The sequence below is a fragment of the Aptenodytes patagonicus genome, chromosome 1, assembly GCF_965638725.1.
Source record: "Aptenodytes patagonicus chromosome 1, bAptPat1.pri.cur, whole genome shotgun sequence".
Classification (NCBI taxonomy): Eukaryota; Metazoa; Chordata; class Aves; order Sphenisciformes; family Spheniscidae; genus Aptenodytes; species Aptenodytes patagonicus.
The window spans coordinates 85,550,004-85,690,469 of record NC_134949.1 but is presented as its reverse complement, the minus strand read 5'-3'; the positions used below and the strand labels follow the sequence as shown (position 1 = coordinate 85,690,469).

The window sequence follows — 140,466 nt, the reverse complement described above, 5'->3', positions numbered from 1 at the left end:
GATGACAGAGAAACAATCCCGATGTCACGGGGAGCGGCTAAGGGCCTCTTCTGGTTGAAATTCAGAGGTAACAGCAGGGCCCCTTCCCTTTGAGAGATGGGGTTCTTCAAGTGCCTGTTCCTCTTATCCAGGGGCTGGGCGTACCTCTGTAGGGCAGGTCCCCAAACACTTGTTGCCTCAGTCTATGCGGTCTCCTGGGCCACTTCCTCCGTGTTCCCAAATACTAATGCTGGAGTCCACAAACCTCGCTGGGTCCCTTCGGCACCTGAGAAATGATGGGACAGGTCCAAGGTTCGGGTGAGAAGCCTGTGGGAGGGGGTCAATAAGGCCCATGGCCAGGCAAGGCAGGGCTCTGGGAGCTGGAGACTGGTCCTGCTGTGGCATCATTGGGGCAGGGGCTGATGGACCTGGGGGGCTGACATGGGGTCCTGGGCCGTGGGCGGGTGGGGGGAGCCCAAGGGGGGCTGGGCAGAGACAGGCAGAGCTGTGGGTGTCCTCCAGGCCCTGACAGGCTGCTGCAGTTACATTGGTGCCAGGCCACCACCTAGCGAAGAACTCATGTCACTACTGAGTTTCCTTCTCCTTTTTAAACACAGATGCTTCTCTTTTTAAAGTGTTAATGCTGTTAAACCTCTCTGTCTCAGTTTTCACTTCTCTTGCCAGGACCGGTGGGGTGGTGCTGCCAGCATGACCAAGCTACAGAGAAGGGTTCACGTGGGCTTTCTGCCACTGTGGAGGAGCCCCACTGCTTACCCCCGGGGTGGAGACTGAGGGCAAGAACTGCATGCTGCTCGCTGGCCATCAGAAGACTGTTCCAGTGCTTCACCTTCCCAGTGGGGATCTCAAAGTTGAGGCTGGAGCTACTTCAGCCGTGAAGGCAAACATCGGCTTTCAGTACCAGGGTGTTACGTTCGGGGCTCTGCTCCATGGGGAGGTTCTTGAAGTGTCACAGAGCAGCGTGCGTTCCTTGGCCAAACGGGCTGCCAGTAGAAGAGTCCTTGTGCCAGGCTCCTTGCAGGTGAGTGTAGAGATGCTTTAGTGCTGACTCTGAATCCCTATATGACAGAGACTCTTCACGAACGTGCATGCTACCAGGCTGCCATATCGCCTTTTGAAAGAGCAGCAGCTCTGCAGAGCAATTACGAGCAGTATCAGAAGCCTGCTTGCAGTCCTGTGTAAAGCTCTGTCATCAGCACTGTAATGAGCAGAATTACGGGATCTGATGTCCATTCTAGAGGACTGTGACTTGGAGCTTTGGGATGCTTGTTTTGATAATGGCAGCATGTATGTACATATTCATGTGCTCTGTGTGGGATTTGATGATCAGTCTATTACATGGTTGTTCCTGTTAAGGATTAATACATTAAGAGTTATATTAACAGCTATATAGCTGATATATTATTATTAATGGACTTGTTCATCTTAATTCATATTAGGGCTAGCAAGGCACCCACTTAGGACCTTTTTCTGAGGTGGCAGCCAAAGTTCCCTTCTGTGCATAGGCTCAACTTTATGTCCACGGACCCTTCCTTCTGTCCCACAATTTGTTAGTGCAAATTCTAGACAACGAGAAGTAGTGGAAGGTGAGTACCTAATCTTACATGTATGAAAAGAAATGAAGTACGATTGCAAAGCACCCGTCAAAACAAGGCTGGGTAACAGCAGTGCTTGGCAGAAATTCAGAACACAGCTCTGTGCTGTGCCAGTCACTGGTGAAAGAGTCTGATCTTGTATCTCACGCTTGTTCATACTCTGATGTCCCAATCAGTAACACACCCTGAAGTTTCAGGGACTGTGGCATTTGCTGACAGGGTGAAAGGCAGCAGCTTATTTCTTGTGTCCATTACTAATGCTTAAGAATTCCCTGTGTTTATGTTCGTCTGTTCCCCTTCCCCCTTGGACCGTCTGGTTTCCAGCATTATCAAGCAGGAAGAATCTGTGAAGTCAAGTGTTTCATCATCTTGATGTTAAAGGAAGCATCTGGGGACTGGGAATTCTTTCCTCATTTTGTCCAGAAAATGGTCAGATCCACTTGCTTCTAGTTGCTCTGACTTACTGAAGTCCAAACTGGGGTTCTCATTTTGTTAATAAATATTATTCAACCCATTCCAACATGGGGTACAGGTCTGGGCTCTACTGTTAACTGCTTCTTAATGCTTCCTGTGTCCTTGTACTATGGATACCAATAGAAATTTGCATAAATCCCATAAGTACCACATGCAGTTGTAAGTATGTCAATCTCTTCCATGTCAACTGTGGAGCAACTTCTTTAGCAGTAAGTAGAGCAGTAAGCCCCTTCTTTCCTTTGTAAACTAGCCACTAGTCTGATTACATGTGTGCTCAAGTGCTATGCCCAATTCTCCTACAAGAATTTCTCAGGAGTTACCCTGGGGTATTTTCCTGTACTCTTGAAGTCCATCCACCTGCAAAAGGCATCAAGGAAGTTGTGACCATCTGCCTCTCTGTGGGCAGTGACGCAGTAACCAAGGCCTTCACCCAGAACATTGTGAGCAGTACTTCTGTGCAAACTGACAAGCCTATTTACATGCTAGGACAACAAGGTAAGCCTGAGTATGCATACAAGTAAGCTGCAGGGAGTGTTGAAGGGATGTTCCTTGCAGTGCAGATCAGTGTATGTCCCCACAAGAATAACATAGTCTTCGTGGGTTGCCCAGCAGGTATAGTAATTACCTTGGCCCTGGATTTTAGTAAAGAAACCACACTTGTTATACTGTTACTTCAGGCTTGTTTCTACAACAATTGTACCAACCTACTCAACAGTTACCCTGGTGCAGACTTGTTAGGTTTATAAGCACCAGTCTTAAGTGGCCTCCAGGAAACATCGTCCCGGGTATCTCCACATGAAGTCCAGCAGGGACTGGTCAAGAACATTGCTGAACTCACCATGATTGTTGCCCTGGATTCCAAATGCTGTGGTGCACTCTTGCCTGGTTTAGAAATGGTAGAAATTCACCTGGCAACTGTCTGTCATCTATCAGAAGACCATCATCTTATACTTGTTAGTTGTATCAAAGCTGTTCAAATAATCTTTGCCTGAAAGATGTCTTTCTTGTTTCATCAAATCCAGAAAACTAGGCTTATCTATTTGTAGTTGATATATCACTGGGGGTGATTTTTGGGGTTTTTTTTGTTTGTATGTTTTTTTTTTTACACTGACTGGTGCTTCAATAATACCTGGCCTATTCAGAATAGCTTCTCCAGTAATAAACACCCAACTACACTGAAGGCATGGCTTAATTTTAATTATTAGAAAATGACACACCCACATTCTTTCCCATGAAGGTGGAAAAATATACTTATTGAAATAAATATTTGATTAACATCTCTTTGCAAGGCCCTATGTCTTTTGTGCATTTTGTAAGACAAAACTGTTATTTGTTGAATCATTACCATGCTTTGAAAGATAATGTGAAGTAAAGGATACTTCAGCTGCTTCCTGCAAACCAATCCAGTCTCTCGTCTCTTTCAGACTATTCGTAAGTTCATGTCTTAGGGTCTATATGTACCTCCCTTCCTCCTGCAGCATTTCTCTTAAGCTCATATTCTCATGTTCTTTTTGTGTATTTCTTCTCAGTCTATATCCTTGGGGCCCTGTTATGCCCTCAGATCTTCTGAGAACTAAAGCATGATGCCTGTGAGAATGCCCTGAAAGGATACCTCCAATTTTGGAGTACGGGCTGGGTAGGGGTGGAGTGGGCTGACTCTGTGCCTGAAGGTTATACTCACAAGCATTTCGTTTGCTTTTTTCCATTGCAGTACAGTCACTCTGAACAGCATTTTCATCCTTTTGAATGATGAGGTGAGGAATGTAAAGGAGAAAATGTGGGGAGGATAGTATAAGGAAATGTAAACAGGAGACTTAGATTGGGCTTACATAGGGGTGCAGCTCTCTGCTTTTTGTCTTGCCCTTGAGCATTTTATTCTTTAGGAACTACAAATCTAGCATTCCTGAGCAGCAGCAGGAATTCATAATCAAACCCAGGAAAAGCCTCAGATCCTTTCTGTAGACCTACCCCTGGAGATAACCCAGCTCAGACACCCCGTTCTAACCTGGAGCTGGATGACTTTGAAGGACTGCCAGCCCCTGACCTTATGCTACTGTACTCCAGCTCAACTCCTTCCTTTCGACCCACAGAACCACTCCAGGGAATCAAGTGAGTCCCTAGAAAATAGTTTGAGATCTGCACAAAAATCCATGGAGTCCGTGCCAGTAAAATGAAAGAAAGCAGTTTAAGCTGACCTTCTAGATGTGGATGTCGGGTATCTTCTGCAGGCTGATGGAATGTAAACAACAGTGGCAGCAAATTTGGGGGAAATGGTCCTTAACTGGATGGTTTTAATCCTCCTGAGGTTTGTGAATGGTGAGCTGAATCCTCATGACTATGAGGGTTTGATTGCTATAGTAACCAGTCCTGAGCCCTTATGCCACTGCTGTACCACAAAAAAAGGTTTCAAGGAGCCAATGAGAAATGTGTTTGTCTTGTTTTTTCTTCTAGTACTCACTGGTGGAGCTGAAGGTGAGTAACTGTGAGATGCCTTTGTTTTCCATTATTCCTACTCCAAACTAGAGGATGAAGTAGAGCTTTTTTCTGTGTCTGCAGTGGGCAGTGGCTGACCTATCCAAGCTGGCAAGCTGTCTGCCGGAAAGTAGGATTTTTTTTGAATCATGAAGTAGTAATGTACTGGAGGGCCACCCAGAGTTCTCTTGTCCTACGAAGGGACAAGGACATGAGAGCATGCACTAGACTTGAAAAGTTGTCTTCGTCTCACTGGAGATGCTTTCTGCCTGTTTGGAGCTTTGTCCCAGTTTCTAGGTGGGCAAGAAAGACAAATTGCTCGGCTCTGAGGGTAGTTGTCTCCTCTCAGGCTCATCTTAAGAGTAGGTTTTCTTTGTTGAACTTGTGCATGGTTTTCTTAGGCTTTCTTTCTGCAGATCAGACTGAGGGCACACAGTCCAAATGAACTGTCATCACCCATAGCACTGGCGTGGCTGTGTTCGCTCTGGGTGCAGCTGCCTGGAATAACAGTGAGGTTTCTCTAGAGCTGAGCTCCTGTTGTCTGTTAGCATTTGAAGGCAGGATTCTCTTCGCTGTATCTTGTACGTCCATTTTATTTTTAGGAGGATCTCAAGAGTCTCTTATTCTAAATGGACCTAGTGCAGTTTTCTTTTCTGTATGCTCTGAAAAAGTTCTGGGGAGGGAAGTCCCTGGCAGTGTGGCTTCTGTGACTTGTTTGTTCATAAACTCCGCAGTTCCAAAGATGTATTTGAGACAAGCCTGTGTTTTTCTACAGGTGTATCCTTACCACTCCATAGTGACATCTGTCTCTTGTTGTGTGTGTGGCCATGAGTAAACTCAGACCCAAGTTACAGATTTGTTTCTGGATGTCTTCAGTCCAGCCAAGTGATTTGGTTGCCTGCATGTGCAGAGGTACTGCTAAAGTTTTAACAGACAAGAATTGGCTCTGTGTAGTTGAAAAAGCAAGCTAGTCTTGTTGGATTCCATCCATATCTGTGGGTAAATCCAGAGTCTATTTCTCAGGCTGCTGTCGTGGTTTAACCTCAGTTGGCAACGAAGCACCACGCAGCCGCTCGCTCGCTCCCCCCCCTCAATGGGGTGGGGGAGAGAATTAGAAGAGCACAAGTGAGAAAAACTCGTGGGTTGAGAGAAAAACAGTTTAATAATTGAAATAAAATGATAATAATATGATAATAATAATAATAATAATACACAAAGCAAGTGATGCACAGTACAGTTGCTCACCACCCGCCGACTGATGCCCAGCCAGTCCCCGAGCAGCGGCCCCCCCCAGCCAGCTTTCCCCCGTTTATGTACTGAGCATGACGTCACATGGTATGGAATGTCCCTTTGGCCAGTTTGGCTGTGCCCCCTCCCAGCTTCTTGTGCACCTCCAGCCTTCTCTGTCGGTAGAGCATGGGAAACTAAAAAGTCCATGACTAGTGTAAGCATTACCTAGCAACAACTAAAACATCGGTGTGTTATCAACTTTGTTCTCATCCTAAACCCAAAACACAGCATTGTACCAGCTACTAGGAAGGAAATTAACTCTATCCCTGACGAAACCAGGACAATATCCACCCCTTATTCTATACCATCTACGTCGTGCTCAAGTCTCATATTTTCCAGTACATTTTCATTAATCACCACCCCCTTTTTTTTTTTAATATACACACACACACACACAGAGATATCATTCCCTTAGTCTGTGGGCCATCCCTCTAAAATGTTCGGTGAGTTCATTTAGTCCATGACTTTGGGCTCCATCTGTCATAATAATCTTCCAGGGCAGGAAAAATGGAGATGGTATGTGGTGTTGGACTGTTTCATGTTGAAGTCAGTTTTGGTACCATCATCACTGTGTTTTGCTTGGTTTCACTGAGGTTATTCTTCATTAGTCTGGGTGATTCTTATTGTAATATCATTAGTATGGCATATAATATTATTAGTATTATTAGTATAACTATTATAACTATAATTAGTACTTAACATCACATAATTCAGATCATTGGCTATTCTCACCCAAAATCAAATCCCCTTGAGGCACACATCGGACTTCCCCATCCTTCCGCATTATCCACCAAGTGCACCCAGATCCTTGAGCAAAAGCAATCCCATGGATGGGTTTGCCTTTGCCCGAGGCAGGAATAACCCAAACTGTTTTCCCCAACGTATTTTTTATGTGCACTACAGGGACTTTATTCCCATCTACAGTATGTAAAAGTTCTGACTGGGCAGGGCCAGCTCGATTGGCAGATCCCCTCGTGTTGTCTAACCAGGTGGCCTTTGCTAAATGTGTATCCCAATGCTTGAATGTCCCGCCACCCATTGCTCTCAGCGTAATCTTTAACAGTCCATTGTATCATTCAATTTTCCTGGAAGAACCTCTTTCTGTGATTGTTTTCCCTTGCAATTCACGTACCCGTGCCCCTAGGGCTGTGGTAGGTTTTCCATCCCACTTCCTCATGTCCTCTCCGTGGTCACGCAGGTAAAACCATAGGGTGCCCTGTGGTGTGTACCCTTTATATTCTCTCTCTTGAGCAAAAGAACGCTGACTCCTAATAGCCAAGATACTGGTCCGTACGGATGAGGAGTAGGACCTATCCTCTCTGAGTTGCTGGATCTCCCGGGACAGTTTTTTGGACAGTTTCTCCACAGCCGAGACAAGGGAGGAAGAGAGACTTTCCTCATATTGCCGGAGTTGACCAGCCAATTCATCCACTGTTTGTTCCTCTCCATCTTTCCAAGTTATCACTGCCAATGAATTGGCGTATGATGATGGTGAGCTCCTTATAAACTTCCGCCACATGGGTTGTGTGCACTTGACTTCGTCTGGATCTTTGGATAGTTGTTCATTGTTCAGGTCATCATAAATCACCTCCAGCACAGCTAATTCTCTCAGAAACCGGATACCCTTCTCCATGGTGGCCCACTTGCTTGGGCGACATATGACATCTTCCTTAAAGGGATACCTTTCCTTCACCCCTGATGGGAGTCGCCTCCAAAGGCTGAGGACTCGTGTCCCTTTTCCAATCGCTTTGTCAATGCCCCCTTCCCTAGAAAGGGATCCCAGCTGCTTGGCTTCTTTACTTTCTAATTCTAGGCTACTGGCTCCATTATCCCAGCATCAGAGCAGCCAGGTGACAATATGCTCATGGACGACGGCTGAAATCTTTTCGTATATCTCGCAGCTCACTCAGGGATAGGGATCGGGTGGTCACTGCCTCGTTTATGAGTTCTTCCTCTTCTTCCTCCCCGATCAGCGGCCGGCTCTCCTCCTCCCGTTCTCGTGATGGCCCTTCTCCAGGGTCGTCTGTCTCGTACACTTCTTCCTCCAGCCCCCTTTTAGAAGAAGCTTCTTCCTCCCTTACTAAACGAGCCGACTTCCGCTTCCAAAATTTCTTGTGTACAGGGGCGACTGATACCGGCACAGGCTGGTTCTTTGGTTCAGCCACAGGGCCTGTCGCCGGGGTCTGAGTGGCTGTGGGGCCTGTTGCTGGGGTCGGAGTGGCCGCAGAGTGTGTCACTGGGGTCTGAGTGGCCGCAGGGCCTGTCGCTGGGGCCGGAGTGGCCGCAGTGCGTGTCGTTTTACTGTCAGAGCCAGAGACCTTCTCTTCCCTTTGAGGGTACTGAATGGTGTTGAACAGGGCTCGGTAGGCATGGGCCAGGCCCCAGCACGTTGCAATGATCTGCATCTCTCTGGAGTTGCCAGGGTGACAGCACACTTTTTCCAGATATTCTACTAACTTTTCAGGATTCTGCACTTGCTCAGGGGTGAAGTTCCAAAACACTGGGGGTGCCCATTGGCCTAGGTACTTGCCCATCTTGTCCCACACACCCTGCCACTCATAATTATTCAGCCTTGGGGCAGATCTCTGGATGATATTCTTAAATCGCTTACCAACTTCAGACAAAACCGAAACAATATTCCAAAGAAGTATTAATAGAAGTATCTTAACTACCCAAGGATGTTCAAAATACTGAAAAGTTACTGTAATGAAGGAGGAAACATCATAGAAGAAGGTAGTGACACTGCCATTCTGTATTTCCTCCGTAAAAAATCTCTCAGAAAAGTCACTGTAATTGCTAGTTGTCTCCACGAAATGGTCTCCGTGGTACAGTAACGGCTTCATTGCGAAGTTTACATACCACACTAACGTCAAGGTCAATGTTCTAAAAACAAACCTCACAAGCGAGACATCACTCATCACTGCAGACCACAGCAAACTGCAAAAACCAACACCAATCTTTAACATGTACAGCAAAAAAAAGAGCATGATGCAGATTACACAAATCAATACCGAGAACAGAGAAACCAACATTGTGACCCACAACTATGAACAGATATAAGTTCCTTAATACACTCCGGTTAATCTGTTATTATCTCAAACCCTTCGTGCCCCACGTTGGGTGCCAAAAAGGACTGTCGTGGTTTAACCTTAGTCGGCAACGAAGCACCACACAGCCGCTTGCTCACTCCCCCCCCTCAATGGGGTGGGGGAGAGAATTAGAAGAGCACAAGTGAGAAAAACTCGTGGGTTGAGAGAAAAACAGTTTAATAATTGAAATAAAATAATAATAGCAATAATAATAATAATGTAATAATGATGATAATAATAATAATAATACACAAAGCAAGTGATGCACAGTACAATTGCTCACCACCCGCCGACCGATGCCCAGCCAGTCCCTGAGCAGCGGCCCCCCCGGCCAGCTTTCCCCAGTTTATGTACTGAGCATGACGTCACATGGTATGGAATGTCCCTTTGGCCAGTTTGGCTGTGCCTCCTCCCAGCTTCTTGTGCACCTCCAGCCTTCTCAGTCGGTAGAGCATAGGAAACCAAAAAGTCCTTGGCTAGTGTAAGCATTACCTAGCAACAACTAAAACATCGGTGTCTTATCAACTTTGTTCTCATCCTAAACCCCAAACACAGCACTGTACCAGCCACTAGGAAGGAAATTAACTCTATCCCTGCCGAAACCAGGACAGCTGCCAATGTTTAGAAATAAATGGCTTATTTGAAGACTTCCAGTAATGGGTACTCATGAAGTTGTTGATATCTTTGTTTCATGTGTCCCATAATGTATCCTGCTGCATTTTCATATCGGCATGCTAGTAACCTGTGTAGCTGAATGCAGAGTGTAGGACTTTTCAGATCTTGCTGGTCTGTAACAGTGGCAGTATGCTGCCTCTGAAAATGGCTAATACCACAAGCTGTGGAAGAAATTGAAAAGAAAATGTAAATAAGGGACATCTAGGCATTAACTCCTCAGGAGCCTTTTCTATGTTGGTGAAAGCAGCTGACAATTGGTGTCAGCATAAAAACAATTTGTACCTATGTGCTGCAGATATTTATCTGTTGCTGTATATATTATAACGTATTATTTTATAGCATGTAATATATAATTAATATTAGATGCTAAGGAAGGAGAGATCTAATCTAGTTTAGAAGCATATAATCTATGCACTTATATCTGGGCTAGTCACTGTGTTCCCTGTAGAGCTAACGGTGAAAGATAAGCTGGCACTGGATGCTGTGTGTCTGACTGTATCTGGAGGGTTATCTTCAGACTTGAGTCATCTCACCCTAGAAATGTTCTGTGAGTGTCTCTCCCCACTAATTATAAAAGGAACCTAAAGAATTAGCTCAGATGAATATGCTTAAAGATGGCCAAGATTAATCTTACTCTTAATGTCAGATTTTTATATGCTTTGGTAGTGTGGTCTAACTGCTTCGGGATCCGTATTGTACTGGAGTCTTGTAGTGCTCTGGGGTCTTTTGGGAGTAACTGATCTATGTACACCTCAGCACAGGACTGCCACTTAAACTGAAAGGCAACCTCTGCAGCATTAGAGGTGCTGTGTTATGCCCGAGCCACGCTGGTGCTACTCAGCAAAGGGCTGAAGGCATGCACATTGCACCTGAAACCATGGAGCTCTGTCTGAATAGCTGTGTGTCTATCTGTATTTCCTTTTCAGGAGAAATTTGCAAATGAGAATCCTGTGTATGAGTTGGGGACAATCAGTCCATACTACCAGAGCAGCTATTTGCGCCTGCAGCCATAGTACAGAACCACCAAGAGTTACCTCAAAGCCAGGGGTCTGTATTGGGTGCTGGCCTGTGCCCAGGAGCGGGAAGTCTGGGTGCATTACGTTATTGACCCTGTGGACCTCTTCTCTGTGAGCACCCTGTGGTCGTAGTGGTGGAAGACCTGTGTGTTGGAATGAGGCAGTGGTGGCTGAAGTCAAGATGCTGTGGGTAATGGTAAAATTGGTCTTGACTGCAGTGTCTGCTTAGCCCAGACAGCCCTGGAGATGATCATTAGATATAGTCAACTGTTCTCCTGTTTCGCAACATCCCTCCACCCCTTCCCACTGGTGGTTCCCCTTTTCTTCCAGGCATAGTAACTAGCTGTAAGCTTTGAACTTATTTTTTAAATATCCTAGGTGCTTTTCTTTGCTGCTTCACTTCTTGCTGCCTGATCTCACTGTATCTTTCCTGGCACTAGTAGAGTATGAAGGGATGGGGAAGAGTTTGAGAGGGAAGTTTTCAGCTGAACGTGTGCTGTGCTTCTTTTCCAGGTGATGGGAATGACAGGCTTGCTGTGGATGGTCAGGAACTCATTGACCTCAAGAAGGATGTTGGAAGTATGGAACGTCGCTTCCAAAGTAAAGGAGGCTGTGCCCTGTTGAATGCAAGGACTCATGGGTGGCTCACACCACGTTCCCTGGTGGAGGCCTTGTTGCTGGCAGCAGAATTCAAGGTTTCCCTGTACTTCAGTAATCAGGTGACACTTACACCGAAGCAGACTGGGGGAGTAAGAGAGGTGCAGAAAGGGGAGGAAAGAATGAGACAGACATTATCTCGCTTGCATTGCACAGAGAGCTCTGCTGAAGCAGTGGAAGAACGACAGCCAGGCCACTACCTGTCCTTTGACTGGTTTCTCTTTCCAATGCCTTCTCTTTGTGTCCCTGTTTGCTCCCAGGCCGCTTTCTCCCTGTTGGAGCCTGCTGCTGTAGGTCACATTGGGGTTTCACAACAGCAAGATCTGCCAGGGGCAACAGTGATTCTCCAGCTGAGGGCAGCTCCCAGCTGGCTGTGTGCTGTGGGCCAGAGTGTGCTGCTCCTGAGGCCAAAGGATGAGCTCTGCAACAGCAGCCCAAGTGGCTTGCTGCAGCAGGCAGTGAGGCAGCAGGATAGGGAGGAAAGAGAAAGACTGTGCTGAGTTGTAGAAGGAGCTGAGCTGATGAATGGGCAGCAGGCCCCTCTGCTGGGAAAAGAGCTGGGGTCAGAACTGCAATGTTACTGAGATCAACTGATGCAAATTGAAGTGCTATAAATTTATTTACTTAAATACATTTAAATGAACAAATAAGAAGCCTTTATTTAAACTATTCCGTCTTCTTTTGGGCTGGTAACCAGTATACACTAAGCAAATATTGTCTACATTGCCTTTTAGACCTATTTCCGCTATCCAAAAATGTGTGCTATGGCTGTGCATGTTTAATCAACCCTGTCAGGTTAATGTTTTAGAGTCTTCACTTTTATCAGTTTTTCATTATGAGAATATAACAAGATAAGTATCAGGTTTTGTTTCTCAATTCATTCCAGTATAGCTTCATGGAAGCTGGAATTCAATTAATGCACAAATCCCTCAGCACTTAAAATTTGTCATTAAATAAAGCTACCTTAGATGTTTTGGATTCATGGAAAATAAGCTTGTCTAAACATATTTGACATTTACATGGATTCAATTTAAACGAAGCAAGATTTATCTCTCAAAAAATAATTAACTGATTGATTTCCACACACGCCCCCCCCTTCTTCTGGTCACTGTGTTCCACAGTGTTTTAGAAATCATAGAGCTTAGCTCTTCACAACTAGTTCCTGTTTGCAGATGTGGAAGGCAAAAGCAATTTCCATGCTTTTGCAGTCCCCAAAGGCTCTTTCAGTTTGAATAAGCTAGTCATTACTTTGAACCAGGTGAATAAACAGAAAAAAGGAAATATTCTGTGGAGACATGAACAGACTGCTCTTGTCAAAAACTGGCTGAACACCTTTGTAAACTGTTTTCTAGACATTCACTAGTGACTTATACTTGCTCAGTAGTCTACCTTTAAAACATTGTAGGAAACACATAGAGCTTTATTAATTTTTTACTTTAATTACTTGGCTCTATTCTAAAAGGATATTCAGAACTCAGCATATGTCTGTTATGACTTTAAATTGACTTTTAAAAAGGCTTATTTTTAAGCCAAGCTGTTACATAAGCAGCAAAATTTAAGAAAGCTTGACTTCTTAGGGGTTTGTATCCTATTTGTCTACACCTTTCTCCTTCATTGTAACCTTCCCTGTTTATGTATTCCCTGCTTCCTAACCCTTATAGCCCCATTTTCCTGTGTTTCTGCATGTCGGGCTAGGGCAAGAGGCAGCGCCTGTTCTGGCTGGCTGAGAACTATTTGTTTGCTTTCTGACTAACTGGTACCCATCTACTGACTTGCTGCTGTACAGCACAGATCACTGCTGATCTTAAACAGCATGCTCTTCGTCAGTGGGAGATATGAGATCTGGTCTCTATTTAGTAGTTTAAAAAATTATTTTCAGGGAAAAGTTGCAAACACTCTAGCGTTCCCCAGACTTTGAAACCTTCAAGTCTGCTGAACTGTGATTAGAATACACTAAAATTCTACCTTTTTAAAAATGGATGATCTTGATTAAAGAATGACCCATTTGGGTTTTGGAGAGTTTAAATACCACCCAGCCATGGTGGGTTGCTGGTATTTAAAAAGGTTAAGAATGGAGAGAGAAATCTGTGGGGTGATGGTTGGGTAACAATCTATCATGTTTTGTCTGCAGTGTGAGCCTTTTGTTCAGTTTTCTTGGCCTTTTTATGTGATTATGCGGGTGTATTCTATGTTTTCCTCCCAAAATGGAGGTTATCCCTATGAAGTCAGTGAGGACATTGACTGCTCTGTACCAGGGTTAAGGTCGTTTCCAATACCTGTCATTGATCCTTTGCCCCTGGAACGTAGAAGATATCTTTCCTTGTCGTTTAATCAACTAGCTGACTTCTTCAGCTTTCTAAAGGTAGGTTCCTACAAGCTCTTCATAGAATCATAGAATGGTTTGGGTTGGAAAGGACCTTCAAAGATCACCTAGTCCAACCCCCCCTGCCATGGGCAGGGACATCTTTCACTAGATCAGGTTGCTCAAAACCCCATCCCATCTGGCCTTGAACACTTCCAGGGATGGGGCATCCACGACTTCTCTGGGCAACCTGTTCCAGTGTCTCACCATCCTCATTGTAAAGAATTTATTCCTTGTATCCAAGCTAAATCTACCCTCTTTTAGTTTAAAACGGTTGCCCCTTGTCCTGTCACTATAAGCCCTGGTAAAAAGTCTCTGTCCATCTTTCTTATAAGCCCCCTTTATATATTGAAAGGGCACAATAAGGTCTCCCCAGAGGCTTCTCTTCTCCAGGCTGAACTACCCCAACTCTCTCAGCCTTTCTTCATAGGAGAGGTGTTCCAGCCCCCTGATCATTTTTGTGGTCCCCCTCTGGACCCGCTCCAACAGGTCCATGTCTTTCCTGTGCTGAGGACCCTAGAGCTGGATGCAGTACTCCAGGTGGGGTCTCACCAGAGCAGAGTAGAGAGTAATGCAAGTGAATATAGCAGAATGGTCCTAAGGTTTGAATTTGAGCCTGTAAGTTTGCATGCTGGTTTTTTTGTTTGGTTTGTGGGTTGTTTTTTTTTTTGAGTCCTGCAGTTGCAAAAAGATCTGGGAATTGTTTGGGGTTTTTTTCCAACTTAAAACCAAACGAACAACTAACACTAACAAGGATTCAGCTAGATCTTTAAAAGCTCAGCTCTCATTTTGGCATCAGACTTGGACTATAGCCTTGTGCCTTATGGCTTGGTCTATGCTGCTAATACAAGGTGCTGCTGAACCAGTCAGACTTGTTCTTGGGCCCTCTGCTGCTGGCACTATTGATGACAAATGGGACAATCAGCCATGTTGTGGAGTCATTGTTACACTCTAGTTTTCTCGAGTTGTATGCAAAGACCTCAGGAAAGACTGTAGGAAGAAGAGGAGAAGAGATGGAGGGTAACAAAGAAAACTGAGGGAATGGCTGTAGTGACATACCAGGAAGAGAGATTGTAAAGAAGCATAGAATTCCTTTTCTAATGTTATATTTGTTTTGGTTTTTAAATCTCTAATGCAAAGAGTACATGGGACTGAAAATTCTGCCAAATGGCAAGGTAAAGAAGCCAGTGGAATGTGTATTTAATCATGAGGAGCTCCTTATTTTCTTTGGGAGGAATGGTTCCTATTTATAAAGTCTCTTTCCACTCTCTTAACAGCTGCAGTCCTCCTAATGTCTACCTCTGACAGAGGGGCTGGTCTGCCATGCCCTCTTCTTTCCCCCTCAGTGCATTTGTTCTAAGTGCTGAGCTGCCTTTGTGAACCCCGGCTCTGGATATTCCTTGTGTTCATTTCCAGGAGTACCCATGGCTTTCCCTCTCCCCAGAGAATCCACAGATAAAGTGAGTCACACCCCATCAGTTTTTCCCCCCAAGACCTGGATCTGGGACCTGTTCCCCACTGGCTGAGTCCAGCTTAAATTGTTAGGTGTGGTTTGGGGGCTGCTTCTTTGGACCCAGCACCCCCGTCTGTGAAAGGTTAATATTTCTGGAGGAAACATCTGCTTGGCCTTGAGCATTGGGGTTGTCTCCTTGGCCCTGGTTATGAGTCACTGTGGAGCCCTGAGCAAGTCCCTTCCATTTCTATGCCTCAGTTTCTTAGAGGGTGATGTAGCTGGTCTGTTCTTGTCTTCAGCACTGCTAAGCTTGAAAAAGCATAGATGGAAGTGCTACAGGTAATCTTAGTATTTATCCTCAGAGATTTTTTAATTTAGTTTTTTTTAAATGGGCATCTTCTTCCCTTTATCCTGGGATCTGGTTTCTTTTCAGGGGATCAGGAAAGAAGCAAGTTCAAGTCACCATCCCTCATACCATAACAGAATGGAAAGCCAACGTGTTTTGTGTCTCGGGCAGTGATGGCTTTGGGATCTCTCCCACAGTAGGAGTGATGGCCTTCAAACCTTTCTTTGCAGGTCTGGCCTTGCCATATTCCGTGATTCAGGGAGAGTCATTTGTGCTGAAAGCCACTATGTTCAACTGCTTGAAAAAGTGCTTTTAGGTTGGGTATCTCATACTCAGCTCAGGTTTTCCTCTTTCTTTTTATAAATCACTCCTCAGACACATGATAAATCTGGAACTGGTTTAAAAAAAATAATCCAATGATACTTTAGCCCTGCCTGTTTTCCAGAGGCTGGGATAAAAGTCCACAGGCTTTACTTCCCTGTCCATGTATCAAGACACTACTTAGATCCATAACAGGTCTGAACGGGATGTACAGCTTGCTGCTATTCCAGCATCTGCTAAATTTCCTGTTAAAGAGATAGTGTATTAAAATGTCACCCACTTTCTCCGTTGTCCTGTAGTGATGTCCACTATTAAGCCTCCACTTGTCTTGTCAGTGGCTGCTAACTCTGTCTTCCTATATATCTGGGACAGATCCAGCTTATGCTGGCCAAGACCAAGGGAGTCATGCATGAGCCGTGACTGCATTGCCTGCCCATGTGCTGAGGAGACCAAGGCTTTTTACTGAGACGTTACAGCCATCAACCTGGGTGAGAAAGCAGAGGAGACAGGTAAGAGAAAGTCATCTGGGAGTTGCTGTGCTCTTCAGGCCATGGCTCAGGCTAATCCGGGATTCTGCTTTGCACTTTGACCTAGGCCAGGAATCTGTCTTGTCCAGTTTGCTTCTGCCGTGCTGGATAGATGGTTGGTCTCTCTAATCCTGTGGGAGTCCTGGGGTTTGGCACTCCATTTTAATAACTAAGTATTCTGGAACATGGCAAGCCTTTAACTCCATTTTTATGTATTGGGTAATGATGTCAAGCTGTGCATGCAGGGAAAATACAGAGATCATCTCAGAGCAACAATATGCATTCTCCTTAAACTACCAGCTTGTCCTCCACAGAAGTCACCAGTCCTCTGAACTCTGCATAGTTCATCCCTCTTTTTCCCGAGGATTTCTGTAATCAGGCTGAGCCCATTTGTGGTGAAAGCACATAGCAGGTGTAAATTTTGGCAAGGGGCTTTGTTTGCATAGAGAAAGACACAATACACTGGCCACCATTAGGGAATGGCAATACGGAGGTGCCAAGACATTCCCAACGCAAGACTTCTTCTGGTTCCTCTAGAGTGGGTGGAGGAGGAATGCTGGCCCCTAACCTGTGATATAAAGTCTTTGTTCAAGCAAAGTCCCAAAGTCTTGCAGATGTGAACAGTTTTTGTTGCTATACTGCCCTTAATGTGTTTCCCTGTGTGTTTTCCACAAGCCGTAAGCCATATTGGTGGAGAAGTCTCACCACTTCTCCTTCTGCCCAGAAGGTAGGTGTGAGCCGAAAAGGCATGGAGGGCCTCAGTCATGACACAATTTTGGGCCTGGGGAATGAAAATCTGCTGTGAGCAGGTGCTGGTGCTAGAAAACCCTTAGTACATGAGGAAGAGTTGTCGTTCCATAATGGGAACATAATTTATATAAACTTGCTAGTAACGTGTGTTTGTATTGTGTCTGTGTGTTTTATGTGTTTATTATTTGAAAAATGGTTTTTGTTTACTTTCTGAACAAGTAGGTTTGGTCAATCTGGAATTACTTGCAAGTCAGGGTTAAATGAACACTTTAGTGGTGTTCCAAGATTAGGTTAACTACCAGTTGAAGATAATGACTTGCCCGTTATTTCAATTGTTTTTATGAGAGAGATCCATAATACTCCTCCTTTTCAACAGTGTTGCTTCACTTGAAAGTGCCCCAAATGGAGACAATACATTTTGTTTTGAGTAAAAAGTGACATTTTTGACCAAAATCCATGTTTTGAAATCAAACAAGTAGAAATTATTTGCTGAAGACTGTATCTATAAGTAATATACTTATTAATTACTTATTATATAAGTAATTTCCTCCTACACCAACTCTTTATTTTGAGTTACTAAACCAAGATGTTACTGACATGGCTGCATTCTGCATGTATGAGAAAATGCTGAAGGGGTTGAATGACCTGCATAGAAATTGATGAAGCTGAGTGGAGGCTTGCAGAAGGTGGTACTTATGTGGTTGGACAAATGTTGAGAGGATTTGTGGTGGAAAGCAGACAGAGATATGGGGTAAGTAGTGACGTTAAGGAAGCATACCTCATTTGCCTGAATATCAGAGCTTTGCCCTTGCCTTGTCCTTTATCTTTGATGCCCAGGTGACATCACTGGAGAACCTGGACCGCCTGGTTCTGCATCCCAGACAGATGTGGCTGTGGGGTGCAGAACATGGTGTTGTTTGCCCCCATCATCTGTGTGCTGCAGTACCAGAGGAAGACAGGACAGCTGACAGAAGAGCTGAAGATTAAAGCTGTGGGATTCTTGCAGACAGGTTCATAAGATCTGTTACACCATTTCTTTACCCCCAGTACTGAGTGACCTTGTTCCATTATCAGGTGGTACCTTCTTCAGGAGTACAATATGATTATGGCAGAGGGAAAGTAGTTGTTGCTTCTGGAAAAATTTTCACTCTTATTTCTCTCCCACCCAGGCTACCAGAGGGAGCTTCTGTTCAAACATGGCAATGGATCCTCCACTGGATTTTAAAAGGGTCATGTGAAAGGTGACTTTTGGTAAACAAATGCCCTTCTTTCCTCAGTACAGTAAAGAATGAGTCTTCCTAAACTCTCAGTCACTACTTAATGTAGACCCGACTATTGGTACCCTGTTCTCCTGTCTCAGACTCTCTCTCCTAGGCTAACAGCCTCCGTGACCAGATGCTTCCTGGGAGCCAAGCAGTACATCTTCATGTACTCATGTACTTCATGACAAGATCATCCAAATGTCAGTGAAGCGGATGGCTGGGAAGCAGCAGGACAACGGCTGCTGTGCAAATGTGGGGCAGCTCTTCCCCATGGCCATGGACGTGCAGCCAGGAGGCCTGCCCTTGCTCACTAGTCTCTATGGCAGGTGTAAATTTTGGCAAGGGGCTGTGTTTGCTTAAGTTCACATACTGAGAGAGGGGATAATAAATAGTGACGTGGGATACCTCTTGATGGGTATTTCTCTGAACACCCTAATCCTGCTGTTCCATGTGACAAGCAGGGTATGAGAAGTGACTGTGTTTTGCTTCTCCTCAGAAGCAAGTTCAGGAACCCCTTAGAAGAAGGACCTATAGAATCATAGAATAATTTAGGTTGGAAAAGAACCTTAAGATCATCAAGTCCAACCGTTAACCTAGCACTGCCAAGTCCACCACTAAACCATGTCCCTAAGCGCCACGTCTACACATCTTTTAAATACCTCCAGGGATGGTGACTCAACCACTTCCCTGGGCAGCCTGTTCCAATGCTTGACAACCCTTTTGGTGAAGAAATTTTTCCTAATATCCAATCTAAACCTCCCCAGGTGCACCTATGCTGTGGATGGGAACTCTGTGAGCCATGGCTTCACAGCAAGGTGAAGCTCAGCATAAGGCTGATGATGAACTCTTTAGGACTTTATCTCTCCCACCTCTTCCTCCTCTTTCTGACTCTTCTAGAAGGAGAAGAAAAGTGGTCTGGAACCAATAGGGTCCAAGCAGCTGCTGGCCAGAGTGCCTGCAAACACAAGAACCGGGAGATCCTCTGCTTGGCTGCAGTACTGATGTGTTACCCCCTGGATTCCTGGCTGGTGGAACCACAGCATGAGATCCAGATGTTGCCCAGCTTTCTGCACGTATAGCCAGAACAACGTATGTTATGGTGTAAATCATCTCATTGCTTCCTATGGAATACAATTATGCTTAATTGCTGTAGTGTGCCCAACAGCTAAACAGCTAGGTGAGTACTCCACCTAGCTCAGACCCATAACACTGTGTGATGTAACATGTCCTCAGAGTGGGTACAGAGACAGAAATTTTATACCTACCTTTAGTGTCCCTGAAGTCTTCCTGGTATTTAGCAGGTAGGCCCCTTGATAGCTATTACACCTTCCTTCAAACTGTCATCTCTGCTTGAGTCTGGATGCTGGATGGAATAGCTGGTGTCTCTGCTGTAGGGAACAAATATTTTCACCTTCTCTATGTGCAGTAAAATGAGGAGATAGAATCACAGCAGAACTGTGGGGTGGAAGAAGAATAAGCTCTCAGAGGCGAAAAGAGCTTTCTTAAATAGAGACTATCCCCTGACTGAGCACACCAGTGTCCAAGAAGGGAACTACTCTGTGTGGCAGGTCCTTTCCCTCCAAGTGCCTGGGGACTATGGCTCTGCTCATCCGTGAAATGGCCAACTACTTACTGTGTCCTATCCTTTACAGCTCAGCAAAGGAAGGCTACCCAAAGAAGGTAGCAGAGGAAAGGGAGGGAAGCAAGAGAAGGGACTGATGAGATTGACAGAGGAAGAAGAATAATCTCTGATACCTTTCCTCAAAAGGAAGAAATCTTCCCTGTCCCTTTCTTCAGGCAGCCTCCAGAAAGTTGGCACACCTCTGTACCTGGCATATGTATATGTGTGTCATTAAAACAGCTGGTGCAGATAGAGCAGCATTGTGAATTGTGTCTAACACTGAATATCTGTTTTACATTGGTGCTTCTTCCACACACCTTTTAATTTTAAACTTCTGAGACTGTGTTCAGTAATTGTGGGCCTGTCTCTATCACTTGCTGCATGGTTCATCGCCAGTGGTATGCTCAGTCCTACATTAAATGGAAAAGGCATAGTCACAAGATTTTTAGGAAATATCCTGATTTTGAGTGTAGCCTCCTGTCCACATCTGGCAGTGTTCAAGGTATTCCACAAAGATCAGCTCTTCCAAGCTACTGCAGTGTCTCAGGTCAGTTTACTAGAACTATTTCCATACAAAATGAGTTTTGTTTGGTCCTTCCACCAAGAAGGAGCTCCTTGGGTGTAACCAAAGTTGCCACTTAATTGAGAAAGTAAGTGGCTTTGCCAAAATTAAGAATCTCACATAACACCTGACAAATGGGTCCACAAATATATTACATGTAGTTGAAGCTTCACCACAATTATTCTGGTGGAACTTGCTTTTACCTAGGACCCCAAACTTGACCACTATGTTCTGGTTTGGGTTTTGATTCTTTGTTTACACTAGAGATAATTCCTAAGCCACAGCATTCAGATCTGGAAGTCTTTGTGGTTTTGGTTGAGCCAGTTTACCAACTTGTAAACAGTTTTCAACTTCCATGAGTGCTTATCTACTTGATGGCTAGATTTGAATTTACACGTCAGGATGTTGTGATTCAGAGAAGGCACTACGCCTGGAGTGCTGGTGAGATTTTCTCAGTTCAGTGGGGTGAGTAGGAAAGATGAAGCAAGAACCAGAGCTTTGGTATTGGGCCAAGAATGTTCAGAAGATAACAGGCTTTTTCAATGGGCTGTGTGGATTTTTGGAGTGTTAGCTAGAAATAAGCTGCACTAGTTATTTGTGCCCTTTTTTTGAAAAGTATGCAAAGCTGCAGGTTTCAGGGTTCACACCTATTCTTTGGAGAGAGATCCATGGCTCACCCATGGCTTGAGAGCCTTCTTGTGAAGGTTTCCAAACTCCCTTGGGCATAGTTCCCTAATTCTCCAAAGCTCAATTCCAATTAACAAATTTAAAGCCTACAATCTAAAGGCTTGCACTAGATTTCTGGGCAAAAATTTCAGAAGATTTGCAGTTCATTGAATGATCTTGGTGTAGGAGCCAAGCATTGAGAGAGGCATAGAACAGTTTACACTGTTGCCTTCAAGCTTTCTGACCCAGTCAGTTCCTGCTCCTTCTGCTGTGTTTGTCCAGGTGTGTTCTTAATTCCTTGCTTGGCTTTGCTGCAGTGGACAAATTCTGCTGTCAAGGCAGCAGAAAGTGGGTGCAGCAGTCTACCTTGGCATTATGGAGAGATTCTTTTGAGGGATTCCATCAAGTTATGGATGCTGGTCAGGTTGCAGAAACATTATAGCCTCACAGATTTTTATGAACGCTGCATGGACTGTGAAATATCCTTAATGCGAAAGTATACTTTGCTGTCAGACACAAGGATATCAAATCCTGTTGTCTTTGAAGATGCTACACAGTAGTTAACAGAGCGTGTGTATGTGTGTGTAAGAAGCAAGCTGAAAATGTCGGTGATTAGGAGTATGAAGTTTGTGATTGGAAAGGAAAGAAGGCAACAACGGAGGAGGCCCTAGACCTGTATGAACCTGGTGATGAGTATCTAGAGGAGAATGAAGAATGATTCAGTTGCTTTGATGAATTCTTCTGCACTACAGGCTCTCTAACAGATGTGATTCTTTAAAGAAACCGATGACTTCCTCCTTTCTGCACAGTCTCCTGTCAAAGTGCTCTGCAAACATCGGTGCTTCCCCAGTACTCTTCTCATACAGAACATTGATACTATTGCCTTTTTGTTTTCTTCAAATTGGAGTGATTTCCAAGGTGCCATTGCTCCTGGTCCTCATTCTGAACCATGGAAGACGTCTTCCATGATCATAGGTGCGACCTTTACTAAGTCTTCTCTTCTTCCTTTTCATTTTTGATCCAAGTTGTCTGTGGAGAACAGGTATCTATATGGTTTTGGGTTGTCAGTATGTACTATGTCCTTTGCTCCACTTGAACAGTGTGTTTGCAGGAAGGGTAGATCCCTTACTCCCCGTGGGTCTCTTGGCTCAGGACTTCTATCACAAAAGGCCTTCTCTGAGTCCATTTAGAGAAAGAAACTGCAGAACTAGAAACTGTGCACAGCCTTGCTGTGCTTTCTCTATTTCAGAGACTTTGTTCGGGTCTATGACACCTGTGCAGCTGTCAGTCACTGCCCTTAGTGCAGATCCTTCAAATGTATGTTCCTGTGACCAAGAGCCAGGTTTGCCGAAGCCAAGCAAGGAATAGAGAATGCACCTGGGCAAACACAGCAGGAGGAGCACAGTGGGACAGGGTCAGAGAGATCTCCCCAGTGCCGGCCCCGGTGGGTGCAGCTCCTGTCAGAAGTCTGCCAGCAGCTGGACCTCTCTGGCTATGGTTTATTGATTTATGACAGATCTGGCTGGTGCTTTCTGTAGGAAAATCTCAGGTTTTAGACAAAAATTTGTAAGTTTGCCCGCCATTCTCAGTAACATGACCTTCCTTCACAAAGAGAGAAGAATGGGGAGAATGTGTCCATCAAAATAAAGTGTCCAGTCTTCCTTGCCTAGGAGCCTAACACTGATTTAGACCAACTCAAAGCTGATTTCTGAAATCAGTTGGGATATCTGGCCTCTGGCCAGTTATCTCAATCAGTTGAACAGTGAAATACTCACTTGAGACAAAGGCAATGCTAGCACTAACAGCTCCTGTGCGTAATGTATAGACCCCATGATGCGTGCTTGTTCTAGAGTGGCCCAGTGATACAGGTAAAATGGAGATCAGTCTTCCCAACCCCATCTGGAAAAAAAGAGTATGGAGAGCCTTGGGAACAAGGGTCCCAAGTTACCTGGAAATTTCTGGGCACCCTGGAACCTGGTTTTGCTGGACAAAGAGATCCCAACTGCCTGCTTGAGTAACGCCATGTTGGGACCCAGATATGGAAAGCTTAGGCTGCGTCAGCACTATTAAACAGCGCTGGGAAATATTTCCAGGCACAGAACGTAGCTGTTTGTATTACTAGGACAGTCCCTGGTACGTTTCAGCCTGGTCTAACTAATGCTGTCTCATACAAGTCTCAGATGTAGTTTGTGAGTTAATGCAATCTGTGTACCACTCACAACAGGCAGTTTACACGGTGACCACGCTTTTCTGGAGGTCAGGCTGGTTAAACAGCACAATTGTCTATCCTTTTGTACAGGTTGTTGTCAGTGCTAGAAAATGTCCCACATGTTTAATTTGTGAGTTTTAACTTGACCCTCATGTTCAAAAACAGAACCAAAAGGCTGTATCCCTGTACCCTAGACCTTTCAGACCCAGACATGACCAGTGAGGAACTGGAACCCATTCCTGAGGCCGCCTCCTTGCAGATGATACCATTGCTAATGGGTGTTGCAGGGAGCTGGTGGAGACCTCTGTTGGCCAGTATATATTTCCATTTCCCTTATTGTGTTCAGGGAAGGAAAAGGCAAAGTCATTAACTCATTGGTGGTTGCTGGCTGGTGGTAGCATTGCTACAGTGCTTCCTTATGCACATGCAAGGATTTGCTTCCATTCTCAAGCCAAACAGCCTAAGGAGATCCACATCCCCATAATCTGGTCCAGGGCTACTGAGCCTCTGTCCCGAATGACAACGCTGCCTGCTGTGTGCTGGGGTGAGCTCTTGCTGCTGGCTGCACAGCAGCAATCCATCTCCAGCTGAAACAAAGGGACGCAAGTGACAAGTGATCAGGACCTGGCCTGGGTCACTGATCAGCAAAGTTCTCGCTGGTTTTTTTTTTTTTTTTCCATGAAAAGTCCATTTGGTCAGATGTCTCCATGGCAGCCTTGCAGGAGGGGATGTTCTGAACTGGTGGATGGCAGCCAAAGCGGCTGCTATTGGCTAAGGGGCACTTGGCACCGTACAGCCATCCCTACTGCTGCCTGCGTATAATCTCAGGAGAGAGGAAGAGGTGGAGAGAGGCTGGCTCCTCCCCCCATCCCACCTCTTCATTTAGGCTGTGCTAGAAAGAAATTACCCCCCTAAAAACAGCCTCACTGATTTCAGAGGAAGAGGGCCATTGGAGATTGGGCAGCAAGAGCCCCCAGGATGAGGATAGCCATCCTCCTGAGCCTTCTGTTCCACATGGCAGCTGCTTTTCACCAAGTGTGAGTGATGCTGAACTTCTGTTTCGGTCTCTTTCATGAAGGCATCAGTCTAGGTAGATGGACCACATTCCATGCTGTCAGCTCTCGTGCTTCCTGCTCTATCAGATCACCCCAAAGGGTAGCTGCGTCATTTACCTTGCCTGCCATGCATTAGATTGACTCCCATGAATTAAAATATAAGCCACCTTTCTGGGGGGCTTCCAAGTCAGACCTTAGGCCCAGGGATGTTTGCTTCTCCAGTTGCCATGCCAGATCAAGTCACTGGTGTCTAGACTGCAAGGTTATGAGGCCACTTCTTCTGAAGACTGCAAGGGATGGTTTTGGGGAGTTCAGGAGATGACTGGAGTAAGGGGTTTGAAAAATATTATAGGGCTGTACTTAAGCTAATCAAGCAGAAACTATTTCTCAAGTTATCAGTGAAGCAATCACTTTGTGGGGTTCACTGTTGCTTTTGAATATTGACTGCAACCATGGCACATTGCTGAGGAATTCTGCAGTAGTGGGCCACTGCAGGGAAGCTCTTTTACATCTCTGAGTCTTCAACCTGATGCCACCTCTGATGTCTTTTTTTCCCCTCCCCAGACATTACCTGGTGGTGATCCCTGCAGATCTCCGCTACCCATCCACCCAAGTTGCCTGCCTCCATATCACCTGTTATGAAGGAAAGCTTCGAGTGAATCTGGTCCTGGAGCGCTCTGCAGGACATGAACTCTTAGTGCAAGAAACCATCCAGAAGGAGAAGACTTTCATGTGCACTAAGTTCTGGGTGAGCCACCCTAGGCAAATGCCATCACTGATTTTCACTTCAGGAACTGTAAATCCCTTGTGTTACTCCCTAACCAGGGATGACATGGACAGGGTCTACTTTGCCTTGGAGTGAGCCTGCTAGGAAGGGGAGTGGATGGTGCCTAGGGATGTGTAGCCCAGCACAGTATCTGTTGGCCAGCACTGAACTCCCCTTCTGAATCTTAATTTTTAAATTGAAGTTACATTTGTTAAAATCTACCACACTTCTGGATACATAAGAACCACCCACCTGTTTCCTTCTCTTCCATCCCAGACCAGTTGAAGCAGCTTTAGCTCTTCTCTGAAGGACTTGTGCAGCTCCACAGCTAAAGGTTGGGGAAACGGTGGTTTGCATGATGTACTGCAGTTTCTGTAGGACCTGAAGTCAGGCAGCAACTCAGCTCTTAGGAGCTACTGAAGAGCAGTTGGATGGAAATGGATATGCTTGTTATTTTTAAACAGTATCTTAGAGCTGATTCATTGTTGGTGAGAATTTAGCAAAGATCTAGGATAAGGCAGACATGCCTAAACAGTATCCCTTCTATTATACAGTATATTCTGTGCTGAGGTTGCTGGAGTCTTTGGCTGCTGGAGTCTTTGGCTGCTGGAGTCAGGAAGACCCTCTGGTTGTCTTTTCTAATCTGGATTTCTTGTACATGCTGGATAGTTCTGAAGGCCTAGCATTTGAGGCTGTGCTACAGCTCTCTCTCTCTCCTTTGATTCTCTGCTACCATCTCCCACCTTTCTGGCATCTGCCCATCTTCCTGACCAAGTCTGAAGCCTCAGAGTTGTCAGGCACCTGCTTGTCACCAGAGGAAAAATTCCTTAACCAGTGGGAAAAAGGACAGATTCCATGACATGCAGGGCCTCCTGCTGTCATGTAGGACTGAGTGAGATCTGGATGTGATCTGGATCCAGATATTGGAGGGGATGTCCTGGGGCAGGTGGAGGGGAACTGGTTAGTTCTTCCATTTTACTCTCAATTCCCACTCAGGGCCCCCAGAAGATTACCTGGGGGCTGTGTGCTCTCCTCTGTACAGGTCGCACCTCCAGCTGATGGCACAGAGGAGATTGCCACTGTCAAACTGATCATCACAGGTGAAGGGGTCAGTATTGAAGAGAAGAAAAAGGTCCTGATCCACAAGGCCAGCACTGGCACCTTCATCCAAACAGACAAGCCCATCTATCAACCAGGGCAGACAGGTGAGAGCTGCAAATGGGAGCAACTGTGGACCCTAGGCTGGTAACACCTGCTGGTAACACCATATGGAAAGCCTGCGATTGCCTGAAATTCATGGACAGCCCTAGCAGAAGGCTTTGAGACAATGTCTCTTGTTGATGTAGTGTTTTCAGTGGCTGTAATGTCCAGCTTGTGGTGACTGTGAAGTTGCAGGAGGCAGTAGGTCATTGTCCATGGTATCTTACATGTGGGAATATCTGTGTCAGATGTTATCACAAAGGTATATAGAACGGAGACAGGAGCTGGGGAAACAGGTAGAGCAGGGGTCTGTAGGGAAGCACTGAGATCTGATAAATACATTCCCTGATTTCCTTGCCTTCAGTGAAATTTCGCATCGTGACTCTGGATGAGGAATTCATTGTACTCAACGATTCGGTAAGCCAGCCCTGGGGGGCTGTGGAAAAGGCTGCCTTGTTACATCCGTGGATCCTACTTCCTTTCTAGCCTGCTCATCTGCCAAAGCTCCAACTTGTCCACATTTGTCCCTGGGCCAGGCTTGATGAGTGTCCAGAGGAGAATAATAACTAAAATAAAAGCTGGTAACTCGGGAAGATGGCAGAGGTGTACATGTCTCTTGCTCGTCTTGGCAAAATGGTCAGGCAAGCACAACCATGGGACATACTGATTCCTGATGTGATGGTGTCATGTGGGGAGTGAATACTTTGCAAGTCAGGTTTTCCTGGATGTGTGGTGGGGAGGGATGCTCTTAATCTGGCTCCTACAAGTTGGAACATGGGAAATTCTGATTGGGTATTAGGACCAACATTTTCATTGCGACAATGATCAGATATTGAAACAGGCGCCCAGAGAAGGCATCTCCATCCTTGGAGATGTTCAAAACTCAGCTGGAGATGGCTATGAGCAATCTTCTCTAAGAAGACATGCTTCAGCAGGGTGTTGGACTAGATGTCCTCCAGAGGTTCCTTCCAAACTGTGTGATCCTATACCTCTGTAACCCCCTTAAGACTGCAGCTGAGCCAGAGTTAGGTGTGTTTGTGTAGTGAGTTTTCCTAATGGAGGACTCTGCCAGGAAGTCATTAGCAAGTGCTGGGTGACCTCCAGATTGGCTTTTCCTTTCCCTTTCTCCACACCTTCCTGTAATGGACCCAGCCGGTATTTCTTCTTTTTGGTGACGTTTGTTTTACTTTATATTGTTGTCAGTGCTCTAAATTTCCAAATCGCTAGTTGCACATCCTTCAGAGAGGGCTCTGCATCTGGAGTACCTTGTGTGTGTTGCTGGCATGTGTTTGTCTTCTAATGTTTTTGCCTTTTTCCTCCCCCAGATTTCCCTGTTTCTCCAGGTGAGTGATGCTGAAATCTAGTGCTACAGTACTGTTGATGGCAGCCATTTCACTGGGCTATTCATATTCTGTTCCTGGTAGATTTTACAGACCTCTGAGTGGAATAGTAGAACTTCAAGATTTCTTAAACTAGCATACTCCTTACAGCTTCTTTTTTATGCACTTACTTGAGGTTATGCTCCCAGTTACTTCAGTAGAAATCTGAGTTGTTCTAGACTTACAAGAGTATAGATAGATCAACTTAGACCTTTATGAAAAAAGTTAGAACTGTGAAGGATCTTTCCTTGAGATCAGAATTTAGATAAGTGTAGAAGGAGACTCAGATGCTGGGAGCAGAATCTGAGCATTATATTCTCCAAAATTTCTTGACTAGCCTATACCAAACCTCATTCCTTAGCTATAGAACCTGGTAGTCTGCAGCACTGAAATCCTGAAGCTCAATTTCTATGGGGTGTGGATCAGCGAGATGCTGGAACAACTGTTTCTTCCTTTCTTGTGGGTGTAGGACCCTAAGAACAACCGGATAGAGCAGTGGCTGAATGTGGTCCCGCAAGACGGCATTGCAGATCTGTCTTTCCGGCTAAGTGACGAGCCTCTGCTGGGGACATATGTCATCAATATAACCAATGCGAAAGCGTACGGCAGCTTCTCCGTTGAGGAGTATGGTATGAGCATGTGTGGTATATGGCTGAGCTGCAGAGAGGACCTTGCACTCTTGATCCAGGAAGCTGTGTGGTTATTCCATGATAACCATCCTGGGAGCAAATGGGAAAAGTAATAGTATCTGTCATAGAAAAGAGTCTGAGCTGAGGCTTAGGAGAGAGGCCACTTTGGGACCTTGGGTCAGTGTGTGGGAGGAAGGTTGTGCATGGCCCCAGACCTTTGACACAGCTGATTCCTGCAGATCTCTGCATCAGACAAAACAAGGTCATTTAGGATGGACTTTTCCAGAGAGTATGAAGTCCAGTGCCATGCCACTTATCTTTCATCCCCTAATTAACTGTGTTGGGAGGCTAGTCTTCTCTCAGTGCAAATAGCTGTCAGAAGTGCAGGGACATGGACATGTTTGTGTTTTAGTTTGGGAAGAAGCAATCAACCATGGACTACACACAAATCTGTTAAAGAAACAATGGAAATCTTCCCTTTCCCCTTCTCATCACCTTCCTTCTCCATTTCCTGGCTCTTATTCCACCATAGTCTATCTTCATGTTGATTCTCTGGAAAGGCTGTCCCTGGCCAGTGTTTCTTACAGTTCTCCGTTTTTTCCTTCCAGTGCTGCCAAAATTTGAAGTGATCTTTGAAGCGCCAAATCAGATTTATGCACTAGATAAAACCTTCCCGCTCCGGGTATGTGGCAGGTGAGGACTCTGCTTGGAGGGATGGTCCTGTGTTAACTTCCAGCCTGATGAGCACAAGATGGCTAGGTAACCGTGAGGAGCTCAAGGGAAATTTACTACACTTCAGTTACAGGAGGCCAGAATTTTCCATGGCAGCTGTTTGCACCTTGATGCAACACAAAACATTCCTATAACTATCCTTCTGGTACTCTAATGCCCCTTTTCTAAAAATACTCCACAAGTCTCTACGCACAAAACGTGGGGGAACAACCTACAATTTGACAAGCAGCCATTTGTGGGGCAGAACATGGCAGATGTTTGGTGTTCATCTCCCTGCAGAACAAACTCATGGGAAATGAAGGGAAGCTTTTCCAGATTATGCTCCAGTGGAAACTAGAGAGAGGCAAAAAGGAATTGCCCCAGGTACAGTCCAAGGACAATGCTAGGGTTAACAGCCTCATGTAAAGGTGCTTTCTTAATGAAAGGCACTTTCTTAATCACCCACGCCTGTGCTCATAAGATGATGCATGCCTTCAGCATATCCTGGGGTTATTGCAGGTGATGCTAATGTAAAGTGCAGAGCTCTGTGCTGAGTCAGCACTTACAACACTCTGGTTTCCCAGAATAGATTAGTTTGGCACTAATTATATCACAGAGCCCTTGATCTTCCATCACTGCAGTGCCCTAGCCTGACCCTGCTTACGGGGTCAGGGCTCCTGGGCCTGCTGTACGGCTGCCGCTCTTGTGCTATATTGTGAATATCTGTGAATAAGTGGTCTCTGGGGCTATGCAAAGCAAGCTCTGTGTTCTCTCACTGTATATGACTGTCTCTTCCTTTCCCTGCTCCCCCAAAACAGATACACCTATGGGAAAGGCGTCCGAGGGATGGTTCACATGAGCCTTTGTCAGAAGATAGCCCCATTCCTGCCCAGTGCTTCGAAACCTGATCTCTGTCAGGAATTCAACAACCAGGTGAGATGCTTAGCAGGAGCTGAGCCATATTCAGAGACATTTGTGCTCAGCTTCAGGGTAAGGCAAGGCTGCTGGAGGCTTTAGCTGAAATAATAGTGATGTTACCCTGTGGTTTTGGCTGCTTGGCCAGTGGTCTACTGGTGCTGCCTCTTAGTGACTGTGCCTGGTGACTATGACTGGGTGTGCCTCATGTGCCTGCTCCACATCCTGGACTGCTATGTCAAAAGGCAAGCTCCCTGAGAGCAGGGCTTTTGCGCTGTTGTTTCTGTGCCATTTGGGTAACTTCTAACATAAGTGCTTTGCTCAGACCTTGTTTCCTCTCTCTGTACTTTCAGACAGATGAGACAGGTTGCTTCTTCACAAATGTGAGTTTGTCCTTCTTCAGTCGAGACTTTCGGTACTATCAGGACAGCATAGTTGCAGAGGCCTTGCTGGTGGAGGATGGCACAGGTAACTGGAAACATCTCTGGTGGCTGGGAAGAGGCATGTGAAGATGCACTAATCTTACCAAGAACACTGGAGACTTTCAGACTAGCAAGGGCTCTGAGCTTTCTGAGCCCGTCGGGGCCTGCCACCTAACCTCACAGATACAGACAGAGCCACCAGCTCCTGACGGCATGACACACACAGTCTGAGTGCCTCCGGTCTCAGGTGGTGAAGCTTAGGGACCTCTTTAAGGGCTAAAAGTAAGTGGGAGAAAGACTGGATACCCAGAGCCCTGGGCAGATCGTCTCCCTGGTATGAAATGTGTGTGCAGCTGAACATGTGCATCAGTATTACCAGTGGGTCACTCTGCAGGGAAATTGCTGAGGGGTGCTTGGCTTCCTTGCTCCCTCCCTTATGTTTCTGTCTCGCTGCTTTCATTCAGAGATACACATCAATGCTTCCCACAAATTACTCATCTCCAAGATTGGCGGGATGGCCTTGTTTGATGATGTGAATTCTTACTACCACACTGGAGAGATGTACAGGGGGAAGGTAATTCCCAGTTACAGTCCTTTGGAGGGGAGAGCGTGAGCAATGCCTTCAAAGTGGCTGTTACCTAGCATCTTGTCCAACCTCACCTCCAGCCAGGGGCTTGGGAGGGCATGAATGACTCCCAGAGACAAAATTCTCGAATTGTCAAAAGTGAGAAAAACACCCAAGACTGCCATTTGCCAAATAAGCGTTGAGTAGTAGCAGCTATGGAGATCCATATGTGGGGTGCAAACCCAAACATTTGGAATTTCAGGATCTGGGAGGCCACCTGCTGTGAAGGGGTAGAGAGCATGGGGGTGAATGAATACGGTAGTGCAAGTGATAATAGGAGTGTTGATAATATTGTTAGTGAGTGGAAGGGTGACTTTGCTGTCTTTGGAAATGCTGCTCCTGACTTGGAGAAGCAGGAGATTCTGTCTGCTGATTAGACTCTTCTGCACTTCTCTTGCTCACCATGATGTTCTCAGATTAGAGTCATCGACTACCAAGGCAAGGCACTGAAGCACAGAAAAGTCCTCCTTGTAGTAAGCTGCTGCGAGCAGCAATTTAAGCGGAAGTACCTCACTGGGGACTCTGGGAGAGCTTCATTTAGCCTGAACACGACTGCTTGGAACAGCAGCTCGATCTTCCTGGAGGTAAGTAAGGAAGGGTCTGTCTTGTTGGCAGGGGTACACATGCATCTCAGCTATTTACTGCCCCACAGATATCTCCCCCTTGATGGGGGAGATGTAGTATCTTGAAGGGCAGTAATTCAAACCTGAAACACCTCATCATGCTCTGAATCTTGGCTCCCTCTGAGAGTTTATTCTCCAGATCCCAGTTGCTTTCCTCGTGAACTCTCCACACAGAGACCTGTGCTATGGTGTTGCTCAGACCTGATCTGAGCTTCTTACCAAGCCACAGCTAGGGTGATTTGCAGCTGACTTGCTTAACTAGAGAAATTAACTGCGGAGGTTTTTTTTGTCTCACCAGGCAATTGTCCTGCATCAAGATTTGGATAAAGAGCCTGGGACAGTTGGTTTGAGTTACCAGCGAGCCTCTCATTTCATACGTCCATTCTACAGCACCAGCAGGAGTTTTCTCTCTATTGTCCGTGTGCCGGAAACAATGCCCTGCGGTAAAAAGCAGGCTGTCCAGGTGGCCTTCAGAATTTACCAGGAGGACCTGGAACACGGGCCCAAGCGTGTCATTTTCTCCTACTTTGTGAGTTTCTGGGGAAGTGCTAGTGGGTGATGGCTCAAGGCACAAGATCAGCATCTCCTACACATTCAAACCTGATATTTGATAGATTTTGCTCAGCCCAGGACAGGTAGCTCATCCAGCCATCATGGGGCTGGATCCTGGTTTCCATCCTGGGACTGCAGTAATAGCAAGAAAGGCAGCACCTTTCTTTTAGGCCTTGCACAGGTGCAGGGCAGGTATTGCCTTACCTGTCCTCCCCCAAGTCCCTTGATCCCCTGAGTTCTCCCTGCTACTTGAGAGCAAGTAAAGCTCATATCCCTCCCTCTGCCCCCATTTAATCTCCCATTTCAGGATTACTTTGATCTGCACAGTGGTCTCAAAGACTATGTAACTGGCATTCCTTTCCCTTTCTGTATTCTTCCCTAGGTCACAGGGAAAAGAGGGATAGTCCATGCAGGTCAGAAGACTGTTTGGGTTGGGCTGTCAAGAAGTAAGTGCACTCCCCTGTTTCATATCTTGCAAGCACTCAGTGGTCTGTGGCATCCCATCTTACTTGGATATGTGCCATAAGCCTTTTTGCAATTTAGAGCTGGCTCACCACTTTTCTGTTGCATCAGAGCAGCGTGCCTTTCCAGCTTTCATGTTTCCTTTACCTTCCTGCTTGGAACCAAGAGAACAATACTCAGCATTTCCCAGCCCATATGCTCATCCTCTGTTTTCTTCATTTTCAAAGAAATCTCCTTTTGCTGCCCCTGCAAGTGGCATGAAACTATAGCCTTACCCTCTATCAAAACTCTCCTGCTTTAATTTGCAGTTGTGTCTAAAAATAATCTTTGAGTAGTTAGGATGCCACAGCTTATCATTTTGATGGGTGTTGACTCACTGTTGTGTACTTCTCCAGCTCTTTTTTTAAAGCCTAAATTATAGGTGCTTTGGGTCAAAGGTCACTTCTTTGTTGGTGATGGGATGGGAGATGTTTCGTGATGGGAGGCTTTGATAGATATGTGAGACTCTCACTCTTTGTGGAGCTAAGCTTGAACTCCAAAGAGCTGTTTCATCTCCTTGAGGGAATGCACAGAACCAGGAGGAGTCTTTTGTTGGTCTTGAATACCAGATCCAGAGATGTGCTGATTGTTTCAGTGGTATCCAGAAATCTCCTTGGTCCTGAAAGACTTGAGGAAAGGAATTAAACAGGCACATGCAGAATAGCAAAAGTTGATCAGAGTCCATTTTCACTACCAAATCTACTGTCTCTTTTTCCCCTTTCTCCTCCATCTAGTGCTGAAAGGCGGCTTCGCCATCCCTCTTACCTTCAGCTTGACCTATGCCCCAGCTCCAAGACTTGTTGTTTATGTTATCTTCCCTAATGGAAAAATCATCGCTGATTCTGCCATCTTCAGTGTCTCCGTGTGTTTCAGAAATAAGGTAGGATTTGTGTCTGAGGCCATGACTAATTGTGTGAGAGTGTATGTGTCTGCTGCAATGAAAGAAGAGACTGAGGAATACATAATATGTGTAGCTCTGTGTGGCTGATACTGTGTGGGATGCTGTCACGTGAACTGCAGTATGTCAATGATGAAGTGTGCTGTGATGTATGGAGCAAGTACGTGCTGAGCATTGCGGGGGCTGCTGCAGTGTTTGGGAAAGGCAGAGAATTGCTGTGTCTGCCTCCATAGGCTTGTATAGCAACTGCAACCCAGTAGGATCACAGCCCAGCACAGGTTATTAGTGTGATTCCCAGGAGACCTCAAGGCTGCTCTGCTGCTGCAGCAGACACTTAGACTTGTTAGTATGTGGTGTTGGGAAGACATCTGAAAGTGGCTGATGGAAGAAGTGGATTTTACTGGCCATCCAGAAAGGGCTGAGTGCTTGTGGTCATTGTGACATCCATGGGAATCTGCTTTCTTGGCTGTGTCTGGCACTCCAAAGATGAACTTCTGAGGACTGGCATTACCTCTGCTCCACAGCTGTTTGTCTGCCATGGACAGTCAGATTCAAGCAAGAACAGGAAGTGCTTCAGGAAACTGAGACCAACCCCACAAAGAGCCTGGAGATAAGGACTAGGCTTATTTTTGATCTGGGGCTCCAAAAGGAGCAGAAAGATAGCTGTGTGAGGTGTGTGACCATGGCTGGCTGGTTTGCTGGGTAAAGAGAACGCCGCGTTCTGACACAGGAATGTCTCCAGTACTGCAAGCTGTGCACACTGATGGTTCCCCCTCTGCCATCTTTCCTGTTAGAACCTCAATGTGATGTTTTTCTAAATACTTTCTGGGGGTCCTTGGGAGATTCCTTGGGTTTCCATCCAAGGCAAGTCCTTGGAAACTCTCTTCATGTAGGTCCCTTCCCGGCTCAGGAAGTGGTAGGGTGGCCAGCAGCAGAAATGTCACTTACCTATTGCCTGCATTCTTCCCATCCAGGTGGAGCTGGGCTTCTCAACACCGGAGACCCTTCCTGATTCAGAGGTTGGTCTCCACCTGCTGGCAGCTCCTGGGTCCACGTGTGCTGTCTGGGCTGTGGATCAGAGTGTCCTTTTGCTGAAGCCAGGAAAAGAGCTCAGCAGCTCCTTGGTGAGTGAGCCTGCTCCAACTTCTTCCCTTCCCTCGTACTGACATGAAGAGGGAGGGAGAGAGACAGGCCATTGTGTCTGTGCAGAGCTTAGCTCCCAAGGAACTCGAGGCACTGCCCAGAAGGATCAGCAGCTCTCTCAGTGTGGCATGGGTAAGGATTAGGGGCATGCGTTAAGAAAGAGTTTGAACATCACTCAGTGCACCGGTGGTAAATGAGCTTCTGTTGTTCTGTCTCATGTTCAGTTCAGCAGGTTGTGCTGGCTCTATCAGAGGAGAGCTGGGGAAGAGTGACAGTGAGCCTGGGCTTTCTGGCATGCATTCATGCACAGTAGCCAGGAGCAATTCAAACAGGCCTTGGATGTATGACAGGAAGGGAATGCCAGGTTTTATTTGTGCTGATTTTTTTTTCCTTTTTCTTGCTTTCCCAGATCTATGGGCTGTTCCCATCTGTTTATAACTCCAGGTATCCTCACCAAGTGTCTGAAGATGATTCATGTGGGTTCCCAAATTCTGATGAGCCTGATGTGTTTACAGCATTCAGGGTAAAAATGGTTGATTTGGTGGGTTGGGATAATTCATGAATTGAGAGAAGTGTGGCCCCCTGACTTTACCAGTATCCTAAGAATGCCGTTACAGACAGTATGGGGAACAGGTCCAGTTTAGGCCCTTGTAACTCACTTGTTACTTGAATAAGTAACTTGAAATTGTTGACTAAGAAGAAATTGTTTTGTGGTTACTGCACTCTGGTTGTGTGATTCAGGATGCCAAGGATGATTGGTTACTTTAATTGGATTTCACATAGTATGTTTAATCTCCAGAGCATGAACAATTGCACTCTGCAGGCTGAGAAGGCATAGTACCTAAATGACCATGTGTTTGAAAAAACATAAATTTGGCTGACTCAGGCCAGATGAATTAGCTCAGAAGACCTTGTTTGCCCATTGTTGAGAAACTGAATAATTCCCTCTTAAAACGAAGCAAAAGAATACTTTGCCAAGCCAGAGGACAGCCAAGTCCCCACTGTGTGAGGGGACAAAAAGGCACAGGGTAGAAAGCAGAGGGGAGAGGACAAGCTTCTGGTGCATCAGTTCTTTTTTTTCCTACAGGAAATGGGGTTGAAAATTATGTCCAACACCAATATCAGGAAACCCAGAGTGTGTCCAACCACTCCATCAACAACTATGCTGCAGGAAACAGCAATGTTTACTTCCAGGCCCATGTTGATGTTTGCCCAGCCCCATAAAGCATATAACAGTAAGCATTTGCCAACTGTTTCTTCTTACATGGGATGCTCAGTCTTTCAGGTGAAAACAATCCTAGGTTTGAGCTAAGAGGCAGTACTTGCTGTAATTGCAAATGGAGGAGCAAGAGTGTTCCCTGGCTCTAAACCTGTTGTGCTAGTGTGAGGCTGCCTGGGGCTCACGGCTTCTGGCTCTGAAATGCTAGTGAGCTGTCTGGATCCCAGGTCTTATCTCTGAGGTGAGGGAATGGTTACCCTTCCCTTGGTGCCTACAAATGCAAGTAAGGCCCACAGCACCTCTGTTGTTTGAAATGAGGCAAGAGATTTTAAAATTTGGGATAGCACCTTCTGTTCCAGTGCTGTGCTTCCCAAGAGCTGACTGGATGACCTGCAGCCTGAGCTGTGCTGGAGCCCCTTTGCTCTAAACCAGGGCATGAGGACCCTGCGGTGACTGGGTCTTTGTTATTTCCAGCAGAGCCTCTGACAACATCTACCTATCAGCCCACTATGTTTTCACCTGTTTCTTCAGCTGAAGAGAAAGTACACAAGCATTTCCCCGAAACCTGGATATGGGATTTGTATTCTGTGGGGTGAGTAAACTGAGCAATGGTGGTCTAGTCTGGGTGGCTTAGTGTGACTGGGAACGGCAGCAGATACAACTGGGTTTAGATCATAAGCTGGTGAGGAAGATGTCTAAGGACATATGTCATGGGGCTCATACCTGTCAGGCCGTTTCTCATTGGAGCTGATGTTTGCACTGAATGCATTTTCCGGTACTAGATGATCATACAGAAGTACTGTCCATCCATGGGAGGTGGCTGGCATGGGAAGATAGCAAAGCAAGTGCAGTGCAGCAAAACAGCTTGGTTTATGGCCTGCACTCTGCTTGTGGTAGCCCTGTGGGCTGGCATTTCCCAAACTGTGCTCACAGGATGTATCCTGGGATGCAGGGAAAGCTGATCTCCACAGAAGTCCTTCACAGGACTGGGAGTTGTGTCCTGTGAGAGAGGCTCAGTGAATACACGGGGGTCTGCTGGGGGAGCTTTTGGAGATTTTTCATCTCTGACTTTAAGAATTTCTTGTCTGGTATCTGGAGACTGGAGTCTGCTCAGGCCAGATGCCCCCATATCTGCCCTCTCCCACCTCCACTGTCCTTCCAGCTACATCCATCTCTTCACTCGCTACCAGCAGATATCTCCTATGTGATTTATCCGCCAGCCTGATCTGAGCAACCAAAGATCTCTATGTTGTATGTGTTGCCTTCCTGTACGTGCCTGGCAAAAGTGAATGTCTCCAGTTATTGGAGTCAAATAATATCATTAGCTTTAGCTAGGGCTGGTTTTATGTCTGCTGTGGTAGCAGCCACAGAACAATCTGCTGCTCTCAGTTGTGATGTGGGCACAAGCCAAGTCTCTGCCCTGTCTTTGTGTTGGACTTTAAGCTGTCAGTGTCTCACAGAAAGGTGAATGGCTGGATCTGTCTCTTCTGCTAAGTTCTACTGAAGCTGAGCCAGTCTTGTTGCTCTTCTGGTGTCTGGTTCTCCATCCCTAGGCCAAGAAGAATAAAACTGCTGACATCTGTAAAGCATTTTTAGATGTGCAAAGGGCAAGCACTGGCACTATCTGATAAAAGCACTGAGTGTGATTGATGGCATCTTGCAGCCATGTAAACTATTGTCAAAAATGTTCTGTTGATATAAGCATCTGAGGCAGGGGTCCCTACTTCTACAAGGACCTACTTGTAACCCTACAAGGGCTACAAGTTCAGCAGAGGTTAGGGGTTAGGCTGAGGTTAGGGGATGGGGTGCACTGGAGAGAATGGCGCAGACCAGGTCACCTGGTGCTGTGTACAGCAAGATTCAGTTAAATGCTTCTGTTGCTGTCTACTTCTCAGTCCCAGTGGGAACAAGAATGTCACTGTCACTGTGCCTAACACCATCACACAATGGAAAGCAGCGATGTTCTGCACAGGACGTAATGGCTTTGGACTTTCTCCAACCTCCAGTCTGCTTGTTTTCAAGCCCTTTCTTGTGGAGCTCACACTGCCATCTTCTGTGATCCAGGGTGAGACCTTCATCTTGAAGGCCACAGTCCTCAACTACCTGCAGCGGTGCATGAAGGTAGGCGAGTCCTGATAGGCTATGCAAGAAAAGCAGGGTATGGGTAGGTAGGAGATGGCTGAAATCTATGGCCTGTGATGTTTATCTTGCTACCACTTGCCATCCCTGCTGCCCCTTCAGATCCAAGTGACCCTGGAGGAGTTTGCCCACTTCCAGCTGAAGCCATGCAAAGGCTGTGTCTACAGCAGCTGCTTATGTGCCAATGAAGCTAAGACCTTTCAGTGGAGTGTCACAGCTGAGCAACTGGGTGAGAAGAACAGGGAGGTGGGGTGGTGGAACTGGGAAGAGATGGGACCAAGGTGGGGATGTTTTGTAAGAGCTGACATGGAGTGAGGAGTTGTTTGCCCTGTTAACCAGAGAGTACTTGTTTGCATTCATCCTAAGGTGAATTACTCGCAAGTGTGTGCTAGGAGGTACAGAATCATATAGGGCTCTGATCCAATTTTTTGTTTTCAACAGGTGACTTCTATTGTATTAATGGGAAGTGCTTCCTCAGATGATGTTTTGTGTGTGTTATTTTCAGGGCTCATGAACATCACCCTCAGCACAGAGGCTGTGGCCACCAAGGAGCTCTGTGGTGAAGAGCTACCATTTGTCCCAAACCAAGGACAGAAAGACACGATCACCAAACTCCTTCTAGTCCGGGTCAGACAAGCTCTTCTATTACCTAGACCTAAAAGTGGGCTTTGTGCAATTCCCACATTTTGTGCAGGGTGATTTTGGGAGTTACCCCTTGCTATTAAAGGTGTGTAATTAGAATCTCAGGGCCTGAGCTGGGCCCAACCATGAGGGCTGATGGATGTGGGAGGTAGAGGGGTATCCTCCACTTCATACCATGGAAAACTGTTTTATGTCCTTGCTCCCGAGCTCTCTGCTGAATCTTACAGCATCAGTTTCACAGACATTCAGAAGTTATGATATTCTGAAAATGTGTGCTGTTTTCTTATCTGAAATGAAAATGATTGATAATAATTTACATTTTTATGTGATAATGATGTTACTCCAGCTGACTCTCCAGCCTGAACCAGGCTTTTGTCCATATCTATTTCTAATCCACTTGTAATCCTGTTTCTCTCCTGTGTGCTCATTATAATGCTACTTTTATGTGCTCTAACAGCCAGAGGGAGTGTTGGTAGAAAAGGCTCGCAGCTCCATCCTGTGTCCCAAAAAAGGTAGAGAGATTGTTTTCTTCTTTACCCTGTTCACCCCCCCCCTTCCTGCCTAACCACCTCCTGGGTCTTTCCACTTGTTGAAATATTTTCTCTGTCAACATGACCAAGCTACAGAAGCACACTCTAATTGTGGTGCCAGCTAGAGCTTCCCCTGGCTAAGGATGTGGGTCCAACCTTTTAGCATCAACATCCCTGATACTAATGTGATAGCTTGAGGCCTTTTTCACCTTTGGTAATAAAACCAGACTACTGAACATGGCAAGGCTGGAGGACATGACTTAGGATTGTTGCTCCTGTCTTGAATTTTATGGTGTGTGACGGGGCCATTAGCAGATTTTGAGAGCACAAGGCACATTGAGAAGATATACCTGCAACTGAAATCTGAAACGAGATGGAGTAATTTATGTAAAGAAAAGCAGGAAGGTGGCTTTGACCACAGAGGGTTTCCAGGAGAAGATCGTCTCAACCTCTTTAGAAGGAAGGCTGTTAGGATAGCGCAGTCACAATGAGGTTGGTGGAGGGAGTTGAGGGTGGAATGGGACAGGGTTTTTGAGGTGATCTGCAACCTCTGCGACAGGAAAATGGGATGTTAGCGCAGAACAGTCTCAAACAGTCTCTGGGAATTTTGAAGGCTGTTTTCATCAGAATCTCTTTCTTTGTGTCCTCCTTACACCTTACCCTGCTGGTGACAGGGAGTCCAGCACAGGAGTCTGTATCCCTGATGTTGCCTCTAAATGTGGTTGAAGGTTCAGTCAGAGCCACTGTGTCGGTCACCGGTAAGGAATTCAACTATGATAATACCTTTCCAAATCTGATATCTCTGAGTTTAGCCCTAGGAAAGCCCAAACCCAGAATGCCCCACACCCTTTCTGAGGTTTTCAAGGCTCCACTGCCTTGTTCTTCCCATGTGTGTGGCTGTGTTTCCTCGTTCCAGATAACCTAAAACACTCAGCAAGGGAGAGGGTGTTCTGTTTACGGGCTTCCCCTGCCAGGATAGGAATGTATACAGCCCATATGGAGGGCACAGTGGAACTGATAAGCTGGCTGGGCAGAGGTGTCCCCACACTGCTGTGCTGGGGCTATCTTGCCTGGTGCACTGCTGGGAACGGGTCACAAGTGAATCCCCAAACCTCCTGCCCAGGAGGTGGTTAGAGTGCCTATGCTCTGTTCCAGGTGACCTCATGGGGACAGCACTGCAGAACCTAGACCGTCTGGTGCAGATGCCCCACGGCTGTGGGGAGCAGAACATGGTGCTGTTTGCCCCCATTGTCTATGTGCTGCAGTACCTGGAGAAGACGAGGCAGCTGACCCCTGAGATCAAGGAGAGGGCAACAGGATTCCTGCGCAATGGCAAGTACAACAGACCCACCTTGCTCTTCTGCCTTCCCCTGTGCCCAACCTAACAATGGTTGCCTACTCCCCTTCCCCCCCAGAGCACCGCCCCATTCCCTGCCCAGTGATCTCACTGCAAATACCATTCTGAGCACTAACGTCCTGTCCTGCTTCCCAGGGTACCAGATACAACTGCAGTATCAACACCCTGATGGTTCCTACAGTGAATTTGGTACCAAGGATGAGTATGGTAATACTTGGTAAGCCCTGCGCTCTCTCCTTGCTGTCTACCTGCTGTCTGACAGCCTGGAGGTGGGCAGCTTTCTGCTTCCAACATTGAATCCTTTCTGTCCTATTGGACCCAAAGTGTTCCAGACGCTTTCTGGGCTAGGGCATCCCAGGGGTATGCAACTGTCCTTGGACCAGCAAATAAGGAATAGCAGAACAATAGGTGAGGAGAGACCCACCAGTTTCAAACTCCTACTTTTTTTTCTTTTTCCTCAACTTCTGCTTAGATTCTTTCTTTCCACTCATTCTTCCCTCTCTCTCATTCACTCCATCTCTCTCTGCTTCTCTCTTCCCTCTCTCATGCCTTTTTTTCTGTTCTTTCCCCAAACAGGCTGACTGCATTTGTGGTTAAATGCTTTGTCCAAGCCAAGCCATACATTTTCCTGGACAACAGGACCATCCAAGCTGCTCTCACCTGGCTGGAGTTCCACCAGCTTCCTAACGGTTGCTTCAGAAATGTGGGCCAACTTTTCCACACAGCCATGAAGGTAGGAGCCAGAGCACCTTGAAGGACAACTCAAAGCAGTTCTTGCCAAGTGTACTGGTAATTGTTTAGTTCACTTTCCTGTATTGTTCTGCTTTCTTGCATGGGGCAACCCAGGGGTAGGTGGGACCTTTACTGAAAAGCTTCAGGTCTTTGTGTATTAACTTTCCCAGCTTTTTAGATGTTTATGCTTTTTGTAGGGAGGTGTGGATGGGGAAGTCCCCTTGGCTGCCTACATCACTGCTGCGTACTTGGAGGCAGGAGAGGTACCAGAGGTAACTATTGGGATTCTTTGCCATGCTCTTGCCTTAAGATCTGAATCCTGAAGAGCTTAGTGGTGTCACTGAGGCAGGCAACAGAGCATCTTGGAGAGGCTTGTGGACAAAGTAATAGGGCGGGGGAGGAAGAACTTATCACTTCTCAGGAAAAAGCCTCAACTATCCCTTGAGGAGGACATCTCTGCAGGGGAGAAGGTGAGGTTAGACTACAGGGAGCCATTGGAGTTCATGGCTAGATACTGTGCCCATTTCCCAGACTTTGGCTGCTTGTTCCTGCTGCCCTCCCCCCGTTCTCCCACCCCCTTGCTACCCTTTGTACTATACACGACTGAGAGCTAGTGGTGAGTTGTTAGGGAGGAGAGGTTGGTGTAGGTGCTCCCACAGTCAAGTAAATAGCCATAATGACATTTTTAATGTGTTTTAGCTTCCTAGAAAGTGGAACTCTGGGAAAGGAGTGCTGTAGGGAGATACGTGTTGTGAAGTAGGGCAGTTGGAATTGCACACCTAAGTAACAACAAACGTGAATTCTTACAAGTGCTAAAGATCATTAATTACTCTGTAGTACTGGCAGTTAAAAAAATACAGACACCTTGATGGAGAAATGCTATTGCTATAGACTTTGAGAAGCAAAATTCTCTGGAAATAAGAAAAGTAAGTGAAAGAGCAGTGCTTTTCATTGCAACTGAAAGCAATGGGCTTAGGGAAAAAGCGAGAGATGGGAATTAACCAACCTTCTTTCTGGCAACAGATGTCTTTCAGGTCACCTTTTCTCACCATAAGGACAATTAAGTGTTGGAGCAGGTTGCCTAGAGAGGTTTAGTTGTCTCCATCACTGGAGGTTTTCAAGACCTAACTGGATAAAACCCTGAGCAACCTGGTCTGATCTCATAGCTAACCCTGCTTTGAACAGGAGGTTGGATTAGAGACCTTCTGAGGTCCCTCCCAATCTGAATTATTCTATCACTTGGTAATTCTATGAACTGTCTGAGTTTTGGCTGACTTTCGTGGAGGAGGCTTTTCACAAAACTGGATGACAAATATTTGACACATACTGTGCTCTGCAGCAGAATGAAACAAAAGGACAAGGACCTTCATCCTGGTAGAAAATTAACGACGACTTTGTTGTAGGTCTTAAGAACCAGTTTCTCATTTGGGAAGGAAAGCAAAGAGTTACTGAGAAGAGACCAGACTGCTCCAAATCCATGAGTAAAATCCTGAAAGGGAGACAAACAGGACCTCAAAGCAATTTGCATGATGAGCTAGTGGAAGCCACTCCATCCTGAATGAATCTACAGAGGGTGACTTAGCGCTCTGATAGTGGTGATAGAAAATCTGGGCTACCACAAGGTAGGAGACCTCATGGAATTCCTCATACTCCAGAGAAGATGATAACAGTATTATTAGCTCAGAAAGGATTGTCCATGGAGTGAGGAATGCTTTGTTGCAGAAGCAGATTTGTTCATGTGAAAGTAACCAGACAGTTATTCAATTGGACATACATGCATAAACCATTGTTTCTAAAAAAAATGGTCGTGACAATGAAAGACACTCAAAAGTATCAACAAATAAGTTAAAATACAAGTCTCACAGTAGTTATCCTAGCCCCAGTGAAGGAATTTGCTGAGTAGGTCTGTGAGTAGATGAAGTGGGAAACACAAAGCTTGCCATAGCACCCAGGAAAAGTGTTCCTGAGTGGGTTATAAATGCTTTTACGAAGAATACACAATCACTGGAGGTCAAAATTCTGAGAAAGAGTTTGAGGATGTCCTGCAAGGGCTAATGCACTCAAGATGTTCAGAACAGATCCTACTTTCCCTTACAAGCATACCTAAAAGGCTCATGAAAGTCGTTAGGGGTTAAAATGCAGGGAGAAGGTTGGAGACATTTTACACTGTCCTGAATGAACTGGTATTAAAGCATGGTTTGTATGACAAAAAAGTCTAGGCAAATACAAACAGCCATCTACCCCCACTCTGTGTTGGAAATTGATCTCTTGGAACAAAACAGGTTGTTTATGTTGACTGCAGAAACAAATGGCATATTGTAGAGGAGCAGTTTCTTAGCTGGCACGTGACTGCTCCCAGGGAAGCTAAATGCTTCTGTACAGTATGCCCTTAGGACTGCTATTGTCAATACCAGGATGAGCACAGTAGGTGTGAAAACACTTCCAGTAGAGTGGCACTCTTAGTTCTTGTGTTAATTTCATCAGAAGACACCAGAGCCAGATGGGTTATAATACATGTCAGACTGTTCCTAGACAAGGTATTAAGATGTATGATAACAGGCAGCACTTCACAGGTGGTAGAAAACACATCAAGTGTTTTCACTTCAAGTTTGGTAGTGTACAAACACTAGTGCCTCCATTTTAACTGTCTGGGAAAGTGAGAGATTTAAGAAGGAAAAGGAATAATAAAGGAGCCGCTGAACAAATTCATGAATGTGATGTAATTCCTACTTAGGTCTATTCAGTTACAGAATACAAAGGCTACTGTGCTGCTTGCAGTTATTATATTTATTATATTTAAGGGCAAATAGAAAAGTAGGACTTTTGAAATGATGGGAGCTTAGCTTACCGCTTCTGCTGGGCTTTAACAAGAGAGAGCAACCAAAAAGCATCAGTTGGATCCTGGGAACTTTTGGTACTCCATGAGTAGATACTATGAGCATTTCTGAAAATTGGTGGCTGCATCCAGCAATACTACTCCACCATCTAGAGAGCACAAAGATGCTAGAAGGCAAAGAGGTGAGGAGCATGTCACATGTCAGAATAAATCTTAATGTAGCCCTTGTGTGATCCTTACTGTACTTAACCAAGAGGCCACTAGAAGAGGGGAAACCATGAAGCGCTGTAGATGCACACGTATGGGACAGGCAACCACTGCGAGCCGTTGGCTCATGTTTGGAATAGCGTAGCTGAATGCTGGAATACAATGCTGCTGAGACCAGTGGGTTTGCTGCCTCCTGCCAACAGCAGTACTGGTGTTCTAAGGGAAACTGGAAATCCCAGTGACCTTGTAAGGCACTGTAGAGCTGAACTGAACACAGTAATCTTGGTCAGCAGGCTGGGTGTAAGCATTTGCAATTGTGCGTTGTTGCTCTCGTTGTGTTCAGACTTGGAAAGTAAGATGCGGTGGTGTTATTCCAGCAGTAAGGCATTCATTTCACTGAGAGAGCACTGCTGAAACCCTTGACAAGCTTGAGGGGGTCTGTCAAGCACCATGCACCAAGGGCTGGAGACACTGCTTACTGGTGCTGCACTGATACAAAGAGAAGAGTGCAGGCTCAAGCACAGAGATACCTGGGAGAATGTATGGGGTGCTTTCTGTGCCAGCATATGCTAATGCATCCTTCTGCTCATGTACCTCAGTGTTTGCCTTCCTCACGTGTGTTTGTGTGTGACCAACACCCATGTAACTCTTCTCTGTAGAGTACAGTGGTGCGCAAGGCTCTGGGCTGCATCGCTCCTTCCCTTCCCAATGCTGCCAGCACTTACACCCAGGCCCTGCTGGCCTACACCTTCGCCCTGGCTAAGGACTCTCAACGCACGCAAAAGCTACTTGATATGCTTGATCGAAAGGCAATCAGAGCAGGTACGGGAACCTCAGTGCCAGGTGAACATCAGAGAAGGGACAAGTGATCTTTCTGAGCCCTTGGTTACATGCAACCTGGAAGGATCATAGCCCTACCCTTTAGGTCCTTCACCAAAGAGAGTTTTTAGACAGCCAGTCTACAAACTCAAGGTATGTGCTGGCAATACTGTGGTGTGGGTGCTGATCTCCTTCAAACCTCTCATCCTTTTCTGGTACCCAAAGTGGAGGTTGGGCTCTGAGAGAAGTGGGCTTTCTTATGCAGGACTGTAAAGTGCCAGAGAGGGAAGCAAGCTGGCAAGCTGCCCCACTTCTTGTTAGTCCCTGACCCCCAGGACTGGGTAGTGGGTAGTAGCTAGTATCAGGTAGTTAGTGGACCTGGCAAACAGGACAATGGAGAAGTTGGATGCCTGGGAGGTACTGTGTATGCAGACTATTGTCATATTAGTTTTTGTATATCACCTTGGTGTGTAATATGGAGTGTTGGGTATTGCAAAATACATGGGATTGCAGTTCACCCAGTGACGTGATGACCCAGCCAAGAGTTATTTACTCAGTGGTCTTTGCAGACACAAGCCACTGTGCCTCCTAGGCCTCAGGATTTCTCTCCTGACATCCCTCAATGTGATCTACTCCCTTCCTTTCCCAGGTGGGCAGATCCACTGGAGTCAGACCTCGTCCAAGCCCAGACCCAGCACCAGCCCTTGGTCACAGCCACTGTCTGTGGATGTGGAGTTGACGGCCTATGTTCTCATGGCCCTGCTCTCCAAGCCAAATGTCACAGGGTCTGATCTCACCACAGCCTCTTGTGTCGTGGCCTGGCTCACCAGGCAGCAGAATGCCTATGGAGGGTTTGCCTCAACACAGGTAACTTGTGGCTGGGGAAGGGGATGTTGCTTGAGAAAGAACCTCTGCACAATCTGTGCACAATTTATGTATGTGTGAATGCTTTGAGGAGAGGAGCCCTTGTATATGGAGGTCCTCAGGACAGCAAGTTCAAGTGTCTTTGGGTCTCAGAGCTGCAAATGTAATTGTTTCTTCCTTTTCAGGACACAGTAGTCGCCTTGCAGGCCTTGGCTAAGTATGCAGCGCTGACGTACAGCACGAAAGGGGTTGCAGAAGTGAGGGTGAGGTCCCAGAGAGGCTTTGGGAGGAAGTTCCACATCTCCTACCAGAACCGGCTATTGGTGCAGGAGGCAGCACTGACAGAAGTGCCGGGAAAGTTCTTGGTGCAGGCCCACGGCAGCTGTTGTGTCTTTACCCGGGTAGGTTCCCACAGACCCTGCTGTGACAACCTTCTGCTCATCATCTTATCAAAAACAAAAGTCTCCGTTGCAGCTCTATGCAAGGAAATGTGCATTAACTGGGCTTTAATCCCAGCCTGTTGCCAATGCAATAAACCTGTGTGCTGTAGGAGACTCAGAGTATGTCCAAATGTGAGGACAACGATGCTTCCATGGCTCTCAGGGTATTGGAAGATGGAAATGTTGTATAGTGGTCCCACTACTGTGTGCCTGACTTGCACAGTCTCAAGGGGAAGGATGAGGAGAAGGAGCCCCAGCTGGAAGGATCATGGAAGGTTTCCAATCTGAGTGAGCTTTATTTTGGGTACTGGGATGAGCATGCTCATTGTCTATGGTTTATCCAGTCACTGTCTGGGGTCCGTATCTTGAGGATTAGAGTAGTCAGTGGAAAAAAAGGTATGACAGATGATATTGAACTAATTATCCATGTCCTATTCTGTCTTTTTGTCTCTTGCTGCAGATGGTGCTGAGGTACAACACGCCCTCCCCACAGGTCTCCACATCCTTTGCCTTGCAAGTGAAAACCGAGCCAGTCAATTGCACCAAGGATGATACACACTCTGTTACTGTCTATGTCAATGTCAGGTGACTCTAAAGACACAGCTCCACTTGGGAAGGAAAGCCAGGCATGGCTGGAGAGCCGAGGGGTGCTTCTTGGCTGCAATGGAGGCACCAGGCAGTTTCAGCAGAAGGTCCAGATGGAAGATGGAGAAGGAAAGATATAAGTGTCCCCGGGGAAGGGGAAATGTTTCTGAGGGCTTTGGTTCTTGCTAGGGAGAGGAGTGCAAGTAGTCACCTCAGACTGGGGATGCTCAGAGGAGTGCAGCCATCATCTGCCCCCTGTGAGAGGGAGCAGTGACTGCCTTGGCCCCAGTCCTGGCTGGACTGCCTGGCTCCGGGTCTTACACACAGGGTATGGTGGTGGAAGGAAGGCAAAGCTGGGAGAGACTCTCTTTTTGATCTTCTCCCCCAGGTATACTGGGAAGAGATCCACTTCCAACATGGTGATCGTGGAGGTGTCCCTGCTGTCTGGATTTGTCCTGGCTCCAGGATCTGGGATGTCTGTAAGAAGCCTGGAACAGGATGGTGATGTGGTGTCAGTGGGACCATCCATGCCCAAGGAGAGGGGGAGGTTGCATAGGAATGTGTTGCCTGTCTCTCTCTTGAGCAATCTCACCATCCCTTCCCCTCTGTCACACAACAAACATGAACACATACTGTCGGCTCTCTCTGTGCCTTGAGGATGGTGATCCTTCTGGCCCAATTTGCTCAGCATATCCTTGACAGCTAAGTAGCCTGGGTTCCTGTCCTTGGGTTTTGCAGGAGCTGAGTGGCCCTGCAGGGAGATGAGCCTGAAGGGCTAAGAGCCCAAAATAAGTTTGGAAGTGAGTGAATGAGAAACTGCCCACTCAAGCGTAGATAAACCTTGTTGGGATGTCTCGCACAACTAAATTGCTTCCTCTGCTCTCCTGTCCTAGCTGCAGCATTGGCACCCTGTGAGAAGAACTGAGAAAACACAGGGAGGTGTTGCCATTTACTTGGACAAGGTGTGTGTGTGCTACGAGAGAAGCTGCAGGAGTGGAGGACAGTGGCAGAGTTGTGTGGGGAATCGAAGGCTAGGCTAGCAGAGCAGGATATTCAAGGTTCATCTTGAAGTCCTGCCTTTGACTCCACAGAGTTGTTATTGCCTATCAGTGGGATCAAATTTAGGTGAGGAATAAAAAGAACAGCTTGTAAGTGAAATGTCATTTGCTTTTCTTCCCCAGCTGAGCCATAAGTCTGAGACATATGTCCTGCATCTGGAGCGGGAGATTGGGGTGACCAACCTGAAGCCAGGCCATGTCAGGGTCTATGACTACTACCATCCAGGTGAGTGTGGAACCATGGGGTGCCAGGGTGTTTGCACTTTGCTCGATGCAAGGATAACTTAGGTCTTTCCTGTCCTGTTGCAGAGGAGCAGGCCCTGGCTGATTATAATGTCTTCTGCATCTGAGGTAGGTGTGAGTCCCTTCCTGAGCCCCTGTACAGACCTAGCAGCCTTGTGATGTTTCCTCTGCAACACAGCTACCTCTCTCTGTTGCAGAAGAACCCTGTGTATCTCTGATTCAGCATGTTCCCTTAATCTAGGACTATTATCTGGAATTCCCTAGGCCTCCAGGGACTTTAGTCTCTGCCCTCTGTTTTCTGGACTTTGTAATGTAGTCTTTGCTGGATTGCCCTGTAGGCAGGACATGAAGTGTTTAACATGTGGCCATGCTGTGAAGGACTAGACATGCATTTTCTGGGACTCTCTGCAGGGCTGTCTGGGCTGGTATAGTGCATGGGACTGCCTGCCAGCTGAGTGACAGGGCTTATAGATGGTTTGTACTGTTCTGGAAGAACTTCCAAGCAGAATTCATGGTACTAGTTTCAGCTTACACTGTTTGGGTACGGAGAGTCCCACCTCTTCCTGGGGCTGAGATAAAACAAGGGCACTACATCAAACCAGAGAAACACTTTCCTTTAAAGTCCTTAGTGAGAGCCTGGGCTCCCTAGCTGTTAGCGTCCCCGAGTTAATAATTTGGGTCATATTATTTGCTCTCTGGGTTACTCCCTCCTCCTGCTCTCATTTCTCCAAGGACTTGGTCTGCTCCCTTACTGTCCACTGTTTCAGCCCACAGGGATCCCACTAGTGCGAGATGCCCTAGGACAGCAGGGCTGCTGCATTATTGCTTCTGGTATGATGGGGCATGTGTCACCTGGAAAGTCCCATCTCAGTGGGCTGGGGCAAATCTCAAATTGGATTTCAGGACTAAACCCAGCCCAAGCCATCCTGCTCATCCTGACAGCCTTTTCCTGGTGAATTCTTTGGGATGTCTGATTAATTCTGATTGTTTTAATCCAGGGATTTTCTTGCTTGTAAAAAGAATGAAAATAAAATATAAGTCACAAATCTGGGTACTGTGGTGTGTGTTTGGACTCTGTGACAGAGGATTACCTTGGAGGAGAGAGCAGAAGCAAACTCTCATTGAGAGAGTGTAGCTGAACCATGCACGTGGCATTCATTTCTTCCAGCACTGGATTCCACTCCAGCAGTGTTGTGCAGCCATCAATACGGGCTGAGGACTCCTAGCCCTGTGTGGAGACTGATCCCACTGAGCATCATCTACTGCACGCAGATGTAGCTGAGCAACAAGGCCTTGGCTGATTCTGCACTTTACACGGATGTAAAGTAAATCTGCCCTGCCGTGTATCTCACAGATTAGCTTCTGTTCTCCTAGCATAGAAAGAGGGAGGGGAGTAATTTTAGTTTCTGCACCTCCTGTGAAGCTGGATCTTGCACAGGACAATTCAAACATGAGTTGTCAGGCAGGGATGGTGCCCCAGGGTTGAACCCTCCCCCCTAAAGAGTTACTGGAGAGTGAACAGGGTCTTTGTCACATGACAAGGAGCTGCAAGGGCAATTCAACAACCAAAGTGTATGTGAAAATTCAACATCTATTGCTGCTTTTTAAAATCAAACCTCATGATTTAAGGAACTCCAGCTCGTGATCTGGGATCTTCCAGCTTGGCAGTGCTATGTGCCTGTATAGACAGGTAGGTCTCTACAGACCTTCGCTAGAGCTGGCTGTGAGACTGTGATAGCTAAGCGCAAAGTCAGGCTTAGGAGTGGAAGGTCTGGGAAGGGGGGGGGGGGTTGAGGGCCTGGATTTGGCTACAGCCCTGAAAGTTGTCCAGACCAGACCCTGCAGCAAGGCTGGGATTTGTGGTGGTTTAAAGGAAGGGATTTGGAAAGTGTGTTTAAATTTCAACTTTGAAGTTCCAGAGTAACCCTGAAGTCTCAGCAAGTCCCCTCTGTGAGGCAAAGACACAAGCATTGCAAGTTCTTTTGGTTAAGAGCGAACACTCTCCATAACGCACCGAGGAGATCTGCCAGCAAGGCAGGCTGCTGAAAGCCTGCTCCGTGCTTCATGTGCAGGTTAACAGGACCAGAATGAGTGCATAAATTCAGCACAGCAGTTAGGTGTTACCCGTGCCCTGTTGTCCTGGTTTCGGCACACCTGTGCAGTGCCAGAAGTGGCTGCGCTGAGGTTGGCTTCATTCCAGGTGTCACTTTCTCCCTCCTTCTGCACCTTTGTTTAAACAGGTGCTTTTTCCTTCTCTTTATTAAATTTCCTCAGCAGGCCATGAGCAATGCAGAGCCCAACTCTGCACAACAGGATTTTTGCCAGAATACTACTTTCTCTGAAACTTTTTAAAAACAACTTTGCAGATAACTGCAGCTTTCTTTGCAAATGTCTCCTCTCCCCCTTGCCTTTACCTCTGGCAATGTCTGTTCTTGCTGATATAAAAAAGCAGAACTGGAGCTAGTCAGGCCTGCACTTCGTATTGGTACTTAGAGAGCACCATTAGCCAGAGCTTGGGCTCTTGCAGAGAGGGAGGGACTCCAGTTATCACTGCCAATGCCACCATGTTCTTATCATCTGTTTCGCAGTGCTTAGCAAAAGTCCCTGGAATAGAGGTTTATTGGGAAAGCAGCTGCTGTAGTGGCCGCACACACACACATGTATTCTACCTACTCCTTACTGACCCCAGGAGGGGTAGCTCATGCATGAGCCCATTTGTTCCACAGACATTTTGTTCCACGGACACCCATTGTGTTCCCCAGGGCTCAGTACTGGGGCCGGTCTTGTTTAATATCTTTATCGATGATCTGGATGAGGGGATGGAGTGCACCCTCAGTAAGTTTGCAGACGACACCAAGTTGGGCGGGAGTGTTGATCTGCTCGAGGGTAGGAAGGCTCTGCAGAGGGACCTGGACAGGCTGGATCGATGGGCCCAGACCAATTGTATGAGGTTCAACAAGGCCAAGTGCTGGGTCCCGCACTTGGATCACAACAACCCCATGCAGCGCTACAGGCTTGGGGAAGAGTGGCTGGAAAGCTGCCTGTTGGAAAAGGACCTGGGGGTGTTGGTCGACAGCCGGCTGAACATGAGCCGGCAGTGTGCCCAGGCGGCCAAGAAGGCCAATGGCATCCTGGCCTGTACCAGAAATAGTGTGGCCAGCAGGAGTAGGGAAGTGATCGTGCCCCTGTACTCGGCACTGGTGAGGCCGCACCTCGAATACTGTGTTCAGTTTTGGGCCCCTCACTACAAGAAGGACATTGAGGTGCTGGAGCGTGTCCAGAGAAGGGCAACAAGGCTGGTGAGGGGTCTGGAGAACAAGTCCAGTGAGGAGCGGCTGAGGGAACTGGGGTTGTTTAGCCTGGAGAAAAGGAGGCTGAGGGGAGACCTCATCGCTCTCTACAACTACCTGAAAGGAGGTTGTAGCGAGGTGGGTGTTGGTCTTTTCTCCCAAGTAACAAGTGATAGGATGAGAGGAAATGGCCTCAAGTTGCGGCAGGGGAGGTTTAGATTGGATGTAAGGAAAAATTTCTTTACTGAAAGAGTGGTGAAACATTGGAACAGGCTGCCCAGGGAAGTGGTGGAGTCCCCATCCCTGGAGGTATTTAAAAGACGAGTAGATGAGGCACTTAGGGACATGGTTTAGTGGGCATGGTGGTGTTGGGTTGACGGTTGGACTCGATGATCTTAGAGGTCTTTTCCAACCTCAATGATTCTATGATTCTATGATTTTTGCAGGAGGAGTTCACACACCAAAAAAACCTCACTCATATGCATATGTGTACACACACTCTGTGTAAAAATTGCACGTAGTGACATTTTGGACTCAATATCCATTGCAATTTCTATGCCCACTTTGTTAACATCTCTTCTGGGTCCTTCAAAATGTTCTTTCTTGGACTTAAACTGTAGTACCTGTGGTGTCTGGCTACTAGAGAGCATTTGGAGGGAGGTGGCCGTCTTCCAGGAGAATTTAAAGACAGAAAAAACCACTTTTGTACAAAACACATTGATTTCTTTGTGGCCTAAACTTCCCCCTCTCTGCTTAGAGCAGGAGGTGTCAAACATCACACTCATTTGTTTATCCTTCATCAAATTGAGGGGTTGCGGTGATTCAGCCTGAAGTCTTGGTGGTGTGCGTGCTTCCATCTAGCTTGTCATCAGCTCCGCTGCTTGAGCACAGAGGACTGCCTGCCTCCAGGGACACAAATCCAGCCTCAACTCCTTGTGTGCCTCTTGCCTGCCTCTGGGCCAAGTGATCAATGGGTCTGTGGGCTGGGAAAGGATCTCAGCACAAGACAGCAGCCAGGTAGCGTGTGCCCTGCCACAAGGTCCAGTGGGTGCAGAGCCCTGCTAAGAAGTGCACGCTTTCTGAGTGCCTCCTGGCCACCAGCAGCCGGTCACCATGCCAGTAATGGGAGTTGGGGCTGAGTCAGATGAATCGTGCACACCAAGCCTGCGACTTTGTTTTTGCTGCTCCAACATTTATTTCATTCTGCTTCATTGCCTGGGAGTTGGATTGGGTTGATTGCTCAGGATGTAGGTTTCCAATCAGTGCTAAGTCCAGAACTTCAGAGGTGTTTATGTGTCCACTCTGACAAAACGGCTGCTGGAGTCAGTAGGAGCCAAGACTCTCAACACCTTTGCCATTGTGAGCCCCTGTGCTCTTATGAGGGATCTGGCTGTCCCCTGGAACTGCTGTGGATCTACCGTGAACAAACAAGTATCAGCTGGGATTGTTCAGCAGGTACTGCCTGTACTTTTTGAGACCCATGGAAAGAGATGAAGGGCAGTCTACTGTCAGAGAGTGATTCACGTTCTTGTTCCGGTTCCTGTTCACTTGTTTATCCAGGTGCACTTACACCTTTTCCTCAGCCATTGGCACCAGCAGCTCTGAGCTGAACAAAGCCTGGGAGGGGGCGAGAAAAAGGAGAGAGAGGATTTGTATCTACCCACTATGCGTGGGGGCTGGGGTGGGGTGGGAAGCCTCAAATCCTAGTGTCCTTGTTATGCATCAGTCTTTCCCAAAGAAAAGGAAAATATTACTAGGCTCTACATATTTAAGAGCTCAGTTTGGTACTGGAGGATAAATTAGTGGTGCATTTTGATATTTAGCGGCCATTACACTAAAATAGAACTTCCTTATAGAATAAGTAGTTTCAAGAACCAGATTTTTTTTTCAATTACGGTAAGATACTCAAGGAAAAGTTCAGCATAATTAGTAGACTAACAGGTATAAAATTAGCATGCAGAAAGAAGCTCCCAAACTAGATAGCATGTGTTCCCATCACCTAGAGTTAGAGCCACAGCCTCTTGGTAGCTAGAGAAAAACCCGTAGGACTCAAGCCATGCAGTTTTTGACCTGCCTGTCCGATGTTCAACCCTCATTTCCACTGGTGAGTCTGTATGTAAGTTGGCCCTGAACTGGACCACAGAAGACTGTGTGATATAGCTGGAGTGAACTGCAGCTGTTAGATTTCCTCTTCAAACTGAAATACCTGTAGGGCAGAGGTAAGGTGAGGACTCCAGCTCTGCCTGCTCTCTATGCTCTCCTCCTGGGTAAGGCAGCACTCTGCGAAGGAGCAGAGCACTATGCATATGTACTTATTTTGTACAAAGCCTGGTCTCCAGCTCAAGACTGAGACCTGCCTTGGGAGCAACAGACTCCAAAAGCTTGAGGACAGTATGACCACAAGAGCTCACTGTGAGCTCCAGCTGAGTGCACATGCCAAGGGGTGGTGGGACAATCCAGCTGGAGGCAAAACAATGGAACCGGGGCTGCAACTGGCACAGGGAGCAGGGTCAGCACAGTGAACAGGAAACAGGCTGTTGCTTAGCAAAATAAAAAGCAAATTTGTCTGAATGTTGCTGGTCCATCCATAGGGGGAGTAGGAGAGCAGAGAGGCTGGAGTCCAAAAAGACTTGGATTGGCTGGGGAACATTCTGAATGGTACAACCCTGTGCCTGCAGCACTATAAACACAGGAATGAGGCAGAAGGAAGGAAACTTTGGGGCTTCTTGTCTGCTTCCTGGGAGAAACAGCAACAACAGCAGGTGGCCTGGAGACCTTGGAAGGAAAGAAGCTGCACCCTACCTTCTCTCCTGACCGGCCCTCCAGAGGAATCCACCTCTCTGGGGGTCTTCGGTGAAAATGTGGACTCCCTTCCTCCTGAGCTACCTGCTCTACACCCTGGGCATAGTGGCACAACCGTAAGTGCCATTTAAAAATTTGGTGATTGATAGTTCTGATGCTGAGGGAGGGGCCAGGATAGCAGGGAGAGAGTGTGGGACCCTGCAAGTCATCTCCTGGAAGGGATAGACATGGGGTGGTACGCAGCGTGCCACAAGCCTTGTTATGAGCACAGGATCCTCCTGAAGGTGGGAACCTCTCTCACGGATATCGCTGCAATACAAGAACTAGGTGAGGACTGGCAGTGGGAACAAGAAGAGTGAGGGACTGCAGTCTGAGGCAGGCTGAAGGGAAAGGTGTAGGATAAAGTGAAGGGCAAATGAAAAGGGCTGCAGGGCTGGGGATGATTAAGCAGGAACCAGTCTGCTGCCAAGGTAGTTGAGGAGCCGTCTCAAAGCAAGAAGGGCGAATCCTTTTCTGTCGAGAGGCTGGACGGTTGCGTTTTCCATGTGTACTGGGAACACCTAAGAATCGTTCCCCTTGCAGAAGCAGAGATGGCCTCTACTGTATATGTTTCTCTGCACTACTGTAGCATCCTCCAAAACCATGTACACACCAGTGTGACCTGAGGTCACCTGAAAGCATTTCTCTTGTATTTATCTGAAATTAACTATATAAATTCCATCACCACTGTGAGACGTTCACACTCTCATTGTTAATCTGTCCCTCTCACTCCAGCAGAACAACACCTCCTGCCCCCAGAGAGGTGGTAAACCCTCCTGCTTCCTCAGACCATGGAGTATTAGTGCCAAGAATGGGTAAGACTACTCCCAGGATGCGATGTCTTGTTTTGCCACTGCAGGAGGTACCTGATCATCGTTCCAGCTGCACTGCCCTACCCCTCTTCCCAGAGGGTGTGCTTGGACCTCCGTGGGGTGGAGAAGCCTATTCGTGTGGCCTTAACTCTTGTGCATCCATCTGGCAACCTCAGCCTCTACCGCAAGGTTGTCCGGAACAACTGGATCTTTGAGTGCTCCAAATTTCAGGTCAGGATCATTCTTGGCAGGGACCTCTAGCTGGCAGCTCCCAGTGTGTTCTTTTGGCTCATGACTCCTCTCACCAGAGAAATAGAGAATAACGATGACGAGAGGAGAGAGGGCATGGAAAGGAGTGAATGCAAAGTCAGGGAGAGTGTTTAGTGGGAACCTGGTGTCTTTGCTCCCTGCCTTTGTCTGTCTGCATGACACTGTTCCTGCTGGGTATCTCACAGTCCATGCTGGTGGCACACCAAGGGAAGGCTGCCTGGCCAGGCACCAAAGGACTGAGGATGATGGAGGAGCTTAGAAGCACCCAAATGGCAGCTGTGCAGCTCATTTTCTCCTCTGAGAAGGAAGCACTGTCACAGGGTGTCATTTGTGAATTGTGATGCAGGAAGAGCCAGACCTTTCATCTCAGACAGCCTCCCATCATGTCTGCTTTCCTCCAAGCTTCTCTTTAAGGGCTGGAAAATGTGCTGGAGGACTAGGAAAGACATGGGAGGGTGTGCACACAAGCTCAGCACAAGTCTTTCTGGTCTGCCAAATTCATGAACCTTATTTTCTTGGTTTGCACTTGGATTTCAGCCTCTGTGACCTGCACACTCAAGGAAACAGATTTCTCATCAACATAGACCTTTTCTTCCCTTGGGTTAAGTCTTCTCCATCTTGCTCCATGCAGGCTCTAACAATGGCCCTGTGAAGGGGCAGACACAATTTCTGTGCCAGAACAGGCTCCCTTTTCCTCTTGTCCAAGATCTGTTCCAAGTGCAAAGGCGTTGTCCCCTGTGCTTCCATAGAAACAGCCCTCAGCCACTGAGGGGAGACCCTGTGCTGGCCTTCAGAGTAAGACGGAGAAGAGGCTGTGCAGCAGGAGCGGGGAGAAGAGCACTGCTCTGATGCCATCTTGTCCTCTCCTACTGCCCGCTAACCTGGTGGCTCCTCTTTTGTGTCCTAGGTCCCCCAACCTGCAGGCAGCCAGGAGGTGGGCACTGTCCACCTGCGCATCTCCAATGGCCACTACTTCACTGCAAATGAAGAGAAGCAAGTCCTGATCCGCAGGGCTGGCACAGGCACCTTCATCCAGATGGATAAACCCATCTATAACCCAGGACAGACAGGTGAGCACTGCATGGAGCACCCCGACAGTTCCCCTGCCTTGACCTGCTTGGACTTTGTTCCCAATTTCCCATGAGTGGTGTGCTGAGTGCTTTATGCCATGCAGCCTCCATGGGGACGGAGGGGGAAGCTCTCTGTTGCCTTCTGGAGTGATGTATCCGTGCACATTTTAGGGGCGGGAGGGGACTGGAAGGGTTGGTCTCACATGCCCTAGGAGCAGAGCTGGCTCGGAAGAGGGAGCAGACCTGAATGTGGTCTTCTTGGCCAAGGCCAGGTAGGACTGGTCTGCTCACACTGCAGACGAGGAAACGTAAGGGTAACTCTGGGTGTAGCCCGTGGGAAAGACCCTGAATTGTGAGGCTGGCTGCTGTGCTGCTGCCATGCATTTGGGGGAAGAGGCGGTGAGCAGGGCTGAGCAAGGAGTAAAGGGGCTGCAGGGCAGGCGTGGGGCTGCTGCTAGGGCTGTGGGGGGGGCTGTGATTTCGGGGTGAGGCAAGTGCAGGGCAAGTCCGTTCCTGAACGCACTCTGTCTCTATAATGTTAACATCCTCTATATAAACATCCTCTGTATAAACATCCTCTTTAGCCTGGAGAAGAGGAGGCTGAGGGGAGACCTCATTGCTCTCTACAACTACCTGAAAGGAGGTTGTAGCGAGGTGGGTGTCGGTCTCTTCTCCCAAGTAACAAGCGATAGGACGAGAGGAAATGGCCTCAAGTTGCGCCAGGGGAGGTTTAGATTGGACGTGAGGAAAAATTTCTTTACTGAAAGAGTGGTGAAACATTGGAACAGGCTGCCCAGGGAAGTGGTGGAGTCCCCATCCCTGGAGGTATTTAAAAGACGTGTAGATGAGGCACTTAGGGACATGGTTTAGTGGGCATGGTGGTGTTGGGTTGACGGTTGGACTCGATGATCTTAGAGGTCTTTTCCAACCTTAATGATTCTATGATTCTATGAATGTGCTCTTCTCCATTTTCTCCCTTCAGTGAAATTCCGGATCGTGACGTTGACTGAAGATTTTGCTCCCGTTAACAGAAAGGTAAAGCCCGTCTAAGCGGATGCGAGGAAGTCTCTGGGCTCCCTCTGTCAGTTCTGCCTCCTCTGCCAGCCCCACACCGTGGAGGCTGAGACAGTCCCAATATCTGCAGCACCCAGGGCGGCCAATGCCAATCCTCTGCTAAACTAAATTGGAACAGCAGTGCCCGTTTGCCGACGGCTGTGCTGTCACTCTCACGGGACGGCTGCTGACTGGTGGGAGGGTCGGCGCTGCTGATGGTATTTGGGGAGTGTGCCAGTGCTCCCTGCTAGCTGAGTTAGCACAGGGCAGCCTGTGAGCTGCGTGCGCCTGCCCCCCCGGCCAAAAAAACAGGCAGGACTTCTGGGGACATCCACGGGCTGCTGGCCATGGGCACAATTACCAGATGAGTTGTGTACAAGCTCAGCCAGACCCGAAACTCCCCTTCCCGCAGCTCTGGAAAGCTCAGCGCTTTGTGGAGTGTGTTGCACCTAAGGGTGGCAGGAGGGTCTGAAGCAAGCTGTGATGCATCTGCAAAATTTTAAGAAAAATGAATTGATATGGGAAAGGGTATGCATGAAGTGATCATAAAAAAAGAAAAGAGAGAAAACAGTATAACCAAATTATACTGACGCTGCTGGCAGCAGCTCATTCTCCCCATGTCAAGGGAGTGAGAAGTTGCCAAAGACTTGCATATGTGCTAGCCAGGAAACTGCAAGACTAGCATCTTTCTACGGTAAGCAATTATACCTGCAGCCAGCAGCTATAACTATTTCACGCTCTTCTGTCCTCAGGCAATTTAAGGAGAGCCAACAGGAATTCATGCCGTGACAGATAAATACTGAAGGGCACACGTGAGCAGAGAGTTGGATCAAATCCCTCTAGACTGAAATAAAGGGAGAGATCCTTCCGGCTGCTTTGTTGCTGACTTCATTTCCTCTTTTTTGGGCTATTGGTGAGGGCCTAGGATCACGTACTCCTTCCTCCTCCCAACAGAGAAGTCATATTGCTTATATTAGTTAGATAATAGAGTAAACAATACATTTGCTTCCATGCCTACGATTGGTTCATGAAGATATTTGACCATAAATGTTTGATGTCTCTGTGTGAGTATAAGTAAATTAGCTTTATAACTGTTAATAATGCTGTGATGAAAATTCAAAAGAGGTGTGTTTAACCAAAGCTATTGTGAGGCTTGAGTGCACTGCAGCATTAAAGCTATAATATGTAGTTTGTAAATTAGATGGGTTGGAGATAACACAGGTGCCGTTCACCAGCTTGCTTAGTTTTAGCATTGACATTAGATTTAAGTTATGAAAATAGTTAACCTGCACATTTTTTTTTGTTTCAATGAAAACAGAGCTGCCTATGATAACTTGTGTGAAAGCTTAGAATGATGAATAATGTGAATTACATGTGGCCTCCTGTTTACAGACCAGTTACTCTCCCAAGCGCCTGCTCCTGCCTCCTTATGCCTCGTGCTCCCAAATCACATGTCCTTCACCACTACTGCCTCCTGGCTGATAGCTGCAGTGATATAAGAACAAACAGAGAATTAATAGGCCTAGAAGGGCTGAAGTATGTCCTTCTTTGTCCCTCCCTGTTACTGTCAGCTGCAGTCAGCAGTAATTCATATCTCCAAGCCTTACCTTCTAGGCCCGGGATTTTACAGGAGAACATGTGGTGTATTTTTCCTATAGGTGATGCAGTTTTGCTAATTCTTGGGATTTATGTTGCAAAACTGATGCCTTTTAATATTTGTGAACTTGGGATGATGGTGTTTGTGAGTGTCTCTACTTTTCTCCTTTTTTTTATAGTAAATTCTAGCTTTCACAGTCGTAGAGTATCTATCAAAGTGCATCTTAAAAATTCAGGGCTCAAAAAGCAAATCCAAAGAATAGCACAGATTTTTATGTAACATATTTTCCTTACTATTTCAAAGCCATTCTCCTGGTTTCGGTAGGATCAGGCTCCTTGTATTGTAATGTTCGGGACTGGCGGTGTTGTCACAGCACACGGGCTAGGTGGGTAAGATAAGTTTATATGTAGGTTGCTATGTCATGCCGGTTTCTGACATTGCTGTCTGTTTGCTTTGCAGTACTCTGTGGTGGAAGTCCAGGTGGGTGTTTCAGACTCCTCGGGTGTTATGAGGAAAGGTACTTCAGTATGGATAATACCTAGGCCGCTGTCTTACCGAGTCAAGTTACTTTTCTTAGGGTCTGTGTATGCACATGCACATGCATACTCTGTCCACATGCTTCTTGTTAACAAGCATTGACGACCCAAATGGTTCAGCTTCCATCAATTTCTACATTCAGGAATGCCAGCCAGGCTTTAGCTAACTCTTACAGTTCATCTTTATGTAAGACTGGAGAGTCTAAATGTCCGGACCTTTCGTACCTTCTTTTTCAATGGCAGTACAGAGTAGAGTAACCCTGGGTGGGTTGGGTTCACCTCTGTTGGTGCTCCAGCACTCAGGTCACTTCAGCACCATCTGGGAAAAAAACAGCAGGAACCTGTGAAAGCCCCTGAAATCTCTGAAACACCTTTGAATCCAGTGGGCTCTGGGCAGAGAATAGTGGGTGTTGCTGACGACTGCCTCTTCTTTAATTCCCTCGGACTGCAGGACCCAAACCAAAACCGCATTGGCCAGTGGCTGGATGTGAGACCAAAACAGGGCATTGCAGATCTCTCTTTCCAGTTAGCTGCCGAACTCTCTCTGGGGACTTACACCATCAACGTGGTGAACCCAAAAGTGTCCAGTACCTTTAAGGTGGAGGAACCCGGTAAGATGGAGTATGGAGAACAAAGAATGGAATGGAAAAAGTTGCTTGCTTCTGTCTGTGTAACAATATATAGCCAAGGTTTGTAAACTAAGACTTACTGTCTGAGAGCTAGGATTAAACACAAATCTATAGAGTATAGAGTAGGCAATATCAGAAATGAACACAAGGGAGATTGTGCTGGAGATTCCTGGAGAAGGTATCTGCTAACAACTAGGCTGGCACAGAGTGAGAATACACTAAAGACCTCTGCGAGACTGTTCATATGTTGGGGGGAAAAGAAGGGGATTCTTTCTTTGGTTTCCCTGTTTTTAATTAGTCCTTGCTTTTACCTCATGAACATGTTCCTTCATGGGACTCCAGCCTTACATGAACACACTCTTCCCTTTTGTGATCCCATGTCTAGGTATTCTGTTGCCTTTGATGGAGTAACTCTGTGGTTTTTGTTCCAGTGTTGCAAAAGTTTGATGTTTTCTTTGAGGGACCAGCTCAGATTTATCCTTCAGATAAAATTTTCCCACTGCGTGTGTGCGGCAGGTAAGGAGGATGTTCAGGGGAAAGAAAAGAGCTCATCAAAACTGTGTCTCTCCTTCCGTATGTCTCCTATCTCTTGAATCCATCAAAGAGAAGTGGCTCAAGAAGGGCCAAACACAGTGTTCCTTTCAAAGAATCCCAAATAGTGGAAGAGTCAAACTGATGTGTTCTTCCTTGGGGAAGAGGTACACAACCCACACTTGGGAGAGACCATCCAGCTAGAGGGAGACTTGTCCTAGGCAAGTGGCACCTTGCTCTGGAAGCTGTGTGTGTCCAGCCTTGAAAGACCTTATGTGGGGAAAAATGACTATCTGATATGGGACTGATCTGCTGAGGTAAAGGAGCGGGAACTGGCGTTTCTTTAGAAGATTATGCTGTTCCTTCTCACTTACATGCTGCTGAACTTATTACCTTCTTAGAAGCAGCAGGTGGGTTTCTCTAGTTATGTAGTCATTAGCAAAAACAGAACAGATGAGGGTGTGAAGGAAGGCATGACCTCAGATGGTATAAGGACAAAGGAGGAAGGAGAATGATCTGGAAAGCACTTTGTAGACATATAAAGGGGGTGAGCTCATTTGTATTTGAGGCTGGGTTGTCCGGAGACTTGTGGTGTCTCTTTGCTGCTGGTCCGACATAATTTCTCATTGATTGGGACATTTAAAATCAGACCATATGAAGCTCTAGTAGAAAACAGTACAGCACTCTGCATCCCCAGGATGGTCATAGATGTCTTCCTGTTAACTGATACTGTCAGGAGCATTGCTCCAAAAGGACAGCCGGAGAGGAGTCAACGCAGGGAAGGGCAGCAAGGCAGGCAGGGGAAATGTCTGCACTGACAAGGGCACACTTCTGCTGTACCTTGCAAAAAACAGCAGAGCAGGTCTGATGGTGGAAACAAGAGTCCAGATCATGAGATAAGCCCATAGCGAGGCAGGTCTGAGGTCACTCTCTAGCTCTATTACTGCCATACCATGCACTTGCTGTTGCTGTCTGCAGGGACACAGGTTTCTGCTGCTTTCACACCTGAGCTAATATCTCCACTGGGTGCTGCTCCGTGCTGCGTGGACACATCAGCTCAGGTCAGCTCTCTGTGTCTGCATGCAATTCCAAGACAGCAAGCACCCAGAAGTGGGAGAGTTTTGGAGAGTGTGGGTCCTTTCCTGTCTGCGCTTTGTTTCCGCCTCTGTTGGATGCAGGACTGTGCTATTGCACTCCCCCAGTACACAGTGTGTTATATTTTCATCTATGCCTGCCTGCTTACCAGCTGCATTAAGACCTTCATCAGGAAGGCCACCTGTGTGGAGCAACGTGCTCAGCAAAACACACAGTGCCTCTGCTCGGCAGCTCCTCTGGTGTTCTCCCTGCAGGTACAGCTATGGGAAAGCAGTGCAAGGGACCATGCGGGTGACTTTGTGCCAGAAGGCAAGGAGGCGTCCTCAGAATGCCAGCAAGGACATCTGTAGGGAATACAGTGGTCCGGTGAGTAAAATCCTGGAAGATGCGTGGGTAGTGAAGGAGCACCACACAGGACTAAGTGTCAAGGGCTGAGTGAACAGAATGAACTGTTATGTAGGGAAGGTTTGCCAACCTCTGTAATGTATATGTAGACTAATAAATAATTATTTTTATTCAGTTAATGCAATTATTGTTGCCCAGACCAACTGAGAAGCCTTTACCCCCAGAAGTTCTTCTTTGTAACTTTGCTTATTAATGATAGGGACTAGAAAAGAGGAATTTCACAGAAAGACTGAGAGTTCTGTTCTTTTCTGGAATGAAGCATAACTTGCCAGAAATTGATGCAGTGTAAGAAACAACAATTAGTAGAACTTTCTCAGGTGCAAAATTACCATGTTAAGGTGAAACTATCCTGGAGCTGCACAAGGACACTAATGTATGGTGGAGACATGGTTAATTCCATAGCCAAATAACACAGTGGCTTTTATACTTTATTTTCTCTTTTTAGATATTTATACTTTGCATATTTTTATATTTTCCTTATTACATCTTTCCATTCCTAACAAAGTATTTCATAGTTGGGCTCTTCCCTTGTACATATATAGTTGAAAACTTTTCATGCTTTATGATTTGTCATTATGACTTGTTATGGTAGTTGTAATCTTCCAGCTCTGGAAATGATTCGTTACTTTGAATTTTCATTTGAGTCTGCAGTTCTTCTAGCTAGACCTATTAAAATACTCATATATTTGCTCTGTGATCCAGTTAGTGCAGTCTTCAGTTTTCTACTAAAGCTGGAAAGTTGCCAACATTGTAACTTTGATAAAAGTGTGATGCATGTTTTGTTTTATATTTCTACAATATGAATTACACATATTCATGCATATAAAATGGAAAATACAGAATTTAAAATGTGAGCCACATCTATCTATATATGTCTGCAGTATTACTTGTTGCAGTCAACAGTTATGATAGAATGACTTAATACCTTGTACTTCTGACTCCTTCCCTTCTCCCCAAATAATATCTACCACTTCCTATTGCAGACAATGAGCAAGGGGTGCTTCACCCCTTCTGTAAGCACGTCAGTCTTCAACCTGGCTCCCAGCGAGGAAGACGGCAAGCTCTATGCAGAAGCCTCTCTCCTGGAGATGGGCACAGGTACCCAGGGGCTCAGCAGAGAAGGTGCAAGGGTGAGAGGGACCACTCTGGGGGTGTGAGGATCAGACTGGGCACACGTCCCCCTCTCCTCCACCTGGTGCTGGGACCATCACAGGACACAGAGAGCGGTCCTGCCTGAAGAAATCGCTGTGCCCATGGAGAGCTACTCTGCCAGCAGCAGACAGATGAGGTGTAGCTGGGAGCGTGGCCTGTGAGGCCACAAAGGGGCTTGGAGACATCTTAACTAAAGAAGGAGCTGCCAAACCTTGAAGGGTGCTGGTGTCAGGAAGGAAGTTTGAGACACTCTGTTTAGAGGGGCTGGGAATAAAAATGTGAGATTAAACTAGGGTGCGGTAGTCACCTCTGATACTGATCTTGCTTACCTTGCACTCTGTGTTCCAACAGGGGTGCAGATCAACACCTCCAGCCAAATCCTCGTCTCCAGGACAGCTGCAAGGGCAGTGTTTGAGACACCAAACGCATACTACATCCCTGGAGTACCCTACAAGGGGAAGGTGATTTTTTCCCTTGCTTCTTCCCTCCCCATCATTTGCCAAGGCATTTAGTGTCCAGTACATTTTGCTGACCCAAAGCATTTTCCGTTCCTCAGAGTACTTTACCTTGCAGTGTGTCACATTACTTGACAGTGCGGCTCCAGTTTCTGCATTTCAGATTCCCTGATGTGTTTATACCTCCAGCTTCTGCTGAGAGAGATGAGTGATGTCTCAGCAGGGATGCTGGGATGCAAGGATGTCTCAGCTGTTGGCTAGGAGATGAGCTCCTCATGCTCTAGCCACACACACCTTTTGGAGCAGACAGGTTTTAATCACTCTCAGCTGAGCTTTAGAGATGAGGGAGTTTTATAGGTCTCCTGTCTTCTTGGGGCCAGACTGAAGTTAAGGCCACCTACACAGGACGTTCTATGTTTGTCAGAGGGAGGAGGGTTTGGGGTATGTCACTGGAAGAAATACCTGACTTTGGCTTTTCTGCCTCACCCTGTTGTCACCAGATTAAGCTTCAGGATCACTATGGAAATGGTATGAAAAACAGAAAAGTTTATCTTGTGATAAAGTTCATGAGGCGTCGGTTTATCAAAACATACATCACAGATGGCAGTGGAATAGCATCCTTCAACCTGGACACAACTGCCTGGAACAGCTCATCAGTCTCTTTGGAGGTAAATACCACCTCTGCATACAGGAAAGTGAGAATCCTTGAGCTCTGCCAGTGCTCTCCACTCCTGCCTTGCAGCCCCCCTGCCAGCTCAGGCCTGGGCTCCCCACACAGCTCTGCCTGTGCAGAGCCAGCAGGAAAGCACCAAGCAACAGCCTTTCCCAAGCCAAGCTGATGACATCCTAACAAAGCACTGAAGCATGAAACTCTTGATTTCTGTGTGTCTCTGGTCCCCTCTCAGGGAAGGTTCACATTGGAGGATCTCACGCACACACTTCGAAAAACTGACTTCAGTTACACAAACGCTTACCATCACCTGCAGCCCTTCCATGTCACAACCAAGAGTTTCCTGGACATACACCCACTCACAGAAACACTGCCTTGTGGGCTGAAGCAGAATGTCCAGGTGACCTTCACGCTCAGTCGGGACGACCTGGGAGAAGACACCAGCCGTATAGGTTTTGCATATTATGTGAGTAAGGGTAGTAGAGAACCTGGGGGAAAGGCTGCACTGATGGGACCAGACCCCACTGAAATGCTGAGGGTGTAATTTAGATCATCCCTGGAGGGACGACAGGAAAAACTTGTTCTTGGAGAACTGGGTGAACACTACACGCAGTAGAGCTCAGCCTGGCCACAGTGTGATCCTGGTATCAGGGCCCCAGTCACCTCCATGGATGGGAGGAGGCTTCTACCTTTGCAGCCCAACGCCTCCTTAGCCTCTGCCAAGGCTGCAGCGGGAAGTGTCTTGTGCAGAGTCTGCTGTCAAACTCTTCCCCTTTAAAACTGGATGGGGGCTCACTTTTTCACTCTGGTTATCAAACAGCTGCTCAGTGGAAATGGCTTTTGGTCCCGTCTGGAGACCTGCCTACTAGAGGGCAAATACCTTAGCTCACTTATCTCACTTATCTCCAGTGAACCCACTACCCATCCATTGTCCTAACTGGGCAGACCAGACCAGAATCTCACATGTTAAAGCTTCTCCTCCCACACTGTGTTGTCTGCAAATCTGCTGGACCCTGGGGTTGGATTGGACCCACAGTTTATTTCTGAGGTTGCTTAGGAGAGCAAGATGCACATGGGTGAGTGTGACTGTGCTCCAGTGGCAAACAGCAGTCTGCTCATCCCGTGTCCCTCCTCCCACAGGTCACTGGGAAGGCTGGAATTGTTGTCAGGGGCCAGAGGAGTGTCCAGGTTGGGAAGCTGAACAGTAAGTCTGTGGCAGCTGGACAACAGGAAACAGTTGCGCCCAGTGGGCTTCTAGGTTGGACAGTGAGAGTTGCCAGAGTTTCTCCCAAATTCCCTGTATATATAGGTCCTGGGCAGTCAGCGAACAGGACAGAGGGAGGCTGAGGAAACAATTGTGTCAGCTGGAAGAGGCTGAAAAGACAGAACAAGGAAAACAATGATGGGAAGAGAGACTGGGAGGACCTGTGGGAAGATGGAGTACATGGGATCAGAGAATGGAGGGAGAGGGCAGACAGAGCAGCAGCAGGAATTGGTTTGACATTGTGGGATTATATAAAGCAGAAAAAAGAAGGAGGGCAGAAGGAGATCTCGGTGGGGTTGTGATGATAACACTTTGCCTTTCCTTCCTCAGTGTTGAAGGGCTCCTTCTCCATCCCATTGACCTTCACTGCTGACTTCACCCCATCACCTTCCTTAGTGGTGTATGCCATCTTCCCCGGTGGAGGGGTAACAGCTGACAGCATCCATTTTGATGTTGCCTTGTGCTTTGAAAACCAGGTGAGACTCACTCTTGTGGCTGGGGGAGAGCCAACAAGCAGGAGTCAGCAGGCCTGAGGGAAGGAGACCCTCAGATCCTTCAAAGAGAGAACTGGGGAGAAGAGAGGAAGGGGATGTCTGCAGCACAGTGCCCAGGGACCAGGAAAGCTTCAGCAGTGACTTCTGTTCATAGCAGTGGCTGAGCAGGGAAGACTCCAGCTGGTCTCCCTCTTTCTGTCTGTGCCGCCTGTCAGCCTCCTCACCCCTCTTTCTCTCTTTTTCGTATTTCCTTTCCTGGTGTGTTGCTCAAGGTCAAGGTAGGATTCCCAGCTAAAGAAGCCCACTCAGGGTCAACAGTGCAGCTCCGACTGCAGGCAGCCCCTGGCTCCCTGTGTGCAGTACAGGCAGTGGATGAAAACATGTTCTTTGTGAGACCAGAGAGCGAGCTGACAAGCCAAATGGTGAGTGTCTGTGCAACCAGGCAAAAAAACACGAGTGATGGATGAGCTGAGGGAGGCAGGCAGGGGCTGTGGCAAGGGGAACTGGAGGCTAACGGATGAGGAGGTCTTTGTGTGGAGGAGAAAGCGGGGTCTGCCTAGAGAGATGGGCAGGAACAGATATGTATGCTAGGGGAGGGTGGAGCAAAGCATCCGGAGGTATTTGCTCCTTGCCCGATTCTTCCCTGCCTGTGAGTTTCCCTAGGTCTATGGTTTGTTCCCTGCTGCCTACCGACATGGATACCCTGCCCAAGTAGAAGAGCATTCAGATCACTGTGTTCAGCCCCAGTCCATGTCATCTCTGCTACGAGGGAAGCCACAGCATTCCTTTCAGCCTGACATCTTTAACCTCTTCCGGGTAATCACCTCGTGAATTTTACCAGAGCTGTTGAAATTATGAGCATCTGAGATGTCTTTCTCCCCAAGCAGTCTGAGAAGGCCTTGCCTTCTCCAGACAGACTTTGCTGTCTGTCCTGACCTAGCTGTGCTGCCTCAGGAGATGCACAATCCCGTTATGAGTATGAACACCTGTATTCCTCTCCACAGAAGCAGAAAGCAAGATGATGAGATCCTGGACCAGCAAAACCCAGCTTTTTGGGCTTGGGAATGAGGTCCTGGGCTGTGTACTGTTTGTCTACAGTATTAGAGAAAAGAGAGACAGGGAGTGATCCCTGGCATTAGACCACAGATTGTTGACATGGCAGTTGTTAGCCTGCTCTCTGGCACTGTTTTGGGCTGTTCTCAGGCAGATCTTTTGGTGTCTTTAAGGCAGATCTTCTCTAGAAAGGACTAGCCTCAAGCAGCATGGACACAAGACAGGCAGTGCCATTTGGCCTTGGACCTGGAGATCAAACCCTGTCCTCTTTTATTTAGCAATAGAGAGACATCCTAGGAGGCTCTTTCACAGCATAGGGACATCTCTTCTGTTTGTGAACAGGCCCATGTCACAGCCCCAGGGGCTGAATGGGGGGTGTGCTCCCCGTCACACCTCTGTATGACTTCAGAGGGCAGATTTCATCCAGCTATTCCCTCCAGTGTGCATGAGGGGACGGGGCAGGACACTGACACCTCTCCTCTGTGCCCTTGTTGCTGGAAATGTGTTGAGAGGAGCAAGACATCCCAGCATCCCCCAGAAGACAGGTGGTGGTTTAGTGATCTCCTGAGAAAGAAGGGATCAGGGAGGCTATGCCATGCCTCCCTCAGCACTGTCTGCTTGGGCCAGTGCTGCTCTGGGCCGCCTGGGCACCGGGCTGTCCTAGCCCCAGTAGTTTTCAGAGTCATTTTGAAGAGCAGTGGCTGCTTTTCCCCACTCACAGATGCTTTTCTGCCTCCCCTGTCCTCCTTCTTTTCCTAACAGAACATGGGGCTGAAAATCTTCTCAAACCTTGTAATCAAGAAGCTGTCTCAGTGCTTTCATCGGGCAGATAGGAAGCCGACCATGGGTGAGATGCACTTTCAGCCTACCTGGGACATGAGGTCACCCAGATGGAAGAGCCCTCTGATCTCTGGGGTTTGCTGGTGGTGAATATTGGCTCTCTGAGGAGTAACGGATGCTGTTGCCACAGCCTAGCTGTCTGGTCCACCAGCCTCAGCAGGAATGACCCAGTCCCTATAAAAACGGCTCTCAAGGACGTCACTACCTGGATGTTCCCTGACATTAAAGGATGGCATGCCCTTTCCTGGTGTAGACCATGACCTGTTTCTCAGTGACTACCCCACAGGCTGTGCTGAGACCTGGCTTCTGTCCCCACCTGCGGCTGCACGGACAGTCACTTCCTTCCTCTGTGTCTCAGTTTGCACTAGATAATCATACTAAGCTGGCTCACACACCTGCTGATATTTAAACCATTGCTTGCAGAGGTCTGTGAGTTTTCTGCAGACAAGCAGAAACTTGTATTGTTACATAGTTTGTATGTATGTACATACATACATACAAACAGTATTGTTATTCACAGAATTACAGAAGTGTTGGTTAAAACGTCTCTCTGAAGGTCCCCAGTCTCTTTAGCACCAACTCTGGGTCAGGTCAGCAAGGGGCTTTGTCTAACCAAGTCTTGGAAAACTTGCAACCAGCTCACTGCAAGCTGGTTCTCCTGCCACCACCCTCTTTTCCCTTCCTGTTTTCCCTTTTCTACCAAATCAGCCCATTCCCTTGTGTTTTCCTCTGCCAGACGCTTCCCACATCCCTCTTACTGCTTGCTTTGCCTCTTGCCCCAGTGCTAGGCTGTCTATCATTGGCAGGGTTCACCTCTCCCACTCTGGTGGGACTCCTTATTCTTTCTTTCAGGGGGGCCTTCTACAGAAGACCAAAGAATCACTAAGGAACAACCCCAATTTACAACCCATGGAAGACTTCACCACTATTTCCCTGAAACTTGGATCTGGAATCTGTTCTCTATTGGGTAAGTGATGCCAGACTTTACAAATGGACAGAAGGATGACCCCTTTGTTATTGAGTCTTGGCTGACTTGCACTTGTGCAAAAGTCCAGCCATAGGTGTAAAGAGAGGTCTGCATGTGAATTTTGTGGCTCTTCCCTGCATTTGTAGTGTGTCAAACTGAAGGACTAGTAGACTTTGAGGTGCAGAACTGAAGTCTACACAGGTTTAGAGAAGAGCAATACACTTCGAGACCAAACCACCAAGTATCCTCTCTTCACACATTGGGGTACACTCTACTGACTTCTCAATTTGGTGGGTGCACCATCTAAATTTGTAGCCCTTGTTGCCACAGTGCTTAGATTAAGACTGATGAATCAGCACTCAGGAGGATATGGTGCTGCTGCTTTCCAGAACATCACGCTGTTGACTGACATCATGCTGTTGACTGAGTGTACAGAGCTGGAATGCTCGGGCAGTGTCTTGCTCAGGAGAAGGGTATAAAGCCATTACTGATGGCATTTAAGTAGGGTTTATGGATTTAGGGAACAAATTGCTGAGAGCTGCCTTGCTGTGAGCCACTGGAGCAGACGTCATTGGTAATATAGCAGAGGTTGATCTGAACATGAGGACCTGCATAGCCTGCCACACCCAGGGCCATGAGCCCTCCCCATTGCAGTGGAGTGGGATGAATTTCTTCATGCGAGTGCGCTCTTCTTCTCAGCTCCAACGGCAGCCGGAGTGTCCTGGTCACAGCGCCTGCTGCTGCCGCAGAGTGGAAAGTCAAGACATTCTGCTTGGCTGGGAGGGGATTTGGCCTTGCCCCGACCACAAGCCTCAGAACAGTCCAGCCCTTCTTTGTGGATGTGACACTGCCACATTCTGTCATTCGAGGAGAGACCTTCATGCTGAAAGCTACTGTCTTCAACTACCTGCAGCAATGCATGCAGGTGTGTGCCTGTGCCACAGGTAACACGGTGTGGGACAGACCTACCATGCCCTCCAGTTTTAAAGTACGTTGTGCCAAACCATCTCTCCTGAGTTGCCCAGTCACTCGCCTGCATCTGTCATTCCCTCAGATCCATGTGGCCCTGGCTAAATCGTCAGACTTCCAGGTGGAGCCATGCCGGACCTGCAGGGACAAGGAATGTCTGTGTGCAGAGGAGTCCAAGACCTTCACGTGGAATGTGACAGCAGTCCAGCTGGGTACGGCAGCAAAAATGGGAGCGGTGATGGGGAACCCTAAAACTGAAGTGAGAGGGAGTGGGAGGTCTAGAGAAGCTGGCAGAGCCTTGCCTCCTCTGGATCCCGAAGTTTGTAATTACTGGTTCAAGCACACGATCCATCGTGTCTGCTTTCTTTCTCTCTTAGACAGGCTCATCAGAGAGGGCAGGAACTGAACAGATGGCATGGAGAACTCTTGAAGAGAGGGCTGTGGGACCAGCTGGGGAGGAAGGGGCTGCATGGATGTGGGTGGGGGAACCTTGTATTGCTGGTGCTGTGCTTCATATGCAATGGGAAGGGGACACTGGGGTCCAAGGGGCCGCTGGACCTTCTGTTGTTACAGTCATATGTAGGGCAATGAAGTCACTGTTGGTGAGGTGTTAGCTAGTTCCCTCATGCTTAGGGTGTCTGAACAAGCCATCAGTACTGGCTGGCTCACCTTTATCAGCCAAACTGCTGAGGCTATGAAGACCAGCCACCCGAAGCACCTCAGATCACTATGAATTAAAGCAAGTTGACTCCATTTGGCCACAGGTATAAGAAACAGGCTCTGTTCCATTTATTTGCTAGGGACTCTGAATATCACAGTGAGGATAGAGGTACTGGACACCACGCCACGGTGTGGGGGCAGGAAGCCCTTGCCAGCTACCATAAGGCGGAGGCATACGCTGGTCAAACACTTGCTGGTCCGGGTCAGTATGAGAGCAGGCTCACTTCTCTCTCTGAGTATCCCTGCCCCTGGGGGAAGGGAGGCTGAGCTGGGCTAAATGGTTTTCTCTCCTCATTTTTTGGCCAGCATTAGCATACCAAGGCTGTGGCTCAGTTTGCTTTGTTGCCCCCTGGAGCTAGCCAAGCCTATTCCCTTCTTGTGGTGCTCTTTCTTGAGCTGCAGTCATACACCATGTCTGTGTTTCTCCCTGTACCTTTCCCTGCTCAGTCACCCATTGTACATGAGCTTTTGTATATGTTCACTGACTAGAGAGCCCCGTCCCTCAGGCTTGCTCCTGCTCTCTTGAGCAGTGAAGCAGGCAGCTTCAGTGCAGACCTGCCAAAGGTGAGGAGGATGGAGTCCCTGACAGCCTGGGGACTAACCACTGAATTCAGACCTGAAATTGCTCTGAAATTTTGCTGCTGTTTGGGAATTTTGTGTGTAATCTTGTTTCTCCTGTCCCATGTTCATGTTCCTGCCCTGGCAGCCAGAAGGTGTGTTAGTGGAGAAGTCTTACAGCTCCCTTCTGTGCCCGAGAGGAGGTATGTGGCCAGCCTGAATGGGTCCTGCAGCCTGAAATAATGAGACCTGAGAGTAGGACTAAACTGTGGGAGGTCTGATCAAAGAATGTTTTCAAATGACTTTTCACATAGGAAATTTCACTTCCTATTAGACAGGAAAGAACAAGAAATATTACTTCCACATGGGCTGTCCTACTGAATTTGCCACTGAGTATAGGTGGCAAAATCCCGCTCTGTAGTCTCCTTCCCACACTGCAGCCTCCGGGCATTCCTGGGGCTTGATAGTCACCAGTGAGAGCTGCTCCAACCCTCCCACCCTGTCCCTGCAGCATTGCAAGTCTCTCCAGGATGTCCCCCTGCCGAGTGATGGCCAACTGTGATTCTTGTGAAGCATAGTGAATTGAGTTGTGAAGCTTGGTGAGCCCTCAGCCTGGCCAGCAGCTCTCATGCCTTTTCTACTCTGAAAAGTTTCCAGGCAATGGAGCTTGGTGTGATGACTGGGACAGACTGTAGGGAGCCGTCTGTGTGAGCGGGATGTAGGCAGTGTCCCATTGATCTGTGCCAGTCTTGTCCCTCTGGTTAGATGCATTTGGCTTGATTTTTCACGCTACACCTTTACCCTGTCGTTATCAGGAAACATGGCTGAAGAACCTGTGTCCCTTCGCCTCCCTGGCAATGTAGTAAAGGGATCTGCCAGGGCTTCCATTTCCATCTCAGGTAAGTGATATCTATTGTGGGCTCGCTGACTGCTGTTACAGATGAGCAAAGCTTAACTTGGTGATGGTGTCAGGGGATCCATTTGACATGAAACTGCTCAAAAGAGAGGATGCTGTGTTTCTATTCCCTGCAAGGTTTGCCAACACCAGGCTTTCAGATTTTCGGATTAGCACTTAGGCTTTCATGGGAAAAGTAATCTGCAGAGGGGAGTAATCCTTGTTTTTCTAGCTAGGACTTTGGACCAGAGACTCTAGGCCATTATTTTTACTGGGACTTTGGGACCTTGGCTAGTTCTGTGTAGATACAATCAGCAAAGCTCATAACCATCTTGTCTCCCTGTTAAGTTTCGCTGCTACAGCAGAAGCTCCTGGAGAGAAGAAATCCTTCTCAGCATTACTAAGTTGTAAAAGAACACTTTGGAGAGGCTACTGGGACCAGGCATACCTACCATTCAATACATTTCTTTACACTGGGCTCGTTTGCCCCCATGCCAGAATTGGTATGAAGCTAGCCCTGGCATAAGTAGCCATGGATATTATGCAACAGAGCCCCAAAGGAGGAAACCGAATACAAGGCTTTTCTGGCTGGCTGGAGGACATATGGACATCTTCACACCATCTGACTAGCACCCCTGCTGGCTTACTGACATTTTGATGCTTGACATATGGCCAGGTGGAACAGACCTGGCTAAAGACCAGAAACATCTCAACCTCTCCCTAAGTGCTTTTATATTTGTCTGTCTGTGTGACACACACTGAGCAACTGCAGCTCTGCTCATAGCCTTTTACGAATAGTACTTGTTATGGTTGGAGCCCTTCAGACTGCAAAAAGCTGATAAAGGAAAGTTCCTCAGAGACTCCATAGTGTGGTCACCCTGCATCACGATGCCAGGCTGGGAAGAGGCAAAACAGTCACCACTCTCCATCCTGCACTCTGTTGTTTACTCCTCTTTCCTCTTCTCTCTAGTGTTTTCCTCCTGTGCTGAGATAAAGCATTATTATCCACTGCCTGGCTGAGAAGCACCTCAAATCATACTTACACTTGCTTTGTTTCTTACACCCTTGCGTAGGTGACCTCATGGGGACAGCACTGCAGAACCTAGATCGTCTGGTGCAGATGCCCCACGGCTGTGGGGAACAGAACATGGTGCTGTTTGCCCCCATTGTCTATGTGCTGCAGTACCTGGAGAAGACGAGGCAGCTGACCCCTGAGATCAAGGAGAGGGCAACAGGATTCCTGCGCAATGGCAAGTACAACAGATGCCTCCTTGCTCCTCTGCCAGTAGCTCTTGCCCTTGCACTCTGTCAATGTTGGCTCCTCTGTGTTACTGTGCTGTATGAATCACTGTTCCCATCTCCCCAGGGTACCAGATGCAGCTTCTTTATAGGCACAGAGATGGGTCCTACAGTGTCTTTGGGCAGCAGGATGGGGAAGGGAACACTTGGTAAGCACTGCAAATATCTCTCACTCTTGATTTTTCCTTGATTTTTTAATGTGCCTGAGAAAGTTGATAGGATGTGTGTTCCTTCTTTTGAATGGAGACCCCAGAAGCTCTCTGGCAGGGAGACAGATTGAGGGCCTTGAGCCACTTGAAAAATCAGTGAGGCAGGGCAGCAGAGTTTCTGGGAAAGTGGAACAACAAAGATGTGATCCTGGGGGGTGGGAGGTCCCTTTTTGTCCCTATGGCTCTGCTGTCACCCCACAGACAACACCAGGTACTGCTGGTGGTGTCCCAGCAGCCAAGAGGGGTACATACTGACTGGAGGTATAACAGGGAAGAGCAATAAAGAATCGTCTCCCCAGGGAAGGTGTTGCTTCGGAGAGTTTGAAAGAGCTGCATTGGCCCAGCTTGACCCTGTGGTGTCTGGGCTGGGAGAAATGGAGAAAGGAAGGGAGGAAAATGGGGAATTCAAGATTGTTTCTAGGTATTTGGGGGAGATGAAGTGCAGCAGGTAAAAGTAGAAGGGGTAAGAGGTTTTTCATCTGTGAAACAACTGGGTAAAGCAGCAGTACATGAGTAGTACGTTTGTAGAGCCAGGCTGAGGGAGAGGAGCCACTTGGGTCCTGTGGACCATTTCCACTTTTAGCTTGCCTTTCTGTATGAAAATGACTCTTTTTTGGCACCCCACTATGTCAGTGTTAACTTCAGGGACAAGCACCAGGAGGCCTTTGACTTTCTCTTTGCCTTTTTTGCGTTTCTTTCTCTCACAACCCATCCTTTTCCTAGGCTGACAGCTTTTGTAGTCAAGAGTTTCGGCCAAGCCAGAAAATACATCTATGTAGACGACAAGAACATCCAGGATGCCTTACGCTGGCTAGAGCAAAACCAGCTCCCCAGTGGTTGCTTTGCCACCAAAGGGAGCCTCTTTCACTCCTCCCTAAAGGTAAATGAGGGCCAAGCCAGGCAGCACAGCTGGGGAATGGCTGGACAGCTGTTGTAACAGCAAAAGATTGTGGGATCCCAAAGGATCCTGCAAAATCACTCCTGCAAGCCCATGCAACCAGCCATAAAGAGAGCAGGGTATGAGGTGGGGAATGCGAAAGGAACGCTTTTCCTTCTAGGGAGTCACTGCCTGCACCCTCCAAACACCACTTAGAGAGTGAAAGGTGCATTCCCTTCACAGGGCAGCATGGATGATGAAATCTCCCTGGGGGCGTATGTCGCTGCAGCGCTGCTGGAGCTGGGTCAGCCGCTGAAGGTGAGCATGCTCCCACTCCCTCCTGCTCTCCTGTATGCTCCCACGCCTGGGCACCGCTATGGGGATACGTCAGCTCGTAATGCTGGCATTCTCCAGGCCAGGAACAGGTAGGGAGCTGCTGGGTTGGAGCCAATGTTTGGCCAAACTGTGAAGTCATTCCTCAAAAGACACAGTGCTGTAAATCTGGCATGGTGCAATGGTGTTTGGTGGCTATGGCTCCCAGTGTACACTGGGGCTGCACTGTCTGTTTTCTCAAGAGAGTGTGTAATTTAATGGGTTTCTCTGGAGCTACATCAGGAAGACATAGTCCGGCTCCCTGGAATGAGCTCCCCTGCCCCCTGTTTTGCCCCTGTGTCTCTTCTCCCAACGCAGGGCAAGCTGATGCAGACTACCCTCCGCTGCCTGCAGCAGGCAGTTCACAACATCACCAACATCTACACAGAAGCTGTGCTGGCCTATGCCTTTGCCCTGGCTGGGGACTATGAGACAACCCAGGAGCTGCTGTACAAACTGGAGGAACAGGCCATCAAATCAGGTACTGACTGCTGGTTAGGGTAATGCTTCTCGTTCACCTGCTGGGATCTGGAGTAACGTATGCCCAGCTAGAGCGTTTAAAAGTGACATAAGTATTTGTACATATTCCTTGTATTTGTGCAGTAACTGCACTGTGTGACTAAAAATACAGTAAGTTATGTCACAAGCTGTGAGGGTGACTTATCAGAAAGAGTTTCCTCAGTCTGGAGGATTTCAAGAGGGAGGAGGTAGGAATCTGTGAGCTAAGACCAGATGAAGCCCTGGAGAATAAACTGAAGAAAGCCATCCTGGCCTGAGTACAGGGAATGAGCTGAAGGAGCCCTGAAAGCACTCTGGGTTTTGTTTCTTGTGAACCACCAATTATGTCCTCTCCAGGTAGCCTGCATGCTCCTTTTCCTTCTGCAGGAGGACGAATCCACTGGAGCCCCAAGCCAAGCTCTCCAGCTTCCACAGACTTCTGGCCTGGTACTCAGTCAGTGGACATAGAGTTGACAGCCTACGTGCTCCTGGCGTACCTCTCTAAGCCACGGGTGCATGCAGGTGACATGACAACTGCAGCTGGTATTGTGGCGTGGCTGACCCGGCAGCAGAATGCCTACGGGGGCTTTGCCTCCACCCAGGTAACAAGTAGCTCCCTGTCGATTGATATACTTTTGCACCCGAGCTTGGCAGGGTGAGTCCTCCTGAGGTCTTCCTGCTCCAAGTCGGCTTCACTAGAGTTGATGCTTTCAGAGGGTTGACTGCCTCTCACCCTCTAGGACACAGTTGTTGCCTTGCAAGCCTTAGCAAAATACGCAGCAAGGACGTTCAGCACATCAGGCCAAGCGCTTGTGAGGGTGAAGTCCCAGAGGGGCTTTGGGAAGGCTTTCCAAGTCAACCGCCAGAAGCGGCTGCTGGTGCAGCAGGCAGCACTGACAGAGGTCCCAGGGCAGTTCCTGGTGCAGGTCTACGGCAGCAGCTGCGTCTTTGCTCAGGTGAGGTGGTGGGACAAGCATGGGAGAGAGGAGAGGTGGAGGACTCTGCCTCTTCTCCCTGCATGAGATCATGCCTGGCCTGTCTTTTCCCCTCCTGGCCCTCACCCTGCAGACAGTGCTGAGGTACCACGAGCCTCCCCCGCGCGCTGCTATAACCTTCACTCTGCGTGTCAACACAGAGATGACCAACTGTAGCCAGGCCAATGCGCGTGTCCTCACCGTCCGCATCCTTGCCAGGTGACCCCAAGGGTTGTTTCCTCCTCCAGCAAGACCCACTGTGCTTGGGGACAGCAGCCGGGAAAGCCTTGGGGCTGCCGGGGACCCGGCACTTGGGGTGGACAGAACAGAGAGTGAATTTGGTAGGTGGAAGGGGTGGGCAAGGAAGGTACTGGCTACCTCCTGCGAGAGGGAGCAGTGGCTGCTGTGTCCCCAGTCCCGGATGGGCTGCCTGGCTCAGGGTCCTGCACACAGGGTATGGTGGTGGAGGGAAGGGGGACTGGGAGGGCACTATTCTCACAGAGTCAGACCCTCCGACTGTTACTTCTTCTTCAGCTACATCGGGAGCAGAGTCACATCCAACATGGTGATTGTGGAGGTCTCCCTGCTGTCTGGATTCATCCTGGCTCCCGGATCCAGGATGTTGGTAAGGACTTTGGAATAAAAAAAAAAGCGGCTGTGGTGAATGGGTCCCACCTGCTTGCTCCTGTTGGGAACTGTTCATTTCAGGCCATGAGGTAAGTAAATTAGCAGGGTCCTTTTGCTGTTGTAATTGAACCAAAACCTCTCATTTCCATACAGGGCTCACAGGGGTTGGCTACAGCAGATCAGAGGTGATTCAGCTTCTCCCACTGACACTATTCTGCCTTGGGCCAGAAACAAAATATGCTGCTGGGTGTGCTAAACACCAGGATTTGTTTGCCAGAAATTCTAAGACAAGGTTTCTTAGAGAGACTCTAGTTCTAGCCAAAAAGATTATTTTTTTCCAATTAAGCCACAAAACTGAAAGATGGATTATTTGCACAGCCCCCAGGCAGATCTTTAAGAGCAGTCTAGCGGTCAGTGAGATGAGATAACAAGAACCTTTACTGCTGCCTGCACCTGTTTGCTGACCTAACGCATCAGTCCTATGTACTACCCACACGGCCTTTTGTCCCCAGAGTGGGAGATTCCTCTAACTGAGCAGGAACAGCATAGTTCATCCCCGAGATGCTCACAAGAGATGTCCAGGAGGGACCACCAAAGATACAACCACTAAAACCTTTATGCGTGAGAAAGACACAGTTCCACACAGAGTCCAGCTCCACACCATCCCTTCAATACAACAGTGGGTCCCTCAGGTCAGGAAGCCCTAAGGAAAGTGCTCACAAATTTCCTTGTGTTATTGTTTCCTATCCCAGCTGGAGCGCAGAACCATTGTTAAGAAAATAGAAGTGAAAGCTGATGTGGTCTACATTTATCTGGAGAAGGTAAGTGGAAACAAAAGCATTTGGTTTGGCACAGCGAGAGCAAGAGGCCAGAGGACAAGGAGCTGTGTGAGAAGCTCAAGGCTGGGCTAGGCATGGGGAAAGAGCACTGGTAGAACTGTGGGCAGAGGAAGCTTGCCCAAATTCATTGTCATTGGGTTAGCATTTGCTATTCCTCACACATACTCCATTTCTAAAATCCAGAATCTCTAATGGATTAGAGATATTTAGTGCAGGAAATCATTCAAGCTAGGGAAGATGAAGATGCAATGACTGCTTTCTCCCCTTCCTTGCTAATTTCTTTCCACCTCCACAAGCTGAACGATGAATCTCAGACTTTCATTCTGCAACTGGAACAAGTAATTCAGATGAAGAACCTGAAACCAGCCAGCATCAAAGTCTATGATTACTACCAGCCAGGTGGGTTGCAGATTCCCTCCTACTCTGGGGCTGGGAGCTGGGTTCCTAGTTCTCTGGCTGGGAAAAGACGTGCACTCTTCTCTGTGTGCATGCGTGTGTAATTGAATTCCTCATTTCCTTTTGCAGAGGAGCGAGCCTTGGCTGACTACAGTGCTGCCTGTAGTTGAGGTAGGCAGCAAGTCCCTGTGTGACACAAACAGTGGCATCAGGAAATGATGGGTCTTGGGTGGGAGAGAGGGAATGTAAGCAATCAAAGATGGGAAGGAGGATGGTAATCAGTGGGGAGCATATATCCAGATAGAAAGAGGAACTGGCGCTTGCCTGTGGCTAGGTGTGTGGAGCTAGGATGGGGGCTCTTTTGCAGCCAGGGAGGCAGCTGGAAGGCTCTGGTGGAAGGCGGAGACAAGGACAGCGTCTCTCAAAATGAGAGTGAGGAAGGAAGGGCTGAGCATCACATGGAGTGAGAATGCAGAGCTATAGCAACCTGTGCTAACAAGGGCCCTCAGACCCGGACACAGCTCCATTCCTTCCACCTCCCACTATATTCACTGCAGGGTAGGAAAGGGGGATTCAGGGAGCCAAAGGAGCAAGCTGAAGCAGGGAAAATGTAGTATTTTGTCTTGTGGGGTGACATACCCAGCTGCGAGAAGGGGGATGGCTTGTTAGTAGTAGACTGAAGCCAGGACAGATCTGGAGAAGGTTAAGACAGAATCTTGACATGGTACATGCTGCATCCTGACACCATCCCACATCCCATGCTGCCTAGGGACCTGCCTAGAGAGCCACCCCCACTACTAGCCAAGACAAGGCACCTTCCACAGCCTGATGATAGCCGTGGAGGGACTGGATCGTGCCCTTCTTGTTTGTCTTGCTTTCTGTCCCCACAATCACACATGGTTCCTCAGAAAGGGGTGGAGGAGCTCCCAAATTTGTGATAAAGGAAAGGAGAGGAACTGCCACACCATGACTCCTGCCTTTGCCCAATATTTCAGGTTGGGCACTGAATGGAAGGAAGTGCCCCAGCTGGGACACAGCCCACATTAAAGTTGAGCCCATGTGGTCCTGCAGCTGAGTGGATGGACTGAGGGGTCACAACAGTCCAGCAGTTGTGCCTGCACTGTGAGGGCCGGGGTTGGGGAGGGGGTGTGTGTGTCACATATCTGGTACACCCCTGAGAAGAGGAATTAAAGTAAGCATGACCCCTGACCTTGCCACCATTGTGCCAGTTGTTGATGAACTACAGGCTTAGCCCATGAAGATATCACTTCTGCCCTTGCCAATGTACAAACCTTCTAGCTCCTCTATTGCTCTCTCCTCATGCTTCCCATGGTTTCTCCTAATACTTCCTGAAGTAGGACTCGGGCAGCTTTGGAGTACAAGATGCAACTGAACATGCTGTGACAGCTGTATCTCCTGTGGCGTTCCCGCAAGCTCCTATGCCATCAGCTCTTCTTTGGAGCAGTCTCCAGATAGTAATGCAGTGCATTGACACTCTAGCTCCTCACCCCACTTCGGTAGTTCAGCCTTGCCAATTGCTCTTGACAAAGGTCTCTAAATGCAGCTGTTGGCCAAAGGAACTGTTGAACATACCCCAGCCCTCCCTTGCCTTCAGCTCCAGCTTGTGTGATGGTCACCTCCCCGAGGTACCAACTCTGCCTTGGTGCATGCTCTACCTCCTCCTGTGCAAGTCCGCTACTGGAGGGGCAGAGTTTTGCATGTGTACATGTACATGCACATGTACATGCACACACAGAGCAGAGGTGAAGAAGTTATTTTTCCCAGGTGCTCTTAAATGCAGTTTTCCTGGTTTGGGAGAGAAAGAGTAAACCTGAATAATCACTCAATCAGACAGTTCTAGTCTCCTGACTTTTAATAAGATGCTAAGCACAGTCTGAGCCTTTCAGAAACTAACTGCTCAGCAGGAAATTTCAAGTATTTTCTCTTTGCTTCTCATCTCCATGTGGTGGCTGTTGGCAGGGGTGACAAAGGACTGATGGACAGAGACTGCAGAGGATGGGTCTGTCCCTGTTCCTGTGAAGACAAGAAAGGACAAAAAAATCTGTGTTCCTGAAGTATTAAAACTAACCACTGGGAACTCGGGTTTTTTTGCACCTTGTGACCAAACAGGACTGCCAAGCCATCAAGGACAGGGCTCTCTGACTCTACCCATGCAAAGCCTATGGCAGAATCTCCACTAAGAGTGTGGGGCTTGTGGCAGGCATCCCAGGGCCGGGCTGTGTGCCTCCCACAGGTGATTCATGAAGCAGGTGTTTTTCTCCATCTTGTGGGCTGTGGGCAAGGAAGCATGCAGATGCAAGCAAAGTTTAGAACAGGAGCAGGCACTGGTCAAGTTCAAGCTTTGCCTTTGCCCAGCCTGGAAAGAGGGCGGGCAGGTGCCCGTTCCCCAGCATGGATCAGAAGCCAGGCTGAGACTGTGAAAGGCTTGGCACTGAAAAGGAGTCAGGCCCTGCAGTGAAGGTAAACGTGGCGTGTTGCGTGCACAGGGCTGGAGGGCTGTGGAACTGCAGGGAAAGTGCCAGGAAAAGGAACTGTGTTGACTTGAGGAAAGTGTATTTGATGCAAAAATGCCAGGACTGGTGGTAGGACTCAGGACAAGCAGCCCTTGTATCTCCAACTCTGTCACGAGCTGGGCACCTCAAACCTTCCACTTCAGTTCTCCCTTTCCCTCAGTTTAACCACTGGGATACAGGAACTCACCCTTACTTAGCATTGCTAATCATTTCCTACCCTGAACCCACAGTCTGGCAAGTTTCTTGCAACTCCTTCCCTCTCCATACTCTTCAGGACCATGCCTGTGATGACAAAAGAGGTGTTGGGCCCTCACCTCACTCGCACGGGACACGGTAGCTCATCACTGTAGTTTCTTCTGGAAGACGAGAAAAAAAGTGCTGGTGAGATACACTTGCCAAAAACTCACTAAAACAACCCAGCGTTGTGCCTCTGTTTCTAGGAGAGGCATTCCCTCAGCTTACAGGCCATGACTCCCCTCCACTGTGACACATGAAACCACTGGTATATGTCAAAGACTCTGTGTGCAGCTAGTCCGGATTGACCCAAGTCATGGGGCTTGCGATCTTTTGAAGCTGTAAGTCCCAAACAGCTCCATTACAGTAATGGATTCCCCACTTTCTGAAGCAATAGCAATCCCTGACACATTTCTAGCTTTTCCTCCCACTAGGGATCCCAGAGAACAGAGGACAAGTTGTTTTAAGTGTCATTCTTCTAAGAGGGCCTTCACTCTTCTAAGCCATCCCCTATGGTCCCTCTGCCTTTGCTGCCTCCCACAAAATGAGTGTACAAAAGCATTGCTCTGAGCTCGTTGCTCCCCTCTTGTTGGGAGAGTTAGACCCTAAGAGGATCTACATGCCAACTTCAAGCTTGGAAATTCTGGGACCAAAGAAAGAAGGGTCTACCATTTTCAAACCCAGGAGGGTAAGTCCATCACTAGAGAGCAGTTAGATGAACATGTCAGGGACGGTATTGTCTTAGACTTGACAACTTCAGAAAATTTCTTTCCAGTGGTACATTTGGGTGGTTTCTGCAGTACAGCATCTGAGCTCACCTGGCATGTAGTAATCGTAGACCTTGATATTAGCTGGCTTACGATCCTTCACTTGCATGTCCTGCTGCACCAGCAAAGTGTAGGTGTGAGGCTGTCTAGTCAGCTAAGACCAAGAGATGCAAGGATTACAGCCAGAACAAAAGTCCTGTAAGACAATCCCTTCCACCTGCTCTCACTGAGGCTCCGTGGAGACCTCACCACTGTGACAGATCTGTTCTGCTTTCCAGTCCATCTCAGAAACATCTTTTACTTCACATTCTGTGGCCATCTCCTATTTTTCGTCACCAAATTTAACTCAGCTCATGAGACACCAAACCCACAGAGTCAATGTGCATTAGGTATCAAAATGTAGCACTAGTGTTCCCAACCAATCCCACATTCCCATCCAGCTCTGCTCTGAGCTCCTTCATGCATCTTGCCCCAGTGGCTACTACACAGTCCCATTACATCAGCTCTTATTCTCCAGTCTCACAGAACCCCCATCTGCTTAATGAAGCAGACAAATGCAAGGTGTGGATGAACATCTGCTGGATGGTAGTAGTTACATGACCTGCTGTTGACTGGGTTCCACCTTGTGCTACCTGGAAGCCTGAGCTGAAATCTTTCTCTGTGCTGCCTTTCTGCTCTGTGCTGTAGAGGTAACGAAAGCAGCATCTCTGCAAGTCTAATGCATCCACACAGCAATAACCTGCTTACTATGAGGCTAGCTTAGCTCAGCTTATTGACAACTGGGGATGAAGAATCACAGAAATGTAGAACTTCTCCTTGGAAATTCTGAAGTTTTTAAATTCATGCCAGGTCTTGTTTCTGGTGCTGTTCAGGTATGCATGTAGCTAGAGAAAGGCTGGAGTGGTTGTTAATCTGTTGATTAATGAGGATGTGGAGTGAGCACTGCTGCTCACACAACCATCTGGTTTAATTTTGAGTGATCTTGGCGAACTCCATGAGCAATCTTGGATGCTCCCTACTACATTCAGGCTGCTTAAGGGCTTTCTAAGAATTCAGGCTTGCTTGAATTTACTAGATGGATCCTACTACTACTACCCAATCCTGATCAGACACTGTATATGGACTTTCAACAGTCTCTGAACAGTGCCAACAGATGTAGGCTTAACATCAGAGTTAGCCTCATTTCACTCAAGTTAAGTGGCCCTGTATACAGGCTGTACAGCTGAACTACTGCAGGCTGACACAACACACTTCTCCAGGTCAGCAAATGTGGCTGATATGCAGGAACAGCAGCTCTGGATACTTAAAATACTAACGGAACTAAGATACAAGGGTAAGCTCAAAGCTATCTGTCAGTCCATAGTCCTTTTAATGATGATGTTAGCCTAAATTCCACTCACTTCCTCCAGGTAGAGAATGACTCGGTCAGCTTCGCTTTCAACTTTCTTCACTAAAGGCATTTTCTTTAGCTGAAAATAGGGGAAGAAATGTCAGAAAGACTCTAACAGAAAGCACAAATATTCAGGGATGTTTGTCCTTGTGAGAACATGGGCAAAATGTTCACGTGGCCAAGGAAGCCCTTGGGGTAGGGGAAGACAAGGTGTGGCCTGGAAGAGACTTTGGGTATGAAGATTTCTTGGGAAGGAAAGAACTGTATTTCTCTGCCCACAGGAATGATCACAGTTCTGCATACAATCTTGAATGACGGACATCCATCACTGTTCCCATCCCAGCTGGACACAAACTCGCGGTCTCACCTCTTCCAGTGAACCTGCCACAGGGCTGTATCCAGACAGCAGCTCCACTTGGATCAGGACCATGTTGGTGGACACACGGTTCCCTGTGTAGCTGCAGCAGGAACCCAGGGGACAGCACTAATGTTACTTTCTGAGCCATGATCTCCAGACACTCCATCCCAGCTTTGGTACTCAGGTGGAGGAATCTGCCTTTCCTTCCAGTGTTTCTCCTGTAAGCATACCTGTTCCTGTACTGAAATAAATCTTTGTGGTTCCCCTGATCTCTCTTTTAATTGTGCTGAGCCAAGGAGAATAAATTCCTTGGAAGGCTTCTGGAGTTACCTTCTCTAGGCATGACAGGGAATATCACATCCTCCACCTGCTCTCCTGGCAGTTCTGTCCCAAGTCAGGCATGGGTACAGCAGAGGCATGGGTACAGCAGAGGAGCGTGGTGTGACAGTCAACCAGGAGCAGAGGAGGGAAGACTTAGGAATAAGTGTCAGCAGTCAGTCCCACAGGACCTTCACATCACTAGTGTTTTGAGACCTAATCCTAGAAGGGGGTGAGACCCACAGACCTTGGGAGAACTTATGGTGATTGGCATGATAACGAGATAGGACTACAGCCTGAGCCATCCCTCTGGGGCCTTGTTCCTTTCACCCAGCTGAGGAGAGCATAGTTAGGGGGGACATCTTAGCACTTGGACCTCATGAGTGAAGGGGAATCCTAGCCATCAAGAGACTGGTGTGGTGCCAGAAGCCTCTTAGCACAGGGGGAGGCAAGGGGCAACTGAGTGTCTCCTACCGAGCATGAACGGTGACAGGGAACTGGGTGGCGTTGGGTGCAGTGCACTCTGTCTGCACAGATACAGCAAAGGTGACGTCGCTCCTCAGTGGAGGGATGTGGTACCGCAGAATGGCCTGCCAGGACAGAAAGAAGCTAGTTGGCAGAGAATAGCAGTTTTTTTTGCTGGAGAGTATCCTTGTCTAGTGTTTGGCTGGTGTTTGCTGTTTTGCACTGGTCTAAGAGAAAACTATGTGGCGGAAGCAGAGGTTCTGCTAGTGCACTGCTCCTGGTGGTGTCCACTGGACTTCTTGGAGGAGAGGTGCAGCTCTGACTGGGTGGAGATGATCCAGATTTCATTTGGGGAATTGCTATTCCCTTCCTGTTGGATCCCAGCTACTCCTACCAGCCTTGAAGCCCAGATTCTTGCAAGTCACTGCAGCAGTCTGTTTTCAGTGTTGGCTAAGTAGCAAGGTAAGAGGTCCCCTGGGTTTCAAGGCTTTTCCTCAGACAGACCTTTTCTCCCTGGCTGGGCTTACCTGCAGGAAGAGGCACCCGTGGCCCTGCACACGCACAGTATAATCTCGGGGAATAGCTGGCAGCTCTACGGTCTGCAGCAGGAGGCGATTGGTGTTGTCTACTCGGATGTTTTGGTGGAAACCCTCAGAGGAGAGAGAAGCCTGAAGATCAGGGCCATCCTTGCTGAAGGTCTTGGTTGCATACAGGGCTAGGGCTTCCAGGGCAACCACTGTGTCCTGAGGAAAGAGACACACACTGGGCAAAATAGGATCCCTGCTTCCTGTGCATGCCCAGTCCTTAGCCTTTCCCTCCCTCATACTGCAGCTACAGCACAATAAGGGTTGAGCTTTCCCTTTGGACTTTTAGCATGGGATTAGCTCAGAGGAATACAAATATTCACTTTTTCCCAACTCCCAGGAGCTGTAAATCCATAAATCTTTTTTTCTTTTTTTTTTTTTTACTTTTTTACTATGGGCTGTGCTAGAACTCATTGCTCTCACAAACCATAGCTGACGGCAGGTTCTCTGCTGATGATGGCTCAAAGGGATTACCTGGGTTGAAGCAAAGCCTCCATAAGGGTTTTGCTGATTGGTGAGCCAAGACACAATCTGGGATGCCTTTCTGATTTCATCTGAAGACAAACTTGACTTTGAAAGGTGAGCCATGAGGATACTAGATGTCAGTTCCACATCAACAGATGGAGCCCGATACCAAAATACAGAATCTTCTTCCTGTTTGGACTGTTGACTCCAGAATATTTGGTCATCTAGAGGTGGAGTGGGAACACTTATGGAGTGTGTAGCTGTATCTAATGACCTTGACATCCTACTTAGCCCCTGTGCCTAGGTACTGAGAGAACATGTACATTGGGACAAGATATGGGTGCATATATCCCTATTTGTCCCCCACACCCTGCTTTTCCCAGTAAAAACCTAGGCCTGCTGGCTGGGAAGGAGCTCTACAACATCTGTGAAGCTCCCCTGGTTTGGGTGACTGGGAAACCAGGACTGTGCGATCATCCATAGAGAAAGTCTGTCTCACAGTATCGATATAGCCTGTGACAGCTTGGCAAACACAGGCTATCCAAGCCTTGGGCTCCCCACAGAGGTCTGCCAGTGTCTCCCACTCGTGCCTTCCATTCCCTTGGCCGTTCAGCCCTGGGATCTCCACACAATTCTGCCAATGGCCCTCTCTCCTGCCCCACAGTCTTTGGTACCTGATATTATGGCGGCCTCGTCCAACCTTTTGAGGATTTTCTGCCTGAGAGCCTTATCACCTGCTACTGCAAAGGCGTTTGCAGCTAGTGCCAGGCCGTAGAGGTTGGAACTGCCAGTATCAGCATTGACCAGGTCCTTTATACATTTCAGACCTTTCCACACAACTGGGTCCTAGGATACAATTGAAAGCACACCGGTTGCTGGCAGGGTGTATGGGGAGGGAATGCAGCCTTGACGTGTGCAGAGGAGGGTGGAAACAGGGACAGGACATGCAGGGAGAAAACTGGTAACGTCCCCCTGTGTGCACAAAGGCAGAGCACCAGTGCACTGCCTGTCAAGGGGCTGCACACACACAGCCTGTCCCTGCTGCTGATACTCACAGAGCGTGGCATCCCGGAGTGTATGAGAGCTGTGATGATTGCAGAGCTCAGCCCCAGTCCTTCCTCCACTGCACCCTGCAGCCACCACAAAACAGAGAAGAGGAGGGCTGCTGTGAGAAGGGAGACGGAAAAGTTTTCCAGTGCCTTCTGCTCCCCGAGCAAAAGCCAATGCAGGCAATAGTGCTGGTCCTATTCCTTCTGCTAAGGAAGTGCCAGGGCCGGTATCTATTCTTGCAGGTTCTGCTTACCAGAGCACTTCTCAGCCACGGTGCCCCAAGCTCTTCTGGGTAGCTGATTCCCTCCCTCTGCTGAACACATTCCCCTTTTCCCTCCCCTACAAAAGATTTTCAGTAGCAGATTTCAGTGCCAGGGGAATGTGATGTTCCCACAACCCCGCTGCAAGGTAGCACCTCACTTGAGGGCCAGGACAGTGGCAAGGGTATGGAGAAGCAAAAGAAAAGATATCTTTTACAGGGGGAAGTAAAAGGTACCATTCTCTTTACTTAGAAGATTAATTATCTATCTGAGGTGCTGTCCACTGAACTGCTGCTGGCTCTACTTTGGTGGTGCTCTGTGTGTGTCTGTGCATGCACAAGCGCTGTGTTTCTGAGTGTACAGGGCACATGCCTGGCAAGATGAATCTCACATGAGTGGCTGCCATCAATCTCCATTCACGCCATCTCTGACTCTCTCTGTATAGGGGGGGAACTCAGACTGAAGGAAGAAACGGCAGCTCAATAATGGGAAAGGAAGCTAAAGAAGTTTACCAAGGGACTAACACATAGCTTGAAAACCTTTTTTTTTTCCTTTTGAGGCATGTGTTAGCTTTTGAGGTGGGACTAGGACAGGGCACCAGTTCAGTTCCCATGTGCGTATAATCAAATGCAAACTTCCATCATTCATAACTTGAAAAAGTGCCACCATGACTAAGCACAACCCTGAATGTCACCCAAATGTGACCTTGGGCACATCAGAGCCTCCCTCCTGCAGTAGGCGTCATTTGTTCTTGGCACCCAAATTGGGCCAGAAAGTGAAGGAGCTCTGATGTACCTAATGAACAGCCAGGACATGTCATACCATCAGACCATTGTTGAAGAGCTTCCCCACACTCTTGAAGCAGCCAGATGGAGTCTGACTTTTAATCAGGGCACTGGCAGCATCCTTTATATTCTGCTCATCTATGTGGATGAAGTCCTGGGCTTGGCTGAAGGTCTTGAGGACAAGGGCAGTAAGCCTAGAGCCAAGGAAGGAAGAAGAAAATGGAATTGAACTAGTCTCTGATGCCCATCTTCAGTAGGAGACAGGAGTCTCTGTGTCTTCCACTATCTCATCCCTGAAGAAATACCAGCAGGCCAGAGCCTCCGTGCAGATAGAGAATTGGAAGCAATGCACATGAGTTAGATGCTCTTGAAGCTCGAGCTCGGATCCATTTGCAGCAAGAGAGAAAAAATTCACTGACAGTTCGGTGCTTCCCCCAGAGCTCTCTCAGTTCCAACAGGATGCACTTGTGTGATTTAAAGCCAGGAGGGCTGATATTTAGTGAGCTCACTCAGCCCCTTTCCCAATCCTGTTTGGGCACAAAGCACTCTGGAAAACCTGGAAAGAAGGTGTCTTTGCAGCCAAGTTTTCAGAATCAGCCTCAGTTGGGGTGCCCAAGCACAAACAATCACACAGGGGTACCTCAAGTCAGTTCATTGGCATGGTTCTCTTCCAAAAAGTCTCAGGAGCAGTTTCAGTTCAAAACTCCATACCTCCTGACTCCCTCAGTTTCCCCAGACCAAAATCCAAGCCTGCTTGAGCCTGACCAGGTCAAGCTGTTGTTCCTCAACTGTGTCTGGATATCTCTGCTTACCATGTGTTCCCTGGTTCACTTCCTTCCCCAAAGGCACTGTATGAGCCGTCTGTGTGCTTGTACAGGAGCTGCCGCTGATATCCTGTGAGAAGAGGCTGGGGGTAGTGAAGACGCTCTCTGCCTGTCGTGTGCTCAAGGTGACAACCTGCCCCGCCAATCCTGCTGATCATTATAGAGAGCATTGCCTCTGAGGAATTCAGCAAAGGGCTTTCAGAGGGGTGCCGTGTACCCCTTGTTCAGCTGAGGCACAGCAGCCTGATTTACATTGCTGTAATCCCCATGGTGTCAGGCAAGTGATGCTGCACAAATTCTGTTCAGCACCAGGCCTCTGCTGAGATCCCCACCGCACAACCTACTGTAGTGGACATCACCAGCTTAATAACCCAACATGAGCAGAAATCCACTTACCGCTTTCCAGATAGCCAATTGCCTTCTGTTTGATTTCTGGAGTCAGTTGTCCTGTTTCTTCAAGGTATCGTGTGATAAAGACATTGGGGGCAAAATGAACCATGTTCTGCTCACCACAGCCACTGGACATCTGGAGGAGCTCATCTATGTTGTCCAGTGCTGTCCCCAAAATGTCACCTGGAGGACAGAACCACAGCTTTGGGAGCTTTACATATTCTTGTAAAAAATTTCTGGTCTCACCGATTCTCCGGGTCACCTGCTAAGACTGGTCTCGGTTCCCCTCTGCTCACACTAGGGTGACTTCAATGTCTATAGACCCCTGTAGGAACAGTGATATGGTACTTTGTCTTTCCCTTGGCTGGGTGAAATTATACCTCCATCTGGCCCAGCGTCACTTGTATAAGAGAGATGGGATGCTTCTCTGGAAGACATAAGGGCCCAGTATCACACCTCACTGTACACATTCCCTCTTGTTACTCTGCTAAAGCAGACATGGTGCCACCAGAAGAAAAGACTCATGCAGGGAAAAATTTTACTTTCCAAGACCTCCCTAAATCTCACCTAAGAAAGAGATGTGGGCTCTCTCCGACCCAAGGACCGTGTTCTCTGGCATAGTGAAAGTGAGTGTCTCTGAAGCTGAAGTTTCTGCAAATGGCAAAAGCATCAGAACAACAACAGGCAGGAGGGAGATGGCAGACCCACAGGCATCCCCAGGAGATGGTGTAAACAAGGATGGGATCACCTCATCAGTTGGTGAAATCAGCATTCAAAAGAGAGGATGACACAGAGATCAGGCCACCCACTGATGAGTGACTGTGATGTGGTTAGGCAATGGCTTGGTTCTGCCAGGAGCTTGTAGTACTGGGTAGAGCTGAATGGCTTTGCCTCCCCATAGAAGCCCCCAAATCCCTGACTTTCCCCTCCCCATGCACCTCCAGATAGTCCTAGAGTTGTTTGCACACCACACTGCTTCTGTTTGGTCTCCTTGCTCTGTGCGCATGTACAGACCCAGTGGTAAGACAGTCCCTGTCTCTGGGGTACCTGCACCTACCTTTAGGGCACAGGAGTGAGGTGTGGGTCTTTTCCTCCAGCAGCCCCTCTGCCTGGTGGGGAAAAGGCTGGTCAGCTCAGAAGGGAGCGCAGTAAAATGAGATAGCAGCTGCGCAGCACCCCGCCTTTCTGCAAGCACCTTTTCCATCCTCATGGGCCATGCAAAGGGCCTCACACAGAGAACAGGGATATGCGTGCCGACAGTGAAGTTTCACTGGGAAGCAGGTTTCTAAGCTGCTACATGGCCTTTGCCTCCATTGCCCTGCTAGCAAGCAGTTCTGACGTCTCTGTCCCATCGAGTGGAGGTGCTCATCTCATGCCCCGGCCCAGCCTACCCTTAGACTCACTCCTTGACCAGCCTCCCTGAAAAACGTGCCCATCTGCCTGGCTGACTCTCCCTTCCCAGAGCCACCCACCGGGCTGTTTTGAGCCTGACCCTGTTCCGACCTTGCCAGGACCCTGAAGCATACTCTGACCTTCACCAACAGCTGTTTAACCACTGTGTCCTTCCCTCCAGACTCTGGCACAACAGCTGCACTCTCAGTGCAAACATCTTCCTGCTCCATCACCTCAGCAGTGACAGTGAAATTCACCTTCCCTAAAGAACAAAACATCAAGAGGCCAGTTAGGACATCCATGCCTACATTTCAGTTTGCTCAGCCTAAGGCTGCTCACTCATGCTTTGCATAATAGGCCACTCTCCCTTCCGGCCCAGCTCTGGTTTCCTCAAGCAGCTCTGCCAGTGCCTCCCACTCCTGCCCCTCCCTTGTCCCCTTACCTAATTTTGTAGCCTTCACATCCCAGAAAAATGTTTTTGCTGAATCAGGACACAGACAAATAGTGAACCTGACATTTGCATGCACAAATTCAAAATCCCTGGTGTCCATTAGGCTAAGCTGGAGCTAGAGGTGAAACAAAAGGGAGTTCGGGTTACAGAGCTGGTACTGTGTTTTTCCTTTCAGTTTCTTGATCCAAATGTCAGTCAAGCCCACAAGCCCAGGGTGAGTATGATGATGGTCCTGTTGCAATATCTGTGAGACACCAACAGCCCATGAACATCACAGTCCTGTAGGGTTGAGCTTATGGGGAGGGATAAGATGTCTCTGCATGGAGGTTTGTGAAGAGCTTCCTTGGTGTCTTTTGCCCAATGCCCAATGCCCAATGCCTGAGGAGGCAGCCCCTTGTCTGGGTCTCTGTCAGTGAAGTACTGTTACCACACATCCCCCTGCCCAAAAACCATCCTAGAGGGAGCCACTCACCGCCATGCACTGCTTCAGGTAGCTGAAGACTTTGACTTTCAGGGGAAATGACTCTCCCCGGAAGACAGAGTAGGGCAAAGTGGGTTCCACGAAGAAGGGCTTGAAGCTCCGCAGGCTGGTGGTCTCTGAGATTCCCAGCCCATGGCTCTCTGAGGTGCAGAAGGTCATGGCTCTCCAGTCTGTGATACTGTCAGGTACTGTGACAGCTAGCTCAGCAGCCCCTGAATCACTGAGGAGAAACCAGAGTGGAAGGGGTTGTCCCCCTCCCTGTAAACATTTCTCTTGGGAAGACAAATCCAGGAGGACTATGAACTGGAAGTGCATGTGAAGGTGTGGGGATTCCTAGGAAGTAGGACAGAGGTATGGGAAGGATAGCGAATAGGTGGGCGAGGAAGAACTGAGAGGCAAATGCAAACCAAAATTTGCTTCTGGACAGTGTTGCACCTCAAATTCTTGTTTTGTGTGGGCACATGGGGCTCCCAGGAGTCCATGTTATACACCCAGCCTGTGCCAGGGAGTAACGTGTGACAATTCCACCACACTACCACCCAAACTCCCAACCGCAGCTCGGCAGTCATCATTATAAGTGTCACTTACAGATCTGCATACATAAAACAGAAGATGGTCCCTGCCCTGAAATGGGCATAATCCAGCCAAATGAGATGGAGAGATAGAGATCCTATTTTACAGATGGACAACATTGGCACATGGGAGAATTAAGAAAGCTGAGACGTGTGAGTAAGGGGAGAACAGTGGATGCTGCATAACTTGACTTTAGCAAGGCCTTTGACACAGTCTCCCATAGTATCCTTGTAGCCACATTAGTGTGGACTGGACAAGTGGATGATAAGGTGAGCAGAAAATTCGCTGGACCACTGGGGACAAAGGATGGTTATTGGTGACACAAAGTTCAACTGGTGGCTGTTTACCCCTGGCATCCCTCAGGGACTGATACTTGGGCCAATACTGCTTAATGGCTTTATCAATGACCTGGATAATAGCAGAGAGGACATCCTCAGCAAGATTAGCAGACTAATCTTGCTATGTATTAGCAGACCATACCTTGTTGGGGAGGGGTTCCTGATATGCTGGAGGGAAAGGTTGCTATTAAGAGGAACCTTGACAAGCAGGAAAAATGGGCTTGAAAATGGGTAAATTCTGTATCTGGCATGGAATAATACCATGCAACAGTACAGGCTAGGCAGTGACTGGCTAGTAAGCAACTTTGCAGAAAAAGAGGTGGGGGTCCTGGTGAGCACGAGACATCTCATGTGCCCTTACAGCAATGAAGGCCATCTACTTCTGGACAGTATTAAGAAGACTGCAGCCACTGGGTTGAGAAAAGTTATTTTTCCCCTGTATTCCTCCATTGTGGGACTGCATCTGGAGTACTGTGTCCCATTTTTGCCTTCCAGTACAAGAAAGATACTGACATACTTGAATGCATCCAGTGGAGGACTACCACGATGGTCAGAGGGCTGGGACATTTGATGTACAAGGAATGGCTGAAAGAACTGGGGTTTTCAAACTTAAGAGGAAAAGGCTAGGGGAAGATCTTTCAGCTTTCTAAAGCTACCTATTGGGAAGACGTAGAGGCAATGGAACCAGTCTCTTCTGAGGTGCATATTGATAGGATGAAAGGTAACAGACACAAGTTGGAACATGGGAAATTCTGACTTGAGATAAGGAAAAAAAAATACCATGAGGATGGTCAAACACTGGAACAGGTGCTCAGATAGTTTGTGGAATCTCCATCCTTGGAGATACAGAGAACTTGACTACAACCTGATCTAACTGGACCTGCCTTGCACAGGATATTGAGCTACAGACCTTTGGAGGCCTCTTCCGTCCTATAGGAGTCTGTGATTTTAAGTTCCCCAGGATCATTTGGAAAATCTCAAGCAGAGCCAGGAACTGAACCAAACCTCCATTGTCCTTATCCACTTCTGCACACCTCCCTTTTCTTTGTGGGCACAGAAGGCACTAATGCCCTGGCTCTGCTCCTGCCCATTCCCTCTCTGCTGTGGCTGGTAGGAGGTCTGGATCCATGTGGGGCCACAGCCCATAATTACTCACTTGATGGGAACCAGAGTCCAGATGAATGTCTCTGGAAACCAGGTACGTACTGGCCCTGCCTCGCTACCCAGCTCAACGTGCTCTGACTCAGCACGTTCAACAGCAGCATCTGTTTCTGGGTCCAAGTTGTCCAAGTCTGCCAGCTCGCCATAAGCTATTGGGAATACAAGCATTCATTCAAAGGCAGAGCAACTGTGAAATCAGGATAGAGTTCAGCTGGGAAAAGCTCGGCTATCCATCCCTCCCACTCCCACTCCGATCCCCCTTGTCCTCTCCAAGATGCCCTCAACCTACTTCACTATTGTCTTCCACGAGACAACCCAGGAGACCATGTGGATTCCAGTACGTGTGTGCTCCCCCATGAGGAACTCTACCTGCTCACACTTTTGCTCTCAGCCCCTGCAGAAAGGCCTAGATACTGCCCAGTGACAATCTTTGCTCATTCTCTGGTTTCCAGCAAGACCTTTCCTAGTCTTACAAACAGATGTTCCTTCCTGAGACAGCTGCCTCATTTTCCCCCTTGACCATATTATCTTCCTGCCTGCCAGCAGAATCTCCAAGCAGGTTCTTCCTATGCAGCTGCCCCTCCAGTGCACTGGACACACACCCACCTCAAGACCCTTCCCCTCTTCCTGTGGTGCACATCTCCTGCGCAACCTCCCACTCATCTCTGGAAGCCATCCCCAGTTCCTCAGCACACTGCATGTTCAGCTGCCCTTGTGCAGCCTGTATGTTACCCGTGATTTCCAAAGAAACAGGAAAAATCGAGATGTACACATGTAGTCGTAGTAGAAAGTGGTCTGGGTGCGGCACTCAATTGGAGACTTGATTTTAAGGCTGGTTAAAAATGTTAGACCTGAATTCTGGAGGAAAGAACGGGAAGAAAAGAAAGTAGATTTCAGTGGAGGGGGTGGTGTGTCTGAGGGTCTGTCTCTGCCCACGCCTCCCAGCATATCAGCCACCCTGTGTTGTTGCACCTCAGCCTGGCCTGCGAATGAGAATGCAGGGAGAGAATGCAGAACCACCCTGTTCCCAAAGCCTGGTCCTGGCCCCTCATGCCAAAGGAGGCTCTCTCCAGTCAGGATTGAGGGGATGACCGCTCGCATGTGCATGCCCACACACGAAGTCATTATTTTGGCACCACAGTTCGCTGCCCACCCTCACACAGACTTGTTCTCATCTTTCACCTGCTATTCCTTTCTACTATTCTTTCCCTCCTTTCCCCAGTCGCCCTTTTCTCTCAGGTGCTTTTCTTTTCCAACCTCCAATTTTCTCTGACTCAGGCTGACACTCCCCTCTTCTCCTAACCCCTAGAAAGTCTGAGGGTCTCGAGCTTGGGATAAATGGGGAGCTGGGTTCTAGGGATCTGCCTGATCGATGGGAATTTATCAAGCTGGAAGCATGACGTGTCAGAGATCCCTTAGTTCAGAAGCTTGGCAAATTCAGAACCTGAATTTGCCAGCATTTACAGGAAAGACAATCTGTTGAAGCTACCCAGTGCTGACCTGGGATACAAAAGGGCTCAGCTCTGATATTTCAGGTTTTCTGGAAATTAGATTTACCTTCAGAAGTTCATAAACATCTGGTTGGGACACTGCATAAGAGTGTCTGTTGTACATGAATGGTGACATTGTTCCTGGTGGAAGGGTGGTCTGAGGGGAACCGATGATTCCTGGGCTCTTGTGGATAGTACAGTAGTCACTGTAAGGGTCTGTGAGGGTGCTGGGGTGCTCCTGAGAATAGCTGAACATACTGTACACCTGTAGACAGAGAATGAAAACAGTACAGGTCAGTGTGAGAGGTGGGAAGTTTTTCATCTCTACCCAGAGATTTTCTGTAACCACAGAGGCAGAGCTCGGATCCTGCCTGCCACAAAAGCCCAGCCCCAAAGATTTTTGAGCTTCATGGAGAGCCTCCACAACGTTTAGATGCAGAGCACCAGAGATGAACACAAACCCCTCTGGGGTATGGCTGCATAGCTGTGGCCACTTCTAGCTCATAGATAGTACCTGTGAGCTCAATGCATACAGTGAGGACACCTTTCCTGTAAGAGTCACTAGATAGCTTCTTGTCTGACTGAAGGCACATCCTGGGTCCACCTAGAGAGTGTCAAGAGGCAATTCAAGGGTCCTTAGACCCAGTGCATCCCAGGTCTAGAGGAGAAATGGGTCCCTTCCACTGCCAAGGCACCACTTACAGTCCAGTCTGTGAATGGAAGGACTGTCTGGTTCATGTGAGCTGGAACAAGGACATGGAGACTATCACACATTGAGCATCTTTTTTCAACATAACTCTTCTTTTTAGAGCACTGTTATGAATTGGTTCAGGAGATGGCAGTCTGTTGCCATCTGGTTGCCACTGTGGCAAAGCACTCTAAGTTTAACAAGGATGTGACTTTGGGCTGTACTTGGGGATGACAGAGGGTTATTTTATTAGATCCCTCCGTAGAGACTGGAAATTTTGACTGGTGTTTGATGTTGGCCTTCATTTTTTCTCATTAAGCTATGTCCTGTCCCCATTCAAGTACTTGTTGGTATATCCACTGTGCCTTATTAACCAGTGCCTGCAACCAGATACTCAGAAGGCATCTCTCCAATATTAGCAAGGCTCAGCACTATTCACTATCACTGAGAAAAGTGACTCACAGTATCCCTGGATAACTCAGCCTCTGGCCTCAGGAGAAGGACGCTCTGGTCTACAGCGCGGATGCTACATAGGGAGCCTGGTGCAGCCTGCAAATGGAGATGGACAGCCGATCCTGGGAGAGCTACTGTGTCTGAGAAGCCAAGCCTCACCTGAAACAGCAGAAGAAAGAGGGACTGAAGGCATTGACAGAGGAAGGAAAGGGGAGACTGTGGCTACTGGATTCTGCTGGACATCTCTTGCCAATTTGCAGTTAATTAGCCACCCTCCAGCCTACCTGCCCCCTCATGTTTTGTGCACTACTTACATGGTTCCTGAAGCACTTAGAGACTTTCAGACTGAAGGTGTCAGCTGCCACTTGTCCCTCAGGGAAGGCAGTGTAAACAAAGAGGGTAGCCATGGGTGAAATGAGGTCAATGGGCAGAGTGACGTTGAAAGCCCCACTATACTGACCTGAAGAAAGAAGGAGAAATAGAAAAAGTATAGGAAAAGGCAAGGAAGTCTGTCTCCAAGGATTACAGCAACAACATGCTCGTCCTCTATAATACTTCTGTACAGTTACTTGGATAAAAACTATTATGCCTTGCTTCTGGGGAGGCCACAGCTAGACCAGGATGTAGGTTAGGGCCATTTTGCAGCAGTGACCTTACATCATGAGGGATCTTGGCAACAGTGTGCACTTGGAAGACAAATGACTTTCCACCTGAGTCCAGCAAAAAGATTCTGTGAGTTTTCTTGGAGGTCTCTGATAATTCCTGCTTGGCAGATAAACTCTGACAATTTCATCATTTGATTGGAAAAAATTATTACGGAAATTAAAAGACAGAAGAACGGCATATTTGCCATTTCCTCTTGATTTTTTTGTGCCAGCTCTGTTGTTTCCTGTTGGTTTCAGATCTCTTTTGTCTCCTTCCCCATTTAGGCTGGAAGGGCTTTCCTGTTGGGTCCTTAATCTGTTCCTGGTATTTAGATGCTCTTACCTAATGGTGGATCAAGAAGTACTGTTGTTTGTCCATGGTGTACAAGGGATCCTCTGGCCAAAACCTAAAGGGTAATGAACAGAGCGAAGGGTTGATAGTGCCTCTGCTCCCTGTCGCTGGGCCAGCAAAGGGCCCCGTGCTGACACAGACCTGTCAACAAAGCTGACCTCGTTGGCGGTGCTGCCTTGCACTCACCAGGTGGTAGAAGTCTGCTCTGGCAGCCCCGTCCCCCAGCTCCGTGGCTAGGATGCGATAGTGCACAGTGACCTGCTGCACATCCCTGCAGGGCAGCGTTGCCTGCACTGGCTGGATCCTCACAGAACTGCGGCTGGAAGAGTAGAAGGCCCTCAGTGTGAGGGATGCAGTGCCATAAGACACCCTCACATTTTGACCGCTTAAGTCCTCCGGCCGGGTCTTTGCCTGTGGCACAGAAAAGGTGGCTTGGTGTCTGAAGATTTCTTACAGCTCTCCCCACGCCAAAAACCAAGACTGACTGGACAGTGGGCTCTGAACTCTTCCAGGGTGTCTATTTCCACCTAAGCCAAGCTCAGTCAGCCCCTTTCTGTGGAACTTGGCATTGCCCACTCCACCATGCTCTGGGATAACTAGCACCCAAACAGGAGGCAGGGAGCTGTATAATACTATGGCTTGCGCTAGAGCCTGAACTTCTGCAATGCTGCTGCTACCCCAGGAGCAAGCCAGATCGTTAGACTGTGTAGAGTGGCTTATTAGTGCCTGGATCACCCTTTGCTTCTGTCTGGTACGTGTGGAGAAAGTGTCAGCATGGATCTGCCCTGATAATGTATTTCACTGTTCAGTGTTATTCCACTCGCACACTGTATTTCTTTTAGCACTTTCCCTGATCCATAGGGTAGAGGTGGCAGGGGACAACTGAAGATCAATAGCCTTGCTCATCTTTGACCTATGACCTATCCGCATTGAGACTATGATATTAACATCTTGTGGACTTCCAGCAAGGTCAAGATCCATCATCTAAGGTACTGTATGCACTCTGATAAAGAGACAGGGCTTGCCTCAAAGTGTTTTGACCTTGAAGTTTAGATAGGACAGGTATTAGAAAGCTACCCCTACAACCAGACAAGGGAGCCTTCCTTGTTCATGGGAAAGCAGATGCAAACTTTTCTCTGTCAACTCCCTGTCGGTGGCATCCCTATTTAGCTCCTTACATCCTGGTTACCTGCTCTGCTCCAGATTGGCTTGCAGCAACTGGTTCCTTACTAGCCTTCCTTCTTTTGTAAGTTTTCTGCCTCTTATATCCCAGGTTTCTCCTAACTTTTATGCTATGAGGAAACATAATGCAAACTGGTCACTGACATTTTCTTCTCTATATGTATTTTCAGATGCTTCTTCCCTAGCTCCTTTCCTATCTTCCTATTCCGTACCATGTGGGAGTTCTTCCTTTGCTCTCTGTCCCTGCCCAGCCCCACAAAGCCCTTTCCACCTCAGACAGAGATGCTATGTAGGTAGACCTCAGTCACAGCTTTGTGGGACCTCTGTCCACTGCCCCATCTCTCATCATGTCTCCTGACTGCTCAGGGACTGTGTGTGGCACCAGGGGCCAGAATGCTGGCTCTGCTATGGGCTATTCCTCTTGCCCTAGATCTGTCATTTCACTGCTCCATGCCTCCATCTCCCTGGCTATACCGAGACAATGACATAGACTATAGGTCTGAGGGGTACATTAGTGCTAGCCAAATCCAATGTAATTATTTGGCTTAACCTGTAGTAGAACTTTACTGCTGTTGTCCCATGCTGACGTCTCTAAGGTGAAAGAGGCCATCCCAGTGGCATCCGTGAAGTAGGTCTTGGTCTGCTTCTTGCTACCATAGGACACTGTAAGAATCACCTCCTTGTTCTTCAGGTATGTCCCATTGGCACTTTTGAGTTCCAGCTGTAACGATGCAGAGAACAGTCAGAGAATTGGAAGCCTCAGGATTGAAAATCTACCTCCCAGTAGAAGCCCCAGTTCCCCTCTCTGCAAAGGGACTCTCAGTGTGAACTCTAACTCCTCTAACCCCTCCCTATTTATGCAGCAGCCATCTCATCTGGCAAAGCCATGTGCCTATCCTGTGGTCACACCTTTGGATTACCTCTTTGTAGAGATGTCAAAGGAGTGACTGGGACAGAGGACTGTGCTAGCAGCTTTGGGCAGCTCAGAGCAAGGGGACCCCTCAATACTTCTGTGCCCGCCATCCCCTTAGGCCCAGCTACGGGGCTTTCCATGTTTCTGCCCTGTTCACTTACATTTCCATAGTAGGGAGCTCCTTGTTGATAGTAGTAGCTTGTCCCCCAGAACTGGAGAGTTGTGATATCAAAAGTGACCTTGCAGTTTTCAGTGGTGTTGAACTCCACCCCTAGGAAAGAAAGGAGGTGCATACAGGTGAGTATCATGCGTCTGAGCAAAGGCAGCAAGATTGGATGGACTGAGGTAAGGGATGGACTGTCACTCATAGGGGATTGTAGTTTCTCCAAAACAATCATGTAGTTTTGTCATTTAACACAAACACTTGGCAATAGTGCCCTCTACATTCGGACCTGCTAGAATGACAGCAGTCTACCAGGAGGTCTCTGCCAGACAGTTCTCAAATGCTCTTTCTGACTTTGTTAAAGATGGTCCTACTCATAATTGTCCACCTCCGTTCTCCTCCCATTCTCACAGCAGAGTCACTAGAAGGCAACATTTTTCGTTGCCTTCACCACGTTAGTTTACAGTCTGCTGTCCTGTCATGTGGTGCCCACCTGAAATCACTGCAGTTGTTTGCTAAGTGAATGCGTGTCACTGCTTTCAGCAAGGGGCTGCAAAACATTTTCTTGTAAGGAAGGGTTTGTAAAATTTTGTAAGAGAGGAAACCTTACAGGATGGGATATTGAACAGTAGCTCTGGACAAGTAGCCTCATCTCCCTATCTGGGATGTGGAGGTAAATCTGACGAGGAGCTATTAACAGTACTCAGTCAAGGCCTTGGTGACTCTGGTTGCTCTGAGTATCTCCTCATTCCAATGGACTTTCCTAAAGTATGGTTTAAGAATAAAAGAACCTGGCCTGGCCCACCTCTGTACACATTTCTACTGTGACTAGAAGACAAGAAAAAGCAGCTCTTGCCCATCTCTGCCAAACCAAGGTGACTGTCAGAGCTGGACTGGCCGTAACAGCTTGTGGAGGAGCAAGCATACTGGTAAACCCAGTCCTGCAACTGGGAGAACTCACATGTCCTTTGTGACTCAGATGTGGGTAGTATGATACATGAGAACATCCATGCTGCCATGGTGCTCCCAGGGAAGACACAACCTTCTGAACACTTGACCCCATGGGAGCCAGTGCAGAAAGCTCCAGTGATTTGGTGGGAAGACACAAGGATCCATAAGGAGTCTTACAGATGAAAACCCAAAGACAAGCATGTTGTATGAGTGTAAAGTAAAAGATTTTCCACGAAGTGTGGAATCATTTTTTGCTACCTGTTCCACTTTCTTTCAGAAAAGCCACAGCTTCCAGGTTGAAATCATAATTGTCACCACGCTTCTGGTGGTAGATCTTAATATTCACCTCAGTGGCAAAGCAGCCGTCCTCGTTTGTCTGGGGATGTGAAGTTGTATCTGTTAACCAATCGTGAATGCACTAATCCCTTCTGCAGTGCAGATCAAACCCAAGACCCAGAAGTCTAAAAGTACATGACTAAGACACTTGAGTTAAAGGAGCAACTCCCATACTGGCATGAAACGTACTTTTCTGTGGAGCAGTCACTAATAGGAGATGCTGTTTCACATGTGTCTCATCTTTACACACTCACTCATGTGCCAGTACCAAACATGAGTTGTCATTTCTCCCTGACAACATGATTTCTTCTGCTAGGGCAGGATTTATCTTTAAGATATTTGCTGGGTTACTTTAAAATATGTAAACAAATATAGATACATTCATTCAACCCTAGAGATGAATGAGTAAAGTCTGTGCTGAACTGCAATTGCTTGCTTAGATGTAAGAGGTAATTTCTGTGTCTCCAAAACAGCTGTTTCTGGGAAACAGCACATAGGTGTTTGTTTACACCAGATTAAAAGGTGGTGCTAAAAAGCATCCAGTGGAAGTGAATCGATGTGGACAGTGTTTGTATTTTTTATTGCCCTGTTGCAATACCTGTTTTGTAGGCAAATCTGCAATAGTTAGCTTGCCTACAAATGCTTCTTCCTCTGAGTGCATATAAGTTCAGTCAGAGAAATCACTGAGAGGGGCTAAGATTGCTACGCTGGGGCATTAAGGACATATCAGTCATTCATCCCCGAGCATTCTGCTTCAATAACTGATGTCTGTCCCACTCCTTCCTTTAGTATTCTTCCCTCTCTTTGCCCCTGTTTCTCTCTTTTGCAAGAGGAGTGGATGTCCCATGTGCTCACCTCGCCAGTGTAATCCTTACAAATACTGCGCTTGGCTTTGGAAGACTTCCGATTATAGCGGATATGTTTACGGCACACCACAGCCTTCACACTACCTTGGACTGGTTTCCCATATGTGTACCTGGCAAACATAGCAGAGAGGACTGACTTACACTCACATACAGAAGCACCAGCTCAAGGGTGAATAATACCATCTTTAGCCTGTGGTTTGCAGCTATACAACCCAGCAGCCTGCAGTATCTTCATGGTTCATGAGCTCAGCAGAGGCCAAGAAGTTAAAATGACTTCATCAGATTGAGACAGAAGGCAGTGGTGGGTGAGTTCTCTCCAAGTCAACTCTAGTCCCACCAGGCAGTGCTAGGGGACATTGTGCTGGCCACGAGGCGAGTCATTATTCCTTCCACACTAGCACTAATCAATGCAGCAGAGCTACTGTATTGTAGGGCACATGCCCCACTGAGGGAGTCCACTGCCACACTTTCAAACTCACAGAGAAAGAAGTAGGGAGACAGAATACGGAGAAAGGTGAGAGTCCAGGAGAACTCCTTAGCAAAGGATGCCAGGGTACCAGACTTTGGGATAGGGGTAGGGTTGGCAGAGGCCATTTTGAGCCCCGTTATTGATAGCTATGCAGTTTCCAAACCAGTAAGAATGCACCTTCTGCCATGATAAGTCAGCTCACATGCCACAGATGCGGAGATGGAAGTTGTCCTCCAAGATGGTGACCACCTGAGGCATCTGGATGGAGACACTGAACTTGGGCAGCACTGTGTGAAAGCAAGAGGAATATAATTCAGTGAGAATAGAGAGAGCGCATTTATTCCAATCCTCCCCAAATGGCTGTTCACAGAAAAGAAATCTCTCCTTTCATTCCCTGACAGGAATACCTTCCCAGCACAGGGCCTGGTAGCAATGCACTAGCAGCCCAGCCAGGAGAGTGTGGTGGGAGTAGACAGCCTTAGTCTCCTCCCCAGAGCACAGCTGTGGGACAGTGCCTCAGTCCATCCTCAGGACATGGGGGAGGAGGAAGCCAGTGGGCCTGAGTGAAAGTCAGTGATTACACCTACTGGCAGGCAGTTGGACATCTCAGGCACAACTAGCACAGCCGTTCACAGCTGCATGGCCCATTCAACTCTGTGTGAGAGAGGGGGGCTGGAGGCAATACATCTTTCTCTGCCGCCGTCAGCTCCCTGAGACTCTTACCATACTCCTCTACCCTGAAGGTATGTGTGCGGTCAGGCATTTTGATGGTGTACTCTCCAACTGGTGCTTCTGCAGCCAGAGGGAAGGACAGATCCACAATGCCTCCCACAGGTGTAACATTCAGCCACTGTGCAATTCGGTTCCCTTTGGGGTCCTGCATAGGCGGTAGTAGAGAGTAATTATTTCCCAGTGCAAAAAGAGACTCTTTTGCAGGGTGTCCAAGCTACCACAGCATGGTCTGAGCACATATCCTCTTGTCCTGAGAGCCCAGGTCTATGACACAGCTACAGTGCTCAGGTGAGTCCAAGCTCGAAGAGGGTAGGGCTTTTCTCCCTGTCTCATTGACAAAGTCAATCTATCATATTATTGCTCTCTGGTGGCACCGCCATCTCACTGGCTGCTGCAAAACTGTGGTTTACTGCCTGCCTGTCTCACTAAGAGATAGAGGTGGTCCCTCTTAGAGACCTCTGTCGTGATCTGAGCTGGCATAGCCCCCAGGTCACTGTGGAGAGGGTCAATCCTGACAGCACATGCTGCCTAAGGCATGAGCTACTTGGGAGTGATTACTGGGGAGTCTGATGTCTTGAATCCCCAGGGAAGTCTGGGAAAATGGGTCCAGGACTTCATGCAGGGGACCATGAGGCCCAGTATAGAAAGGAGGATGTAAAGACCTGGGATGCAAGGGCATTTGGAGGCTTTGTTGAGTGTCATGGTCAGTCCATGATGGACAGTGTTCTCCCACTGCTGGTTCTTGGGAGGGCAAGATGCAGAACTCTGGCTACGGTCACACTGCCCAGCCAGGAAGGATTTAGCGATGAGTTGATGGGTGCTTTATAAACATCTGGAACAAGTGGGAACCGTTGTTTGAAAGGGTGAAGCTGGATCAGAGTGCTACGTTTGTATAAACTAGCATAAAGCATTGCATAGGTGTCTCAGAAACCATGTGTTTATGTATTGATTGCTTGGTGGGTATGGTATGCAAAGGTGCATTAGCTACTACAAATTGCTAGTTGGAACTGTGACCTTTCTGCATGGATTATTACAAACTCCCCACCACTTTCAGGTATCTTTCCTCAGCTCAGGTGATTGCAGTCCATATTTTACCTGTAATATTGAAACTAAACTAACAGATTTTAAGAACAATGTCCTGAAAGATGCTTTAGGAAGTTTTTCTAGCTGTGGAGCCACAACACTAACTGGTGAAACTTTTATTTTCTGTATGTTAAATATAAAAGTCTCCTTAAAGAAACTTCAGGATTTTCACAAATCTTCAGTTCACAGGCTAGGGGGACTAAAAGTCCTGTGACCACTCTAGAAAAGCTTGCTGGACTGGTTTTCAGTGGCACCCATCACTTACTGCAGGGACCCCTGTGTGATTGGTATAATGTCTCTGCACTGCGAAACTTGTGCGCATACTAAAAGAAGGAAGGGCAAGAAGTCGAGGACCGTTCCCATTCATTCTGAGGTAACTGGCTTTCTGCATCCATATTTCCCCACCGTCATCTCCAAACCTGTGTCTTCCCCAAGGTGAGAAGAGATCACCACTTTCAATAAAGTAGGTGCTTTACCTTCAGTTCCACGAGGCGGTGCTGTGGGGAGGAAATAACAGTTACTGGTGGGACGCTTTCAGGTAAGTCACCATCCACCTCCCTGGCATTTTTTGTTCCCCAACCATCCATGCCAATTCCCAGGGACTGCCCGTGACCCAACGTCATGAGCAGCTCCTGCGTTGCAGGTGGTGCCCAATGCTGTTTGTAAGCACCAAAAGCAACACTGAGACTAGTTGTCCACAGATGGATCACCTAGCTGGGCCAAGCACTGATCCAGAAGTCATGGAGGCAGCCCATAGCATTTTCAGACTTACTAAGGTTTCTCTCCTCTTGACTTACCGTTTCATTGCTGGCAATAAAGTTCTGATCCAAGGTTACAATTCGCAACTTGACTATAGAGCAAAAGAAAAACAGGACTGGCTGAAATGAAATCAAGTCTGTTAATAATAATAAGAATGGATGGCTAGGAAAGACGTGCCCATGTACTCCAGTGAAAGGGTGTGGGCAGCAGCTAAAGCCATCCACTCCTGGGCCTATGCTCAAAGCCCTGCTGCGAGCTGGCAGCCTGCTAGAAAAAAAGTGGTAGGAGAGGCAGTGTGGGGTTTCTGGGAAGGCTGGCTGTGCTGGTGAGAAACATCATTTTTCTGGACATTGGACCTGCGGTGGGGCACTCAGTCTTGCCTGCAGTGAAGGTCATGCCAGTGGAAAGGGTGGAGAGGCATGAGGCCAACACCTGTACCCTGTGATGATCTGAGCTATGCTAGGGCAGTTGATGGGGCCTGCGGGACCATGATCCTCGTCTGAGGCAGTCTGTGGGAGAGAGAGGGATTTAGGGCACTGACAGACTACTGTGGCTTTGACTGGAGCAGTCATGAATATAACACCAGTGCGCCTGAACCTTTTGTCACGCATCAGCCAAAACACACAAGCCCTGTTCACGCTGGCATGCTGTCTGAGTATGGCTAGTACTGGGGAAAACACAAGCCATGCTGATGTAGGAGAGAGGTATCCCCAAATCCCTAAAAGCAGGAACAGCCTAGAAGGGAGACGAAGCCTGTAACCCATCTCCCTTGCAAAGCAGGCCCCACTCCAAGTTCTAGAGGCTACCCCATATTTTGTGGCCTGAGGACCACTCTCTCTCTCTCGCAAGACATGGTGCTCTGTCCATACCAATCTGTCCAGGTTTGTACACAGGTTTGTCTGTCTGGATAAAAGTCTTCTTGTCTGTGTGCTTGATTAGGACTTTCTGTTTCTTCTGATACTCTGAGTTGGCTTCCAGGACTGTGATCCCAATAAAAGCCACTTCATCGGGGTTTCCAACAGGAGGAGGGACCTGCAGGCATAGTTGTAACCATCACTCAGGGTGGATCCCATTAATGGATCCCATTCATTATTCTGGAATAATGATTATGATACTGCTTTTGTATTGCTCCAGTTCTTCTTGCCCTGAAAGACCTCACAGTACTTTTCAGAATATTTTCTAGAAGAGTAAAATATCAGTGGGGCTACACAGCAGGAAGGACACTGGCAGACCTATACAGGCTGAAGCAGAAGATTCAGTGCCCAATTAAGATGTCCCCACGGGAAGACACAATTCTTTGCCTTCCTGCCCAGCAAGAGCAGAACTCATGTGCTACCCATCCTACCCTGGAAAACATATTCCTCACCTGGAAGCTTGTGCAATGAAAGAAGGTGAGCTGAGAGATGGACTGCGTGATCAGAGTCTCATTCCCAGCTCTGCTTTGCAAGGTTACTGTCACATGGATCGGGACTGCTTCCTTTCTGCTGATTTGGAGGCACACTGTCTCTGAGAAGGGGTAATAGAGCTGAGATGGTATTGCCACAGCATAATTTCTATTAAAAAAGAAAAAAAAAAAGGTCATGTGAAACTGATTTTCTAAGAGGACAGGTTTTGACCATAGGATTTGGGTACTTCCTAATAAGACTTCTGGTCTCTTCATTCCACTGCCACGATGCCAGTGGGGCAAGATCACACCGTTCTTCTCATCTATTGGTACTGCAGCCATTAACACTGAGTCTGCACTACATGCTGCATGCATATGTAAAAAGATAAAGTCACTGCTTCCAAAACTGAAAGTCAAAATAAGGTGAAGAGGCCTCCCCATGTCACCCAAGGGATCAGCAGCAGAGCTTGGCTACACTGCAGGTTTCCTGAGACTTCAGCCTTTTCACTGAACCACAGTATGTATCACCATCAGTTTGCTTGGTTCGTTATCTGCTTTTTGCCCTATCAGCTACTCTTGGTCTCAGAACCAATGCCAAGCATATGAGACCCAGTGTCCTGACTTCGTGTCCCAGATACAGTCTCATGAGCACCTTCTCTGCAGCTCCTGACACTCCTGTCCTCCTTGTTCTCTTATGCTAGATCTCACACCTCTGTGGCTACTCTCACAGCTGTGCCCATGGATAACACCAAGCGGCTGTTCATATTGGGGTTTTTTGATCTTATACAGCAGTGCAGCAACTAGGACCAAAGAAAAGCCAACATTCAAGCATGTTTGAAAACTCTTAACACTGACTTCTCCTGCTTACTGCTTCTGGACAGGTTCAGCCAGCGGCATGTTTTGCAGCAGCAGCAGGGCAGGGCCTGGAAAGATCAGAACAGCAGGAGGCAGGGCCATGACCTGCTGGCAGTTCTTGGCTGGAGCTCAGCACCCTGGCAAGCGGGAGTCAAAGTCCTGCTGGCCAGAAGCCTTGAGTGCTTTCACACTTGAGTGCTGTCAAGCTGCCTTGAGCAGCTTGTCTGCTGCTAACAGTAGGGGATCTGATAAGATGCCAACAGCATTTTGATTTTCCTACTTAAGCTGACTCACCTCCCCACTGCCACTGGGCTAAAGGATGGGACGAACAGTAAAGACTCACTGCTTAAACCTCCCATACCTCCCTTGCTCCTAATGACCCTTTCCTCTGGAACATTTGCTTACACTGCCTTTGCCAGTTCATCCCTTGCCCTTGCCTTCTGAGCTATAAAAGTACGAGACAGCATCTCTGAGGCTGTCGTTCAAGGATCCCAAGAGCCAGGCTGGATTACTTTCTCATGAATCTACAAAACACATTGGCATATAGGCAGTACAGCAGACAGCCTATTGAGGCAAGCAGTATTTCCATAAAGCAAAGCTTCATGCTGAAGGTAACTGTGGGAAACAGGTAGCAGTAAAGCATCGTTTGAGTGGGAGCTATGTCAGCCTGTGGAACATGTTCTAGAAGAAGAGGCTGTACTCCCGCTGGAAAAGATTTTTAAAACTAGACTTGTGCATACCACACCACACACTGCAGGAGGGAACCCAGCTATGACCCAGTGACATATTTCCCACTGTAACATCTACTGTTCGAGCACAGCCCTGTTTCTGTTTGCACTTATGCCATGGCTGCAAAAGCAAAGGCCTTCAAAAGGCAAGAGCAAGTTCACAAGCCAGTATATCACAGCAGTGCCTGCTGGAACAGGAGTTGCATTCCTGATAAAGTATATGAAGATAAGCAGTGCTGGGAATTGTCCTTGCCAGAGGTTTCTTAGAAAGTCTGAGGGAGCAGATGGCCAGCTAAGCCAGAATGAACACATTGCTTTACAAAAAGCATCCCTATTAGATACCTTGGGCTCACAGTTGCCCGGATTGTAAAGGCACCCAGCTTTGTCTGCTAAAGATTTAAATGGTGACCTATGGCTCTAGGGGGAAAAGCATAGCCCAAAAGGAAATATATTCTGGAGCACAGTAGGAGACGTGAGATGTTGGCAGGTCAGAATTAAACACATGCAGAAAGGTGGCAGAGTTGCTCTGCCTGAGTCCTTTCAGAAATATATGGTCTACATCAAAGGCACTAAAGGGAGAACCAAGTAGTAGGGGGAGTGTTGGGGGGAAGGCACATGAGAACCAAGTGAAATCTTGGGAATATGAGAAATTATGCCTCTCTGGAAAAACACTCCTGGTCTTATGACTTCTGTCCTGTTTCTGTCACACCGCCACCCCCCCAGGATTCCCCACAGACCAGAGCGCGTATGCGAAGCAGCTGAGGTTCTTACAGCATTGCAGGTGTTCCGGCCGTGCTAGGCAGGAGAAGGATGCTGCCCCACAGGAGAGTGATGCTCCACATAGCTGATTGCAGGTCGAATCCCTCCACGGAAATGTGAGCCTCTCCTCTGTCCCCCCTTCGTCCCTGCTTCTGTTGCTTTCCTTCTTCCCTCTCCCCCTCACCCAGAGCTGAAGGACTATGCAGCTCCTGCCCTGACAGGGTGCCCGTCTCTCTCTTGGCTTCGAAACCAAGAAGGTGGAAATCATGCTGCGCATGGCTGGGGCTGGGATGTGGGCGGGTGGAAGGGGTGGAGACAGTGTTTATTGCCTACACACCAAAAGCACTTGCCTCGAGGCTTTGTAAGGCTTGTTGATATTTCTCTGGTATATGTCTTGCTCTGCCTTCTTATGCGGTACAGCTGATGGCAGCAGGAGTGCTCAGTTACTATGTTTGGTACAGGGGCCCAATTTTTATAAAGGTGTCTTTACCAGGATTTCATTGGAAACATCCTGGGGCAAATTCATTCTTTGTGATGTCAGTGGATTTTGTTTCAGGGTTCTTCTTCTGTAGAACTTCTTTTTTATGTATTACTTACTTCTTACTGAAATTTCACTGCTGCCCTGCAGCCTCTGGCCAGACCAGCCCAGGGCTCCACACACAGCTCTGCCAGTGCCCCCAGTCCTCCCTGGAAGGAGGGAAGAACTTTAACATGTTATTATCTTTTTGTTGTCTATCTGTTCCCATTTAACTTCAGAGGCAGCCAACTTAATGACCATTCAGAGATGCAGAGCCATGGGGAGTGTTTCTGAAATCAGACAGAACTGATCGGTTTTTGTCTCGCTAGTTTAGGCTTGAACTCAAAACCCTGTTGATTTTGGAGAATCAAATATGCTCCCAGATCAGTGACATACAGTGCTTTAAACCCGCAGATTATCTGAATGTCAGAGCTAGGTTAAAGGCTAGTGTGTTCCCTATTACATCGGACTGTGCACTAAGAGAGTGGATGCTAAGCACACATATGGGGACTGTGCCAAAGTAAATCCAGGGGATTGCTTCAGCTGGGAGCAAAGAGTGGGTGGATGGCAAATTCACTCTATATTGTGTACCCTTGGTTATGCTCTTCAAAAACACAGCTGGGGCCAGGACAGGATGAGGACATCCACCTTCAAATGAGGTTGTAACTAGAAGGCAAATAAGTCCAAGCCCTGTTCACTTCACTGCTGCCACCCAGGAAAAGGAAGTACAAGGTTGCAGTGCCTGAGAAAAGTCTGGAGGAGATGGGTGGTGGTGTCAGTGTAGAACTACTTCATGGCTGGAGAAAGCTGTCAGAAAACTGGACATCTGGCTTGGGGGGACGTAAAGTAGAGATTTGCTAAAATATGTGGGTGCTTAAAATGTCTTGCTTTATTTGGAAAGGCGTTACAGTGGAGCTATGAGGGGAGTTGGCAGGAGCAGCCCTGGAGAAGGTTCTGTACCCAGGAGGATCAGACATGACTGGGATGGATGGGTGGACAGAGGTAGTGATGCAGGGAATGGAGGTGAATTGAAAGGTTTTTACTCCAAGCTCTGATTAAATATTGGATGGGAGGAAGATCACTAATGATGCACAGAGAGAGTACTGAGGATGCTTTTTACAAGCTGAGGACAGTAGCTGGTGTGCAGCTTTGGCTCTCATCATATGCTATAGCCAGGATCCAGACCAGCCACAGCTGAGATAAGGGTTTCTCTTAAGTCCCCTTCAGCCTGGGTTAGAGGTCACCCACCCCACATCTTCCCCCCCAGTGCTCTGGCACCCCATGGCCTGGAATACCATCTGAATGTAGATGTGGGTAGAGAACTGTGCTGTGTGGCCTTTACTCTGCTGTTGGTGGAAGCAAGTAAATATTAGCTAATGTCATTATCCTGGAAGAGATACTATCTCCATATACCAACTCCCCCACTCTTTGGACTTAGGAGCATCTGAGGTGGGTATTTAGGATTGTTCCAGCCCATCAGTACAGGCAGTTCTCTCCTCCTGTGTGGATCTTGTCAGCTGTCTGTCCCAGCCCAAGCAATGGGAGCATCAGTGCTCCTTTTAGCCCTGACCCTATTCCCAGTCGCAGCTGCAGCAAGCCTGGAACCATGAGAATATCTCCTTTTGATTTCGGGGTGCTTGGTTGGTCATTGAAGGGTGGTGCTGAGGTGCTGCACTGTTTAGCATCACAGAGCTGAACGGTGGGGGGCCTTGTTCTCAGGGAGGCTGAGCAGAAGCAGCTCCTACGAGTCCCATTGGAACACTGGGTGTTGAGCACCACTGCAGGTGAAGCCCCTGGTGTTTGCTTGTGCAGGCACTGCACAACCATTTTACAGATATGGCTGCAGGTAAGTGACAAAGAACTCACCAAAGGGAGATGTCTGCCTCTTCTACTGTGCCCTTTCACTCCTGGACAGAGTTGTGCCACAAATGTAACCTCATAAGGTTATGGTTATGGTTCAGGTTCAGCTGAAGTCTTTTCTACCTGGTCAGCCTGGGTTCTTCATTCAAACCAGCACCTCTGTGATGCACATAGCTGAGCTAGAGGCAGGGCAGTAATGAACCTTTGCCCAATGCCTTGTCTGCACAGAGCACAAAGCACAAGGCTAAGTGCTCAGTAGATGCAGCACAGCTGCTTCTCCTTCCCACGGTGTTATGGTGTTACCACTTCCCAGTAGCTTTACTGTTCTTGGCAGCCTTTGCAATTCAGAAGCTCAGTAAAAGGATACTGGAGGGAGGAGAAGGAATCTCACCCGGTGATCTGGCATCCTCTCTGCTGGGGCAAAGGTAAGCCCTCGTAGTGCCTTCTTGTGCCTGAGTATGGCTGGACCTGCCAGGTACCCATGCTCCCAGTGTGACTTGGTGGCTCTGCATATCCTTTCCCAAATAGGATCCTGAATATAACCGTATTGCTGAGTGGCTGAATGTAAAGTCAAGACATGGCATTGTGGATCCGTCCTTCCCCCTGGCCTCTGAAGCACCCCTTGGGGAGTATACCATCTCAGACATGGCTCAAAAAACCTTCAGTGTTGATGAATATGGTGAGACTTGGACAACAGAGGTGAGGGAAAAGCAGTGCGGGTAGCTGGAGAAGAGAGCAGGATGATGTGGCCATGTTCATCAGACCTTTTGCCCTGGGGACAGGGACAGATGGGTCTGTGCGCAGATCTCATGCTGGGCTGGAGGTTTTGCAGCTGCATAGGGTACAAGGGAAAGGCTGTGGTCTGACATCTTGTTCTAGCCGTGGCTGGGCCCTGTGATGAGCACTTTCTGCTGCTCATTGTCACCCCCTTCTAAGCTAAGTTTACTGTCCACTCTAGTCATCTGCCATAATAGGAAGCGGCATCATGCCTTAGTCCCATTCAGTTGCAGTGATGTAGGTAAGGACAAAACCCTGTGCTGTTTAAAATGTTTATGCTTGACTGAGCTGGAGTAGAAAGCAGTCCCATGCGCAATTGTAGCAGCAAATAGAGGGTGGTGTGGCTGAAGGGAATAACACCTATTGCAGCATAGTAATGAATAACTGGGGACATTACTGTCTTCCCCCCCATCTGGACTGCAGCTATAACAGAACTTACAGTCAATGCTCATACTCAGTATTGCTTTTTTTTCCTCCATTCATATCTTCCTCACTTCCATGCAGTGCTGAAAAAGTTCGAAATAAAGATTGAGCACTCTCCATTTATCACTACAGGAGTTGAGGAATTTCAGCTTAAGGTCTGTGGCAAGTGAGTACATGATACCGTTGTGATCTCTGGCCTTTGGCTCCACAATCACCTCCAGATTGCCCATAACCGAGAAGTTGCCTTCCAGCATTACCCTGTGGTTGGGGGACCCATATCACTCTCTGGAATGGTCTCCTTCTCGCACATGGTCATTTACTGTGAGGCTGAAGGACACTAAGGATGCTGGGTATAGTGGGTGGAGAGGGATGCAAACTGATCTTAAGGGATGAGCTGAAGTTCCCAAGCAAACAAGGTACAAAGCTCTCCCAGGCTCCACTTCCCTCCAACAAGGGTGGGGGGTGGCCTGGATCAATATTTCTGCTGAAGCAGCCAGTCTTCAGGTGAACGTTTCTCCCCTTTGACACAGGTATACCTATGGGAAGCCCCTTCAAGGGAAAATAGATACTACTTTTACCACATTATCCCAGTTCTTGGAAGGGGATTTATCAAGTTCTACTGAGATGAGGAAACAAAACAGCTGGGTAGGTGAACAAATAGGAGAGTGGAAAGTATAACCTGCTGGAAATGTATGCCTGTCCCCTTAACCTGCCTCAATGCACCTCTGATGTGCACCAACCTGTTTAGTCTGGTGTCTTCCCACTTTCTAGACCTGATCAGACCATTGATTCCTCTTCCTGTGACTCTATTGCTTGAATTACTGCTCTAACTGCCCATATCTGACTCTGTTTCAGGAGACGGTGTAAGCTCTGTGTAAGTAATTGTTATGGTTTAATCCCAGCCGGCAACAGAGCACCACACAGCTACTCACTCACTCCCCCCCCCGCAGTGGGATGGGGGAGAGAATCAGAAGAATAAAAGTGAGAACACTTATGGGTTGAGATAAGAACAGTTTAATAATTTAAAATAATAATAACAACAACAACAACAATAATAATGATAATAAATTGTAATGAAAAGGAAAATAACAAAAAGAGAGAGAAATAAAACCCAGGAAAGACAAGTGATGCAAATGAAAAACAATTGCTCACCACCTGCTGACCAATGCCCAGCCAGTCCCCGAGCAGCAGCCCCCCCCCGGCCAGCTTTCCCCAGTTTATGTACTGAGCATGACGTCACATGGTATGGAATGTCCCTTTGGCCAGTTCGGGTCAGCTGTCCTGGCTGTGCCCCCTCCCAGCTTCTTGTGCACCTCCAGCCTTCTCAGTTGGTAGAGCATGGGAAGCTGAGAAGTCCTTGACTGGTGTAAGCACTGCTCAGCAACAACTAAAACATTGGTGCGTTATCAACATTGTTCTCATACTAAATCCAAAACACAGCACTGTACCAGCTACTAGGAAGAAAATTAACTCTATCCCAGCCGAAACCAGGACAGTAATGATGCCTGGGGCCTTTCCCAAGGGCTCTGTATCCTATTGTATGGAATCAGATCACTGGTCTATTCAGCCCTGTGACCGTTCCCACCAATAAACAGACTGTCAGAGCATCAGATGGTCTGTGGCTTAATACCCTGTTTCTTGCTGTTTCCATGCAGTTAATGGATAATCTTAAGCTTGCTAGTGTCCTCTGTGAGATTATGTCCAGTGCTGGTTACACTTACTGCACATTTGTGTTCATTATACATTTGTGGTTAAACTCCACACTTGGTTTTTCCCATGGCTTTGAGATGTAGCTCTTTCAGCCTGAAAGTCACAAGAAAATATTTCTAAATGTCAGACCAGCCAGCAACAAGCCAGAATATAAAAATCCAACTGGATCTCTGCATCTTTTAAAATACACCCAGTAGCAAAATATCTCCAGCTGGGATGCTATACAGTCTTAGCTGTGCAAGATACCAACTGAATGCCAGCTCCCTCTCACATAGCATGTAAGAGGCTCTGCAAGGTTCTCCAGAAAACTTAACAGGCACGACTAGAAACACTTTGTCCACCTCCCCTCTCTGGCAGACTCTGCCTTAATGCTTGGCAAAGCTCTTGCAATCTGTAACTGGCTGGATGCCCTTGTTTAACATGGCCACGTCACAGAGATGGTCATGACTGGAAAGCCACAGTGTCAGGCTTTATTCTTCAGGGCCGTATAGTTTCAGGGAGGAGGTTATCTTTAGCTCAGGTAAAGACATCCATGCTCTTTCAGCTGCAGGATCTGGTCTTAACCCAGTCTCCTGAGTTTGTCTGTGACATAATTAACCCTTACGTGATTTTCCTGAAGCACTTTTTTCTGCCACTTTTTTAGTGACTGTTTAATCCAAGCATGTTGATTTTCTTCTCTGGCTAAGGTATGCATGACAGGTTTCTGTAGTTATAGGTTTTTGAGCTTCCATCTGTTCCACAAGTATTTGGAAATACTTTAGGATTGCCCAGCAATTGAAACAGCTCCTCTTCCTCCACACCATGCTCTTTCTCTCTGTTCATATCTCTCTTTCTCCAGACAAACAAGAACGGCTGCACTACTTTTATGGTGAAGACAGAGACTCTGGAATTAAATGAAACTGACAGCTACATAATTGTTGTTGATAGGAGAAATGGTGGAAGATGGAACAGGTACTGGAGGATATGTGAAGTGTTTCCTTCCTTGCAGCCAACTTCTGATCCTTTCTTTCTTTGAAATTTTTGGTTTTGGTCTTTCTGTGGCTGTTGAATTGCTTTTGAAAAAGTAACTTGAGGGTTCCCAAGTTTTCTGGCGTGATGATGGTCTCTACTGTAGTACCTCTTCCACTTATTATTACCAGATTTCCTAATCCTCTCCACCCTTCATCTCCGCTAGCACACAGATAACTTTGTAGTGATTGCCTGGACACCGAGGTGTTCCTCAGCCAGTTGCAAAGCCCTGGCTAGCCATGAAAAAATCTGCAACAATCCCTTGCAGTCCTTGCTAATTGTAGTGCACCATCCTGACAGGTAGTACCTACCCACAGTCTTTTGTCCTTTCTTTTCCTAAGCCTCCAGCAGGGCTGCTTATGCACACTCCTGCTCTTAGGAATCCCATTCTACTCCCTTTTAACCTGACACAATATTGATTATAAGGAGGTAGGTTTCCAGTATCAGTGTTAAAATGCACCTAATTCTGGCAACTGGAGGTGTCCGTTGTTCAAACTGTCACACTGTGGGTGGGGTCCTTCAGGCCACTTTTGGGCATCTACAGTGTAGTTGTCTATAACTAAACAGTCATCTAGTTTCTCTTAATCTTCAATAAAGAAAAATAAGTACTTATAGGGTAAGATGCATCATGTCATGAAGCAGAGGGCCCAGAAAGATTGAGGGAATCATACCCTAGAAGAATGTATTTTCTCCCCTAAATTTAGAGGTTGTATATGTTGTAGATAGTGTTGAAGCATCTTCTTGTCTTCTGTTTCCCTAAGAGCACTGCTAGGGTTTAACAGATTTCTCATCTCTCCACCCAGGAGCAGAGACTATGGAAATGGCTGGAATTCCTACTGCAACGAGAATGAAGTCTACAGAGTTTATCAACCTCCATTCGTTCTACAAATGTGGACTACCATACACGGGGAAGGTAACACCCATGGGTCCCTTCTCTGCTGAGAACACATCATAGGTCTAATGATGCTTCTGTAGGCAGAAGGTAACAATCTCCAGGAAAGTAAGTGCTGCTCTGCTGGTACCCAGCAACTATGAGTGAAGCCTCCTATAAGCAGCAATTTCTTCTCCCCATCCTAACCTAGTGTATTCCCTGGACAGGAATTTTGGAGCCAGTTGCAGTCCCTGGAGGCTTGCCCAGGAGTAGCTCCTGAAATTAGTCTGTGTGATAAAAGGCATATGGGATGGGGGTGGTGTCAGCAGGGAAATAACATTCCCTTTGGACAGCTGTCCAAATGCTCATGTCAACTTGGGACAAATCACTAAAGCCTTGTATATCAATTCACTGGCAGTCATTTCTGACTCAAGTCCCCTGGGTGCTGCTAGGACTGCTGTCCCATTGGGGCTAGAAATACTTTCACCTGGCCAGTACTAACCCCAGCATGAAGGAGGACAAGGAACAGCAAGAGTTAAGTTGCTGGAGACAAGACTGTTTCTGATCATCAAGGATCCTGCAGCATTGTCCAAGAAAAAGCTCAGGATCAGAGGAAATAACCTTTTTCCCCCTAATATAGGTGTCTCATTTGGCTGTGCTACTGTTTATTTCTAGTCCTGAACAGCTGCACATTGTTGGTTTTGTGTATTTATCGCATTTTATTTGGAACCTTCCAACCTGTCTGAAAGCTAGAAGGGCTGAGGAAGCCCAATGATAGAAACAATTAGTATTAAGCATTGGCAGTGCCTCGGAGTGTGGCACGACTGGGTATTAACTACTTCTTCTTCTCTGCAGATGTTCTGCCACAGTGACGAGTCTCCCTTCAGAAATGAAATGGTCTACCTAACAGTTGACATCAATGATGAGGAGACACACCTGTCATTCCTCACAGATGAGAATGGGGAAGTCCACTTCTCACTGCATACCACCAGCTGGAACAACATGCTGTTGATGAAGGTGAACATCAGCTGCAGAAAAAGGAGGATAAAGTGAAGGTAGACTGAGGAAAGGGATAGAAAGTGGAAGAAATCTGAGGTTTTGGGGCACAGTCCTCTGGCTCCTGATCTCATTTGACTATATTAGTAGAAGCATCTTTAATTACTCTCCAGTGCCATCTCCTCAGGGAAACTGGAGGCTATGCTGCGACAGTTCGGCCAAATGGTCACCAAAGGTGCTCTGCTGTCCTGAGCTGGAGCATGATCCTAATCTTTTGTATCCCCCCTCACCTTCCTTTGACTCTACTAAAAACATCTGTTAATCTGAATGCTTCCTCAGAGGAAATGTCCCCTTTCTCCACTCTGGGACATGTTGGAGGTGGCTCAGCAGAACTGGCAGTTGACACCTGTCTCTGTTGAACTCCACTTCTAGTGGCTGCCCTTGCCCTGCAGCAGCACATGGCTTGTCCAGGCTCAGCTTGGCAGGTAGCTGCTCTTGACCTCCCTTTCAATACCAGACCTTGAAGCACTTGGCTTCTTTTCTTCACAACTTTTGATCCTATACCTGGAGCTCGTTGTTACCAGCCTGGCAGTACACCCATCTTCCCACTACCCGCATTCCTGCAGCTGATGTGGGATTCATGCCCAAGCAGTACGATCTCCTATTGTCATCCATTTCTCAGAGACTGGAACTATTGTTTCAGAGGTTTTTCCCTGAGACCCCAGTCTATCCAGGGTGAGATTCCCTAATTTTGGTTGGGCAGGATTTGGTGATCAGAGGTCCTGTAATCTAGGAGGTAGATTTCTGTCCTCAGGGAGCCTGGGGACAGGCTCTAGTTCTTTTTCCTAGGCCCACAGCTATTGTCCACAGAGCCCTAAATTATCTGCAAAGAAGTAGAGCTTCACGATATAAAAGCTGTTTTGGTGCCTGTTGTGCTTCAGAGCATCTGACCAGAAACACAAACTGAAAATAGGGGTGCTCTGCTGGGGTTAAAGTCTGGTGTGGGGTGTGTCTCCATGGAAAGTGTCATGGTTTAACCCCAGCCAGCAACTAAGCCCCACACAGCCGCTCGCTCACTCCCCCCCGGTGGGATGGGGGAGAGAATCAGAAGGGTAAAAGTGAGAAAACTCGTGGGTTGAGATAAAGACAGTTTAATAGGTAAAGCAAAAGCCGCGCACACAAGCAAAGCAAAACAAGGAATTCATTCACTACTTCCCATTGGCAGGCAGGTGTTCAGCTATCTCCGGGAAAGCAGGGCTCCATCATGCGTAATGGTTACTTGGAAAGACAAATGCCATCACTCCGAACATCCCCCAGCTTCCTTCTTCTTCCCCCAGCTTTATACGCTGAGCATGATGTCATATGGTGTGGAATATCCCTTTGGTCAGTTGGGGTCAGCTGTCCCAGCTGTGTCCCCTCCCAGCTTCTTGTGCACCCCCAGCCTACTCGCTGGTGGGGTAGTGTGAGAAGCAGAAAAGGCCTTGACTGTGTGTGAGCGCTGCTCAGCAATAATGAAAACATCCCTGTGTTTTCTCCCCCCATTCCCCATGACTGACTTCGGAACACACTGTCCCCCATGTTCTCCCTAACACAGAAGAGAAGCCTGCCTGCTTAGCTCCCTGTGTAGCTCTGGATCAGAAGGTGGTGGATGTGTGGTGGTAGGGGAATTCTGGCTGGGCTGTACGCACTGCAGCCCCTGTAACCTTCCCAATGGGTTTCCAGGAGGGCCTATCTCAGCATCTCAGCCCCCTTCCCTGCCTTATTCTCTGTCTTTCCCTCTGCTACCCAAACATCTAAGAGTCACAGGGTCCCACTCTCCAACACTAAGCCCCCTGACCCTGTGTTCTTTTGCAGGTGGCACTGGACTTCTCACACAAGGAAGAAGTTCTGGGACTGGGAAGACGACAAGTCTGGACCTCGAGGCTGCTCCAGGGTCCTTGTGCTCTGTCCAAGCTGTTGACAAGAGTGTCCTCCTGAAGGAGAACAATATCCTAACAGCAAATGCAGTGAGTGCAGCCTGTGGTGACCAACCCCCTAGTGTCTGCCTGCCTTCTGTCTCCGTGCATTGGTGGGAGGAAGCCCATAGTCCGTCCCAGGACACGGCTGCAGTGTTAGGTGGCTGCCCTGGCATTCCCCCTCATCGGCCTCTGCTGAGCAGTTATGTGGTGGTCACGTTCCTCACGCATCAGCCCTGCACTGTGGGCCTCTGCCTGGAGAGTGGTGGATGCTGCACGGCACTGCAGGGGTAGGTGGGGAGAGCAGCTTCAAAGAGATGCTGGTGCTTTCTGCTTGGGTGGAGAGTGCTTAGCAGCTTTCCTCACATCCACCTGTCTCTCTGCTCTTCCATCTTCTACTAGGCAGTGAAGCTAAACCTTTGAAATGGAATTTTGCCCCAGCAGGGTCCTCCTATCCCTCTGCCCCAAACATTGCTGAATTATAACCATATGACAGATGAGGCTGAGCACCTGAGCAGTTCTTTGGAAAACAGTAGCTAGGGGACAGCACCCAGTGCACACAGTGGCTAGTGAAAAGTGGTCAGGATTTTGTCGGCACCCAGGTGCATTCTGAGAATCTAGAAGGGCTGAAGGCGCTTACCTTAAAGCAGTGTTTCAGAGGAATGAATTTAAGACTTAGAACAAAAATACTGCAATAATTGAAAATCCTAACATAATTCCACAAGGTGTGTCAGAGATAATACACATGTATATGCCTCATGCAAAGTTGTAAGCTAAGTTATAGCAGGCCAGCCTGTTACAAAGAAGCTTCACTAAATCCAGGGTGACTTGCTGCACCTGTAGATAGGTTCCACAGTGTGATCTGGTGTTCCATTTTACAGAAATGCTGTTCTAGGGCATCTTGCATCATCTACTAACAGTTATATAAAGTAGTAATCATTAAATATGTAAGTCAGATGTGCCAATGCCTTGTGCTCAAACTGAATCATGCATTTTATCCTAATCTTGCACCCTAGAGTTAAAAGGCTTGAACTGTCAGAGGTGAAAGTCTGCAGACTGAAATCTGCTTGCCTACATCCACTCCTTGGGCTTCATGTCCTTTAGTATAAGCTGGGCCAGTGCCAACTTCCTCAACTGCAAAGCTTTGTGAAGTATAATAGAGGGATACAATCCAAATATTTGACCCGGCCAGTTGCTTATGAAGACCTCTGTTTTTCCATTGCAGCTGTATGAGAAGGTCTTTGATGACAGCTTTACAATTGGAGGATGAAGGTTCCCTTATCACTTGGAAGACTTTGAGGCATACCTTGTCTGCCCCAGCAGTCCAGTCTCCACAAAAAGACTCGGATGGGAGCACCATGGTACCAAAGTGATGCTGATGTTTTCAGTCTGTTTAAGGTGAGTCTCTACACTTGTACCAAACTTTTCCTGAGCCAGCAGTTTCCAGTATGCCATCCTGAATGCCTACAAGAATTTAGTCTTAACAAACATCAGCTGCCCTGATTTTCATTGCTACAAGTTGTCTGTGCCTTGTTCATCTGTGTGGCCACACTCACTTGGGGACTATGGGGAAAAATGAAACTTATGAGTAAGCATAGTGCAAACCACTTGATTAGAAAAAGGCAGTGTAAAAATGAATGAACTTAGTTTAGGCTACCGTATCTACAAAGGTAGATATGGCAAGAATATTCCAGTAAGACCTGAGCACCTCACCATGTTTTGACCAATCACCGTTTGGCTCTTATTTTATTTGCAAACTCCTTTACTCTGTGTTTCATTGAGTCTCTTGTTACTTCTCCTCAAAGCAGTTTTAATAAAAAGAAGTCCTTCACAATTTGGCTTTATAGCTAACTGTCAAGACAAATGACAACATAACTAATCCACTAACAAGCACAATAGCCAGAAGATTAACATAGAATCATAGAATCATTGAGGTTGGAAAAGACCTCTAAGATCATCGAGTCCAACCGTCGACCCAACACCACCACCCACTAAACCATGTCCCTAAGTGCCTCATCTACACGTCTTTTAAATACCTCCAGGGATGGGGACTCAACCACTTCCCTGGGCAGCCTGTTCCAATGTTTAACCAAAATATCTGCTAACTGAAACCCAAGCAGTGCTGCTTCTGTCAGAATGCTGTTTAAAGAAATATATGCAAGTAAAAGCACCTCAAAATAGGAGAAGGGGGTAACAACACCCTGAAAAGAACCCAAAATGGAGTCTGAGTTGCATGGGCTTCTCAGGCTGACAGAACTATACCTTACAAATACAGACCCTGATTCCCCCCAAAGGCATGGCACTCTGCTGTCTTCTAGATGCTTACTCCTGGATTATGTTGGATGCCAGTTAAAGGAGATCCCACTATATCTCAATTATTAGTGACCCTGTAACAGATGACTGTCCTGTAACTTATGACTAAGTCCACAGGCATGTACAGCCTCTGCAGAAAGGGTGAGGACCCATACTCTCCATGGAGGGTTTTGGCACTTCAAGAAAGTAGAAGAGTTCTCACTGACTTGCAGACCATTAAATCAAAGCAAGGATTGCTCACAGGATCAAATACGTTCTTTTGGTGTGATAATGTCTTCTTCTCAGTCCATGCACATGAGGGTGCATTCAATCCAATATTTCCACTTTGTGAAGCACAGGCCCTGAGAGTCTGAGTGTTATTCGGACAAAAGCAGAATCCATACTAAGCTGTGACCGAGTTCCCCGTCAGTTTTCTAAGCCAGGACTGGTACTAACTTGTGTAAGAACGGTTTTGTGTGAACAGCCAGTCAGATCTTTCCATTCTAAAATTGTGCAAAGATTTAAAGCTTGGTATTTTTTTCTCTTAAGTTTTTCATGGGATATATGGCATTTGACTCTGGCTCATTGTTAGGGTTAGGCATATGAAGTTGAAATTTACTTTTATGAGAAGTAATAATTGGCTCCAGTATTCCTCAGAAGCTGGTTTCCATTCCTCGTGCACTGGCCAGAGTCTGAGCCTGTAAGTCTATGCATATGTATATAAACAAGCAGCATTTTAAAATGTTTCAGCTACTACCAGCCCCCTTATGATACCTGCTATCATGAGATATTTTCAACATTCCTTGTTCCCTTTTACTTATCATTGATTTACTCTCTTCACTGTTTTCCCAGAAATTGTGCGTGAAAATATTAACCAATACTAGAATCAAGAAACCAGTTTTCTGTATGCGACCAGGCTTTAAGAAAAAGATGTATCCTGGAAAAGGCAATGTTGTTGGTAAGGAATAGACATGTCCATCTCCTTGACTGAAGGGGCTCTCTTCTCCCAGTTCTGGCCAGCCTGTAGCTGAGAGGGCTGACTTCCATCCTACTGTGTTTCTTGTTTGTGTGTGAGAGGAGCAAAGCTTCTGTCCAGTTCAATGGACCTGATTTATAAATCACAGATAAAAGCTCAAATCTCTGTGCTTTATTGGCTGTCCCTGTGTTCTGCGCCCTTCACAGAAAATGTAGTATGCTCTCCACCAGCACTTTCACAGATTATTTAAGAGTGCAACTCCATTTGAGCATGCTGTCTCCTCCTGGATCCATACCAAACTTGCTGGATCTGTCAGACTGAGCCTCAGGCTAAACTCCATCCAACTCTGTCTCCCTAAAGCTGTGTTCCTCAAAGGTACAGACACTGTGTCAGATTCTCACTGAAAAGCCAACCCTGTCCACTCTTGTTCTGTGTCACAAAGCATTTATGGTGTTAGATTGCCTGTGAACGAAGAACTAATTTCACCTGGAGCTACATATGCTATTTTCTGAGGTATCAATCACTTGCTTTTCTGCAGAAAATCATGTTGGCCATAATGATTCTGCACCTCGCTCTGATAACATGAGGAAGCCAAAACCACGGACACTTTTCCCAGAGACCTGGATTTGGGATTTGGTCTCCTTCAGGTTGGTAACAGACTCTACTTGCCTTCCCCAGAGAGATCCCTGGAGACTTCTGACTGCTTCTGAGCAAGTTCTCCTCTCTCTCTTCGTGCTGTAGGGATGATGGGCAAGCATCTGTCCAAGATGCTGTACCTGACACCATCACAGAATGGAACGCCAACACCTTCTGCGTTGCCGATACTGGCTTTGGGTTCTCTTCTCTGACCGCTCTTAGGGTCTTCCAGTCTTTCTTTGTAGATCTGTCACTGCCGTACTCTGTGATCCAAGGAGAGACTTTCAGCCTAAAAGCCACTGTCTTCAACTACCTCAAGGACTGTATCCAGGGTGAGTATTCCCCCAGTTACACACCTCTGTTGGAGCAAACACTTGAGCCCAAAGGCAAGCTATGAGCTTCTCAGGAGCCCTAGATACTGGTGTCTGGGCCACAAAGCAGAGCCTCGCACTTCATGACCCATGGTGTTTGCTCCTTTGTGCAGTGCCTGATACTAACACTATGCCAATGTGTGCTTGTACACCCCACCACACTCAGGTGCGCACCACTCTCACAGAGATCCCAGAACTAAAGGTGGATGCCTGTCCAGACTGCTGGTTCACCAGCTGCCTCTGTGCCAACGAAGCAAAAACCTTTAAGTGGAATGTGACAGCCACCAGGCTGGGTGAGGTTGAGCAGAGGGATGTGTGGCAGCTAGCGGGAGGAGGGGTGGAATTTGCCTGCCTCTGCATGTCTGGTCCCGGTGCTCGTACATACAGCTGTCTGCTGCAAGTGCTCAGCGATGTGCCCCTGTGCTCCTTGCAGGCAAAGTGAATGTCACTGTGAGCAGCATGGCAGAAGATTCACACGATCAGTGTGATAACAGGATTGCTGTGACACCTTTGCAAGGGGAGAGAGACACAGTGATAAAACCTCTGCTTGTGAAGGTTAGTCAGGCCTCAGGGTGGAGGACACTTGGGAACAGTGGGTTGTCCCCTGAGGCAGTTAGCAAGATGCTAAGAGGAAGTTTAGCCCCTTCTTCTTGGAAGCAGACAGGCTGCTGAGGCATGGTGACTTCCTTTCCTGCCTTCCCTATCTGAACTACTCGTTCTCCATCTGCAGCCAGGAGGTGTCCTACAAGAGAGGACCCAAAATGCCTTTCTCTGTGCTGCAGGTAGGGGACAAAAATCCCTGACTGCTATTGGTCATGAGAGCAGGATGGAAGGGACAGGGCTACTGCTAATACCAAGAGATGGGAGGAATTTGTCAGGGAGCAAGCGCTGGTGGCACCATCCCTGCCTGGGAAAAAGACAACTGTAGTTTGTCCATGTCTGTCTTCTACCTGGCAAAGTTTCCTGTATTGAGGCATTTGTTTGCAAGTCTCGGCTGCTGTGACTCAATGTCACACTGAGCCTCACCTGGGTCTCCTTGGGATGTTACACTTGTGTGTGATACTTCTTCCACGGGATAAATTTCTGGGTTTTGCCTTTCTCAGATAACACCATCTTTAAAGAGTTCTCCCTGACACTGCCTGCAGAAGTGCTGGAGGGATCTGGCCAAGCCACTTTCTCTGTGATTGGTGAGAAAGGCTTTCCCTGTTCTTGGGTCCCTGGTGGGAAGACTTTGCACAATGCTTTAGCCTTAATGACGCATCGACCCAGTTCCTCATGAGATAAACTGTAAGGGGTGTGATGTTGGCCTCAGAAATGTGCATCAAGTCATCTTTTTCAATATTTATTCCTCTTGTAAGGAATGATCCTGGGTGATCCCCAAGTGGTGGGGTATCCCCTCTGACATCTGTCACTGCCATCCACCTAAGTGAACCAAAACCATCCCTGCAGATTTCCACCTAGTTTGCCTCTATAATTCTTTTGCCTCCTTGATACCCACTCAGGAATGACAGCTCTCTTCACCTTTCTTCAGATCCCCTTATCTTCGCGTTCCATCCCTCCTCCCAGAACCATGACATCTTCCCTTTCTGTGCTGGCCTAATCTAGAAGGGGTCAGCAGAAATCTTAATCATCTCCTTTCAGTGAGGGGCTGGCTCTTTTCCAGGATCCCAGTAGAGTTTAGAGAAGGCAGCAGTGCCTTTGTTTCATACTGCTGAACGTCTGTGCTTTTCCGTTCTCCTGCCCCTCCACCTCAAACTTAAGGGGACATCATGGGCCCAGCACTTCAAAATTTAGACCACCTGCTAGAGATGCCCTTTGGCTGTGGTGAACAGAACACGGTTCAGTTTGCACCAAACATCTTCATTCTCCAGCACTTGAATAAGACTAAACAACTGGACCCAGAAATTGAAGATAAAGCACTGACATTCCTGAGAACAGATAAACATTGTCCTTCTTCCTTCTGCTGCAAAATGAAGGTGCTATAAATCAAGAGTGTGGGACACTGGTCTGGTGGGGAGGTGCAGGGCAGGGGTGGGAGCACTGCCAGAGCTGTGACAAAGGAAGATATCACAGAGAATAAGGGAAATGTCTCATGGAAGGAAAAGCATGTTTCTGAAGAAGCAGGACTTCTGTCTTTGCCTGTTATTGAGGTACTAAGCCTGCTTTTCCAAGAAGGGTGTGGGTAATTAATGATCTCCATCATTATGTGACGCCTGTGGTTTTTTCCCTTATCAGTCCAAGGCAGACCAAAGTCCCTTGTGGAAACAGGGCATCAGCTGTTATTAATTAGAATAAAGAGTGGCCTTTGGGGATAGATAGGAGTTTGGTAGCTTAGTGTTTCCCCGTGTTTTAGGACACGTATTGTGGGGGCATGTCAGCTCTGTCCAATATAAACTGAATTTAATACAGTGCCAGTGTCTGTGTCTCATTTTGCAACATGCCTCACATTCCAGCCTGTCGGTCTCCTTATCCTGCTATGCTGCAAGCTCAGCAGCCTCCCATGGATAGGATTTTACTCCATCTCCTTCCTCCTTTCTCTCCTGTACCACGAGTTAGGACAGATAGCTGGGAGGGGGGGCATACCCAAGAGAGTGGCAGCAGCAGAGGGGCAAGGTGGAGAGTAAACAGCGAGGCTGTGTGGAGGGTAGTTGAAGAGCAAACAAAGGTGGACAGCGTTCTGCCTTCAGAGCTTAAAGGCATGGCTTTGTTGCTTTCTGTATGTCCCATAAAAAATGTTTTCCTGAGTTCCAACAGGGCTAGCAGAAGTGCTGAAAAACAAACAGGGTTTCATATTGGTCCCCTCTAGGAAAAGCCTTTCTCCTCACTCCTACAGCTCTTTTTATTGACAGCAAGGTGCCCATGAGGGTTCTCTGGGGCACGGGAAGACATGAGGTGAGTGAGCATGTCACCATTCTGCAAACCAGCAGGGCAGATACCCACAGTACTTGCACATAGCAGCTCTAGTAACGTAGAGCAGCCGCATGGCGCACTTCAGTGATGCTGTGCAACTGCTTCTTGCCACGCTGATGCTGTGGGATGCATGGGGAATTGTGGGGTGGTAGGTTTGCCTCAATGTCTCTGGCTGTAGACCTGGTGAGGTCTCTTGCTGTGAAGCCTTCTTCCCACAGCAAGGATACAGTTTGAGATGCTACAGGCCCTCACACTGAAAGTTGTGTCCTGGCACGTGTCTCCATAGGTTACCAGCATCAGCTACTCTACAAACATGATGATGGCTTCTACAGCACCTTTGGAAAAGCTGTCAACCAGGGCAACACATGGTGAGTGACCAGAGTTGGTACTGTCATCCCAAACCTATTGTCCTTGCTGGTTCAGCTCCTGGCTGTGACATGGGATTCCTTTGTGCTCTGCCCACAGGCTAACAGCTTTTGTAGCCAGGTCCTTTGGACAAGCCAGCTCTCACATTTACATCAATAAGGATCATGTGCACAACACTCTGCTCTGGCTGCAGAAGCACCAGCTGTCCAGTGACTGCTTCTAGAGTGTGGGGAAGCTCTTCAACAATGACTTGAAGGTATGGCTGCCAGACATGGGAGTGGGAGCAGGAAGAACACAATGTGAGGCACAGGGTTGCTTCCACAGGCTCTTCCACTGTGCACAGTAGCACAAAGCAATGTCCCCATGGCCTAGCACAGCCAAGGCAGCTTCCCAGAGCAGAATGAAAAAGCGTGGCCTAAAACAGTAGGCATTTCCTCTATGTGAGGTTTTAATCTCTGCTAGGCTTTCTTCATTTTTACTCTAGACAAAAGGCACCAAGGCTAATTGTGCCAAGGCACTTCAAGGGCACAGGGAGAAATATTTTTATATTTTAGTGCTTGTCTGGAATAGCCTGGCTGGATTCTCCCTCTTCTCATGCCTTACGATGCACAATACTCTCCAGGTAGGTCTAACTATGTGCTCTAATATGGGATTATCTGAAGACGCAGTTGTCCCTCCACTGCCCAAAAAGAATGACTTCTCCTGGAGCCTGGCATCCCCAAAATGATTCCTGCAGTGTAGCTGGAAATGCACCAAACTCTTGGTGAACATGTCCTAGTGCTCAGGTACTGAACAATGTGCATGCAGTATGGCAATACTTGGGTTCATTGTCTTTGTAAAGGTAAGAATAATCCAGACTGCTCAGATTGTAAAATTACCCATATTAAATACAAGGCAGGTTTATGAAAGAAAACAGGCTGCTATTTTAGCAAAGCACAGGGTTACACTTTTTTTCTTAAAATTTGGATGCAGTACAAAATAAAACGAGAGTGTGCATGTAGACTGTTCATCCTTCTCTGACTTTCGTTAATTTCTCAGCTTGGGCTCTCTATTTGAACAGAACTTTTTGGAATATGTTTTGTGCCCCCACTCCCCTTACGCTTCAAAGTTTCTGCTATTCAGTGTGAACGATGCTTCTCAGGATCTCAGCCCAAATTTTCCCCCTCATTTTAGATGTAGTCTTGTCTCATGTCTGAGGATGCAAGCAGAATGATTGCAATCATTCCCCAAGGATTAATGTCCTCTGATGGGAAAAGAGGCTCCTGTGATCCTGTTTACCCATATTAACCTGTAGCTTCTCACAGTCAGCTGAATTGTATGTAAACTTGCATTGCTTCTTGTATGCAAATCCTGCATCATAAAAACTTTGTTCAAGTGTCCAGTTGTAACATATATAATAAAATAAATAGCTTAACGGTTTGCTTCATGCCCTTCTATGAGAAGGCACCCCTAGGCTGTATGCACAATATGGTTCTGAGGCTGCCCGCAACACCAGACTCATGATATTCAGTAAGTGAGCCTAGAGTGCTTTCCTTCAGTCCCCACATGTCCAAGAATGCCCAGAGGCACGCTACTGTACTCTCTCAGATATGCCATCCATAGGCAGTTTCAGTGGCTATACAATGACAGGCAAGCAATGGTTGGTCTTGTCCCTTTCTGATGTTTGTCTGTGTGACTTGCAGGGTGGTGTGGATGATACAATCTCATTAACAGCCTATGTCACTGCTGCACTGGTGGAGCTCCATCTGGAGAAGAATGTAAGTCACATCCGAACTCTTGCAGGGCTTGAGAGCATGCTCCACCCTTCATTCCTCCCCAGGTCTGTGGTTTCAGGGAGTACCCAGCTTGAGTTGGTGAAAGGTTCTGTCATGTCCCACCTTTGTATACAAAAAGCTCAACAGGAAATTTTTAACTTGGTAAGGAGTTCTTAATATAAATGGCCCGATTTGCAGTGAAGCAGAGCATCCCATTCCCAACTGGTCTCAGGGGAAACAGTTGTCTCTGAAAATGGCTCAGGGCTTGCAGAGAAAGGCAATAGTTTTCATTAAACTGACCAATATAGCTAAAGGAGAAAAAAAAGACCACCTTTCAGGTATGCAACCCCACCACTCCCTTCAGACCTGAAATAAAAGCAGTGGTCTTCAAGCCAAGTGTAGACTATTCTAGCCACAATGGGCTGATATTCCAGCCTTGCTGGTACAGTTCTAAAAACATCATAACCCCTTGGGAGCCGAGACCCACAGCATGCAGGTCTGACAGTTCTGAGCTAGCGTGTTACCAGACACTTCCTACAGCTGGATTCTCCAGTGTAGTAACAATCCCCCATCCCAGTGACATGTCCAGTCACATCTTTTTTTTCAACCCACAGAGAGTGATGCTTTGTCCACTCCACTTCATGTTCCACAGCCCTGAGAGAGATACTAGCACTGAAATACATCCAGGATTGTATGGGTTGTATCCCAACGTTGAGGGTTGTGATAGATTTTCACAACAAAAAGTGGTCAGAGGAAATTCACTGGGTTTGGATTCCTTTCTCAGGACACCATGCTGGATAATGCCTTACATTGCCTCAAGAATGTAACACTTGATAAGGCAAGCCTTTATGTCAAGGCCTTGATGGCTTATGTCTTCACACTGAGCAAGGGCATGGAGATGAGAGAGCAGCTCCTGGATATGCTAGAGAAGGAAACTGGTAGGTTGTTGCTGTTTAGATTTTGGGTTCTAGAGATAATGACCGTGTTTGAGGCCTGATATCTGTAGGATTTAATTGCAGTGGTTTGGGAAATTTAACTATTCTCAGATTGGCTTTTGTATCAGAAAATGGTAATTTATTGAAGCTGTGAAAGTCTCTAATTTTCTCAGACCCAGGAAACAATTTCTAATCAAAAGCAGCAGAGGTGATTCATGCTTAATTTGTGGGGTCAAAGTACTCACTTGAGTTGCGGTGCTCCCATCATTCTTCAGCAATTCATACATAGTACAAGAGATCTTGCAGAGGAAACTTGCTTCACCATGCCTATTCAGCTGCTGGTCAGGGCATTTACTTGCAGAACTCAAACCTTTTGACTGCTTCCCCATTGCTGCTCTGCTCAGCTCAGGGCCCTTGGGTGGATGCGTCTTTATTGCTATGCTGCTGAGCTTCGTTCTTCCTTTTGTCTCTTTAACTTGGAAAATACTCGACTTCTGTCCTAAATGAGGATGCCAGGTGGGAGTTTCAAAGCACCTAAGCCTATGGTTAAACAGTTAGTAACAATATTACCTGATTTGGCTTACGTTCCTCACCACATCTGTTCATCTGGCAGTATGGTGAACTACATTGGGGACTGAAAAATAGCATGGAAGAAAAAAGGGAGAGAGGATTTTTCAGCCTACCAGCTACCAGTGCAGAGTGCAGTTCACTTGCACAGCCACTCAGGCTGCCCAGCTGGCTTCACAGGGTGGCTAGTGGGCAAACTAGAAGGAGTAGAATTGCACGCAGAGTGCAATACTTTTTCAGAGCTGCCTCTGGGATAGTACATATGGAACAAGTGACTGGAGCACACCCTCATTGATATCCAGTCAGTCTGATGCTTCTAACTTACCAAGCACTTTGGAAAACGTCCCCTTAAGGCCCTAGGGCACAGAGCACTACAAACTGCCTACGGGTCAAGTGATAGTTTTCTTTGGCTCTTGCTTCCACTGATAATAGTTAGCAATGACTTGGCAAGAGCAATGGAGTTGTAAGTGAGGAAAAGGTGTTGTCCTACATGTTTAAATGTGTCTGTGTTCTGCCTACTGAGTCTGAGGATGTGACTGCAGCCACCAGCTGCAGCCAGTTTGCTTGCTGGAGAATCTCTGCCTGAGAGGATTATTTTCTGCTGGCTAGAGACACCTTCCATGGCTTGGTGGCTGGGATTCTGTTAGCCTCACTAACAGGTTTACAGTTGGATCTCAAACAGGAGTTTGGTGCTTTTTAAAGAATCAAGGTTAATCTGTAGGTCATCTGTAGCTGCACCTCCAAGACACCTTCTACCACTTCATGAAAAAGTTGTTCTGCTTGTCACCTTGGAAGTAACAAATCACAAATCCCTCATGCAAAAACCTTCCATTGTGATAAACACAATGAAGTAATACCAGTCCATAGAGTCCCTGAGCTAAGTTCTGAAGTCTTTATGCTGGTTTTATGCAAACAAGTGATTCTGTGATTCTTATTTCAAAAGTGAAGTTTTGTTCTGAAAACAGACTTTGAATTTAAAAGCATTTCAGGTTTTCACATTTGTACCATTGTAGAAGATGTCTACGTTGGCACAATTAAGCTAAATACTTAGCTGAATTTTGGTTAGCCCCCTACTATCACTACAGCAAAACATTCAACCAGACTCAGATGCATTCAGTGCCTGTAAGCTTGGACCACAGGTGGGACCCAGCTCTAGCTTAAATTATCCTAGCCTATGAGGCATAGTGAGGATGCCAACAAAATAAATTGGGTAGTCTTGCTCCTCTGGTAGCCTGCCACCAATTCTCCCTCAAACAGTGACCAATTTTTGTACAACAGATCCAACTGACTGGAAATGAGTCCTAGAGCTTTTCAGCACAGGGAGCCCTGTTAGACTATCGTAGGTAAATGCAGAAACAGCAAAAATGCTGTAGCTTGGGGACATAGCTTTGAATATACATAGAGCTGAATAAGACTAGGACTGTACTTTAAACAAAAAACCTCTCTTCAGAGTCAATCAGTTTCTAGGGGAACTGTTTCCTAGAGGAACTGGTTGAGGATTTGGGGCCTGGATCTCTCTGTGCTTTCAAAGGAAGACATGGAGTCTATCATAGATGGCTGGCCCTTCAGAGTACAAAAACAATAGGAGGGATGGGCTTCTGCACGCTGAGGTGCCCCAGAAAGGCACATGCATTTCTGACGGTGTAACTAACTGCCAGTCCTCAAAGGGTACCAGGGCAGGAGAAGCTGATGTTCATAGGGATCTACTGTTCTTCTCTTCCACATGTTTCTCCCCTAATCAGCAGAGCTCCTGACATCACATTCCAGTAGTGAAGAGTCGTCTTCTTCTATGATTGAGACAGTAGCCTACATCCTCCTGGCTCATGTCTCCAAACCAGACGTGGCACTCAATGAAGCCTCAGTGAGCAAGCTTGTGCACTGGCTCAGTGGACAAAGAAATGCCTTTGGTGGGTTTGCTTCCACACAGGTAACAAGCCAGGGAAAGTCATGGGGGAAGGATACTGTGCCTGGAATGATGTACACATCTCTCATGTGCATGTCACTCTAGATCCATCCTTTGCAGACAGGCATACATCAGCCCTGCTTGGGAAGGGGAATGCCATGGGGAAACTCTTTTTCTCTGTGGTGTAATTTGGATTACCCAGTGCCTGGGACTGCTAACCCCAGGGCTCAGAAGCCACCCTTTCCAGGTAACAGAAGTCATCCTGCTGCCTGTGGCATAGACCCTACCTATGCACTTAGTGGCATAGACCCTGCTTGTGTCAGAGTGTGAATCAGGGCCATGAGGAGTGTGGTTCTCCCTGCAGTGCCTGACCCAGTGTGCTGGATCTTGTACTGCATGGCTCCACAGCAAAGTGACTCTCTCTCTACCTTCAGGACACAGTTGTTAGCCTGCAGGCCCTCGCTCAGTATGCAGCCCTGATTCCTCAGGAGATCAGAGATGTAAAGGTGACAGTGAAAGGCAAGGAGGATTCTCCATTGGAGTTCCATGTGCACAGGAACAACAAGTTGGTCCTGCATCAGGCATCTCTCCTTGCTGTCCCAGGGATGTACACAGTGCAGGCAACTGGCAGTGGCTGCATTTATGTACAGGTGAGTATATATAAGGAACTGAGCTGTCAGGTTTTGCCACTGACTATTCAAGTGAGGTTTGGTTCTAAGCAGGCACTATAGCTTCAAATTCTGAGTAGGATTTGGCTTTCTAGGCAGAATCACGTCAAGCTTGAAGGAGCTCAGGTATACTCTGTTGACATGGTTTTATTGCAACCATCTATGGTATCTTCTTCTCAGAAATGTCTCAGCTTTGCTGTCTCATGCTACAGAGCCATGTCATTGTTAAGAGATCAGTAGATTTGAAGTCAGAAGTGATGAGATACAGAACAGAACCTGCTTCTATATCGAACATATGTTGCTGATGTCACTGCTTCAGGAGCTGAGCACTGTATATTTTCTGACATAATATTCTTTGGGTTGTTATCACATGCAGAGATAAGGAGTGACGTAGGACCAAGGTCTTCTTATCCCGGTACACAAACACAACTGGTCCAGGAGAATACATCTTATTTTTCTGGCAGCTTTGATAGTGGTCTGTTTATGAGCCATTCATGCAGCAAAGAACTCAAGTCACTCCCTGTGAAAACCTCCCTCACCGGGTCACTTCTGTTCAGCCATCTCTTATGATGCTCACAGAGGATTTGCAAGCAGTGTATAAGACAAGAGGACACAACAATTATTTATTGTTAATGCATGTAGGTGGTTACTAGGACTCATACTACTTGGCTACACTTGAATATAATCAATAAGCATAAGACATCTGATAAGTACCTGCTGACCAGGCAGTCTGTCACCAGGCAGGTGGAGGAAGATTGGCCTATGCTGCTCTTTGGAGGAGTGTGATCATCCCTCTTGCTGAGTTGTCCTCTTCTGATTCTTTGCTCTTTCTTTCTTAAGGATTTTATACTTGTTTTGTTAGTATTTTTCCTCTTGAGACCTAGAACTACTAACTATTATCATGACAACAGTTAACAGTTACACTTCTTTCTGGGTTTTAGCTAATGGGGCAGGGTTTTAGCTAATGTACTTTCTCACACCTTAACAATATTTTTTTTCAGTAAGACAGAGGCAATGTTGTACTGAATGAGGCCTTGGATCACAAATAGCTGAGCCTCCATGCTGAGGGTTACATTTGGCAGATGTATCTGATGCTATGTGCTAAACAGCACATGTCTGAACAGAAAGCACAGCTGGGGCCAACTGTGTTAGCCACTGGTTACCAATTCATTAAAAGCTGGAGGCACAGGTAGCCCTTTAGCTCATACAGGGAAGCCCCGGGGCACTTCACAGAGATGTTTTCTCCCCCACCAGACTACTTTGTACTATAACACACCACCACCAAAACCAGAAAAGGTCTTTGTCCTGGATGTGGAAACAGTACCAAGAGAATGTGATGGTGTCAGGAAACAGGTTGACATCCATGTATCTGTCAGGTATGAGATCCCTTGAGGCTCTTTCTTCAATGGAAAGAAGTGGGAGCCCCAGTAGTATGACCAGAACCCCATAAAAACCTCCTGTCTGTGGAGACAAAGACACAGGGGAAGACTGTCTTCTTCTCCTGAGATCCCAAGGAGATCGTGAACTGAGAAGTAAGGCCTGGGAACGCACTGGCAGTGGCTTGCAGAACCACAGCAACTATCTCAGTCAGCATGGAGCAGCTCAGCAGCCGCCAGAGCACTAGCAGCTGAGATGGCAGCGTTCCCAAGAGCCAGAGCTCCCCCCTTGGGGGACACTTGGCAGCCTGGGCTGAACCAGCCCTGGGGTGCATTCTTCTGCAGTGTGAACCTCTGCTGGAACCAGACAGCAGAAACCCCAGTCCCTATCCATATTTCACTTGCCTGCATCTGTCTAGGATGAGTGTTTTGGTCCATATTCTCCATGCCCTACTGTCCTGAAAGAGAACAATGCCAACGTTGCCGCTCTCAACCTGTAATATCAAAGATCACTTCCACCTGTTGGAGAGAGCAGCATGAAGATTAACCATAACACATTTGCTGCACAATCTGTCTCCATATCGAGCAAGTAGATGGGGGCTATTTTTGGTCCCTTTCTCCTATCAGTTAGACATGCTGCTGAGCTTTCACATCACTGTAGAGCAGGCCAGAGTTTGGAAGTGTTCATTAGTATCTCCTAGAAATGCTGTGAAGACTTCCACATCTAATGTGCTTCTCTCCTGCCTTTTTTCAGTTACGTAGGGGACCGTGAGACCAGTAACATGGCCCTGGTGGAGGTGGAGATGCTGTCAGGGTTCATTCCTGTGAAGAGCTCTGTGGAAGCGGTAAGACTTTTTCCTCTGGCCTTTCCTGAAGATAAAAAAATCTATTTTCCAGATGTAGCTCAGCCAGAAATACCCAAACATCTAAGAACTGCTGGAGATTGGTAGCTACTTATCTTGCTACAAATTAACTAAACTAAGCAAGTGCAGATATAGTGGGCTACTTCACAAGACAACTTTCCACTTGCAGAACTCATATTGTGCAGTTTTTCATGTTCAGTAGTGAGGATCACATATGCAGTAAGAGGTTAGAAAGGAGCTGAAAAGCACCTAGTTAGAATCATCTGGGGTGCACTGACACCCTTCGCTGCTGCCAGTGTCATTTGTAGGGATACTCCATAAAGCAGCGTTGAATCCCATAGAGTTGTTCAATGACATGCTCCAGTGTTCCAGGAGATAGCCAGGAAGATCCATCATAGCCTCCTACTAACCATCTTTCCTTTTGCTACAAGTGCTGAAAGTAGGAACACGGCTCAAGGACGCTTGTTCCAAATCTGAAAAAATCTTTTCTAAGGCTTTGTGCACTCACAGCAATCTCAATGCCATTATAGCTGGGGAATGCAGGCCTTCCCCTGACTAGGCTAAGTGCTTTAGTCAGCAGTGGTTCACTGACAAATACCAAACTTGGTGTGAGACAACAGGGAAGGCCAATGAGCTGAGGCCAACCAAGCTCCTCTCTTGTCTTCCTGTACAGCTGGAGAAGATACCCCTGGCCAAAAAGACAGAGATAAAACCAGACAAAGTCACGGTCTACTTGGAAGAAGTAAGAGGAAGACCATAGGGAGCTGCCCATTCAAGTAGTAGCAACTGCAGTACTTTGTGTTGGGACTCTCAGAGATCAGAAATACAAATCTCTAGGCTGGTCAGGCAGGCTAAAATTTTGGCAAAAGAGGAAGAGGGTGGAAGAACCTAGAAAGACAGAGAAAGAAATCTCTGATGCAGAGGGAATAAAGCTGGTATGTAGGTGACTTTGAGATGGCCAGTGCATTTTGGCTCACTTCAATTCTTCTCTCCAGCTGGGTGAGACTTCTCTGAAGCTTAACATCTCAGTGAAACAAGATGTTGAAGTGCAGAACCTGAAAGTGGCAACAGTGCATGTCTACGACTACTATAAGCCAGGTGAGATTTCACTGACATAGGCAAAGAGTAACTATTATACCCCCCACTCAGACACAGTTCTGCCTGTGCCCCTTATTCCCTCATCTCCCTTATTCCGGTGCACTTCCTCCTGCAACTCCAAGCTTGGGTTTCCTCTGTACAAAGCTTCTACATTCAAGTAGCAGAATCACTTGCTTTTCTGTTCTTGAGATGAGACCGTCTGGCACTATGATTATGTTGTGGTGTGTATGTGTTCAAAATGACTGTGTTTTTTGACTTCCTCTAGCTTCAAGCTACGTCTCTGTGGAAAGGAAGCTTCTCTGACAATTTACCATGTCTTCTCCTGCTCCTTAGCTCTCTTGAAAATACTTAGGCATTTATTTAAAATCAGTGTTACATACTGCCACCCTGATCCACCAGAAGGCAGAATTTAGTGCTATGCTTTTCATGTATAGTGTAATAATCCTATCATCCATTGGGTGCTGCCACGTCTCAGAGGATAATAGGAAAATAATTTCTTACCCTTTAAAGCTCTAAATGATTTTGGAATCATTCTGAGTCTCTCTGATTATTCTGTGCTCAGTATGAGCCGAAACAGCAGATGGAACATTATGAATTATTTTAAAAAAAGAATTTGAGAACAAAATGGAAAAAGTACCACTGGAGATTTAGAAAGCAGCACCACAGGCCTACATGTTGCATACTGAATTCCATTCTTGTTCCCCCTTCCAAACCATGTCAAGAAGAGGAGGAGACTTCTTAATCCAACCTTTACAGAGCTAAATATTGTCACTTAATATGCTCTCTCTTTGCTTTCCATCCTGTACAAGAATTTTTGTGCTCAGTACATACAATCTAAAAATTGTTATCTGACATGAAAATACTAATTATCAGTAAAAAAGCAAGGCTATCAGGACACACTACTGAAAGGTTCTCTATTTACAAAAGTGTCCTTGCATTAGAAGGTATCACAATGCATAAGAGGGTCTTTTACAACTGTATTGGAGACATGTTGGGGAGACAGACCATTGGTCTGACCCACTGTAGACATTTTTCTTTTCCTGCATTCACAGTCTGAAGAGTAAAAAATTAAGGTAGTGGGATGGTTGTGTTACAGAGAAAGAAGACTGGCATTACCCCACCATGCAGTTCTGCAGCTCACCACCCTTTCTCTTTTGTTTCTACAGATGACCGCACAGCAAGAGAATATGTTTTCCCTTGCAGTTCAGGTTAGTGTTAAGAGGCTTCCAAGGTGGGAACAGCTGAAACATGGTAGAGGACTGGTGGTAAGCAAGGAAAGCAGCCAGCCTCTGCTCTGTATTTAATTCCATCATGTGCTGTAGAGCCTTCTTGGACTGCAGGTTGAATTGGGATCTACTGTACTAGTTGTGGGCACAGTTTCTAGTCCAGGTATAATGTCAATGCAGACCAAGGCTTGAGCATACCATGGAAGGTTAAAAGGATCTATTTTTATTCCATTTCCATAACTCCTCACACGTGCAGTCCTTGCAGCATCCCAAAACTAAATGCAACTGGAAATGCCAATGTCAATGACAAAAAGATACTGCAACTCATTCCCTAAGATCTCTTAGCCCTTAGATAGCTTCCTAAAAATTCATCAGGCATTTTGCCTTTTCTTGCTCTTTCTTTCCACAGATGTCTTGAAGAAGGGTTCCTACTAAAATGCCCTGGCTCTGCAACCAATAATCTGCGTTTTCGGCTCCCATAAGGAAAACTTCATTGCTCTGGCTCTCCTCTTCCCTGCTGTGTTGGATGCACCCTATTTCCTTTGATCTATGCCCTAAGTTTCTATGTGAAACCTGGCTTGATACACAGTAGTTTGGGATCATAGAATCATAGAATGGTTTGGGTTGGAAGGGACCTTAAAGATTGTCTAGTTCCAACCCCCCCCGCCATGCGCAGGGACACCTTCCACTTGACCAGGTTGCTCAAAGCCCCGTCCAACCTGGCCTTGAACACTTCCAGGGACGGGGCATCCACAACTTCTCTGGGAAACCTGTTCCAGTGCCTCACCACCCTCATAGTGAAGAATTTCTGCCTTACATCTGATCTACATCTACCCTCTTTCAGTTTAAAGCCATTACCCCTTGTCCTATCACTACATGCCCTTGTAAAAAGTCCCTCTCCAGCTTTCTTGTAGGCCCCCTTCAGGTACTGGGAAGGCTGCTACAAGGTCTCCCCAGAGCCTTCTCTTCTCCAGGCTGAACAACCCCAACTCTCTCAACCTGTCTTCATAGGAGAGGTGCTCCAGCCTTCCAATCATCTTCGTGGCCCTCCTCTACACCCGCTCTAACAGGTCCATGTCCTTCTTATGTTGGGGGCCCCAGAGCTGGGTGCAGTACTCCAGGTGGGGTCTCACCAGAGCAGAGTAGAGGGGGAGAATCACCTCCCCTTGAGCTACTCACCACACTTTTGATGCAGCCCAGGATACGATTGGCCTTCTGGGCTGCGACCGCACATTGCCGGGTCATGTTGAGCTTCTCATCAATCAACACCCCCAAGGCCTTCTCCTCAGGACTGCTCTGAACGCATTCTCTGCCCAGCCTGTATTTGTGCTTGGGATTGCCCCAACCCATGTGCAGGACCTTGCACTTGGCCTTGTTGAAATTCATGAGGTTTGCATGGGCCCACCTCTCAAGCCTGTCAAGGTCCCTCTGGATGGCATCCCTTCCCTCCAGGATGTCAACCGGACTATACAGCTTGGTGTCACCAGCAAACTTGCTGAGGGTGCACTCAATCCCACTGTCCATGTCACCGACAAAGATGTTAAACAGCGTCAGTCCCAATACCGACACCTGAGGAACACCACTCGTCACTGGTCTCCACTTGGACATCGAGCCGTTGACCGCAACTCTTTGAGTGTGACCATCCAGCCAATTCCTCACCCACCTAGTGGTCCATCCGTCAAATCCATGTCTTTCCAATTTAGAGACAAAGATGTCGTGCAGGACAGTATCAAATGTTTTGCACAAGTCCAGGTAGATGACATCAGTTGCTCTTCCCTTATCCATCAATGCTGTAACCCCATCGTAGAAGGCCACCAAATTTGTCAGGCACAATTTGCCCTTAGTGAAGCCATGTTGGCTGTCACCAATCACCTCCCTATTTTCCATGTGCCTTAGCATAGTTTCCAGGAGGATCTTCTCCATGATCTTGCCGGGCACAGAGGTGAGACTGACTGGCCTGTAGTTCCCCTGGTCTTCCTTTTTTCCCTTTTTAAAAATGGGGGTTATGTTTCCCCTTTTCCAGTCACTGGGAACTTCACCAGTCTGCCACGACTTCTCAAATATGATGGATAATGGCTTAGCAACTTCATCTGGCAGTTGCCTCAGGACCCGCGGATGGATCTCATCAGGTCCCATGGACTTGTGCACCTTCAGGTTCCTTAGATGGTCTTGAACCTGATCTTCTCCTACAGTGGGCAGGTCTTCATTCTCCCAGTCCCCGCCTTTGCCTTCTGCGGCTTGGGCGGTGTGGCTCAAGCACTTGCTGGTGAAAGTGCTTTTTTGCTGAGGCAAAAAAGTCATTGAGTACCTCAGCCTTCTCCATATCCTGGCCTCCCATTTTCTTCCAGAGAGTGAAATAAAGTATGTGGAACCTGGAGAGAAGGCAGTGACTTGACAGTTGATGAAGTCTGCACATATTTTAATGCCTGAAAAAGAGAAACATTAATTAGGTCATGGTTACATACTTTGTTTTTGGTCACCATAGTGGCTTAAGTCTTCCTCTCCTCCCCGAGTCCCATCTCTGGGCTACCTTCTCAATTGAGTTAACAGAACAGTTTGTCTGCAATCAAACTCCAAGCAAAAAAAGGCATTTTTAACCAGGATCTGGTTCACTACATGGCCCTGTGAATCATCTTTCTGTCACAACTGAAGAGTAGGAACAGGCAAGGGGAGGCTAAGGGAGAACTACTTTACCACTTCTTCAGACAGAAAAGGACTGTATAACAGTGCCTTATGAAGGGAGGCCATGAGACCAAAATAACATCCCCTCCAAATTCACTACATATTGTGTGGCCTCTTGTTTGTTTCCATTTCTTATGTCAAGCAGGAGTATTTTAGAAACTCAAAAAGGGCATGATCCTGCAGATCTCACTTTCAGATCCCAGTTCCATTACATCAAGGGCTTGAGGATTTCCTTTCAATGCCTACTGCTTTGAAAGCAAGTCTGCCAAGCCATACAAAAGAAGGGTTAGATCCGGATGTGTTTTTTATGGCCTGTGCTTCCTTTTTTGGAAGCAAACATTTGTAATCTCCTTTTAGTGATTCAGTTACCTTTCATAAAAAGAAATAGCAGTATGAGGCAGTGATGGACTCTGTGTGCATGCAGGACATGCAAAGCTAAGGCTGCTGTAGAAGTTTAATGCAAACAGAAGACATTAATAGATGTTACCATGTAGTGAACCATCCATGAGCTTCCTGAGGTTATGGCAGTTTCACCTTCCTGATGATATGGCAAATGGGTATTGATGTCCTTACAGCTTCCTCTATATACCTGTCTTGCAGAAGGGGATCAAGCAGCCAGGTAAGACAATCTCAGAAAGCTAGCAGATGAAGATCATGGGCATATACTATGGACATAGGGTAGACTAACACTTGTGTAAGTGACTACTGCATGTCACCTTCTTGTAGCGTCAGGACTGGGGTCGTACCTGAACGGCATCACAGGTCCTGCACTGTGGGCGTGCTCTTGGAGCTGGGGCTAGAAAAGGATGCTCTTCCTTCAAGACACAGACTGAGCAATAAATGATGCCCAGGAGGTATGAGCCTGGAAGATGAAGAAAGGGCCTACATGTCTGAAAGAGACCAGGAGTTGCAGAAGAGCCCTTGGGGCTGACACAGACTAGCTAGGAGGAGTGGCAGAGGCAGGCAGAGACCTTTCAATCCACATCCCACCTATAGGGTTGCTCCAGCTGTGGACCTGAGCTCAGCTGGAGACAGCAGGAAAAAGACATTGCAATCCTGTATGCAGTTGACTGTACCTGCAAATTCACCTCTTCTGCCTCACAGGGGGCTTACCCACCACCTTTACTGATGGTGCCTGAAAATCGCAGTGTGGGTGAATTCCCTCTGCACACACCAACTCCTGATTTACTGGGAAAACAGCCTTGGAATCCAAAAAGGACGAAAACCCATTAGGTACCCTGGCTGTGAAAGAGGGTAATGGCAGCATCACAGGCTGAGAAAGAATAGAACATACCTTGGTAATACTTTTAGGGCTCTGAACAGCACCATATAAGCCAAACAAAAAAAAACCCCAAAGACCCAACAGTGGAAATTCCCCTTACCTGGCTAAAACTAACCAGCCCTGACC

At 47.4% G+C, this 140,466-nt stretch overlaps 4 protein-coding genes across 11 annotated transcripts; 3 read left to right on the top strand and 1 right to left on the bottom strand.

The window, feature by feature from the left end:
* Positions 1 to 24,322: 24,322 nt before the first annotated feature.
* On the top strand, positions 24,323 to 49,485 carry LOC143163887 (alpha-2-macroglobulin-like protein 1). Its single transcript, XM_076345839.1, has 36 exons — positions 24,323 to 24,381; positions 24,964 to 25,147; positions 26,208 to 26,370; positions 26,730 to 26,782; positions 27,691 to 27,708; positions 28,214 to 28,373; positions 28,982 to 29,066; positions 29,903 to 30,017; positions 30,353 to 30,467; positions 30,886 to 30,995; positions 31,463 to 31,630; positions 31,968 to 32,198; positions 32,604 to 32,667; positions 33,457 to 33,602; positions 34,595 to 34,744; positions 35,173 to 35,286; positions 35,851 to 35,998; positions 36,457 to 36,574; positions 37,878 to 38,103; positions 38,224 to 38,350; positions 38,627 to 38,748; positions 39,221 to 39,275; positions 39,968 to 40,051; positions 40,449 to 40,625; positions 40,786 to 40,867; positions 41,227 to 41,383; positions 41,580 to 41,654; positions 45,085 to 45,247; positions 45,894 to 46,111; positions 46,294 to 46,509; positions 47,009 to 47,133; positions 47,522 to 47,612; positions 48,027 to 48,095; positions 48,315 to 48,417; positions 48,480 to 48,542; positions 49,202 to 49,485. The coding sequence occupies exons 1-35, from the start codon at positions 24,323 to 24,325 to the stop codon at positions 48,539 to 48,541; spliced, it is 4,353 nt and encodes a 1,450-aa protein (XP_076201954.1). The 3' UTR covers position 48,542; positions 49,202 to 49,485.
* Positions 49,486 to 54,583: 5,098 nt separating this feature from the next.
* Positions 54,584 to 78,861, top strand: LOC143163903 (alpha-2-macroglobulin-like protein 1). Its single transcript, XM_076345840.1, has 35 exons — positions 54,584 to 54,642; positions 55,425 to 55,608; positions 56,555 to 56,717; positions 57,700 to 57,752; positions 59,827 to 59,847; positions 60,355 to 60,514; positions 60,964 to 61,048; positions 62,413 to 62,524; positions 63,547 to 63,661; positions 64,067 to 64,176; positions 64,671 to 64,838; positions 65,076 to 65,306; positions 65,981 to 66,044; positions 66,435 to 66,580; positions 66,871 to 67,020; positions 67,262 to 67,414; positions 68,414 to 68,498; positions 69,344 to 69,458; positions 70,158 to 70,383; positions 70,513 to 70,639; positions 71,228 to 71,349; positions 71,854 to 71,908; positions 72,521 to 72,604; positions 73,674 to 73,850; positions 73,967 to 74,048; positions 74,832 to 74,988; positions 75,229 to 75,303; positions 75,676 to 75,838; positions 76,243 to 76,457; positions 76,596 to 76,811; positions 76,924 to 77,048; positions 77,364 to 77,454; positions 78,209 to 78,277; positions 78,592 to 78,694; positions 78,821 to 78,861. Exons 1-35 carry the CDS (start codon positions 54,584 to 54,586, stop codon positions 78,859 to 78,861), a joined length of 4,302 nt encoding a protein of 1,433 aa, XP_076201955.1.
* A 1,685-nt stretch (positions 78,862 to 80,546) lies between these two features.
* On the bottom strand, positions 80,547 to 108,517 carry LOC143163844 (alpha-2-macroglobulin-like protein 1). 8 transcript variants are annotated; one of them, XM_076345783.1, is made up of 36 exons: positions 108,331 to 108,517; positions 105,959 to 106,145; positions 105,462 to 105,624; positions 104,631 to 104,683; positions 104,310 to 104,330; positions 102,742 to 102,895; positions 102,221 to 102,305; positions 101,539 to 101,659; positions 100,606 to 100,723; positions 99,395 to 99,504; positions 98,871 to 99,041; positions 97,325 to 97,549; positions 97,130 to 97,193; positions 96,457 to 96,602; positions 96,152 to 96,301; positions 95,069 to 95,266; positions 94,282 to 94,369; positions 93,507 to 93,660; positions 91,431 to 91,659; positions 90,950 to 91,073; positions 90,648 to 90,769; positions 90,173 to 90,224; positions 89,683 to 89,766; positions 89,122 to 89,298; positions 88,714 to 88,795; positions 87,939 to 88,095; positions 86,862 to 86,936; positions 86,481 to 86,652; positions 85,816 to 86,030; positions 85,285 to 85,500; positions 84,767 to 84,882; positions 83,984 to 84,074; positions 83,627 to 83,695; positions 82,278 to 82,380; positions 81,540 to 81,581; positions 80,547 to 80,725 (listed from the first exon to the last, which is right to left on the bottom strand). In XM_076345783.1, exons 1-35 carry the CDS (start codon positions 108,399 to 108,401, stop codon positions 81,541 to 81,543), a joined length of 4,404 nt encoding a protein of 1,467 aa, XP_076201898.1. In that variant the 5' UTR covers positions 108,402 to 108,517; the 3' UTR covers positions 80,547 to 80,725; position 81,540. The 8 variants fall into 8 exon arrangements, with proteins under 8 accessions (XP_076201898.1, XP_076201906.1, XP_076201916.1 ...); XM_076345791.1 differs by having other exon boundaries at positions 89,122 to 89,178; XM_076345801.1 differs by lacking the exon at positions 102,742 to 102,895 and having other exon boundaries at positions 102,196 to 102,305.
* A 1,293-nt stretch (positions 108,518 to 109,810) lies between these two features.
* LOC143158090 (alpha-2-macroglobulin-like protein 1) lies at positions 109,811 to 136,811 on the top strand. Its single transcript, XM_076333593.1, is given in 32 exon segments — positions 109,811 to 109,837; positions 111,224 to 111,374; positions 111,977 to 112,061; positions 112,426 to 112,540; positions 114,444 to 114,527; positions 114,529 to 114,556; positions 115,417 to 115,526; positions 116,340 to 116,501; positions 118,335 to 118,370; positions 118,373 to 118,486; positions 119,661 to 119,736; positions 119,739 to 119,833; positions 121,580 to 121,685; positions 122,242 to 122,350; positions 122,445 to 122,664; positions 122,871 to 123,003; positions 123,144 to 123,265; positions 123,441 to 123,492; positions 123,814 to 123,897; positions 124,472 to 124,646; positions 125,905 to 125,988; positions 126,086 to 126,242; positions 127,669 to 127,743; positions 128,525 to 128,678; positions 130,985 to 131,169; positions 131,580 to 131,795; positions 133,068 to 133,189; positions 133,944 to 134,034; positions 134,726 to 134,794; positions 135,048 to 135,150; positions 136,317 to 136,358; positions 136,786 to 136,811. Coding segments are annotated over 32 exon segments (3,408 nt in total).
* Positions 136,812 to 140,466: the final 3,655 nt, after the last annotated feature.

Bases quoted from the DNA above. Each gene is read 5' to 3' on its own strand.
- LOC143163887 (XM_076345839.1), top strand. From the start codon at position 24,323: ATGAGGATAGCCATCCTCCTGAGCCTTCTGTTCCACATGGCAGCTGCT. The intron at 38,351-38,626 runs GTGAGAAGAACA...TGTTATTTTCAG, and splicing joins TGTCACAGCTGAGCAACTGG to GGCTCATGAACATCACCCTC. The intron at 40,052-40,448 runs GTAAGGAATTCA...GCTCTGTTCCAG, and splicing joins AGCCACTGTGTCGGTCACCG to GTGACCTCATGGGGACAGCA.
- LOC143163903 (XM_076345840.1), top strand. From the start codon at position 54,584: ATGTGGACTCCCTTCCTCCTGAGCTACCTGCTCTACACCCTGGGCATA. The intron at 66,581-66,870 runs GTGAGACTCACT...GTGTTGCTCAAG, and splicing joins CCTTGTGCTTTGAAAACCAG to GTCAAGGTAGGATTCCCAGC. The intron at 76,812-76,923 runs GTGAGGTGGTGG...CTCACCCTGCAG, and splicing joins GCAGCTGCGTCTTTGCTCAG to ACAGTGCTGAGGTACCACGA.
- LOC143163844 (XM_076345783.1), bottom strand. From the start codon at position 108,401: ATGTGGAGCATCACTCTCCTGTGGGGCAGCATCCTTCTCCTGCCTAGC. The intron at 85,501-85,815 runs GTAATCCCTTTG...CTCTTTCCTCAG, and splicing joins GAGGCTTTGCTTCAACCCAG to GACACAGTGGTTGCCCTGGA. The intron at 81,582-82,277 runs GTGAGCTCAGAT...CTCGTCTTCCAG, and splicing joins CTACGATTACTACATGCCAG to AAGAAACTACAGTGATGAGC.